Source organism: Dermacentor variabilis, chromosome 2 (genome assembly GCF_050947875.1).
Source record: "Dermacentor variabilis isolate Ectoservices chromosome 2, ASM5094787v1, whole genome shotgun sequence".
Classification (NCBI taxonomy): Eukaryota; Metazoa; Arthropoda; class Arachnida; order Ixodida; family Ixodidae; genus Dermacentor; species Dermacentor variabilis.
In genome coordinates, this window is record NC_134569.1 from 242471688 (window position 1) to 242615866 (window position 144179).

Sequence of the window (144179 nt, forward strand, 5' to 3'; positions counted from 1 at the left end):
GCTTCCACAGGTGGTGTTAGCCGCACTTCTAACTTGTGCCGCGGCTCCAGCTTCCACAGCTGGCGGTAGCCGCACTACTTACCTGTGCGGCAGCTCCTTTCACTGGTGGCGCTAGACTCACTGATAACCTGTGCCACAGCTCCAGCTTTTACTGGTGGTGCTAGCCGCACTGCTAAGCTATGCCGCAGCACCAGCTTCCACTGGTGGCGGTAGTCGCACTGCTAACCTGTGCTGAAGCTCCAGCTTCCACTGGAGGAAGAGCGTACTGCCAAACTGGGGTAAAGCTCCAGCTTCCGCTGGTGGAAGAGCGTACTGCTAACCTGGGCTCCAGCTCCATCTTCCAGTGGTGGTGGTAGCCGCACTGCTAACCTGCTGGAGCTCCAACTTCTACTGGTGGCGGTAGCCGCACTGCTAACCTGTGTGTCTGCTCCAGCTTCCACTGGTGCAAGAGTGTACTGCTAACCTGTGTGTCAGCTCCAGCTTCCACTGGTCGAAGAGTGTACTGCTAACCTGGGCAGCAGCTGAAGCTTCCACTGGTGGTAGAGCGTACTGCTAACCTGTGCTGCAGCTCCGCTTTTCACTGGTATTGGTAGCCGCACTGCTAACCTTTGCTGCAGCTGCACCTTCCATTGGTGGCGGTAGCCACACTGCTAACCTTTGCTGCAGGTCCGCTTTTCACTGGTGGCGGTAGCCGCACTGCTAACCTTTGCTGAAGCTCCAGCTTCCGCTGGTGGAGGTAGCCGCACTGCTAATCTGTGCTGCAGCTCCAGCTTCCACTGGTGGAAGAGCGTACTGCTAACCAGGGCAGCGGCTCCAGCTTTCACTGGTGGTGGTAGTCGCACTGCTAACCTGTGCTGCAGTTTCATCTTTCACTGATGGTGGTAGCAGCATTGCTAACCTGTACTGCAGCTCCAGCTTCCACTGATGGAAGAGCGTGCTGCTAACCTGCGCTCTTCTACCAGCTTGTACTGGTAGAAGAGCGTACTGCCAACTTGTGCTGCAGCTCCAGCTTTCACTGGTGGAAGAGCGTACTGCTAACCTGCGCTCTTCTACCAGCTTCCACCGTTAGAAGAGCGTACTGCCAACTTGTGCTGCAGCTCCAGCTTTCACTGGTGGAAGAGCTTACTGCTAACCTGAGCTGCAGTTCAAGTTTCCACTGGTGGAAGAGCGTACTGCTAACCTGAGCTTCAGCTCTAGCTTCCTCTGGTGGAAGAGCGTACTGCTAACCTGGGCTACAGCTCCAGCTCCCACTGGTGGTGGTAGCCGCACTGCTAACCTGTGATGCAGCTCCAGCTTAAACTGGGGGAAAAGCGTAATGCTAACCTGTGCTGCAGCTCCAGCTTCCACTGGTAGAAAAGCGTACTGCTAACCTGGACAGCGGCTCCAGCTTTCACTGGTGGAAGAGCTTACTGCTAACCTGTGCTGCAGCTCCAGCTTCCACTGGTGGCGGTAGCCACACTACGAACCTTTGCTGCAGTTGCCGCTTCCACTGGTGGCGCTACCACCACCAGTGGAAGAGCGTACAGCAGGCTTGATGTGGCAGCGGCGTCGGAGAGCTGCAGGGCTCACCTGGATGCACAGGCCTGAGCCCTGGCAAGAAGCTGGGAGACTACCTTGCGGACTGGGGTGATGCGGATGAGCTTTGTATCGGGGAGTCACGTCAGCCAGTGGTCTACCCATTGACCTAGGTATGTGACCATCATGCTCTATGGTATCACCAGTTGTAGCTGGGCAGTAGTGCATCGGGCAGCTGCTTTCGCATGAAGCAACAGGACCTCGGTCTTCTTTTCCTAAATGATCAGACCAGTGCTGCTTGAGTAGGCGGCATCGGTGTCGAGCGCTCTTTGGAGGGCCAGGCGTGCCATGTTGAGCGACTGCGATGGATGCACGCACCCACAGGGATAAGTCATCTGAATAATGGGCGACTTGACGTGGAAGTGGGGGTTGGATCGGCAGAGCTACGGGCAGCCGGGACAGGGCCAGGTTGAACAGGAAGGGGCTGATAACAGTCTCCCGCGGCATCCCCCAGCCACTGAACGACGTGAGCTCTTGGATCACTCCACCCGTACCCTGAGAGTGCGGTCATACAGGAACGACATCAGGAAACACCGCAGGTTCCCATTGATGCCGAGGTAGTCTTTACTCGCCGACAACTTTCTGTGGCTATGAAGAGAAAGCTACGGGCGCGTGGCTGCTGCACATGTGTTACCGCGCCGAGTAGTCGGACAGCTTTGACAGTGCTTGCAGTTGCTCGGAACAGATTCTTACTCAACGCAGCTTCCACGTTCGACGGTTTCGCGTTTGCCCTGACAGGGAAGGGCAAAGGCGCAAAATAAGTAAACCTTTGCGCTCATGGGTGTGTTCTGTCCTGTTTAACTGTTCCTAATCAAGTGTTTATGTTTCCTCTTCCCCAGCCTAACCTAACGAGGATTAAAACACTGGACTCTTTTAAGAGGCGCCCTCTCTTGTGCGCGCTTTGCCTCCGTAGCTGCCTTTTCATAGCATGGAAGAAGGAAAGGCATAGGAGGGAACACACGGCAACGCTATTGCAGCCAGTGTAGTAGCGAAAGACGTGGTGAAGACGTCAGGGCGCACGGTAGGATTTAGCACTTCCGGTTGATTCTTTTTCGATACCCATTCAAAACCATTTGAAACTCTTCAAGTAAACCAAACATGACTACCACCATGGCACTTTCGCTTAATGCTGCGCTAAAGTTTTGGATTGCGGCGTCGAATCGCGATGTTGCAGTATGCGTGTCCGTTCGGCGAGCCGCATCAGAGAAGGAACCTTTCGAGCGAGTTGGAAGCCGAGCGCGCAGAGAATAAAAACTACCGGTAACCAAACGCCTCGGCAAATCTCGATTTTGCTCCGCGATCTCGACGCAAGAGGTCACGTGTTGGGCCACCACAGGGGCTTGACGGAGCGTTTGCTTGTCAAGGTTGGCTGCGTGACATAATACTCCCTACTATCTTTTTACTTTTTCCATGCTTCATAGCCACAGGAAGTTGTCCGCGATTATTAGCCCCGAGAACGACCTAGAGGGGCGCTGCGAGCGCCGCTCGCGTGACGTCCGGCACGGACTCGCGCCTGTCGTCTGCTACAGTTCGGGTGGTGTCCAGACACCTTCTGCAATGTTTCCGTTTGCTCGCTCTCGTTCCCAATGCTTGTATACTTATGATGGGCCTCTTAAATTTATATTTTACGATGGATTCCTTCGCGAAAATGTAATCAAGGAGCTTATTTCCTAGACGACAATACATTTCTCGAAGGCAACAATATACGCCTCGTACACCGCCTATAGAGACGCCAATGATAGCCACCTAGCGAGCGCTTCCAACAGTAGGCGCGGGAGCAGTAGCAGACGACAACCCTTTGCAGCATGGATGGCTGAAGTTCGCCGCTGCGATTTCTGCTTTGTTCGGGCACCAGACTGCTTCTTCTGCGGTGACAGCTGTAGGGAAGAAGCTGACCTCTGTGAGAGCGGGTATGAACACGATGTTACCGGTGTTTGGGGCAACATGGGTCCACATACGTTCCAGGTGCGTCGGTGCGACCCACAGACAACCGCCGTGAACCCCATTTACGTGATGTGGAGCTCACGTTAAATAGTCGATAAATTTTGTTGAGCAATGCGATGTCTCGATCGTTCTTTTTAGATTATGCAATTGCCTTAATGCTCCTTCTATACCTCAGTAATAAGCACCCGTCGTTAGTGCAGACTTATATCAAACAAATCCGCACGGTGCGATGCCTGCATATGCCGTTCTGATTTGTGATTTTTCTGCCGATGAATACATGTGACATCGCCGAATAAGTTCAAAGTGGCCTCAAGAAGAGTGACTGCGAATTTATTGATCGAAACACGTACACTATTGAACGAAGTCACCAAACGAACGGGTAAACAATAGCGCGTGCTAGCGCTGTACCGCCGATACAATTCTGCTGCATACGCCGATGAACTGCCGTTCCCGCTGCAGTTTTTGCAATTTTAAATTCCCCAAGGGAGCGGCTTGGAAGCGTACAAAGCTAAAGTTTAACTTTTTAGTACTTCTTTTTTTATAGTTACGAGAGAGAGGTGCCATGTGATATAGTTAAAGGCAGAGGAGCGCCAGCCAAAGTAAATGAGCGCTGGCGGCAAGGCCGGGTTTATTCCTCTGCGGTATAAGCATAAGAAAGAATTCGGTTGAGTACAAAATTCACATGCAAACAGGGACTACAGTGTGAAACAAACAAATCACTCGGTGTGGCAAGTCTGCTGAGACAGCATCGAGGTGTGATGACTTCCCAAACGTGACGCGAACTTTTCAGCGAGAATGGAACAAAAATACCACATGCAGCAACTATCAGCAATTTTCGCCCCCCTGAACTACCTTTCTCCTAGACACATTTCCCAAAAAACCACAATATCTAAGATGCCCTCGGGTGAAAAGAATAAAGCTGTTAAAGAAGCACTTGCTTGGTATCATTCCGATAAGACACAGCGTGAGCCCTTTACAAACGAGGCAGGATGAAATCCTCGCAGCTCAAAAGAATCAACACGAATTGTGCATGAAGCAACTAGTAACAGTTAAACATGTGCGAAGCCACGCATAAAATAGATGTGAAAAATGAAGTGCGCGACAGCTGGTGCGAGGATTTACCGGGCCACATAAAAAGAACTGCATAAGCGGCAAACAGCATTCTGAACTTTAGCGAAATGCCTTTAAACCGCATGCTGCACTGCAGACGAACTTCGTCACTTACGTGTCTAACTATGATCGAGTGGAAAAAAACACCGACGCGACAAAGGAAAGGATGAGAACAAGAAAGTTCCCGCCGAAGCGACGATCCATTGCTACCGTTGCTCCCGCTGATGAGGCTTTGCTGGGGGGGAATGACCAGACCCGTATCACCGGCACGTTTTCGCCGGCATTTGAGCGCCCCACCCGGCAACAATTCTTCTCCGACATTCCTTGAAGCTTTAGCCACCCCACACATGCGAAGGGCGTTGCCCATTTTCCTCTGAAAACGTGAATTAGACAGAGAAGCACTGTCAACGACACAACAAACTACGGCGCGCGGCTGGCTTCTCTCCCGTGTGTTCTACGCAAGGCCGCCACCAGTGGCGCATCCATCGGCGTGCACTACGCGTATAGTGCCACGCGAGGGAGCTCAGACCAGCCCATTACGGTTTTTGAATGCGCGGATGTACACTTTTCAGTGGTAGCTCCCGTGAATAATAAAAGCGTAGATGCAAAAGGACAACACATACGAATCTAGTTTAGATTCCATACCCACCATGGTGCAATATGCGCGTCAGAATTAAACGCTGACCATATATGACTTCTACAACATTTATATTGATTTTAACACGCTAAAACATGTTTGCTGACGATGAATAGTTCACGGTATAATATCGAATTTTTCTTTTTCTTCACAGAAACCCTCGCCAGTAACACGAGGACTTCACTACCACTGCAGTTTAGATTCAGCCAGCACCACTTGCATTTTTAACTGGTTCTCAAGATTACGCCGCTCTTCACCGGTTAAATTTAAGTGGCGGTAACTAGAAGCAAAGCTGATTGAGTTTTACAGCTGTTTGCAGCACACGGAAGGGAATGTACCACTATTTATTCCCTTTCCGTGCTACACGTTCAACTCACTTGAGGAATTTACTGGTGCTTCTTGCTTGAGAAACAGACATGATGAATCTGGAGAACTGACACAGGCTGCTCCGGTCAAATATTGAGTGAAATATGCCTTTTGGACCGGTTCGCTGAAGCCAGCAAGAAGCCGAATGCCCATTCATTAGTAGTGTTGCACACATTGAAGATATCATTGTTCCCCAGTGGATGTCAAGTGTTCATGCGAGACTTGTGGTGTCTTCTTTAAGAGGCGGATACGCGAGGTTTTTTTTTATGCACTGACGAAGCAAACAGTTTTCAGTCTGTGTAATTAAATGACGCAGGATCGAGACAAGTTGAGGCAGAATGTGTTTGGATTTTTCATTTCAACGCAGCCTAAGCTGCACTGTAGTGCCTTGAGTATGCTATAGGCATTGTAATTACAGCTGTAAAGAGCTACTTCATGGTTTCAATTCGAAATTGTAGTGAACTGCTGCGTTTCACGAACAATGCGCGCCTCGCCGTTGGAGGGGTCTGCCATATCGTCGATGAAAGCTACTGAGGGTCACTATGACAGATTTCATCGCTTGCATTTCATTGTTTCTCGATCTTAAACACGCAATGTTATTTCATGTGATTGCTGTTATGGTATTCGTGAAGTATATATATATATATATATATATATATAAGCGACGTTCGTTGTTAGGTGCGGGAGAGGAAAATGATTGCAGAAACGCGCTGTTCAACGCGTCTACGCAAAGACAGCTGGAAACCCGACTACCAGAGTGTGTTAATGCAATCCCATTTCCCCGTTTGCATTTTACTACGTTCCAAAAGCGCTTTGAATTGGTTTTTAGTAATAATGGCAGGGTTTCGCTAAAAAATGTGCGCTTAGAATTTTTAGCAGTAATTGAGTAGTTAGAGGCGGCGTTTTTATATGGAAGCCAATGCGCAGGGTTTTTCGTCCGTTTAGCGCTGCGAAAAAGGCGTCTCTTCCTATTTGAGAGCATATTAAGGAACCTGTTATACCAGGGGGCTTGATTATGAGAATAAACGCGCTGGAGTGGAACATGCTGACGGATTAATTCTAAAATTTTATTCTTGAACAAACACAAATTTTTTTCTACTGATCGTTCAAAAAACTGCGGTAAGAAGTCGTCAAGAAATGAACGTAGGCTTGAGTTTATGGCAGAAAAATTGGCTCTTTTGAAGTTTCTGATTGTCTTTAGTTGTTTTCATTGATACTGCTGGGGGAATGTAAGCGTGAAGTGCAAAATGTCGTGATCACTGAGACCAGGTAAGTGAGTTATCGATGAGGCGTTGTCGGGTGAAGATGTGAGCACAAGATGAAGTAGTGAGGTTGAGTGCCAAGTTATTCGCGTTGGTGAGATGACCATTTGTGAGAAACCGAAGTCAGAACAAAGAGTAATGAACTCATTACATTCAGTAGATGAGGGCTCAGAAAACGGACTGATGTGGGACCATACGATGTGTGGAAAATTAAAGTCGCCCATTAGATATATTGACACTCCATGATAGCGTATTGTTATCTGGTTCAAGTTGTCATACAAGTCACTGCAAAAGGACAAAGGACTTGAGGGTGATCTGTAACAAACCCCTATTAGTAGTTTTTTTTAATTTTATTGTAAGGCCAGCACCAGATGATTTCTAAATCTGAAACAACCGGCACACAAAAGCCCTCGAATCGGTCACTGATTGCAAGAAGCACACCACCGCCTACTTTCCCGGTGCGATCACTCCGAAAAAGCGTATTTATTTCTGCAAAAAGAAAAACAACAACTCAGAGTTGGCCACCCTAGATGACAGCCAGGTTTCAGTTAACGCAATGATGTCAGCGTCACAGTCATCAATAATGGCATACAGTTCGTCCCTCGTTGGCAGAAGACTACGCATGTCAAGAAAAGCACTGAGCAAGAACACAGCTGAGAACCGCCTCCCTATTCGTTCCCCTATATTTATTTTAATGGAAATTCGCGTCCAGAGCGAAGAGTACGAGGACTGAGGTCGTTCTGTGTGCTATCGAAAGCTTCTATTTCAGTTGCAGTATTATGAGCTTCATTGTAAACATACGTTTTTCCACCGATAATCAATTTATTGTAATGCAACTTGAATGACTTTGCTGTGTTTTTTCCAAATTCGATCAACTTTGGGTTTGAGCCTGCTTAAATTTGGGGGTGGGTCAACTTAAAATTTGGCTGTGGGCAAACTTGAGATTTTGGGGTGGCCCAATGACTATATGAACGCTGCTGAGCCTCCTTCGAGTTATGAACACCTCGCGAGCAGGCGAGCGCGTTTTGACGCCTGGCTCGTTTTCATTGGGCCTTACCAAGACGCAGTCAGAACTCAGGCGAGAGCTTGCGCGGGCGAGGAACGCGGGCATAATACAGTCTTGTGAGAGCGAGGGTGAGATGGCATCGCGGCGATGCACTCTCCCCTCACACCTCTGCTATAGAGTTTCTCACTATATTACCTAGAGGGAAATATGGCGCTGCTGCGCTGTGATAAACATGGGAATGCCGGTATATTGTGACTTAGGATTGGCATCATTCCCGGAGAGCCAGGGCGCCTTGAATACTCGCCTGGCAAGCACCGTTCCATCGGTCACAATAATTCATTTACTAAACCAGCACCTAAAAAGCTGTTTTAGCTATATTATTGCATAGTAAACTGGTTTGTTTAATTATGAGAGCTTGTTATTGCATGTACAATTATATTAAAGGTAAAAAGCATCAGCGGGCAGCTAAAGTTGGAGGTCAGACGAAAGATTCGTGCTCGCTTTGGAACAGTTTGTCATCTGTTGTTGCGTTTCCTCGCTTGGTTATGCACTGTAGGTGAATAAATTTCATTTGAAGATGTAATATTGCCACGTAGTAGTGACGGCGTACAAAGCAGAGAAACTGCCAATGACGAAACTGACTTTTTATTAGGCGAACTTATGCCCACAAAAGCAAGTTACACTCTAAGCAACGATCGTCGAAATTTGATCAGCGGGTCAAACGCGTCGGCATTTACACATCAGCCATCGAAGGTTCCAGAGCAATCGCTGGTGCCCGCGTGCCTTCCAGAAAGTTCTACACCATTCGGGTCGCGCATACATACATTCGGATTACACAAGGTTCGGTGACAACAGGCAGCGGATAGACCCATCTATAACATTACAGAAACTTTCGATACATGCAGGCGCGTCCCGCGCAGAGAGATAGCATTTCTTTAGCGTGAAAAGCGCTCGCCCGAAAAAGATAAACAAGTCCACGTGTCACTGCCCCCCTCTAAAAAAAGCATCGTCCCGATGCTACAAACATGACTGGAGCGCGAAACGCAAAATGACACTAATCAAAGCAACGAAGTACAAAGTAACACAGCCCAAAATAAGGAAGTACAAAGGTCAGCTACGCAGTCTCAAAGTTCGTTAGGGTGGTAGAACAGCTTAAGTCGCACCACGTGGACTATTTAAGGTCGTGAGCGGCGCCGCTGTGACAGCGAAATTCCGTTTGGTACGACCTCATAGTTGATTGCGCCAATGCGTCGGATGATCTTGTAGGGTGTGATCTAGCGGCGTAAAAGCTTCTCGATATGTCCTCGTTGGGGTATTGGGATCCAAACTCAAACACAGTCGCCGGGCTGGTACTCGACGTAGCATCGTCGAAGGTTGTAGTGTCGGCTGTCCATCCACTGCTGGTTCTTGATCCGCAGGCGGGCGAGCTGTCGGGTTTCTTTGGCGCACTGGAGATAGGTGGCGACGTCAATATTCTCTTCGTCGTAAACGTGCGGCAGCATCAAGTCGAGAGTCGTCGTTGGGTTCCTGCCGTAAAGTCAGCTTTAACGGCGCCATATGCGTTGTTTCTTGTACCGCCGTGTTGTAAGCGAAGGTTACGTACGCAAGGATGTCAACCCAGGTCTTTTGCTCGACGTCGACGTACATAACTAGCATGCGGGCGAGGGTCTTATTCAGGCGCTCCGTAAGACCATTCATCTGCGGGTCGTAGGCAGTTGTCCTCCTGTGGTTTGTCTGGCTGTATTGCAGAATGGCTTGGGTGAGCTCCGCTGTAAAGGCCGTTCCTCTATCAGTGATGAGGACTTCTGGGGCCCCATGTCGCAGCAGGATGTTCTCGACGAAGAATTTGCTGCCTTTCGGCAGAGCTTTCGTCTCAGCGAAGCGGGTGAGGTAGTCAGTCGCCACGACGATACACTTATTTCCGGATGTTGACATCGGAAAGGGTCCCAGCAAGTCCACCCCGATCTGCTGAAATGGTCGGTAAGGAGGCTCGATCGGCTTTAGTAATCCTGCTGGCCTTGTCGGTGGTGTCGTGCGTCGCTGACAGTCTCGGCATGTATTGACGTAATGGGCGTCGTCGGCAGGCAGGCGCGGCCAGTAATACTTTTCCGGTATCCTCAATAGCGTCCGGGAGGATCCGAGGTGCCCAGCGGTAGGATCGTCATGGAGGGCGTGCCCTTGGAGCAGCGCCGAGCGAACGAGAAGGAGAGAATAACAAGACTGGTGAGAAGTTCTTCTTTACGGGTAGATTGTTGTCAAGGGAGAACGAATACAATCCTCACTTAAATGCCCTAGGGACAACGTCCCTAGGCAATCGGCATCAGAGCCTTTTCGTCCGGACTTGCTTATTACAGTGATGTTATATTCTTGCAGTCTGAGGCTTCATTGCGCCAGCCGTCCTGAAGGGCCCTTTAAGTTAGGTGGCCAACAGAACGCGTGTAGGTCGCTGACAACTTTGAGTGGCCTGCCATATAGGTAAGGGAGGAATTTCGCTTAACACCAAATGATGGTATGACATTCCTTTTCAATCATAAAATAATTGCTTTCCGCTTTTGACAGCGACCGGTTAGCGTAAGCTATCACCCGTTCAAATCCACCTTTCCTCTCTACTAGGACGGCACCAAGACCTAGTCTACTGGCGTCAGTGTGGATTTCGGTATCGGCGTCCTCTTCGAAGTCCGCAAGTACCGGTGGCGACTGCATGCGTCGTTTGAGTTCTTGAAGTGCGCCGGCCTGCGGCATTTCCCACTTGAACTCGACATCACATTTAGTTAGCTGTGTCAGCGGCTCTGCGATGCGTGAAAAGTCCTTGACAAAAGGCCTGTAGTAGGCACACATGCCAAGAAATCTACGCACTGCCTTCTTGTCGATGGGCTGCGGGAACATTGCGATGGCAGCTGTCTTCTGCGGGTCTAGGCATACTCCAGATTTGCTGATGACCTGGCCTAGGAAAAGAAGCTCATCGTAAGCGAAGCGGCACTTTTCCGGCTTTAGAGTGAGCCCTGATGACTTGATGGCCTTTAATACTGTCGCAAGCCGCCTAAGGTGATTGTCCAAATTTCTGGCGAAGACAACGACGTGATCCTAGTAATCAAGATGCGTCTGCCACTTCAATCCTGCTAACACCGTGTGGATCGCGCGCTGAAACGTTGCAAGCGCCGAGTACAGTCCGAATGGCATGATCTTGAACTGATAGAGGCCATCTGGTGTAATGAAGGTGGTCTTTTTGCTATATCTATTGTCAACTTCTATTTGCCAGTAGCCGGACTTGAGGTCCACTGACGAGAAATATTTAACGTTTCAGAGGCGATCCAATGCGTCCTCTATTCGTGGGATGGGGTATACGTTCTTCTTCGTGATCTTGTTCAGTGGGCGGTAATCGAAGCACAAACGTAGGGTTCCGTCCATTTCTTCAACAAGACTGCAGCGGGCTAAGCTGGCGGCGGGCTGCCGGGCGCACGCGGTGACAGCCGAAGGTTAGAGCTTACGAGAGAGGGCAAAGAGAGAGGAGCTGAGAGCAAGGGCGAAAGGGCGCGGCTTCCTGGATCGGCGCGCGCCCGTGCTCGCCGATCTAAGAGGTCATACAAGAGAAGCGGATTTGTTTTTCCGCCCTCCCGATGGATGGTGCCAATTACCTCTGCCACCTGTACAATCTGTAAATCTGTAGAAACAATACAACACCTCATACTAAAATGGGATGGTATCCATCCCTATGTCGATGCGGGCACAGTCACTCTTCCTGTGGCCCTAGGGTTCAGAGATAACAATAGTCATGTAAATAAATATGCGGTGGAAATGAGCAAAAAGCGATTGAAGGATTGGTGGCTCAAAAGCAGTGTGGTGACATAAGGTTAAAAGTGTAGGAAGACGTATTTAAAGAAAATGGCGAATTTTAATAACTTCCAACACAGTTCAACAAAAATAAAAAGCTGAGCATGGTGGCAACTGCAATCACCTCGTTTCAAAGGGGACGCTCCTACTTTCCATCCGTAGAACCATCCATCCAACAGAGCGGCCGAGTTTCCTAGGCCGGGCTACGTCGAGTTCTCGGTTACTGTTAAGATACTGTCAAGTGATCAGCGGACGCTGGGCGGTCTTCAAGCTGCATCGAAAAAAGATTTAACGCGATAGCGCTGAGTGCCCCGCGTCATAGAAAACCTGGCGTCGGTCGTCGCTTCGGCAAAAGGAATTTCGAACCTAATTTCGAACCATGCACACCCAACCACTCTCCTACCACCAAAGTGGCTCAAACTTTGTCTTTCATTGCTTACAATGTTATTCCTCGGAATTTTGAGAACGGCAGCCCACAACAAATGTAATGAAAAAAAAAACGATAGCGCATATATTTCATCTTAGCTGTTCTCAGACTGAAATATCAAAATTGTGAATCAATAAGAGGACATCGACCCACACAACAGGCCGCGTTTCTAACAGATAGCTTGCCTTCGTGAGTAGCGTTCGCCGCCAACGTTTCCCGGTGAACGTTACGGTTAAATAACCAGCAGTTGCCCGGAAGCATGAAAAGCAGTCAGGGGTCTTTGACGGCTATCGCGTTCCACTCTTAAAGGCGAACTTTAAGCGTCCTAGAAATTTTTTGCCCTGCGTCCCTTCTTGCTATATCAACTGTGAGCGAAATAAACATAACATTCCATTTCATTACTCTCTGAACACGCAAATTAGGTCCCATTTCAGTTTCTAACTACCGGACCGTCTTCGGTATACACTTATGTAATTATCCCCATTTTTGTCTTGAATAAAACTGATTCTGATTTTATATGTCAATAATTCGTATGAAAACACACATATACAGTAGACAGGAAAATAGGGAGGGATCAGACTAGTAATACCCAATGGAAGTGGCACAACGCCTGCTTAAATTTAGGGATACAGACAGAGAAGCGTACATTCGTCGATCATCATGCCCATGCATTGAAGTGTGATATGAAGGGTCGTACCACATATTTTAAATAGTTCTGCGGCAAAATACCACAGCGAAGGCAACGCTGAACACTCCCGTACACGCCGCCAGCCATTTCATCTCACATTTGAATCTCATGTAATCATGCGGATGTGAAGTAATGGCACTCGAGCCAATAAATTTGGCGGGAATCTAAATTTAAGAACGTTGGTTATTGGCTTTATCGGGCACTTATCTTTATCGGGCGACCACGTTTCGCAGCCTAACAAATGTTATCGCACAGCGCGGGACGCGCCTGCATGTATCCGAAGTTTCTGGAAAGTTATCGATGCTTCTATCCGCTGTCTGTTGTCGCCGAACCTTATGTTATCTGATTTCATCGCCTGACGCTAATGGTGTAGAACTTTATGGAAGGCACGCGGGTCCCAACGATTAGTCTGGAACATTCGATGACTACTGTATAAAAGCCGATGCGCTTGGCCCGTTGATCAGATTTTCGACGATCACCGACCGTGTTCGCCGCTATCGTTGCGCTATAAGTGTAGCCTGTTTTGTGGGCACAGGTTCGCCTAATAAAAGTTAGTTTTGTGGTTCACAGTATTGCTACTGTGTAATAATTCAGCGTCACCACCACGTCGTTACACGTCGTCACCACGTTACAAGCGTCGCTCGAGAAGAGCGAGCCCAAGCGCTACTAGAGACCATAGCGCAGCTGCCGAATGAGACGATCAGTTCACTGAGGAAATGAGCCGTCTGTTCCGCCACGCCGACCCGGAAATGTCCGAGGAGAAGAAAGTCCGCCTACTGATGCGTGGTGTGAAGGAGGAACTTTTCGCCGGAATGGTAAGAAGCCCACCGAAGACCGTGCACGAGTTTCTTCGTGAGGCGACAACCATCGAGAACATACTGGAATTGCGGAACCGGCAATTCGACAGACGCACCAAGCCAACAAGCTACGCCGGAGTTCAACCAATGGCCACCGACGACCTGCGCGAGACCATCCGGGCAGTCGCACGAGAGGAGCTTCAAACAATCTTCCCTTCATCGCAACCTCAAGTGGCCTCAATCGCCGAAATTGTCAAAGAAGTCCAGCGATCGCTCGGAGTTCCCGAGGTACAACCACAATCATTGCAGCCCCAGCCAGAAGCGATGACCTACGCCGCCGTCGCCCGCCGTGAAGGTCCCCCTCCACGACCGTGCCAGGGCCCTGTAACGCCGCCATTCCGTCGACCACCGCCGCCGCCGCCAGCACGCGCACCCGTCGCCCAGCGCAGCTATCCGAGGAAGACAGACGTTTGGCGCGCTCCTGATCACCGCCCGCTCTGCTACCACTGCGGGGAAGCCGGCCATGTCCATACCGCGACCTGGGATTGTGGAGGGTTCACCGTCAACGCAGCGCACCCTCGGGAAGCTGAACGCCCTCGTGATATCGCCGACTACCTCGCCGCTACTCAGTGAAACCCTCGACGGCTGTCCCGGTCGTCGTCACCAGGCTACTACCTGTCACCGCAGCGCCTTCCATACACTGGCCGAGCACGGGGCCACTCTGCGAGTCCATATCCGGAAAACTAAAAGCAGCAACCGATAGGAGGTGCGGTTGCTGTTCGGCGAACTGACGAAGATCTTCCGCCGCCGACGAAGACGACGAAGAGACCATCTCGACGACATAATAACGACACGCCGCCGTCCCGGCGATGTCAGGAAACCAAGACTACACGGACGAAAGACGACTTGACAACGCGACGTTCCAACTTCAGTTCAACACGACGCAGCCGTGATCCGACGCCAAGACCTAACTGCAACTCCAGACAAAGAACCACCGACCTCGACGTGCTTCTCGACGGCCACGCGGTTACGGCCTTAGTGGACACAGGGGCTGATTACTCCGTAATGACTGGACGCATCGCCGCCCAGTTGAAGAAAGTTAAGACCGCTTGGGAAGGCCCTCAAATTCGGACCGCTGGAGGACACTTCTTCACGCCGACTGGAATCTGCACGGCAAGAATAAGCATTCATGACCGGAATTACCCTGCCACCTTCGTAATCCTCCAACAGTGTTCACGAGCCGTCATTCTCGGTATGGACTTCCTGAACCAACACGGCGCAATCATCGACCTGAAGTCGAAGTCAATAACGCAGTCGGAACATAAAGCGATACCGCGGGATAAAGCGAGCCCTCGTAGTCACCACGCCTTGAGTGTGCTCGAAGATCAAGTAAGCATCCCGCATCGCTCCAGTATTGTTATTTCGGTCGGCACGGAAACACCCGCTGACGTAGAAGGCGTCATCGAAGGCGACCAACGTCTACTGCTAGATCGTGAAATTTGCGTCGGAAGAGGGATCGCTCGACTGCATAGAGGGAAAACTGAAGTGTTGCTGACAAACTTCAGCCAGGAGTTCAAGCACATCAAAAAGGGCAGGAAGATCGCGTTCATCGAGGAAATTCTGGAAACAAGTAATGCGTTTGTCCTCTCGGATTCGGCCGCATCTACCCCGACGACCATGGTTCCCGAACCAAACTACGACATTAATCCAAGTCTCCCCGTGATTAATCCACAGCAGCTCAGAAGTCTGCTCCGACGATACAAAGGCTGCTTTTCGACGTCATCAAGGATTCGACAAACACCAGTCGCCAAGCATCGCATAATCACCGAGAAGTGCGCTCGGCCACTCCGCCAGAGCCCTTACCGACTTTCGCCGCGAGAACGTGAAGCTATAAGAGAACAAGTCGACGAAATGCAGCGCGACGACATCATCCAGCCGTCAAAAAGCTCGTGCGCATCCCCTGTTGTCCTGGTGAAGAAAAAGGACGGAACCCTGCGTTTCTGCGTCGATTACCGTCGTCTGAACAAGATCACGAAGGACGTATACCACCTACCACGGATAGACGACGCATTGGATCGGCTCTGCAACGCTAAATACTTCTCATCGATGGACCTCAAGTCTGGCTATAGGCAAATTGAAGTCGACGAAAGAGACCGCGAAAAGACCGCCTTCATCACCCCAGACGGCCTCTACGAGTTGAAGGCTATGCCATTTGGACTGTGCTCGGCGCCTGCAACATTCCAGCGCGTGATAGACACGGTTTTAGCAGGATTGAACTGGCAGATCTGTCTCGTTTACTTGGATGACGTCATCGTCTTCACCGGAAATTTTGACGATCACCTCAGGCGGCTTGTGACATTACTAGAGGCCATCAAGTCATCAGGGCTTACTCTGAAGCCGGAAAAATGCCGCTTCGCCTACGATGAGCTTCTGTTCCTAGGCCACGTCATCAGCAAGTCTGGAGTCCGCCCCGACCGCAGAAGACAGCTGCCATCGCAAAGTTCCCGCAGCCCACCGACAGGGAGGCAGTGCGTAGATTTCTTGGCATGTGTGCCTACTACAGGCGATTTGTCAAGGACTTTTCACGCATCGCTGAGCCGCTAAGTAAATGTGACGTCGAGTTCAAGTGGGAAACGCCGCAGGCCGACGCATTTCAAGAACTCAAACGAGGTATGCAGTCGCAGCCCGTACTTGCGCATTTCGACGAGCACGCTGATACCGAAATACACACTCACGCCAGTAGCGTAGGCCTCGGTGCCGTCCTAGTCCAGAGAAGATAGACATGAACACGTGATAGCTTACGCTAGCCGGTCATTGTAAAAAGCGGAAGGCAATTATTCTATAACTGAAAAGGAATGCCTCGCCATCGTTTGGGCTACAGCAAAATTTCGCCCTTACCTATATGGCGGGCCATTCAAAGTGGTCAGCGACCATCACGCGTTGTGTTGGCTAGCTAACTTAAAGGATCCTTCGGGATGGCTGGCATGGTGGAGCCTCAGACTACAAGAATACATCACTGTATTATAGAAGTCCGGAAGAAAACACTCAGATGCCGTTTGCCTATCACGCGCCCCCATTGACCAGCCGCCGCAAGATGACGAGGATGATGACGCCTTCTTTGGAATAATAAGCGCGGAAGACTTCGCTGAACAGCAACGAGGAAACCCGGAGCTAAAAGCCCTAGTCGAGTATTTGGAAGGGCACGCCGACGTTGTCCCTAGCGCATTTAAGCATGGATTGTCTTCGTTCACGCTTCAAAACAACCTACTCGTGAAGAACTTCTCACCAGTCCGCGATAACTACCTTCTTGTTGTTCCGTCGGCGCTTGGTTCCAGAAGTACTGCACGCCCTACATGACGATCCGACCGCTGGGCACCTCGGTTTCTCTGGGACGCTATCGAGGATACAAGAAAGGTATTACTGGCCGCACCTAACCGCCGATGTCGCCCGTTACATCGAGACATGCCGAGACTGTCAGCGACGCAAGACACCGCCGACAAGGCCAGCGGGATTACTACAGCCGATCAAGCCTCCTTACCGACCTTTTCAGCAGATCGGGATGGACTTGTTGTGGCCGTTTCCGACATCAACTTCCGGAAATAAGTGGATCGTCGTGGCGACGGACTATCTCACCCGCTTCGCTGAAACTAAAGCTCTACCGAAAGGCAGCGCAGCCGAAGTGGCGAAATTTTTCGTCGACAACATCCTGCTGCGACATAGTGTTCCAGAAGTCCTCATCACCGACAGAGGAACGGCTTTTACAGCTGAGCTCACGCAAGTCATTCTGCAATACAGCCGGACAAGTCATAGGAGGACAACTGCCTACCGTCCGCAGACGAATGGTCTCACGGAGCGCTTGAACAAGTCCTTCGCCGATATGCTAGTAATGTACGTCGACGTCGAGCACAAGACGTGGGATGCAATCCTGCCGTACGTAACATTCGCTTACAACACGGCGGTGTAAGAAACAACACAGATAACTCCATTTAAGCTGCTTTACGGCAGGAACCCGACGACGACCCTCGACGCCATGCTGCCGCACGTCACCGACTAAGAGAATCTTGACGTCGCCACCTATCTCCAGCGCGCCGATGAAGCCCGACAGCTCGCCCGCCTGCGCATCAGGAACCAGCAGAGCACCGACAGCCGACACTACAACCTCCGACGACGCTTCGTCGAGCACCAGCCCGGCGACCGTGTTTAGATATGGACCCCGATACGCCGGCGAGGACTTAGTGAGAAACTACTGCGACGCTAATTCGGACCCTACAAGGTCATCCGACGTATTGGCGCACTGGACTATGAGGTCGTGCCAGGCGGAATTTCCCATTCACAGCGGCGCCGCGCACGATCTGAAGTGGTCCACGTGGTACGCCTTAAACCCTTTTACGGACGCTGACGAAGTTCCTTATCTTGTGTTTTTCTTTGCTACGAGTGCTTTTCTTTATTACTTTTGTTAGTTTGCAGCATCGGTTCGATGTTTTTTAAGAGGTGGTAATGACACGTGTACTTATCTTTATCGGACGACCACGTTTCGCCGCCTAACAAATGTTATCTCACAGCGCGGGACGCGCCTGCATGTATCCGAAGTTTCTGGAAAGTTATCGATGCTTCTATCCACTGTCTGTTGTTGCCGAACCTTATGTTATTTGATTTCATCGCTTGACGTGAATGGTGTAGAACTTTGTGGAAGGCATGCGGGTCCCAACGATTAGTCTGGAACATGCGATGATTGATGTATAAAAGCCAACGCGCTCTACCCGCTGATCAGATTCCCGAAGATCGGCGACCGTGTTCGCCGCTATCGTTGTGCTATAAGCGTAGCCTGCTGTGTGGGCACAGGTTCGCCCAATAAGTTAGTTTTGTCATTCGCAGTATTGCTACTGTGTTCTTCAACGTCGCCACCACGTGAAATTATTTCTTTAAACAAAGGTAGTTGGTCTGCAAGGCGACCGCTCATGTGCAATCATATTTTCACACGGAACATGCCATTTTACAGCGAAGCTTTATATGGCTAGTTTCCAGGTGATCAATGTCCGTAGATCAAAAACCGTGGGCCCATACCGAAGATAGTGCAATACACGGCCGATTCGCGTTGGAGGTGAAGCAGGCTTGAAGCACTTCGCCAACTTGCGTATGTTATATCTTGGTTCCAAATATAACCCGTATCGGATATTAAGCTGGTAAGAACAGATACACTTTGACCCGCGTCTAATACTAGAGTGTATGGAAGTGTATTCATCAATTATTCTTTCTAGGATATTCGAACAATCGTTATACTGCTGATCACTGCCAAGAGACTGGAAGGTGGGGAAGGTGGTTCCTGTTCACAAATCAGGTAACACACATTGTCCCGAAAACTACCGTACCATATCACTAACCAGCATTCCCTGTAAGATTCTGGGGCATATAATATATTCCCACATATTTGATTTTCTTGAGACGAACTCTTCTTTTTTTAACAACAGTCAGCATCACTTTAGGAAATCGTTCTCCTGTGGAACGCAAGTAGCTTGCGTTACTAACGACCTCTTTTTCTAACACCGACTTAGTATTTCAGACCGATTGCATCTTTATCGATTTTGCTAAAGCCTTCGATACCGTATGCCATAACGTACTAATCGATAAACTTAGTCTTGTTAACATTGACCCGCTAGTACTAGACTGGATTAAAAACTTTCTTGCTAATAGAACACAATACGTAATCGCGAACAATTCGTCGTCTGCGCCCCTGGCGGTAACGTCAGGCGTGCCGCAAGGGTGGGTTGTCGGTCCTCTACTTTTTCTAATCTATATTAATTATCTTGCTTCCTGTATGAAATTTCCAACTATTAGGCTTGTTGCTGATGACTGCGTTATATATAATAAAGTTACTGACTTCAGTGATTCTCGTAAACTTCAAGACGACATTATTAACGTTTTGTTATGGCGTAATAAGTAGTCTATGAAGCTTAACTTAAGCAAATGTAAATGCATGCGCGTATCACAGCGTACCAATACTACTAATCTGCATACATATTTCCTCAATAATAGCCCTCTCTCAGTTGTTTCATCGTACAAATACCTTGGACTCAACATCACCAGCAACCTTTCCTGGCTCATGCATGCCGACATTATATGTAGCACTGTCAATTGCATGTAGGGCTGTTTGCGCCGAAACTTCTCATCCGCCCCATCGTCACTGAAACTAACTCTCTACAAAACATTAGTTCGCTCCAAACCAGAATACGCATGCGCCATTTGGAACCCAGCTAACATTACACTCATAAACAGCATAGAAGCCATTCAAAATCGTGCAGCGAGTTTCATCTTATCAAACTACCCCCTATATGCTAGCGTTGCCTCAGTGAAAACAATACTTAATTTGCCAGAACTTTCTTTCCGTCGTAGATGCTTCAGCCTTTCGCTCTTCCATAAAATCTTCCACCACAACCCTTTGTTGAAAGAACAGCTTATCACCCAACCGTCACACATATAATCTCGCTCTGACCACAGTTTCAAGAATGGTGTGCCGTTTTCACGTGCTAAACTTTGTAGCAATGCATTCATCCCTAGCACAAGCAAAGGTTAGAACCACCTTCCCGTCGCCGTTCCAGCTATCCTGGATACGTACACCTTCAATACCAGCATTCATGAAACGCCACGATGAATGTTTTTATATCTTGCACAATTTTTTGTTATGTTCACCCACTCCTTTCTGTAATGCCTTCGGGCCTTGAAAGTATCATAAATAAATAAATAATTAAAATTGGAGGACGCTTAAGCTTCGCCTTCAGTGCAACGCGATAGCGTTATCACACACCGTTCGCACTGCCCACTCATTCGCTCCGCATGCTCTTGACGAGACGAAAGGGACAAGCTGGCCAGTGGCGCGCCACGTGTCCGGGCAGCGCCGTACATTGCGAGGAGGGGGTCTTCTGTGTTTGCCGCAAGATGGCTCTGCGTGTGCGCCAAGGTATTCGGCTTTAACTCAGGAAGAGGACCTTAGTGTTGAAGCAATGAACGACAATCTTGTGGGCATTATTAAGGAGTGTGCAATAGAGGTCGGTGGTAACTCCGTTAGACAGGATACCAGTAAGCTATCGCAGGAGACGAAAGATCTGATCAAGAAACGCCAATGTATGAAAGCCTCTAAACCTACAGCTAGAATAGAACTGGCAGAACTTTCGAAGTTAATCAACAAGCGTAAGACAGCTGACATAAGGAAGTATAATATGGATAGAATTGAACATGCTCTCAGGAACGGAGGACGCCTAAAAGCAGTGAAGAAGAAACTAGGAATTGGCAAGAATCAGATGTATGCGTTAAGAGACAAAGCCGGCAATATCATTACTAATATGGATGAGATAGTTCAAGTGGCTGAGGAGTTCTATAGAGATTTATACATTACCCGTGGCACCCACGACGATAATGGAAGAGAGAATAGTCTAGAAGAATTCGAAATCCCACAGGTAACGCCGGAAGAAGTAAAGAAAGCCTTGGGAGCTATGCAAAGGGGGAAGGCAGCTGGGGAGGATCAGGTAACAGCAGATTTGTTGAAGGATGGTGGGCGGATTGTTCTAGAGAAACTGGCCACCCTGTATACGCAATACCTCATGACTTCGAGCGTACCAGAATCTTGGAAAAACTCTAATATAACCCTCATCCATAAGAAAGGGGACGCCAAAGACTTGAAAAATTATAGACCGATCAGCTTACTGTCCGTTGCCTACAAGGTATTTACTAAGGTAATTGCAAATAGAATCAGGAACACCTTAGACTGTCGTCAACCAAAGGCCCAGGTAGGTAGGTAGGTAAAGGCTACTCATCAATAGACCATAATCACACTATCAATCAGGTGATAGAAAAATGTGCGGAATATAACGAACCTTTATATATAGTTTTCATTGATTACGAGAAAGCGTTTGATTCAGTCGAAACCTCAGCAGTCATGGAAGCATTGCGAAATCAGGGTGTAGACGAGCCGTATGCAAAGATACTGAAAGATATCTATAGCGGCTCCACAGCCCCCGTAGTCCTCCATAAAGAAAGCAACAAAATCCTAATAAAGAAAGGCGTCAGGCAGGGAGATACGATCTCTCCAATGCTTTTCACAGCGTGTTTACAGGAGGTATTCAGAGACCTGGGTTGGGAAGAATTCGGGATAAGAGTTAATGGAGAATACCTTAGTAACTTGTGATTCGCTGATGATATTGCCTTGCTTAGTAACTCAGGGGACCAACTGCAATGCATGCTCACTGACCTGGAGAGGCAAAGTCGAAGGGTGGGTCTAAAAACTAATCTGCAGAAAACTAAAGCATTGTTTAACAGTCTCGGTAGAGAACAACAGTTTACGATAGGTAGCGAGGCACTGGAAGTCGTAAGACGGAATATATCTACTTAGGGCAGGTAGTGACTGCGGATCCGGATCATGAGACTGAAATAACGAGAAGAATAAGAATGGTCTGGGGTGCGTTTGGCAGGCATTCTCAGATCATGAACAGCAGGTTGCCATTATCCCTCAAGAGAAAAGTTTATAACAGCTGTGCCTTACCAGTACTCACGTACGGGGCGGAGATCTGGATGCTTACGAAAAGGGTTCTGCTTAAATTGAGGACGACGCAACGAGCTATGGAAAGAAGAATGATAGGTGTAACGTTAAGGGATAAGAAAAGAGCAGATTGGGTGAGGGAACAAACGCGAGTTGATGATATCTTAGTTGAAATCAAGAAAAAGTAATGGGGGGGCATGGGCCGGACACGTAATGAGGAGGGAAGATAACCGATGGTCATTAAGAGTTACGGAATGGATTCCAAGGGAAGGGGAGCGTAGCAGAGGGCGGCAGAAGGTTAGGTGGGCGGATGAGATTGCAGGGAAGTTTGCAGGGACAACATGGCCACAATTAGTACATGACCGGGGTAGTTGGAAAAGTATGGGAGAGGCCTTTGCCCTGCAGTGGGCGTAACCAGGATGATGATGATGATGATGTGCGCCAAGCGCAGAAGAAATGTAGCGGAAACGTACTTCGCTACTCGTTTAACTGCGACTTCTGTAATATACATGCTCATAATTTTTTTTTATTTAAGAATACTGCAGCCCTCACTTGAGGGCCACAACAGGAGAGGAAAAAATAAAGACAAATTTCAACACCAACATTACAACGTTATACATCATTGTCAAACACAAATTACACGGATGATGAACAAATATACACAGTATACACGAAATAACAGTAAGCAGGATCAATTCCTAATTATCCCGTTGCCTTTAATACAATTCTAATAGAGTATAAAATTCGTTAACATTTTGTGCTGTTGCAGTGGAGTCCGGAAGGCCATTCCATGTATTAATACACGAAGGAAAGAACGAGTATTGAAAATCATCAAGGTGTGTTTTATAAGACTGTACACTAGCACTGTGGTTTAAACGCGCACTGTCTTTTAAAGGGGGGGGGCGAATGTATGTTTTTTTGTTTACATTTATTTCATTTCTGGTTATCTGGAAAAAAAAATTCATTCGTTGTTTTTCTCGTCATGTTTCTGGCAATTCCAAATCGCACCATTTCAACACGTGTGTTACAGAATCTGCTCTCCTATAACGCGAACAAACAAAACGCACCGCGGTTCTCTTGAATTTTTTCGAGTTTGTCTCGCAAGTACAGTTGGTGAGGGCTCCAAACTGGGGAGGTGTACTTCAAAACCGGGCGAACAAATGTTTCGTGCGCAATGAGCTTCAAATGTGTTGGTGTATGCTGGAAGTTTTTTCTCAAGAAGAACAGTTTTCTGTAAGCCCTAGGGCTGGCTTCCTCCACTAGGAGACACCAGCACAAGTCATGATTAATGATCACCCCTAAGAACCTAAAGCTACGTACATAGAACAAAGAGTTGTCACCAATTTTATAGTCAAAGGAAGGCGCAGTTTTCCTCCTTGTTATATGAGCAAACGTCGATTTAGAATAATTTATTTCCATTCCTCGTTTTATGGACCAGTCATGTAAACCTTGGAGGCACCGATTAATTTTCCTTTGGTCGGTTTTATCTGCCACTGTCCTATAGAGCAAAGAATTACCGATATACACCACAGTATAACTTTCTAGGGCACGTTTCTAAGGCAATACCGCATTCACTAGAGGCGCTTTTGTCGCTATTTGAACCGTCGAACTCATGGCTGAGTGGTGCGGTCTCCGTCTCACACTCCGGAGATCCTGGTTTGATTCCCACCCAGTCCATCTTGCAAGTTGTTTTTATTTATGAATTGCCTTCCGGGATTTCTTGCTCACGGCCAACACCGCCGACACCGGCTATTATGCGACACGAGCTCCTTAAGGCTGTCGCGTTAATAAATACCGCACACGTGATGCTGTCGCGGTCGTTCTAACAGCGTCATCCAACTCTCGTCTTGCCAAGTTGTGAAACAGTTGTAGTCATAACGTCGCCGTCACGCTCTCGTTTTACTACCACTGTCGTCACTTCAGTAACATAATCGCATTGCCGTCTTGCTGTCGCCGTTCCATCGACATCAATCCGTCTTCGTGATTCTATCGTAATTATGCTGTCGTCATTCCTATGCCGCCGCCGTGATGCCATCCTTGTCATGGCGTCGTCTTCAGACAGTCGCTATCATGCATCCGTTGTGGTATCGTCGTCGCCAGACTATCCTTGTCATGCCATCGTTGCCATTCCAGCTTCGTCATCCGGTTGTCGTCATGTCGTCGTTACGTCATCTTCGTAATGCACTAATCATCATCCAATTGTACTCGTGTTGGAGTCATCCCGCTGTCGTCGTTATACCACCGTCATCATCTAAGAATGGTCATATGATTGCAATCATCCCGTTGTCGTCATACCGCCTTTGTCATTCCCTCGACGTCATCCCTTCTGTGATTCCATAGTCATTAGGGTGTCGGTGTCATACAGTCATCGTAACGCCGCTATGTCCAACCGTTACTATGGCAACGTGCGGGTATACCGGAGTAGGCCACATATAACCAAACCGACCGAAGTAACAAGGAAATTGATCCACTGTTCAGTTTTAGAAATAAACCACTGCGCAAGGTTTGACCACTGTTACTACTTCAGTGCTCTCTCTGTGTTATAGTCTGCCCTTGACTACGGAAGCTGCTTAGAATGTTTACACATTTGAGGCTTTTATGCTTACAATGGTAAAATCTCCATTTGAGCCGGTTTATTTCATGCCACAAGACCCGGAAAGAAGAAAAACGCTTGAGAATGCTGTGCGGTTGTCGACTCAAGACAGCCAGTCAAATACAAATGAAGTGTCCCTTTGCTTCAAGGCAGCAAAGTCAGCCTTTAGTGCAATGGCTTGTTTATGCGGAAAACAGACTGTCGAAAAGTCAGCCCGACCAACTTTGGGTAGCACTATTGCATATCATGTTGCAGGATCCTTACAGCTACACCTCACACGACAGATGTTCTGGCATGTGGAACTTTATAGAAGGCACCTAAGAGGAAGCTTTAGCTCGGGCCGAACTCCGACACGGCCTACACAAATACACGTAAAAAGCAAAAACGTTTTTCTGAGATAACTTCTGAATCGATATTAATGAAATTTGTTGCACTTGAGAGAGAAAGTTAAATCTAGCGACAGTTGTAAACGGAATTTTGATTTAGGGCCCGCATTTTGTTAAAAAGATGTTCAAAAATTGGTACATTTGAATAAAGTAGAATCACGAAGTTTACAAATTAATAGCTCTGCATCAAGAACCGATATCGTGGTTCTGTAAACGGCATACATTAGATCATTAAAAGCAGGCAAATTCTATATGTCATATCATATATTATGCCAATGTGTTACGTTGTTTACAAAGGTTCTGCAAAAGCTGTATTTCCATATTACTAAATGCTTTGAGAGTCATGTGTAACTTATTAATTTTGTCCGCTTTAGATGTACTATTAGATGCAACTCCCAGAATTAAGTTATTATTTTTCATTGCTGAGTTACGGAGTTGTAAACATGATAGTTTCGTTTACCTGAATATTTTAGATTTTTGACAATTTTTAATAAAACACTGAGAATATAAATCGAAAATTTGAAACCAACAGTCACTAGACTAAGTTTTCCTTTTAAATACAACAAACTTCGTCAAATTTGATGCAGTGGTTGCCGTGACAAACGTATTCTCCTTTTACATGTATTCAGGTAGGAGCACCAGAGCTAAAGCTTCCTTTTAAGAGGCAGCGGAAGCTTTAGCTCGGGCCCAGCTCTGACGCGGCCTTTTCAAATACAGGTAAAACGCAAAAACCTTTTACTGAAATAACCCCTGGATCGATTTTAATGAAATTTGTCGCATTTGAGAAAGTTAAGTTCTAGTGACTGTTGGAAGCAGAATTTAGACTCAGGGCTTGAATTTTGTTAGAAGAATTACAAAAATTTGAAAGTTCGAAAAAATAGAAGCACGATGCTTACAAATTAATAGCTCTGCATCAAGAAAGGCATTGCGCTTCCGTAAGCGGCATCCATTAGATCATTTAAAACAGACAAATTCGATATGTCAATTTATATCTTATATGAATTGGTTACGCTGTTTATAAGGGTTGGGCAAAAGCTGTATTTGCATATCATTGAATTTTTCAGATTAACGTATAAGATATCAGTTTTGTACGCTTCCGATGCACTATCAGATGCCATTCACAGGATTGTGATATCGTTTTTTCTTCCCGAGTTAGATAGTTCTAAACTTGATAGTTTCGTTTTCTGAAAATTTTTTGATTTTTGCCAATTTTTATGAAGAATGACGATCTAAATAAAAAATAAAAACAAACATTCACTAGATCTTAAGTTTTTCTTTTAAATATAACAAACCTCATCCAATTTGGTGCAATGGTTGCCGAGAAAAACGAATTCTCCTTTTACGTGTATTTAGATATGAGCACCCGAGCTAAAGCTTCATCTTAAGCAGATAAACAAAAAAAAAACGAAATAAAAAACAAACGAAGAAATGATTGAAGTAATTACTTATTATTATTTGCTCAGTGTTCAATAAAATTTATTTGCACAGCAGAGATGAAAAAACTGTGAAACTTTTGGCGAAAGAAGCCAACCGAAAACTTCCGCCTGAACGAAGTTTGACAGGGCCACCAGTCAAACCGATGGGGAGTCCTAGAGCTCACGGTATGTTTCTGGGGCTAAAATGATGTTCTGACGTCTTCAACCGTTTTCAAAACACCCGAAAAAAATAAATATCTGGCTACTGCAAAGTTACATTTCAATTCAGCATCCCAAAATTGAAGAAACAGTGCTCTTGAACAGGACCACAACAGACGTTACGCAGCGCTCGTGTGTGTCGTCTCCTGTTTTGTTGTCCTTTTAAGCAGCGCCGCTGTTTATTCGCCCTAGTGCGTGCCAACCGGTCCTGTTAAGCACTCTGTTGATGACAAAGTAGTGTGGTGTGAATGCTTCTTGCGCAATTATTGTGGAGTCGTTGGCGACAGACGAAACATAGCGTGATTCAGCACCACCTTCAAGGAAGAGGCACGGTGCATAAATAGGCCCAAGCGACATATGCCAGTCTTTTATTGATTCTCGCTGTCGCAGTTGTGTTCCTGGCAGTGTATCTGGTCATGCTGTGCATCGTGGCGGTGCCCATGCTCTACTTGGAGATCTTCCTGGGGCAGTTCTGCGGATGGTCTGTGCCCAGGGCCTTCGGCGGATTCCCCATGGCGAAAGGTTTGCTTTTTCTTGGCTGCCAAACCATATCGGTAGAGAGCGGACACTCCCGTGGGGCCCTGCGGCCGAGCTACTGCAGAGCCGCCAGCGCCCCGCGCGGCTGGTGAGACCGCTAATTTTGCCTGCCGAGATTTTATACGCGTGGCTTAGCTATGTTTTGCTTTTGGTTTCGATAACAATGTTTTCGATTCTGGTGTACCTTTGGCTGCAGAAACGTTCAATGCGCCATTTCTACTGGAGCGCAAGAGCTTTAATATTTCATCTTTAAGCATACCGTGCAAATTGACGTAATGAACTCGCGGATCGCAAACATTTTACTGGAAAAGCCGCCAAGGTTCTCGAAGTACCAGCAACGCTGGATCAGCTCATGCAGGTTGGAAACATAATGCGGTCAGGGCTCTGTTTATCGCGATTCTTTTACCGTTTCTGAGCCGATTTCCTCAGCTGCACACATTAGGGGCTCTTTGAGGGGCTATTTTAGGGTTTCTTTGCATACAATAGGGGCTCTTACAGTAGTGGTTCCATACAAGAAAGTTGATTTTTACCTTTTTACATTGAGAAATGGACAGAAAAATACTTGATCACACACCTGATAAACACACAAACTACAAGAAGAATGTTTTAGCAATGACAAGCAAGGCGTAAAGTAAAAGTGGCACTTGCCAACCGGGCTAGGCGCATGCAGCTTGCAGTGAGGTAAACATCCTACACAAAACGATCACAAATGCGCATTACACTGCTCAAGCCACGACAAATGAAACGTTCGTGTGATGGTACGGGTGAGGCACATATAACAAGTTCTGTGCTTCAAAGGGAATGTCTTGCGAGTGACTTTCGGAAAATTAGGCGTTGGAAGTAATGCAAATGCTCTTCCGGAAAAGATAGGTGCAAAAACGAACGGGTGGCTGCGTGGTAAATGGTTTCTACGGCTCAAATTATATGCTACACGTCCAAAATGGGCTCACTCAGCATAACAAACGTCTTGCAAACACTGTTCTTAACACAAGAAACAGCAAAATTATCTCTCCAGGGAAAAGGAAACACCGCACGAGCGAGGCGGCGCGTGGAAAAGCGCGGTGAGGTGGGCGTGACCAGCGGCACATCACCAGTCCAGCATCGACGTCTCTATGGAAACGGGATGCGTGGACGTAACCCCGTAGACGTATGATAACCCGTCAACCTTTGAGGTGAATTGGAAGCGCAAATCGCTACGCCGCTTGGCGGGTGGTCAGACTCTTACTTGCTCGGCCGCGAAACGGCTCGAGTGTCTGCTCTTGACGTGGATATGTTTCTCTATGGCCAACCCACCCACGGAACTGACGAATTTAGCATAGCCGACCGAACTTCCGAAAGAGCACGGGGATTCACATGAGCAAAATAATAATGGTACGTTTAAACAAAACACAGCGCTAACGCAAGAAGCGAATAGAGAAATCGTCCACACGAGTGCTGTACCTCGTGTTAATTAGCGCTGTGTTTCGTTTACAACCGTGAACCCCATCTGACTAAACCAATTTGCAGTCCTAAATTAATAATAGCTCGTACTTGGTCTGCGGAAGAACCGACATTTCGTCAAGTTGGTACTGGCTGAACACCTTGAATGGGTAGCGCAAGGCGACAAAAAGAGAAAGCAGGAAAGACACGGGTCAGCATTGATTACTCGGTATTCCAAGGTGGCGGGCAGCGGACCGCTGCTGCAAGTTTGCTCATGCTTGGATGAGCAGTGAGGTAAAACCGGCAGGAAGAACTGCTCATTTGCCAGAATCGGAGTAGATGAACGAGGGACAATAATCACAGAATCCCAGCGGCTCGATCTCTAGCAACAGCCGTATGAAACAACTGAGCAAGGACAGTAGAAAGAAAATCAACAGTGCTTTTTTGATTATGCCTAAAATTAAATATAGACGAGGGTTCATTGCCGTAACCTTTATATCCGCAATAAATTAAAAAGGCAATGAAGATGGTAGAAGCGACAACTCGATCCCGGTGGGAGCCGAACCGACAGCATTGAACCATATCGCGGCGGCTGTTCCTTCGTACACATTCTTCAGTACTTCCGTGCACGGAACATATTGTGGCGAAATTAAGTACATGCACACATTAAGGGTACCGGTCCAGGCAGCAGGGATGCCTCAATATTGAATAAAAGGGTTTATTTGCGAGTTCCCTACTTTTAAGTTCACGCATTGCGTGAAACCTGTGGATGAGTGGATGTACATCTGCTGCTATAGTCGTGAGTGGCGCTGATTATTGACAGTACCTTGGCTAGGCTTAGCACCGATACGCAACCATAGCAAAGTGGGCGGAAAATCACCAGCCGCTGCCGTAGAGGCTGTGCTCCGGCTGATATCGGAGGCGAGTCTTTTCGACTTCCATGTCTTGTTTCCTCTTTATGGATATGAAGCTGATCGCTGATTTCACCTGCATAAGACTTAGTCAACGGTAAATGACGATCATCATCATCATCATCATCATCATCATCATCATCATCATCATCATCATCAGAGGCTACGCCCGCTGCAGAGAAGAGGCCTCTTCCATAATTATCTGATCATCGTCATCAGCCTGGTTACGCCCACTGCAGGGCAAAGGCCTCTCCCATACTTCTCTAACTACCATGGTCATGTACTAATTGTGGCCATGTTGTCCCTGCAAACTTCTTAATCTCATCTGCCCACCTAACTTTCTACCGCCCCCTGCTACGCTTCCCTTCCCTTGGAATCTAGTCCGTAACCCTTAATGACTATCGGTTATCTTCCCTCCGCATTACATGTCCTGCCCATGGCCCCATTTCTTTTTCTTGATTTCAACTAAGATGTCATTAACTCACGTTTGTTCCCTCACCCAATCCGCTCTTTTCTTGTCCCTTAACGTTACACCTACCATTCTTCATTCCATAGCTCGTTGCGTCATCCTCAATTTAAGTAGAACCCTTTTCGTAAGCCTCCAGGTTTCCGCCCCGTACGTGAGCACTGGTAAGACACAGCTGTTATATACTTTTCTCTTGAGGGATAATGGCAACCTGCTGTTCATGATCTGAGAATGCCTGCCAAACGCACCCCAGCCCTTTCTTATTCTTCTGATTATGTCAGTCTCATGATCTGGATCCGCGGTCACTACCTGTCCAAAGTAGATGTATTCTCTTACCACTTTCAGTGCCTCGCTGCCTATTGTAAATTGCTGTTCTCTTCCGAGACTGTTAAGCATTACTTTAGTTTTCTGCAAAGTAATTTTTAGACCCACTCTTCTGCTTTGCCTCTCCAGGTCAGTGAGCATGCATTGCAATTGGTCCCCTGAGTTACTAAGCAAGGCAATATCATCAGCGAATCGCAAGTTACTAAGGTATTCTCCAATAACTTTTATCCCCAATTCTTCCAAATCCAGGTCTCTGAATACCTCCTGTAAACACGCTGTGAATAGCATTGGAGATATCGTATCTCCCTGCCTGACGCCTTTCTTTATTGGGATTTGGTTGCTTGCTTTATGGAGGACTACGGTGGCTGTGGAGCCGCTATAGATATCTTTCAGTATTTTTACATACGGCTCGTCTACACCCTGATTCCGTAATGCCTCTATGACTGCTGAGGTTTCGACAGAATCAAACGCTTTCTCGTAATCAATGAAAGCTATATATAAGGGTTGGTTATATTCCGCACATTTCTCTATCACCTGATTGATAGTGTGAATATGATCTATTGTTGAGTAGCTTTTACGGAATCCTGCCTGGTCGTTTGCTTGACATATATCTAAGGTGTTCCTGATTCTATTTGCGATTGCCTTAGTAAATGGTTTGTAGGCAACGGACAGTAAGCTGATCGGTCTATAATTTTTCAAGTCTTTGGCGCCCCCTTTCTTAAGGATTAGGATTATGTTAGCGTTCTTCCAAGAATCCGGTACGCTCGAGGTCATAAGGCATTGCGTATACAGGGTGGCCAGTTTCTCTAGAACAATCTGTCCACCATCCTTCAACAAATCTGATGTTGCCTGATCCTCCCCAGCTGCCTTCCCCCTTTGCATAGCTCCCAAGGCTTTCTTTAGTTCTTCCGGCGTTATCTGTGCGATTTCGAATTCCTCTAGACTATTCTCTTTTCCATTATAGTCGTGTGTGCCACTGGTACTGTATAAATCTCTATAGAACTCCTTAGCCACTTGAACTATGTCATTCATATTAGTAATGATATTACCAGCTTTGTCTCTTAACGCAGTCTTATTCTTGCCTATTCCTAGTTTCTTCTTCACCGCTTTTAGGCTTCCTCCATTCCTGAGAGCATGTTCAATTCCGTCCATATTATACTTCTTTATGTCAGCTGTCTTACGCTTGTTGATTAACTTCGAAAGTTCTGCCAGTTGTATTCTTGCTGTAGGGTTAGAGGCTTTCATACATTGGCGTTCCTTGATCAGATCTTTCGTCTGCTCCCAAAGCTTACTGGCATTCTGTCTAACGGTGTTACCACCGACATCTATTGCACACTCCTTTAAGATTGTCCTTCATATCTTCAACACTAAGGTCCTCTTCCTGAGTTAAGGCCGAATACCTGTTCTGTAGCTTGATCTGGAATTCCTCTATTTTTTCTCTTACCGCTAACTTAGTGATCGGCTTCTTAAGTACCAGTTTCTTCCGTTCCCTACTCAAGTCTAGGCTAATTCGAGTTCTTACCATCCTATAGTCACTGCAGGGCAGCTTGCCGAGCACGTCCACATCTTGTATGATGCCAGGGTCAGCGCAGAGTATAAAGTCTATTTCGTTTCTAGTCTCACCGTTCGGGCTCCGCCACGTCCAATTTCGGCTATCCCGCTCGCGGAAGAATGTATTCATTATCCGCATATTTTTCTGTTCCGCAAACTCTACTAATAACTCTCCCCTGCTATTGCTAGTGCCTACGCCATATTCCTGCACTGCCTTATCTCCAGCCTGCTTCATGCCTTCCTTGGCATTGAAGTCGCCCATTAGTATAGTGTATTTCGTTTTCTCTTTACCGATCGCCGATTCCACGTCTTCATAGATGCTCTCGACTTCCAGGTGATCATGACTGGATGTAGGGGCGTTGACCAGTGCGACCTTCAATTTGTACCTGTTATTAAGTTTCACAAAAAGACCTGCCACCCTCTCGGTAATGCTATAGAATTCCTGTATGTTACCAGCTATATCCTTATTAGGAATCCGACACCTAGTTCTCGTCTTTCCGATAAGCCCCGGTACCACAAGACGTGCCCGCTTTTTAGCACTGTATATGCTTGTTTAGTCCTCCTAACTTCACTGAGCCCTATTATATTGACACGTGTACTTGTTTGTGTTTATGGGGCGACACGTTTCACCGCCTAAAAATGCTATTGCACAGCGCGGGACGCGCCTGCATGTATCCGAAGTTTCTGGAAAGTTATCGATACTTCTATCTGCTGTCTGTTGTCGCCGAACCTTATGTTATCTGATTTCATCGCCTGACGCGAATGGTGTAGAACTTTGTGGAAGGCACGCGGGTCCCAACGATTAGTTTGGAACATTCGACGACTGCTGTATAAATGCCGACGCACTTGACCCGCTGATCAGATTTTCGACGATCGCCGACTGTGTTCGCCGCTATCGTTGTGCTTTAAGTGTAGCCTGTCTTTGTGGGCACAGGTTCGCGCAATAAAAGCTAGTTTTGTCTTTCACAGTATTGCTACTGTGTTCTCTAACGTCACTGCCACGTGACATATGGTGGAATTGCTTTTCGTCCATGTACCGGACGCCCCCGACAAGCCGTGATCCAAGCCCGGACCGCGAAGAGAGCACTAACGTAGTCTCGGACCATCGACCAAGCCGCCGTCTACAACAGCTGCCCCCGGAGCACGGACTTCTACCTGAGAAGACCAAGAAGACTGTGGCCACGACAACCACAATGGCGTCCCCAGTGTCACCCATCGTACTTCAACAACAAAGAGAGCCCCCTACCTTCCGTGGAGCTACGTCGGAGGATCCGGAAACCTGGCTCGAAACCTTCGAAAGGATCTCGACTTTCAAGAACTAGACTTCTGAGGATCAGCTACGACATGTGTGTTTCTCCTTGGAAGATGCCGCGAGGACTTGGTTCGAGAAACAGGAGTCCACCCTTGCAACATGGGACTTGTTCCGCAGCAACATCCGCAGGACGTTCACAAGCGTTGTCCGAAAAGAAAGGGCCGAAGTTCTGCTGGATACCCGAGGCCAACTTAACTCGTGCACAGACTACAGAAACGAACAGTATCTTTTTCGCACCAACTGACGATCAAGAAATAGTGTTAACGTTCTCTACACTAAAGAACACCAGCGCACGTGACATAGACGGTTTTCAGATATCTCCGATCAAGCATGTAATCCATATTATAGCTCCTGTGCTCACTCACATTTATAACCTGTCTTTATCGACAGGCTGTTTTCCAAAACAAATGCAAACGTCTGTTGTCACTGTGCTACATAAAAAAGGAGACAAAAATGACCTTGGGAACTACCGACCCATCTCCATATTACCGATATTTTCAAAAGGCTTTGAAAAAATTATTTTTAAAGGAGTTATAAACTTTTGCACCAAATTTCACATAATAACAAAATCGCAATACGGTTTCATGAAGGGCAGTTCGACTGAGACTGCTTTACTAGCCCAAAAAGAAATAATTCTAAAATCTTTTGAAGATAGGCAACTCTGCATTGGAATCTTTATAGATTTTTCCAAGGCCTTTGATCGTCTCTGTCACTACACTTTAATTGAAAAACTAGAAATGTATGGTATTCGTGGCATCCCACTTTCACTCTTGAAATCATATCTTAAGTGCCGATCGCAATGTGTAAAAATTAACAATTACTGCTCTTCTCTTCAACCGATAATCACTGGGGTACCACAAGGTAGTATTTTAGGGCCGCTGCTTTTTAACCTATACATCAACGACATTGTAAAAATTAATGACAAACCTAAATATATAATCTATGCCGATGACACTAGCATTTTCTTCACCGGTAATGATGTGAGTGCATTGACTTCACTTATCAACACTACATTAGAGAACCTGTATGCATGGAGTGAGCAAAATTCATTAGTCATTAACGCATCAAAAACAAAAGCAGTTATTTTTCACTCGCGGATGCAGCTTACTTCTCCACGCGATGCCTTACGCTTAGGTAGCGCGACGATTGAAATTGTAGAGACGGTTAAAACTTTAGGAGTGTTTTTTAATTGTATAATGTCATGGGAACCACAAATTAATAAACTAATAACTAATATTTCCAAATGTGTAGGTATACTTGCACGACTGCGTTCCTTGCTTCCAGTTTCCGTTAAGATAACACTTTATAACAGCTTGTTTTTATCGCATGTCAGTTATTGTTTTTTGGTATGGGGAAGTACAACAGCAACGAACATTAATAGACTATACAAACTACAGAAAAAAGCGATTAGGCACATTGCTAATGTTGACTACTATGCACATACGGGTGAATTATTTAAGCGGTTTAACATTATCCCAATTCATCAGCTTTACGAGTATTACCTAGCAATAAGATATAAAAAATCCGTGCTCAATAGCAATCGAGCTTTTTTGGATATTTTTCAACTTGAACCGTACACTATCCCATACCCTACTCGTTACCAACAACACTGGATTATTCCATTGTGCAGAACACACTTTGGCCGACAAATGCTCCGCTTCACTGTTCCTGTTTTATTAAACAAATTAATTAAAAAAAGATAATAATTGAAGAATGTGGCATACGTGTTATTAGGGAAGCCCTTTTATCATGAAATCAATGCAATATTGTTTATCACTAACTAAACTTTCAGTGTATATTGGAATTTGTCTTCATGTATTATACTGTATAATTTAACCGTAAAGGAATCTGTATATCTATATTTTCAATTCATGACGAATCTATGTGTATTACGAGTTGTAAATATTAACTCCTTCTTGCTATGAACGAGTTTTGTTCGTCTGTCCTCAATGCATTCCATGTATCAGGGAGGCTCGGGTTCCCCTCAAGTGACTGATGTCACTTTTCTCCCGAGCCTGCCCTCATCCTTGAGATGAAAAATAAACTGATTTGATTTGATTTGAACTACCCCATGAGACCATCGCCGTCTTCACAGAAGAGATGACCCCTCTTTTCTGGCACACCGACCCGGAAATGTCCGAAGAGAAAATAAGTGCGTTTCTCGATGCGAGGCGTAGAGCAAGTACTTTTCGCCGGACTAATCCGAAACCCACCGAAGACCGTAGCTGAGTTCCTGACAGAGGCTACGACGATTAAGAAAACTTTAGAAATGTGCACTAGGCAATATAGCCGCCAAGTGCTCACGCCTCAGTGCGCCATACAAGCACTGGGCTCCGGTGATCTCCAAGAGACCATCAGGGCCATTGTGCGCGAAGAACTGCGCAAGGTCTTGCCTTCATCGCAGCCTCAAGTGGCTTCCATTGCCGACGCCGTACGTGAGGAGCTCCAACAACTCAGAGGAACCCCTGAATCGCCACAGCCTCAGGCGCAAGCGATGACATACGCCGCTGTAGCCCGCCGTCACGTTCCCCCTACGCGCCCACGGCAGGGCCCAGTGACGACACAGTTCCGTCGTCCGCCAGCACCCCCACCGCCAGCACGCCAACCCGTCACCCCACGCAGCATTCCAAGGAAGACTGATGTTTGGCGCGCCGCCGACCATCGTCCGCTTTGCTATCACTGCGGGGAAGCCGGGCACATCTACCGTCGATGCCCAAACCGGGAGATGAGACTCCGAGGTTTCGCCGTTAACGCACCGAGACCACAGCTTGGCGAACGACCTGGCGATATCGCCGACTACCTCGCCGCCACTCAGTGGAGCCCTCGACGACCGTCCCGTTCACCATCACCAGGCCGCTACCTGTCGCCACAGCGCCGACCATACACTGGCCCAGCCCGGGGACGCTCTGCGAGCCCATATCCGGAAAACTGAAAGCAGCAACCGATGGAGGTGCGGTTGCTGTTCGTCGAAGCCACCTCGACGACATAACGACACGCCGCCGTCCCGACGAAGTCTGGAAGCAAATGCGCCGACGAAAGGCAACCTGACGACGCCACGTACCCGTCACAGGTCAACGCCACGCAGCCGTCATCCGACGCCAAGACCTGACTGTAACGCAAGACAAAGAACCACCGACCTCGACGTGCTTCTCGACGGCCATGCTGTCACCGCCTTAGTAGACACAGGAGCCGATTACTCCTTCATGAGTGAACCCATCGCCGCCCAGTTGAAGAAAGTAAAGACTGTATGGGAAGGCCCTCAAATTCGGACCTCTGGAGGGACCTCATAACGCCGACTGGAATGTGCACGGCAAGAATTACCATTCACAACCGCACTTACCCTGCCACCTTCGTTATCCTGCAACAGTGTTTACGAGACGTCATTCTCGGCGTGGACTTCCTGAACCTACACGGCGCAATCATCGACCTGTCAATAACGCTGACGGAAGATCAAGCGATACCACCGGAGAGCCATCGTTGTCACCACGCCTTGAGTGTGCTCGAAGATCAAGTGAGCATCCCGCCTCGCTCCAGCATTGTTATTTCGGTCGGCACCGAAACGGCCGCTTACGTAGAAGGCGTCATCGAAGGTGACCAACGTCTAATGCTCGACCGTGAAATTTGCGTTGCAAGAGGGATCGCTCGACTGCACGGAGGAAACACGAAAGTGTTGCTGACGAACTTCAGCCAGGAGTTCAAGCACATCAACAAGTGCACGACGATAACATACATCGAGGAAATTATGGAAACCAGCAATGCGTTTGTCCTGTCGGATTCTGTCGCATCTACCTCGACGACCGCAATCCCCGAGCCAGACTTCGACATAAATCCAAGTCTCCCCGTGATTAAGAGCAAAAGCTCAGAAGTCTGCTTCGACGATGCAAAGACTGCTTTTGGACGTCATCGAGGATTCAACAAACACCAGTCGCAAAGCATCGCATAATCACCGAAGAGCGCGCTCGACCACTCCGCCAGAGCCCTTAGCGAGTTTCGACGCGAGAACGCGAAGCTATAAGACAAAAAGTCGACGAAATGCTGCGCGACGACATCACCCAGCCGTCGAAAAGTACGTGGGCATCTCCTGTAGACCTGGTGAAGAAAAAGGACGGAACCCTACGTTTCTGCGTCGATTATCGTCGACAGAAGAAGATCACGAAGAAGGACGTATACCCCCTTCCACGGATAGACGACGCATTGGATCAGCTCTGCAACGTTAAATACTTCTCGTCGATGGACCTCAAGTCTGGCTACTGGCAAATAGAAGTCGACGAGAGAGAAAGCGAAAACACCGCCTTCATCACGCCAGACGGCCTCTACGAGTTCATGGTCATGCCATTTGGACTATGCTCGGTGCCTGCAAAGTTTCAGCGCGTCATGGACACGGTGTTAGCAGGATTGAAGTGGCAGACGTGTCTCGTTTACTTGGATGACATCATCGTCTTCACCGGAAATTTCGACGATCACCTTAGGCGGCTTGCAACAGTACTAGAGGCCATCAAGACATCAGGGCTTACTCTAAAGCCGGAAAAGTGCCGCTTCGCCTACGATGAGCTTTTGTTTCTAGGCCACGTCATCATCAAATCTGGAGTACGACCCGGCCCGCAGAAGGCAGCTGCCACCGCAATGTTCCCGCAGGCCACTGACAAGAAGGCACTGCGTAGATTCCTTGGCATGTGTGCCTACTACAGGAGCTTTGTCAAGGACTTTTCCCGCATCGCTGAGCCGCTAACACGGCTAACCAAATGTGACGTCGAGTTCAAGTAAGATACGCCACAGGCCGACGCATTTCAAGAACTCAAACGACGCATGCAGTCGCCGCCTGTACTTGCACACTTCGACGAAGGCGCCGATACCGAAATCCACACTGACGCCAGCAGCGTAGGCCTCGGTGCCGTCCTAGTCCAGAGGAAAGATGGACTTGAATGCGTCGTATCTTATGCTAGCTGTCGCTGTCAAAAGCGGAAGGCGATTATTCTACGACTGAAAAGAAATGCCTCGCTATCATTTGGGCTACAGCAAAATTCCGCCCTTACCTATATGGCAGGCCATTCAAAGTCGTCAGCGACCATCACGCGTTGTGTTGGCTAGCTAACTTAAAGGACCCTTCAGGACGCCTGGCGCGGTGGAGCCTCAGGCTGCAAGAATATGACGTCACGGTAATCTACAAGTCCGGGCGAAAACACTCTGACGCCGAGTGCCTATCATGCGCCGCCATCGATCCCCCGCCGCAAGACGACGAGGACAACGACGCCTTCCTCGGAATAATAAGCGCGGAAGACTTCACTAAACAGCAACGAGCAGACCCGGTGCTAAAAAGCCTCGTCGAGTATTTGGAAGGGAACACCGACGTTGTCCCTAGGGCATTTAAGCGCGGATTGTCTTCGTTCACGCTACAAAACAACCTACGCGTGAAAAAGAACTCGCCAGTGCGCGCCAGCTACGTTGTTGTTGTTCCGTCAGCGCTGCGTCCAGAAGCACTCCACGCCCTACATGATGATCCAACTGCTGGGCACCTCGGATTCTCACGGACGCTGTCGAGGATACAGGAAAGGTATTACTGGCCGCGTCTGACCGCCGACGTCGCCCGTTACGTCAAGACATGCCGAGAGTGTCAGCGACGCAAGACACCACCGATAAGGCCAGCAGGATTACTACAGCCGATCGAACCCCCTTACCGACCATTTCAAGAGATCGGGATGGATTTGCTGGGACCGTTTCCGACGTCAACAACTAAAGCTCTACCGAAGGGCAGCTCAGCTGAAGAGGCGAAATTTTTCGTCGAGAACATCCTGCTGCGACATGGTGCCCCAGAAGTCCTCATCACCGACAGAGGAACGGCTTTTACCGCAGAGCTCACCCAAACCATTCTGCAATACAGCAAGACAAGCCACTGGAGGACAACTGCTTACCACCCGCAGACGAATGGTCTCACGGAGTGCCTGAACAATACCCTCGCCGACATGCTAGCTATGTACACCGTCCTCGAGAACAAGACGTGGGACGCGGTCCTGCCCTACGTAACCTTTGCTTACAACACGGCGGTGCAGGAAATAACAGTGGTCACGCCGTTCAAGCTGGTTTACGGTAGGAATCCGACGACTACTCGCGACGCCATGCTGCCGCACGTCTGCGACGAAGAGAATCTTGACGTGGCCACCTTTCTCCAGCGCGCCGAAGAAGCTCGACAGCTCGCCCACCTGCGGTTCAAGAATCAACAGAGGACCGACGGGCGACACTACAACCTACGACGACGCTCCGTTGAATACCAGCCCGGCGACCGTGTTTGGGTTTGGATCCCGATACGCCGATGCGGACTGAGTGAGAAACTACTGGGACGCTATTTCGGACCCTACAAGGTCATTCGACGTATTGGCGCACTTGACTTGACTATGAGGTCGTGCCAGACGGCATTTCGCATTCTCAGCGGCGTTGAGCGCGATCTGAAGTCGTCCACGTGGTGCGTCTTAAACCCTTTTACGGGCGCTGACGAACTTCCTTATTTTGTTGTTCTCTTTGCTACGGGTTTTTATTACCTTCGTTTGCAGCATCGTGTCGATGCTTTTTAAGAGGGGGGTATTGACACGGTGTACTTGTTTTTATCGGGCGACACGTTTCACCGCCTAAAAATGTTAACGCACAGCGCGGGACGCGCCTGCGTGTATCCGAAGTTTCTGGAAAGTTATCGATGTTTCTATACGCTGTCTCTTGTTGCCGAACCTTGTGTTATCTGATTTCATCGCCTGACGCGAATGGTGTAGAGCTTTGTGGAAGGCACGCGGGTCTGAAAGATTAGTCTGGAACATTCGAAGACTGCTGTATCAATGCGGACGCGCTTGACCCGCTGATCAGATTTTCGACGATCGCCGACTGCGTTCGCCGCTATCGTTGTGCTTTAAGCGTAGCCTGTCTTTGTGGGCACAGGTTCGCCCAATAAAAGCTAGTTTTGTCTTTCACAGTATTGCTACTGTGTTCTGTAACGTCACTACCACGTGAGAATATCCCATTTACTGCCCTATAGTTCCTCCAATAGCACTGCTAGACTCGCCTCAGTGTTGCCGAACAGGACAATGTCATCTGCGAAGCGAAGGTTGTTCCGATATTCGTCGTTTATTCTCACTACTAAACCTTCCCAGTTTAATAGCTTTCTGAACATGCAGTGAATATCATTGGAGAGATGGCGTCTGTGAGCCATTTATTCATTGGTATGTTTCCACTTTTCTTGTGGCAGAATAGGGCGATGATCGATGCACAATAGGGCGACAGACATGTTAGGCCTTGGAAAACCCGCTTGATATCACGGTGCGGTGTTTCGAGCCGCATAATAATACCAGTGAGCGCATCTCAGTCCTGTGTAATCAATCAGTAAGTCTGGACGTATCACCTGTATATCAATAGTCGCGTCGTCGATGTCCTTTAAGCACACATATTTCCTAATAGGAGAACGCTTGATATTAAATGGTTTCATTATTTCAACGCGTTAGGTGCCACATGCGAAGGTTGGCACAACGCTCAATGGGGGTTCAAAAAAGCGCTGGCGTTAAAAATTCCAAGGTGTCCTTAGCTATCGCCTAAGACGCCTCAGAGACGCGAAGGCGAAATCCCGGTAAAGTCTACTGTAAATAACCTTAACCCACCCTAATCTCCCTTAATCCTCCTTCATCCACCATAACGCACCTAAATCCTCCTTAATTCACCGTAATCCACCGTAGCCCTCTTTAATCCACCTCAATCGACCTTAATCCACCCGAATCCACGTTAATTCACCCTAATTCACCTCAATCCTCCTTCATCATCATCATCATCATCAGCCTAGTTACGCCCACTGCAGGGCAAAGGCCTCTCCCATACTTCTCCAACTACCCCGGTCATGTACTAAGTGTGGCCATGTTATCCCTGCAAACGTCTTAATGTTATCCGCCCACCTAACTTTCTGCCGCCCCCTGCTACGCTCCCCTTCCCTTGGAATCCAGTCCGTAAGCCTTAATGACCATCGGTTGTCTTCCCTCCTCATTACATGTCCGGCCCACGCCCATTTATTTTTCTTGATTTCAACTAAGATGTAATTTACCCGCGTTCGTTCCCTCACCCAATCTGCTCTTTTCTTATTCCTTAACGTTACACCCATCATTCTTCTTTCCATAGCTCGTTGCGTCGTCCTCAGTTTCAGCAGAACCCTTTTCGTAAGCCTCCAGGTTTCTGCGCCATATGTGAGTACTGGTAACACACAGCTGTTATACACTTTCCTTTTGAGGGATAGTGGCAACCTGCTGTTCATGATTTGAGAATGCCTGCCAAACGCACCCCAGCCCATTTTAATTCTTCTGGTTATTTCAGTCTCATGATCCGGATCCGTGGTCACTACCTGCCCTAAGTAGATGTATTCCCTTACCACTTCCAGTGCCTCGCTACCTATCGTAAACTGCTGTTCTCTTCCGAGACTGTTAAACATTACTTTAGTTTTCTGCAGATTAATTTTCAGACCCACCCTTCTGCTTTGCCTCTCAGGGTCAGTGAGCATGCATTGCAATTGGTCTCCTGAGTTACTAAGCAAGGCAATATCATCAGCCAATCGCAAGTTGCTAAGGTATTCTCCTTCAACTTTTATTCCCAATTGTTCCCACTCCAGGTCTCTGAATACCTCCTGTAAACATGCTGTGAATGGCATTGGAGAGATCGTATCTCCTGGCCTGACGCCTTTCTTTATTGGGATATTCTTGCTTTCTATCTGGAGGACTACGGTGGCTGTGGAGCAGCTAGAGATATCTTTCACTATTTTTACACAGGGCTCGTCTACACCCTGATTCCGTAGTACCTCCATGACTGCTGAGGTTTCGACAGAATCAAACGCTTTCTCGTAATGAATGAAAGCTATATATAAGGGTTGGTTATATTCCGCACATTTCTCTATCACTTGATTGATAGTGTGAATACGGTCTATTGTTGAGTAGCCTTTACGGAAACCTGCCTGGTCATTTGGTTGACAGAAGTCTAAGGTGTTCCTGATTCTATTTGCGATTACCTTAGTAAATACTTTGTAGGCAACGGACAGTAAGCTGATCGGTCTCTAATTTTTCAAGTCTTTGGCGTCCCCTTTCTTATGGATTAGGATTATGTTAGCGTTCCTCCAAAATTCCGGTACGTTTGAGGTCATGAGGCACTGTGTATATAGGGCGGCCAATCTTTCTAGGACAGTGTTCCCACCATCCTTCAACAAATCTGCTGTTACCTGATCCTGCCCAGCTGCCTTCCCCCTTTGCATAGGTCCTAAGGCTTTCTTTACTTCTTCTGGCGCTACCTGTGGGATTTCGAATTCCTTTTGGTTATTCCCTCTACCACTATCGTCGTGGGTGCCACTGGTGCTGTATAAATCTCTATAGAACTCCTCAGCCACTTGAACTATCTCATCGACATTAGTAACGATATTGCTGGCTTTGTCTCTTAGCGCACACATCTGATTCTTGCCTATTCCTAGTTTCTTCTTCACTGCTTTTAGGCTTCCTGCGTTCCTGAGAACCTGTTCAATTCTATCTATATTATAGTTCCTTATGTCAGCTGTCTTACCCTTGTTGATTAACTTAGAAAGTTCTGCCACTTATATTCTAGCTGTAGGGTTAGAGGCTTTCATACATTGGCGTTTCTTGAACAGATCTTTCGTCTCCTGCTATAGATTACTGGTTTCCTGTCTAACGGCGTCACCACCGACTTCTATTGCGCACTCCTTAATGATGCCCATAAGATTGTCCTTCATTGCTTCAACACTAAGGTGCTCTTCCTGAATTAAAGCCGAATACCTGTTCTGTTGCTTGATCCGGAATTCCTCTAGTTTCCCCTTTACCGCTAACTCAGTGATCGGCTTCTTATGTACCAGTTTCTTCCGTTCCCTCCTCAAGTATAGGATAATTCGAGTTCTTACCACCCTATGGTCACTGTAGCGCACCTTGCCGAGTACGTGCACATCTTGTATGATGCCAGGGTTCGCGCAGAGTATGAAGTCTATTTCATTTCTAGTCTCGGCATTTGGGTTCCTCCACGTCCACTTTCGGCTAATGCGCTTGCGGAAGAAGGTATTCATTATCTGCATATTATTTTGTTCTGCAAACTCTACTAATAACTCTCCCCTGCTATTCCTAGAGCCTATGCACTGACTTGTCTGCAGCCTGCTTCTTGCCTACCCTGGCATTGAGGTCGCCCAGCAGTATAGTGTATTTTGTTTTGACTTTACCCATCGCCGATTCCACATCTTCATAGAAGCTTTCGACTTCCTGGTCATTATGACTGTATGTAGGGGCGTAGACCTGTACGAACTTCAATTTGTACCTCTTATTGAGTTCCACAACAAGACCTGCCACCCTCTCGTTAATGCTTATGAATTCCTGTATGTTACGAGTTATATTCTTATTAATCAGGAATCCGACTCCTAGTTCTCGTCTCTCCGCTAAGCCCCGGTATCACTGGACGTGCCCGGTTTTTAGCACTGTATATGCTTCTTTCGTCCTCCTAACCTCACTGAGCGCTATTATATTCAATGTACTACCCTCTAATTCCTCCAATAACACTGCTAGGCTCGCCTCACTAAATAACGTTCTAACGCTAAACGTTGCCAGGTTCAGATTCCAATGGCGGCCTGTCCGCAGCCACGGATTCTTAGTACCCTCTGCTGCGTCACAGGTCTGACCGCCGCCGTGGTCAGTTGCTTCGCGGCTGCTTGGGACTGAGGTGCTGGGTTTTGATTGTTGTATTCATATTGGAGGTTGTGGCCAAGTACTGCACCAGGCCGGCCAATCCTGCTCTGGTGAGAGAATGCGTTGCTGGTTCTGGTTACCGGGATCAGGGCGCACTCGAGGCCTGTTTATGCAATTTTATCAACGCGCGTTTTTTTTTCGGGGGACAATTGCGCGGCACCGGGATTCAAACCACGGTCCTCTTTGCACGCGAGGCCGATACTCTACCTCTTCGCCACCGCAGGATTTCTATGCTTCATTTAACCTACAGTGGTGCCTTCTGCGATCAGTCAAGGTCGAACAATCTGAGCTCGGTTAAACTGCACAGATGGCACTCAACTGAAGAAACATGGTAATATATGACCTGCACATGAGTGGCCATAAATAATAAAGGAGAAGAAGATTTACAAGTGTTTCAAGAATAATTTTAGGAGGGTCCCCGTGTGGACAGTCGTGGCGAAGATATGCAATTGTCTGATATAGTGATAAATAGAAGAAAAGATATTTAAAAAAGAAAAAATAAGAAAAACAATAAAAGGGAAGAAAGCAGGAGATTTGGATTTGTCACCCTTGGATGTTGCCCGGAGAGATAGCTCAATGGGTTGGTTCGTTAGGCCATAGGTTACATTGAAGCGCCGTAGCTTCTGTCCAGAGCCTCGTACTTGCGTGGAAAGAAACTGATGTCCGCGATGGTCGATTTTTGCGGTTGGAAGGCATACTTTTTGGAAGAAAAGGCCGCCCGTCGATGAGAGGAAACTCGATTGGCTCTAATGACTAGGAAAAGCTTGAGCAGGTGCGAGGCGAGCGCGGCACGCTTTGCGTGGGGAGCTAGCCCGAGTAACTATCGCAAGGACTGCCGCTCACGAGAGGGAAATACCTTTGTGTAATTATAATAACCCTTATAAGACTACTTTCGAAAAGGGAACGGCCCAGAGGGCTGTACTACGAGTGCTATGACTGATAATTTTATCTCTCTCTCTCCCTCTCTGTCTCTGTCTCTCTCTCTCTCTCTCTCTCTCTCTCTCTCTATATATATATATATATATATATATATATATATATATATATTTCCATCTCATCTATGGGATTGAATACGAGCGCTGTTGCTTTGTTTCTGCGTGTAGTAGTTAAGAGAACGAGTTTCATCATCATCATCATCAGCCTGGTTACGCCCACTGCAGGGCAAAGGCCTCTCCCAAACTTCTCCAACAACCCTGGTCGTGTACTAATTGTCGCCATGCCGTGCCTGCAAACTTCTTAATCTCATCCGCCCACCTAACTTTCTGCCGCCCGCTGCTACGCTTCCCTTCCCTTGGGATTCAGTCCGTAAGCCTTAATGACCATCGGTTATCTTCCCTCCTCATTACATGTCCTGCCCATGCCCATTTCTTTTTCTTGATTTCAACTAAGCTGTCATTAACTCGCGTTTGTTCCCTCACCCAACCTGCTCTTTTCTTATCCCTTAACGTTACACCTATCATTCTTCTTTCCATAGCTCGTTGCGTCGTCCTCAATTTGAGCAGAACCCTTTTCGTAAGCCTCCAGGTTTCTGCCCCGTGGGTGAGTACTGGTAAGACACAGCTGTTATACACTTTTCTCTTGAGGGAATATGGCAACCTGCTGGTCATGATCTGAGAATGCCTGCCAAACGCACCCCAGCCCATTCTTATTCTTCTGATTATTTCCGTCTCATGATCAGGATCCGCCGTCACTACCTGCCCTAAGTAGATGTATTCTCTTACGAGTTCCAGTGCCTCGCTGCCTATTGTAAATTGCTGTTCTCTTCCGAGACTGTTAAGCATTACTTTAGTTTAGTGCATATTAATTTTTAGACCTGCTCTTCTGCTTTGCCTCTCCAGGTCAGTGAGCATGTATTGCAATTGGTACCCTGAGTTACTAAGCAAGGCAATATCATCAGCGAATCGCAAGTTACTAAGGTATTCTCCATTAACATTTATCCCCAATTCTTCCCAATCCAGGTCTCTGAATACCTCCTGTAAACACGCTGTGAATAGCATCGGAGATATTGTATCTCCCTGCCTGACGCCTTTCTTTATTGGGATTTTGTTGCTTGCTTTATGAAGGACTACGGTGGCTGCGGAGCCGCTATATATATATCCCAGTGTTTTTACATACGCCTCGTCTACACCCTGATTCCGGAATGCCTCCATGACGGCTGAGGTTTCGACAGAATCAAACGCTTTCTCGTAATCAATGAAAGCTATATATAAGGGTTGGTTATATTCCGCACATTTCTCTATCACCTGATTGATAGTGTGAATATGATCTATTGTTGAGTAGCCTTTACGGAATCCTGCCTGGTCCTTTGCTTGACAGAAGTCTAGGGTGTTCCTGATTCTATTTGCGATTATACCTTAGTAAATAGTTTGTAGGCAACGGACAGTAAGCTGATCGGTCTATAATTTTTCAAGTCTTTGGCGTCCCCTTTCTTATGGATTAGGATTATGTTAGCGTTCTTCCAAGAATCCGGTACGCTCGAGGTCATGAGGCATTGCGTATACAGGGTGGCCAGTTTCTCTAGAACAATCTGCCCACCATCCTTCAACAAATATGCTGTTGCCTGATCCTCCCCAGCTGCCTTCCCCCTTTGCATATCTCCCAAGGCTTTCTTTACTCCTTCCGGCGTTACCTTTGGGATTTCGAATTCCTCTAGACTATTTTCTCTTCCATTGTCGTCGTGGGTGCCACTGCTACTGTATAAATCTCTATAGAACTCCTCAGCCACTTGCGAACTATCTCATCCATATTAGGACAGGCCGCCATGGGAATATGAACCTGGCAATATTTAACGCTAGAACGTTATCTAGTGAGGCGAGTCTAGCAGTGCTATTGGAGGAATTAGAGGGCAGTAAATGGGATATAATAGGGCTCAGTGAAGTTAGGAGGCCGAAAGAAGCCTATACAGTGCTAAAAAGCGGGCACGTCCTGTGCTACCGGGGCTTAGCGGAGAGAAGAGAAGTAGGAGTCGGATTCCTGATTAATAAGAATACAGCTGGTAACATACAGGAATACTAATAGCATTAACGAGAGGGTGGCAGGTCTTGTTGTGAAACTTAATAAGAAGTACAAAATGAAGATTCTACAGGTCTACGCCCCTACATCCAGTCATGATGACCAGGAAGTCGAAAGCTTCTATGAAGACGTGGAATCGGCGATGGGTAGAGTGAAAACTAAATACGCTATACTAATGGGCGACTTTAATACCAAGGTAGGCATGAAGCAGGCTGGAGACGAGGCAGTGGGGGAATATGGCATAGGCACTAGGAATAGCAGGGGAGAGTTATTAGTAGAGTTTGCGGAACAGAATAATATGAGGATAATGAATTCCTTCTTCCGCAAACGGGACAGCCGGAAGTGGACGTGGAGGAGCCCGAACGACCAGACTAGAAATAAAATAGACCTCATACTCTGCGCTAACCCTGGCATCATACAAGATGTGGACGTGCTCGGCAAGGTGCGCTGCAGTGACCACAGGATGGTAAGAACTCGAATTAGCCTAGAGCTGAGGAGGGAACGGAAGAAACTGGTACAGAAGAAGCCGATTAATGAGTTAGCGGTGAGAGGGAAAATAGAGGAATTCCAGATCAAGCTACAGAACAGCTATTCGGCTTTAACTCCGGAAGAGGACCTTAGTGTTGAAGCAATGAACGACAATATTGTGGGCATCATTAAGGAGTGTGCAATGGAAGTCGGTGGTAACTCCGTTAGGCAGCATACCAGCAAACTATCGCAGGAGACGAAAGATCTGATCAAGAAACGCCAATATAGGAAAGCATCCAACCCTACAGCTAGACGAGAACTGGCAGAACTTTCGAAGTTAATCAACAAGCGTAAGACAGCTGACATAAGGAAGTATAATATGGATAGAATTGAACATGCTCTCAGGAACGGAGGAAGCCTAAAAACAGTGAAGAAGAAACTAGGAATTGGCAAGAATCAGATGTATGCGTTAAGAGACAAAGCCGGCAATATCATTACTAATATGGATGAGATAGTTCAAGTGGCTGAGGATTTCTATAGAGATTTATACAGTACGAGTGGCACCCTCGACGATAACGGAAGAGAAATTAGCCCAGAGGAATTCGAAATCCCAAAGGTAACGCCGGAAGAAGTAAAGAAAGCCTTGGGAGATATGCAAAGGGGGAAGGCAGCTGGGGAGGATCAGGTAACAGCAGATTTGTTGAAGGATGGTGGGCAGATTGTTCTAGAGAAATTGGCCACCCTGTATACGCAATGCCTCATGATCTGGAGCGTACCGGAATCTTGGAAGAACGCTAACATAATCCTAATCCATAAGAAAGGGGACGCCAAAGACTTGAAAAATTATAGACCGATCAGCTTACTGTCCGTTGCCTACAAACTATTTACTAAGGTAATCGCAAATAGAATCAGCAACACCTTAGACTTCTGTCAGGAAATGGACCAGGCAGGATTCCGTAAAGTCTCCTCAACAATAGATCATATTCACACTATCAATGAGGTGATAGAGGAATGTGCGGAATATAACCAACCCTTATATATAGCTTTCATTGTTTACGAGAAAGCGTTTGATTCTGTCGAAACCTCAGCAGTCATGGAGGCATTACGGAATCAAGGTGTAGACGAGCCGTATGTAAAAATACTGAAAGATATCTATAGCGGCTCCACAGCCACCGTAGTCCTCCATAAAGAAAGCAACAAAATCCCAATAAAGAAAGGCGTCAGGCAGGGAGATACGATCTCCCCAATGCTATTCACAGCGTGTTTACTGGAGGTATTCAGAGACCTGGATTGGGAAGAATTGGGGATAAAAGTTAATGGAGAATACCTTAGTAACTTGCGATTCGCTGATGATATTGCCTTGCTTAGTAACTCAGTGGACCAGTTGCAATGCATGCTCACTGACCTGGAGAGGCAAAGCAGAAGAGTGGGTCTAAAAATTAATCTGCAGAAAACTAAAGTAATGCTTAACAGTCTCGGAAGAGAACAGCAACTTACAATAGGCAGCGAGGCACTGGAAGTCGTAAGGGAATACATCTACTTAGGGCAGGTAGTGACGGCGGATCCGGATCATGAGACGGAAATAATCAGAAGAATAAGAATGGGCTGGGGTGCGCTTGGCAGGCATTCTGAGATCATGAACAGCAGGTTGCCATTATCCCTCAAGAGAAAAGTATATAATCGCTGTGTCTTACCAGTATTCACCTACGGGGCAGAAACCTGGAGGCTTACGAAAAGGGTTCTACTCAAATTGAGGACGACGCAACGAACTATGGAAAGAAGAATGATAGGTGTAACGTTAAGGGATAAGAAAAGAGCAGATTGGGTGAGGGAACAAACGCGAGTTAATGACATCTTAGTTGAAATCAAGAAAAAGAAATGGGCATGGGCAGGACACGCAATGAGGAGGGAAGATAACCCATGGTCATTAAGGGTTACGGACTGGATCTCAAGGGTAGGGAAGCGTAGCAGGGGGCTGCAGAAAGTTAGGTGGGCGGATGAGAATAAGAAGTTTGCAGGCATGGCATGGCCACAATTAGTACATGAGCGGGGTTGTTGGAGAAGTATGGGAGAGGCCTTTGCCCTGCAGTGGGCGTAACCAGGCTGATGATGATGATGATCCATATTAGTAATGATATTGCCGGCTTTGTCTCTTAACGCATACATTCGATTCTTGCCAATTCCTAGTTTCTTCTTCACTGTTTTTAGGCTTCCTCCGTTCCTGAGAGCATGTTCAGTTCTATCCATATTATACTTCCTTATGTCAGCTGTCTTATGCTTGTTGATTAACTTCGAAAGTTCTGCCGGTCTATTCTAGCTGCAGGGTTAGATGCTTTCATACATTGTCGTTTCTTGATCAGATCTTTAGTCTCCTGCGATAGTTTGCTGGTATCCTGCCTAACGGAGTTACCACCGACTTCCATTGCACACTCCTTAATGATGCCCACAAGATTGACGTGCATTGCTTCAACACTAAGGTCCTCCTTATGAGTTAAAGCGGAATACCTGTTCTGTAGCTTGATCTGGAATTCCTCTATTTTCCCTCTTACCGCTAACTCATTAATCGGCTTCTTATGTACCGGTTTCTTCCGTTTCAGCTTGTAGGGCTTGAATATGCCTGTAAGCGCTAGCTGGGTAGACTGAACAAGCGTCAAGTCGGGCTGAATCAGCCCGACTGCATGGGGTAGGGTGACCCAGTCCAACCGTTTGCAGCATGCATGTAAGTGCGCGACAGACGCGGACAAAAGAAAGAGAAAGAGAAGGAGTTTAAGGGAGGAGAAAAAAAAGGAAAGAAAAATTTCTGAAGCATAACTGCAGCACCTTTCTCCCGGCTTGCCTGCCATCCAGAGTGTTTATAAATGTTTCGCACCCAGCATGCAAGTGCGATCTACCCTGCGACGTTCAGCTGGTGTGGCAGGTCGTGTAGTTTGACAAATTTCAGTTTCAGCGACATCAACCACGTAGTCAAACCTTTGTCGGCCGAGCCCGTGCACTCGCCTGAGCTCTCTCTAGACGTCAGTGACTTTTCCGAAAGGCGCCAACGCCAGCCACACACATCTTCATCAGGCATGTTAGGAAGGAGCCAGTGAAGCTTTATCCCGATGTCTTGTACTCCAGAGTCAATGACTCGACAGTGGTGGTCCTTTACTTTCAGTTCATCCAGGCAGACGATTTTCTTCACTGCTGTGGCGTTTCGGAATGTTAGTGCTCGTACGTGGCTCATGCAATACGTCCCTATGGAGCGGTGACCTCTGGGAGCAGCGAAACTTAAGCCATTGCATCACCAATGCCTTCTACACGGTAGGGATGCGCTTTGAAACCCATGTGCGAGAACACTGTATTAGCAACAAATGGTTCTGTGGGCAAAGTTGGAAAGATCAGCCGATGCTGTTCATATCCGGCGAAAATCCCGTTTTCTCGGCTGGGCTAGCCGTTGTCACCGCTCCGAAGGAGTTCTGCGTGTGGCGTCCGGACGTTCCGCACGCATGCTTTTTTTCTTTTCATTGCTTTCTGAAACACTCGGCACGTGTGCCACGTGGCACTTCCCGGTATTCCTGCGATAGCTCGCGCGTTCAGGCGCCGTGTTAAACTGCACCACATCCGGGGCCGGCGCAATTTATCCAGTACTTTCCTCGTAGCTGTGTACGTTACGTAGAAACTATGCGATTTTGTACGAAGTTCCTAAGCACGAGGTTGCGGGATCAAATCCCGGCCGCGGCGTCCGCATTTCGTCGGGGGCGAAATGCAAAAACGCTCGTGCGCTCAAATTTAAGTACGTGTTAAAGAATCCCAAGGGCTCAAAATGAATTCGTACTCTCCCACTACGGTGTGTCTCATAATCAGGCCAGTGCTTTGGTACATAAAACCACAGAATTCAATGAATTTAAATTTAAGTTCTCGCCCAGTTTCCATGTGTGCATGCTCGCAGGCCTCGGCTGGACGATGCTGTACAGCGACATGCTGCTGGCGCTTTCCTACATTCCGCCAGCAGCCTACTGCATCGTCTACATAGCAGCCCTGTTCGAAGCTGAGCTCCCTTGGAGTACCTGCGGAGGAGGAGAGCACGGCGCCGAAGAGCGTGGCTGCTACCACGTCAAGCCCGGCACGGTCAGCCAGCGCACGTCTTACGCTTATGCAGCGAATGATCGTCAAGCATAACTTTGTACATGTAACTTTCACGCCTTGTGTTTATTCCGAAATGGGAATCGTAAAAATACATGCTAAACGCTTTCGGGGAACTCAAGGAAGTACTTAGAAAAGAATTCACTGTTGGATGGCTTGGTTAAGCATTGCCAGCGAAAAGTTAATTCTCAGTGTAAAACTCTAGAAGCACACAATGAGAAGAATGGAAACAGAGGGGCTTGATTTTTGCTAATCACGAACCTATTGCATGTTGGCTTTGTATGGTCGTCGGAAATACACAAGGACGACGAACGCGAACGTGCAGTGGCAGCTGCTTGCTTAACATAACGAAAAAAAAGTATGGCCTTTACAGCTTTTGCGCAGAAACCGCATTATGATGAAGCGACAACGTATGTCAACAAATTATTACGGAAGAACGCTTCTATTTAGCATCAAGCATAGGTATTTTCAGTCTTTGTTGCGTTTTTATGTTACCCTTTTTCTTATATTACGAAGCGCACTTTTACTATTCTCCTAATACGCCTACCGTGAACTGCTGTCCTGAAATCGTGGCTAGCTTTCATAGGCAGCAATAGAAGCCACTAAGTTAACACGCTTATCGCTTTTATTTACATTTATAGGGTGCTTCCTGAGTCGGCAGTTTACACATCGGACAGCCTGGTCAATCGACATCTTGCCGCAGGTCAAACGAATGAACTATAGGCTTCTGGTGTGCTTTGATGCTTCACTTGGCAGCGTTACCCGCTATCACAACGTACAGAGAATGACACCGGCTTAGAACATGCTTTATGTTTTGGACTGCACGCGGGAAATGTAGCAGAACACCTGGTTCGAGAAATATGGGGTAGGCACTGATAAATTCCGCTGTTGTGCAATTGTATGTCTCACGACACCGGTTCAGCTGAGACTCTTCAGAGAAAGTTGGAATTGTGCTTCCTGTAGCAATGTGCTTCATTACCGTATTTTTTCTTTCCCACCCTGTAACAGCCCGCAAAGGGCTTACAGTATTGTAAATAAAAAAAAGTACTCCCTGTTGAGGTCTTTGAGCCAATCACAGACGCCTTAGGAGCCTTGTGGCCCAGTGAGGGCTGACAACATAGTGAATTTGAAAGCAAGGCAGAATTTTGCACCGTCCAGAAAACCATCCGTCATATGAAATGCATGGCTTCATTTGCGGGATGCATTCTTAACTCTTGCCCTGTTGTTTGCTGCATGGTTTTACAATCGCGTTTGCTACCAGGAGCGCGGCCTGCCTTGCCGCGCCTTAAAGCAGAAATGGAAATTGCCACGATCTGGCACCAACTGTAAGGGCTTTTACATGAACCCGACAGAAGGGGGTCGAATCAGCTTGTAGGGCTTGAATATGCCTGTAAGCGCTAGCTGGGTAGACTGAACAAGCGTCAAGTCGGGCTGAATTAGCCCGACTGCATGGGGTAGGGTGACCCAGTCCAACCGTTTGCAGCATGCATGTAAGTGCGCGACAGACGCGGACAAAAGAAAGAGAAAGCCCTATTGTGTCCACTCCTTCTATTCCTTTTGTTGGCGCCTCTCACTCTGTAGCTACCATGAAGCTTCACCAACTCGCCCAATATTCCATCCTATTGACTGTAAACGCGGAAAGGTCGGGCCCGCCAGTGCTGAGACCTGCGCGGGTCTACTCTGACATCGCGATTTCTGCCCTGGTAGCAGGAATACCACCAGAACAATGCAAAGACAAGGTACTGTGCAGTGCAACCTCATTGTAGCGATAAGACCCATGGAATAGAGCCCTTGCAGACGGCTGCGGGAACCGGAAGCCCACTTCAAACACGCTGATCTCTCGTCTCGACGCTGTGCGCCATCGTTGTCCAGACTCGTCAGCAGTGAGTTCATATAAACGCGGCCACGTCAGGGTAGGTCAGCCCGATTTCTAACTCGAGCAGCTCACGTCGGGTTCGTATAAATGTAACCTATGAACCTATGAACGTTGTCTCGTGTGCGTAAGTTTCTTAACTCAGCTTGCGTGAACGTTTTGGCAACCGAACTTAGCAACTGCCGAGGCCCGCACAGGAATTCGGGGCGCGGTGCACACGATACAGTTGGCAGACCGAACACGACGACGGCAGGTTCTGAATCTCCGAATCGTGCAACCTTCGCTACGGTTTTGCGGCGCGGCACAGCAGACAGCTCTTCCTATGTGTCGACAGCAGCTGTTGAAGCCTGCATTGAAGGGCAGGGCGAGAAACCATAATGCATCCCGTAAATGAAGCCACGCATGATTGCATCTGGCTGATCTCGAGCCATGTGGTATGACTAAATGATGCTCGCACAGTACTCAGCGCGTGGGTCGAGTTTTCGATAGAGTTGTTTTGCAGTTTTGTGAGCCTTTGTAGGTTCAAAATAAAGGTGGCGCACCATGCCTGCTGACTGCACTCTTCACGTTATCCGAGAATAATGATGGTGATTTATTGGCATCCCCTTTGAAACGGCACAGTGAGAAATAGTCCCTTAGCCTGCTTGAGTTAATGAGAGATGCAATGCATTATTTTCATTCTTTATAATTTATGTACGGTAGGCGCACCCTAGCGACCTCATATCCAATAATTTTTTCTCAAGCTTCTCGAAACGTGTCATACGTTTAAACTTCTGCAACAGCGTTTGAACATCACGACTAAGGACCGAAAAACGGAGTCCCACTGCTCATAATTGGCTTGCCTATAATCCTCAAAGCTTCACAACCTTTAATGCTTAAGACATTGTTTGGGATATTATCGGCTTTAGTGAGATCGGAAGAACTAGTGAGGCTTACACATTGCCATATAACGGCCATGTCCTCTGCTATAGAGGTCTCCCTGATAAGAAGCGATACGGGGTAGGATTTTTAATTCATAAGGACATAGCGGGCAACATTGACGGATTCTACAGCATTAACGAGAGGGTAGCAGTAGTCGTAATCAAACTTAATGAGATGTAAAGATTAAAGGTAGTACAAACCTACGCTCCAACATCCAATCACGACGATGAGGTAGATCAGTTTTATGGAGATGTTGGATTAGCGATGAGAAAAGTGCAAACTCGGTGTACAGTGCTAATGCGTGACTTAAATGCAAAAGTGGGGAAAAAGCAGGCGGGTGAACAGGCAGTTGGCAACTACGGCGTCGATACTAGGAACGCTAGAGGAGAGATGCTCGTAGAATTCGCAGAAAGCAGTAAGCTGACAATAATTAACACCTTTTTCAGGAGACGTAGCAGCAGAAAGTGTAACTGGAAAAGCCCTAATGGTGAAACAAGAAATGAAATTGATTTCATACTTTCTGCCGATCCCAGCATAATGCAGGATGTAGAAGTGATAGGTAGGGTTAAATGCAGTGATCATAGGTTAGTGAGGGCTAGGATTCACCTCAATTTGAACAGAGCATGAGTAAAATTGGTCCAGAAAGAACAGGTCAAATTAGAGGCAGTAAGGGTAAAAGCAGACAACTTTAGGCTGGTACTGGCAAACAAATATGGAGCCTTAGAACAGAGAGATGATGATAATGACAGAGGTAATGAGTGAAACCGTAATGAGGCTGGGCTTCAGAGGCAGCAGTTGAAGTGGGGGGCAAGGCACCAAGGCAGCCAGTAGGCAAACTCGCCCAAATAACAAAGGACCTAATAGATAAACAACAAAGAATGAAAGTATTCAACTCAAGAGATCAGATAGAATTCGCGGAACTGTCAAAATTGATAAACAAAGCGAAAATAAGGGATATTCGAAATTATAACGTGAGAAAGACTTAAGAAGTCGTAAAAAATGGACACAGCCTGAAATCAGTGAGAAGGAAACTTGGCATAGGACAAACCAATATGTATGCACTGAAATAGAAGCAGGGTAATATCATCAGCAATCTCGAAGGTACAAGAAAAGCAGCAGAAGAATTCCATACTGACTTGTACAGTACCCGAAGGACTCAGGAGTACTCTATTCGAAACAATTTTGAACAGTCTACAGAAACTCCTCCCATAATTAGCAATGAGGTCAGAAGGGCCTTGCAAGGCATGAAATGGGGAAAAGCGGCAGGATAGGATGGAATAACAGTCAATGTAATCAAAGATGGAGAAGACATAATACTAGGAGAACTGGTGGCTCTCTATGCGAAGTATGTATCGAGTGCGAGGGTCCCAGAAAACTGGAAGAATGCAAACATTATACTAACCCAAAAAAGGGAGACGTTAAAGAACTGAAAAATTATAGGCCCATTAGCTTACTCCCAGTATTATATAAAATATTTACCAAAATATTCTTTAATAGAATAAGGGCAACACTGGGCTTTTGTCAACCAAGGGCACAGGCTGGCTTCAGGAAGGGATACTCTACTATGGATCACATCCATGTCATTAATCAGGTTATCGAGAAATCCGCAGAGTACAATAAGCCTCTCTTTATGGCTTTCATAGATTATTAAAAACATGTGATTCAGTAGAGATACCAGCAATCATAGAGGCATTGTGTAATCAAGGAGTACAGACTGCTTACTTGAATACCCTGGAAAGTATCTACAGAGATTACACAGCCACCTTAATTATACACAAGAAAAGTAGGAAAATACATAAAGAAAGGGATCAGACAAGGAAACACAATCTCCACAATTCTATTCACTGCGTGCTTGGAAGAAGTATTGAAGCTATTAAACTGGGAAGGTTTAGGAGTAAGGATCGACGGCGAATATTTCAGCAACCTTCGGTTTCCCGGTGACATTGTTCTATTCAGCAACACTGCGGACGAGTTACTACAAATGATTGAGGACCTTAACAGGGAGCGTGTAAGAGTGGGCTTGAAGATTAATATGCAGAAGACAAAGATAATGATGAACAACCGGGCGAGGGAACAAGAGTTCATAATCGCAAGTCAGCCTCTAGAGTCTGCGAAGGAGTACGTTTATCTAGGTCAGTTAATCACATGGAACCCTGACCAGGAGAAGGAAATTCACAGAATAAAAATGGGTTGGATCGCATACGGCAGGCATCGTGAGATCCTGACTGGGAGCTTACCGCTATTGTTGAAAAGGAATGTATACAATCAGTGCATTTTACCGGTGCTGACATATGGGGCAGAGACTTGGAGGCTGACAAAGAAGCTTGAGAACAAGTTAAGAACCGCGCAAAGAGCGATGGAACGAATAATGCTAGGCATAACTTTAGAAGACAGACAGACAGCGTTGTGGATCAGAGAGCAAACGGGTATAGACAATATTTTAATAGACAGTAAGAGGAAAAAAGTGGCGCTGGGCAGGTCATGTAAGGCGCAAATTAGATAACCGTTGGATTATTAGGGTGACAGAATGGGTACCAAGAGAAGGGAAGCGCAGTAGAAGTCGGTAGGAGACTAGGTGGTGCCACGAAATAAGGAAATTTATGGGTGCTAGTTGGAATCAGTTGGCGGAGGACAGGGGTAATTGGAGATCGCAGGTAGAGGCCTTCCTCCTGCTGTGGACATAAAAGAGGCTACTGCTGCTACTGATGCTGCTGCTGATGATGAATGTGGCAAAAGCCAATGCGCTGTTCCTCAAACGCTGAATCACCCGCGATAACAATTTCCGTAATGGAAATAACACAGAAATATGCCCCAATTATCAATTGAGCATACAGCTCCATTACCTGCAGACACATCAAACGTAACAATCTGCCATTACAGATACCAACAAAAACCAAATGAACATGCATGCATATTCACTTCTACGTGTACGCATCTAATGGTTTCGAACCGTTAAGGATTGAGGAGAAATAGAAGAGCGGACTTGGCTCTTCAGCACAGATATCTAACCAGGGACCTTTATTTATCTTATTTATTTACATATACCGCTGTCTTTGTGCAAGATAGAGCAGGCATTTACACAGATAGTGAATACTATATTGCACGGTACAACAAAGTGGATATACAGAGGTTCAACTTGTAACACGTTTAGGTAAAATGTCAACAAACCATCATCATAAGGTAGGTTAGGCATATAAGCATCTAATTCATTCCATAATTGAACGGTTAAAGGAAAATAAAGTTTGTAACAGTCCAGGTAGGTTCTGAAAGGTGCGATATTTATTGGGTGTGTGCGCCTAGTTGGCCGGCAGGAAGACTGCAAAACTTGACGGGTGCCGAAATGAGCGACTTGAGTCGGTCATTTCGGCACCCGTCAGGACAGTAGGCTTGTGTAGCAAGGAAATGCGTTCACAAGTCCGTCGGTACTTCAACGCAGAAAGTGATTAGCGAATCGCTTGCACTGTCGATGAAAAGTCGCGATCGTACCCCTGGGAAATCAATCTAATCGCCTTCTTTTGCACTTCAATTTTGTCAATGTCCCGTGAAAAATGCAGTGACCACATAACACAGGCACATTCAAGAACCGGGTGGACCAGTGTGCCAGCAGCTTTCACTCGATAGTGGAATTTTTTACTGTGTGCTTTAGGCTGCCAAGTTTCCCTCGTGCACGCGTACGTATTCGCTCTACGCGGTCATGACAATTCAGGTTAGTTGTGAAATTTGTTCCGGATTAGTTGGAGCTCGTTCACGTGAAGTGATTTTTTGTCGTTGGGTTCCGTACTCGATGTGCAAATGTCGTTTTCTGTTTGTGAACGTCATGACTACGGTATTCTTGGAATGAATTTTTATGTGTCATTGGCCATTCTACTGGCAGAAAAGAGAAGACATATTTTTCAGCATTGTCCTCACAATTAGTGCTGGCAATGTTAGTGTATAAAACACAATCATTTGCATGCAAATGAGTTTTAGCCTGCGTGTTAGCAGCAATATCAGCTACAGCAACAAAATAAATCTCAAAGTTCTAAGAACTGAGCCCCGTAGCTCAATTTATGTCATCAGAGCGAGGTTGTCCTTTAATAGCTGTGACGAAGGCTGAGAATGAATGCCCAAACAATCATAATTGCAGTACAATAGCTTTGTATCTTCTAGAATTGTGCTCAATTTTCAGAGAAGTTTGTTTTGACGCGCAAAGTCAGAAGCTCTACTATAATCTATGAAAATGGCATCAAGCTGCTCGCGTAGGCCAAGTGCTGATGCAAAGTTATGCGCGAATTCTATGAGCCAAAGAACTATTGAGAGACTAGGTTGACAGCCGAGTTGATGTGAGAGAACCGCATTGTTGTTTAGTTATATTCTACAATATGTTGTGAATTATGTGTTCAAGAAGCTTCCACGATGACGAGATCAGATATATTGGCCTATAGTTGGTGAATACTTTTCTACAATCAGGCCTAAACACAGGAATAACGTAGCATTTCTTTCAGTATAAGAGTAACAGAACACGTGTCTAGTGACCTAGTAAGCGTAAATGCTCTGTAGCGGGCATTCCATTCGGAGTGTCTCTTTAGGAATTTGTTTTGTGGTAGCGGATGCTGCACAGTGAAGTGCTGGCGGACCAACTCAGGGCTGTCCAGAGGGCCCGTGTGACGGCAGAGGGGCTCGGCCTCTCTGTCCCGACGTGGGAGCGGCCCGCATTAGTCCCAGACTGATCCCTCAGGACCTAAATAAAGTTCTTCATACCATATCGACTGGTCTGGAGCACTTACATGCGTCAATTTTTAACAAAGGATTGTTAACAAAGATGTTAACAAAGGATGTTTAACAAAGATTGCAGCGGTGGCGTAGAGGTAGAACACCCGCCTCGCGTACAAGAGGTCCGTGGTTCGAATCCCGGTGCCGGCAATTTTCCACCGGATTAAAAAAAAAAATCCGCGTGTTGCTAAAATTGCACAAACAGGCCTGGAGTGTGGCCTGATCCCGGTGACCAGAACCGGTAACGCACTCCCTCACCAGAGCAGGATTGGCCACCCTGGTGCAGTACTTGGCCACAACCTCCTATGAACACAAAAGTTCAATTGCTGAGGAGTTCTTTAGAGATTTATACAGTACCAGTGGCACCCACGACGATAATGGAAGAGAAAATAGTCTAGAGGAATTCGAAATCCCGAAGGTAACACCGGAAGAAGTAAAGAAAGCCTTAGGAGATATGCAAAGGGGGGAAGGCAGCTGGGGAGGATCAGGTAACAGCAGATTTGTTGAAGGATGGTGGACAGATTGTTCTAGAGAAACTGGCCACCCTGTATACGCAATGCCTCATGACCTAGAGCGTACCGGAATCTTGGAAGAACGCTAACATAATCCTAATGCATAAGAAAGGGGACGCCAAAGACTTGAAAAATTATAGACCGATCAGCTTACTGTCCGTTGCCTACAAAGTATTTACTAAGGTAATTGCAAATAGAATCAGGAACACCTTAGACTTCTGTCAACCAAAGGACCAGGCAGGATTCCGTAAAGGCTACTCAACAATAGACCATATTCACACTATCAATCAAGTGATAGAGAAATGTGCAGAATATCATCATCATCAGCCTAGTTACGCCCACTGCAGGGCAAAGGCCTCTCCCATACTTCTCCAACTACCCCGGTCATGTACTAATTGTGGCCATGTTGTCCCTGCAAACATCTTAATTTCATCCGCCCACCTAACTTTCTGCCGCCCCCTGCTACGCTTCCCTTCCCTTGGAATCCAGTCCGTAACCCTTAATGACCATCGGTTATCTTCCCTCCTCATTACATGTCCTGCCCATGCCCATTTCTTTTTCTTGATTTCAACTAAGATGTCGTTTACCCGCGTTTGTTGCCTCACCCAATCTGCTCTTTTCTTATCCCTTAACGTTACACCCATCATTCTTCTTTCCATAGCTCGTTGCGTCGTCCTCAATTTCAGCAGAACCCTTTTCGTAAGCCTCCAGGTTTCTGCCCCATATGTGAGTACTGGTAACACACAGCTGTTATACACTTTCCTTTTGAGGGATAGTGGCAACCTGCTGTTCATGATTTGAGAATGCCTGCCAAACGCACCCCAGCCCATTCTTATTCTTCTGGTTATTTCAGTCTCATGATCCGGATCCGTGGTCACTACCTGCCCTAAGTAGATGTATTCCCTTACCACTTCCAGTGCTTCGCTACCTATCGTAAACTGCTGTTCTCTTCCGAGACTGTTAAACAATACTTTAGTTTTCTGCAAATTAATTTTCAGACCCACCCTTCTGCTTTGCCTCTCCAGGTCAGTCAGCATGCATTGCAATTGGTCTCCTGAGTTACTAAGCAAGGCAATATCATCAGCGAATCGCAAGTTGCTAAGGTATTCTCCATCAACTTTTATCCCCAATTCTTCCCACTCCAGGCCTCTGAATACCTCCTGTAAACATGCTGTGAATAGCATTGGAGATATCGTATCTCCCTGTCTGACGCCTTTCTTTATAGGGATTTTGTTACTTTCTTTGTGGAGGACTACGGTGGCTGTGGAGCCGCTATAGATATTTTCCAGTATTTTTACATATGGCTCATCTACACCCTGATTCCGTAATGCCTCCATGACTGCTGACTGCTGCTGCTGAGAATATAACCAACCCTTATATATAGCTTTCATTGATTACGAGAAAGCGTTTGATTCAGTCGAAACCTCAGCAGTCATGGAGGCATTACGGAATCAGGGTGTAGATGAGCCATATGTAAAAATACTGGAAGATATCTATAGCGGCTCCACAGCCACCGTAGTCCTCCATAAAGCAAGCAACAAAAACTCAATAAAGAAAGGCGTCAGGCAGGGACATACGATATCTCCAATGCTATTCACAGCGTGTTTACAGGAGGTATTCAGAGACCTGGATTGGGAAGAATTGGGGATAAAAGTTAATGGAGAATACCTTAGTAACTTGCGATTCGCTGACGATATTGCCTTGCTTAGTAACTCAGGGGACCAATTGCAATGCATGCTCACTGACCTGGAGAGGCAAAGCAGAAGAGTGGGTCTAAAAATTAATATGCAGAAAACTAAAGTAATGCTTAACAGTCTCGGGAGAGAACAGCAATTTACAATAGGCAGCGAGGCACTGGAAGTCGTAAGGGAATATATCTACTTAGGGCAGGTAGTGACGGCGGATCCGGATCATGAGACGGAAATAATCAGAAGAATAAGAATGGGCTGGAGTGCGTTTGGCAGGCATTCCCAAATCATGAACAGCAGGTTGCCGTTATCCCTCAAGAGAAAAGTATATCATAGCTGTGTCTTACCAGTACTCACCTACGGGGCAGAAACCTGGAGGCTTACGAAAAGGGTTCTACTCAAATTGAGGACGACACAACGAGCTATGGAAAGAAGAATGATAGGTGTAACGTTAAGGGATAAGAAAAGAGCAGATTGGGTGAGGGAACAAACGCGAGTTAATGACATCTTAGTTGAAATCAAGAAAAAGAAATGGGCATGGGCAGGACATGTAATGAGGAGGGAAGATAACCGATGGTCATTAAGGGTTACGGACTGGATCCCAAGGGAAGGGAAGCGTAGCAGGGGGCGGCAGAAAGTTAGGTGGGCGGATGAGATTAAGAAGTTTGCAGGGACGGCATGGCCACAATTAGTACATGACCGGGGTTGTTGGAGAAGTATGGGAGAGGCCTTTGCCCTGCAGTGGGCGTAACCAGGCTGATGATGATGATGACGATGATGATGTGCACGCCACCACAATTTACTACAATATCCGTGGATGGCGGGAGCTCACAAGGAACACTAAGGATGAGCGCTATTGCCACTACTCTGCCCAAGGACGGACTTACTCACTAAAGCCATCGGCGATGACTAGAGGGGCAGAGCACGCTTGATAGCTAATAACAAGTGAAGAGGAGGATGGACGGGAGCAGGGGTTGCTTGAGTTCCAAAATTCAGACCAATTTTCCTTAGTAAATCTGCTATAGGGTTTGGTTATAGTAAAATTCCTTGGCCCCTTGCATCTTTCGCTGTATAGAGTGAGTTTAGCCGAGCATAGCAAGTCGCTGGAATTGTATGTCTCGTTGCGCCGTTGGAGGCATTGTGGATGTGCTTCTATACAGACAAATACAAATGCGCTTTACAGACATCAGGCCTTCGCAAACTCCAGCTTTGGTATTCTCGCCCAGTACCCATGCTCGAAGGTGAACGAGACCTTGGCTCGGCGATACTGGGCGCGCAACTACAGCGGGGAGGCCGCCATCGTCGTGAATGGCAGCGGAGGCCAGGAGCCGGTGTCCGTGCCCTTCCGCGAATACGAAGCCCTGCGAAGCAGCTGCGTCAACGGCACAGTGTCGGCGGCCAGAGCCTTCTTCGAGTGAGATGACAACAGTCCTGTTACGAATCCCTTGCGCCTCGTATTTAGCTGCATGTAATGTAAGGCTACTACTACTCGCAAAGAAAGTGCACCTCCAGACGACGTGTTTGCGGCTGGATCAGTCTTTCGTTTTCACTTTGCGTTCTACGACACCTGGATCATTGATTGCGTGAGGCCCTCGGCGCATGCGTCGCAGAACCATGGTAGACATGCTGAAATACGAACAGTTTATAGCGTATACCGTCATCGCTTACAGTACTGCAGTGTAGAGCTTAGACGAAACTATTTATTCCTGAACCACCACTCGGGCTTGGTGAACAAACATAGTCCGCGGATAGGATAGGCTGCTGTGAATATCTCAGCCCGATTTTGCAGTCGTGCGCGGCGCGTGGAGCTCGTAATCGGAGCGCCAAGTCACCTTTTTCTCAAACGCTCTCTTTTCAACAGAAGCCTGTTCTTCAATCTGTTCTGGACGTTTTATTTCATAACATATTACCTTCCCATACGCGGCTGCTATTGACCAATAGCTGACGTCATTCAAGAAGAGTTTGCATCAGTGAGCTCCTTTCTACTGTTACTGAGTGTATTCCTTGATGCAGTTTAATAAACCGGCCGAAGTAAGCGCTTTCGAATTTTGATAATTACGTACTTCAGGAAGAAGCTTGGCCGCAGCTTGGCCCGCTTGCCCGCAGCGGCCCCAATAGGAATTAATCTTTGGCCACCCTGTTTATCGGTGTCGTAGCCGTAGGGTCTCGCTAATTTCTACTAGGTTTTGAACGGTAAACTAGCCTCGAACCACGCGAAACTTAAGCGGAAGCTTTAGCTCGAGCATAACTCCGACGCACATTATTCAAATGCATATAAAACGCAGAAACGCTTTTCTCAGATAACCCCCTATCGATTTTAATGAAATTTGTTGCATTTCAGAGAGAATTCTAGTGAATATTGGAATCCCAATTTCCATTTAGGGCCCGAATTTTGTTACAGGAATTTTCAGAACTGCGGAAGTTCGAGAAAAATAGAATCACGAAATTTACTATTTAATAGCTCTGCATCAAAATCAGATATCTCTGTTCTGTAAACCACATCCATTAGATCATTCAACGCGGACAAATTCGATACGTCAATATATATCTTACGTGAATTTGTTACGTTGTGTACAAGGGTTCTGCAAAAGCTGTATTTCCATATTATTAAATTTCTTCAGTTCATGTGCAACAAACAGATTTTGTCTGTTTTAGATGTACTATTAGATGCGATTGGCAGAATTGTGATATCATTTTACATTGCTAAATTACAGTTTTGAGCTTGATAGTTTCGTTTTCTAAAATGTGCGAATGTTACTAGTTTCTAATAAAAAATTGACGACGTAAAACAAAAATTCGAAACGAATAGTTACTAGATTTTAAGTTTTTCTTTTAAATGTAACACACCTCGTCGAATTTGGTTCAGTGATTGCCGACAAAAATGAATTCTCCTTTTACATCTGTTTATATAGGAGCACCGGAGCTAAAGCTTCCCATACGCGGCTGCTATTGACCAATAGCTGACGTCAATCAAGAAGAGTTTGCATCAGTGAGCTCCTTCCTACTGTTACAGAGTGTATTCCTTGATGCAGTTTAATAAACCGGTCGAAGTAAGCGCTTTAGCATTTTGATAATTACGTACTTCAGGAGCTCCTTCCTACTGTTACTGAGTGTATTGCTTGATGCAGTTTAATAAACCGGTCGAAGTAAGCGCTTTCGAATTTGGATAATTACGTACTTCAGGAGCTCCTTCCTACTGTTACTGAGTGTATTCCTTGATGCAGTTTAATAAAGCGGTCGAAGTAAGCGCTCTCGAATTTTGATAATTACGCGAAATACGCATGCTTGGCCGACATCGCTTCGTATTGAACTATTGATAGCGCTTCAAAATCCGCCATTTGGATGTGCCTACAATCCGTCGGTCAAGCTGATGCAGGACAAAGCCGGTCCACACCGGCTGGCACGGCCAGATATAAGTGTATGAGTGCGAGCATGCACTGAAGCCCTAGGCTTTTGTGCAAAAAGTAAAAGTTGCACATATGCACTACAGTTTCGCTGCGGTGTGCTACGTATTGTACACTCTTAAAAAAGTTTGCATCCTTCGGGGCTTATCCGCCAGGCTACAAGAAGCATCACGTAGCACGGACCTGGCGGAGCAGCTCTGGGCCGTCCGGCGAGCCCACGATGCGGCCAGGGAGTTACAACTCCCGGTCCCAACGTGGGAGTAGCCCGCTCTATGGGACCTTGCGTCCCGTAGCTCGCAGGACCTTTCATTAAGGTTATCCAATCCAAACAAAAAATCTTGGCCAGCAACAATAACTGTCACTATCTTGCCCACGTTTCCTTTCTTTAACGCTGCATTAACGGTATTTCCAGGTCACAAACACCATGCGCGTTGTCAGCGTGACATATCATGGTCGACAGGAAAGTAGCCAGCGCAGTTTTTCAGAAATAAAACGCGACCAAGGCAGATGACCCTTATAGTTGTGGGGCGAGATAAGCCCCACAGGGTGTAAGCTTTTTTGAGCGGAGCTCTTAGGGGCCAGATCTGTGATGGTCGGCGGCGTTGTCCTAAGGCATAACCTAACGAAAGATTAGAGCGATTTCATCGCCCGCTGGGCGATGAAAAAATCGGCGAGAGTGAAGAGGCGCGAGGAGGAAAGCGGAGAAGACGGTGCAGCAGAACCGAGGCAGAAATATATAGGGTTTTACGTGCCAGAACTACTTTCTGATTATGAGGCACGCCGTAGTGGAAGACTCTGGAAAATTTTTACCACCTGGGGTTCTTTAACGTGCACCCAAACCCAAGTACACGGGTGTTTTCGCGTTTCGCCCCCATTGAAATGGGGCCGCCGTGGCCGGGATTCGATCCCGCGACTTCGTGCTCAGCAGCTCAACACCACAGCCACTAGCAACCACGGCGTGTGCATGAGGCGGAAAGCGGAGAAAGGTATCGCGAAAGCGTGAAGAGAAAACCGTAGTGCCGCGCAAGACTTGCGACGACCGGTCCGAGATGGCGCCAGAGGACCGCGCCTTCTAGCGCCTTCTCTTTAGCGCCGTCGTCTGTTCACCGATGGCATGCAACGAGCGCGTCGCACGATACCATATATGGAAACAACATACTGCATGACCGTCTGCGGCGGCTGCTGCGAATCAGGCCCACGCGTCACTCACGTGCTGCCTGTTGTGATCACTCGATCAATGAGGCAGTCGCGTCACACTTTCGCGCCGTTTGCATCGCGCCACAAGAACGGCACCGCGAGCGGCGCTGCTGCGCCGGCGTTAAGAGCGCTACATGCGGGGCAAAATTTGACTAGCTGATGGTACGCCTCTCCCATCTCTCGTTCGCACCGCCTTGATTGCCTCTTGCACAGCGCGTGTTTTGCCTGCGTTTTGCCTGCGCTACAACAATCTACAAGATGGCCTATCGACAAGTTCATATAGCTATCCACAGCGCATATGCAGTATTCGGAATTCGGCTGCCACGTAGTCGTCGTGTCAGCCCAACAAGATCCCCGTGCTCGGCGTCACCTTCTGGAGAAATGATGCGTGTATATTGCCTGTCATTGCGCATATGTGGTGCCTGCTCCTAGCCACATTCTTACGCCAAACGCAACAAGAAGCACCAACCCGAAAGCCCGCGTATGCCCTTGAACGGAGCCTCAAAGGATGTGTGTGATTACGATGTGGAATGAAAATTGTGCTGTGAAATTCAACCTTAGCGTTAGCCTGGTTCGTGCATCGCCGTGCTTGCGCTGCGAATATATATATATGAGCCCTCTCTAAATATTATTAAAGGCGCAAAAGCCGCCGCATCAAATGTTTCGAGCAGTTACCGGCACTTTTCTAGAAACCTGTACGTTGTAACCTAGCATTCTAAAAGACACGCTTCTCGTGCACTTTTTGTCCTGTGTCTCGTGCTGGTAGTATACTGGGAACTTCTAAGAAGAAGACCATATCAATACGCGCTATTCATAATGCAGGATCCTAGGCCCACGGCAGGCGCACTTGCCGTAGAATTTTTCAGCTTGCTGCTCAGCCTCGCACGCCGCTCATGGTTAGCCTGTTTTGTGGAAATAAATATTATTATTATATTATTAATGTTAATAAATATTATAATTTCTTCACTCTAACCTATAGCAATCCAGATTTCTTAAGCTATTCATGCATTTAACCTGTATTAGATAAACATTGTTACGACATGCTTATGGGAGTCATTTCAAACTAGATTGCTCAGCCACAGAAAGTACAAATGCAAGTCTCAATGTTTATTCCAATTTAGTATTCCTAAACAGATTATATTGGCAGAATTTTATGCCTGCTTGCATTTTCTGCAATGCAATGTTCAGAGCTGGAAAAACTAATTCCTTTTCTTGCTGTCGAAAGGCAGCTTCAATGTCGTAGCAAGCTATAATTATACATTTCGAAAGTGTTAAGCAATGACTATATCTCTAAGCTTATCAATGCGTTTTTGTTCCACGAACACAATTAAGTTTTCTTTCTCCCTCTCATTGACAGCCATGGAATGAAACTGTTCACTTCCAGAAGTATCGGAATGCAAACATTCTAGAGCTTGTACTGAGCATTTTTCTGCATTCTAGTTTGCATGTTTGTATCAAGTTCTGGTGTTGCAATCGCAGTGATCTAAGCATATTTTTATATTGCTACAAACCAATTTATTGAACTTTTTTTTGCAAATCCACAATGTGGCCATGTAGTAACGACCACATTAATAAGCAAATAAAAAACTGCAGACTCAGTGTGCGTCTTGAAAGTGGTCAGGTAAATGCTGTTAAGGTAACTGCTATACATACAATTTGTCTTATTTTCAACAATCCAGCATGTAACCTTTTGCAAGGTTTGCTTATGCACCGCATAGGTCACAACCTCAATGCCATGTAATCTTTATGTACTACACTGTTCACAAACTATACCGAAATGCAAATGGCAGTTAATGTAGATGCACACTGCGAGACATCAACACAGCGACGTTTGTTGATCAAGGAGTGGTGCGAGGTGTATGCAGATGAATGAATGACATGTGCTTATGTACTTATTTACTTATATACCTCGCAGGCTGCAAGGTTGGAGTATTATGCGAGGGGGAATAAAAAAGTTGTTACGAAAAGAAGAAGGGCACAACATTAAGAAAAAACCAGCAAAAAAGCAGCACCAATACAATGCATCGACTAGCCAAATGTGTTTTACTGGCATGACATGATAGAATACTTAACAAACAATAACAGAAAAAATTTACTGCCCTTGCACCCTGTACAGACGGTAAACCTGCGAAGCTGAAATGTGCGGCCCCGGTGTTTATCAGTGAGTTATTTCCGACGGTTTATTCAAGTCTTTCTATATTATTGGTTATGTCTGTGTTTCTTAATGAGGTTGCGCACACGTTTGGCTTGGGATTATCACATTGTTTGTTTGGAAGGTCACACGTCGCGCTTCGCAAAATCAGTATCACGGAAAGGGCAATGAGTGGTTCCTTGTGTTAATCCAGCGGGTCCGTCAAAGTCTTTCTGAATTATGTTACGCATTTGTGTTTTGTAATGCGTTAATCATAGTATTTGTGACTCGGTTGTGCACTCCAGTTACCTGGTGACACGCCAGGGCTGCACATTTCATTTATTTAAATACAGGGACACATTTTTGAACCTATTGGGAAGTCGGAGAGAGACTCCTGCACGCGCACTCTGCTGCTAGAGACAAATGACGTCACTATCGGTCTAGCCAATGGCCCACCACACCTTTGCTGCGAGATAATAATGACATCATGATCTTGTCTTAACCCCGTCCCCCTCTGTGTGCCTTCCCTGCAATAACACGTAGATAAATGTATGTTTAAAATGCATAAGCATTTCTATGTCTACCCAACAAGAAATTTCTCCGTCCATCATGCAAGAGGAATGCAATGGCTCACACCCCCCTAAACAATGGCTCATACCCCTACACTAGGATTTTTCGGATCGGACCATGAGTGTTTTGCCTAGGCATATACAGCTTCACTGTAAAAAGTATGAACACCTTTCTGCTAGAGATCATGGCGTACTAACAAATGAAAGTTTATTGAACAGCCGAGTAAATGCTGGTTGACAAGCAATAAATCGAAGTTACACAAAAAGCAGAAGCAAAAACTGATGTGTGTTCATACAGATCCCAACAGAAAACACATCCATCTCTGAAAGTGTAACCAAGGCCATGCTGACAAGATTCTGCCAGTGTATTTGCATCTACAGCATCCATAATTTCTCTAGGCAGCCGATCCCCACAGAATGCTTGCTTCTTTTTCTACAATGCACTCACCACATCTGAGCGCGCATTGTAGAGGAAGAAGCTAGCATTCTGTGCAGCTCGGCTGCCTAGAGAAATTACGGGAGCTGTAGATCTAAAAATGCTGGGAGAATCTTGTCGGCACGGCCTCCGTTAGAAATGGATGCATTTCCTGTCAGGAAATGCACATAAATTTTCGCTTCTCCTTTTTGTGTATGTTTGATCTATTGCTTGTCAGCAAGAATTTACTCGGTGTGTACATTAAACGTTTGGCTGTTAGATCATCTCGGTTTTCTAGTTCGTCCTATGTTTTCTCTGGTGCCATTTGCAGCCAGGCTATTCATTATTTTTTTTAGACTGCAACAAGTCACTTTAATGGCCCTTATGATGCTTCTGTGTACCTTATAAATTCTTTTATTTGGCCAATGTAGCAAGAATGTATAGTGTGAAGCAGTAAGAACAGGGTACGCTAACTTCTAATTGAAAGGTTTATTGTGAAAATGGAGCGATCTAGAAAGGTCACCAGAAAGTAGTACAGCAATAAAACCTGATCAAGACTAGTGCTTGATGAAACCAAACATAAAAGCGGGAAAGGGAGAAAATACACACACACACACACACACACACACACATACACACACACACACACATATATATATATATATATATATATATATATATATATATATATATATATATATTACAAGTCCAAGGAAAAAAACATTGTTATCACCAATTGTGCATGTGGCTATCTTCCAAGAAACTCATTTTTTTTTCCAATGGCATGGAACTGGAATAATGTGCTGGCATGCAAGATTGGCAATTGTACTGATTTTTTTCCTGCGCTTAGAATTTTTCTGTATTTTTTTTCTGTAGCATTTTTATTTATGTTTGGCTGCATGAAGTACCAATTTTTGTCTATCCTTCAAAGATGTCTTTCTTTTTCTGGGGAAAACACGGGGAAGGCGGGAGATGGAAATTCAAGACGATGAGCAACACGAGAACAAGGTGAAAGTAGGAACCAACGTTTCCACAAGTGGACCTTGAAGAAGACAAGTCCCTCCTGTCGAAACATTGGCTTCTGCTTTCACCCAGTTCTCGTTTTGCTCATCGTCTTTTTTTCTGGTAATTTGTATAACTCGCCACATTTTTACAAATGAACCTCAGGTGAAAGTTAGTCCTCATCCATCTCTAGTGTCATCCTGTTGATACTGCTTCAGGCTATGCACTCTTGCAAAATTTGTGTGCCTGTGTGTGTGCGTGTGCATGCTTGGATTTGGATGTGAAATCGGGTCCTTGAGCAGAGGTATCATTCTTTTCCTGTGGAGACTTATCAATTCATTAACTATAGTGCAACAGAAATACGATGAACAAGAACGAAGTGAACACACAGAGCGCTTCGTTCTTGTCTGTTGTCTATCTGTTGCACTTTAGTTAATAATGAATACACACAAACTCATCTAGTTTTCAGTTGTTATGTCAGGCTTATAAGCCCTCTTGTGTCCTGGATTATCTGCATGGCTATGTAGCCTGTAATTTAATTTCTGGTCATGTGCTTACAAGTCGCGTGTCAATCTCCTGATTTTCCTGACACCCTTGTGCGATGTGCAGGCCCAGAAAGTTTCTGGTGAATCCATGCAGGGTGTTGTGCAGGGTGTAATCTGCACCACAAGTGCTGCTGTGATTGCTTTCAGTTCATATTTTCTAGGTGTAGGACGACCTGGAATGGTACTCACTTATATGGGGTTTAGTTTTATGTAGTGTCATATTACTGTTACACTGCTATTGCCACATCAGTGTACTATGTGTGCCTGATGTTTGCTTGCATATTCATGATCAGCAACCTCCTCTGTGTGTTTGGCAGTAGCATAGTCTCCTGGCCTAATTGTTTGCCCCCATATTTCACGATATGGGCCTGTTGTGTTTCAAGTTCAGGTGCTCCCGAGGTTGTTTCTGAAGGGAGGGGTAGTCGTCCTTGCATCTCGTATGCTAGCTGGCATAGTATCTTGGGACTAGGTTCTGAGCTGTTGAGGCAAAGAATTTGTGCTGCAGGCTGCATCTCTACTCTGTCTAGGTTCCTGTTCGTTTGTTCTTTCTCATGGAGGCCTTCAAGCATGGTAAAATCGGAAATACCTGTTATTAGCCGACGCCTGTATTCGATGAGTTGTCTTTTTTGTGTGCTGCTGGTAATTCATACCGTACCATACCTTGGACACAAGCACGGCATCTGCGATTTTCTATAGTATCCACTCGTCCGCCCCTATTTGAATCGCACCGCTGGTACGAGTTGTTTGAATCCCACCGATGGCAACGGTTGTTGTGGTCGCACCGCTGGTGCGATCGGTTGGGAACTCGGCGCTGACGCCCGTGGTTGTACCTGGGTCGCAAGCCCCAAGGGTAGCGTTGGCCTGGCGGCCTGGGGTACAACTGGAAGCATCCGAAGGTCCCGGCAAAGCATGAGTCGACTGGTAACAACAAAACAACTTGTTTATTTTAACATCGCAAAGAGTTGGCGGTCAGGTTGACCGAAGTAGAGAGACGGGAGAGCACTTTACTCAACAGAAGAAATCGGAGCCCTCCTTTTGGCGTCCGGGGGCAGCTGTTTTTATACTCTCGCAGTTGAGGGCAAGAAGGAACCCCTCAATAGACGAGCACGTGATTGTACAATGGGTTAAGGTGACGCATACTGTCGTAGCGCCGCTGGTCGGGCACAAAGACTGGGAGGAGAAGGTAACTTCTGCTCTCGTAGCGCCTCTGGTCGGGCACAATGACTGGAAGGAGAAGGTGACTTCTGCTCTCGTAGCGCCTCTGGTCGGGCACAATGACTGGGAGGAGAAGGTAACTTCTGCTCTCGTAGCGCCTCTGGTCGGGCACAATGACTGGAAGGAGAAGGTGACTTCTGCTCTCGTAGCGCCTCTGGTCGGGCACAATGGCACATACACTCACACACGCACATGAAGACACGTGGCATCGGAACATGCCTGGACGCGCTTGGCGGGGAGCGTAGCGGCGACGCCGAACGGGCCAAAATGTCTGCCGCTTTGTTGCAGTCGCGCCGGCTAAACCGCGCGTCGTAGGCGAAACGTAACACCCCCCATTATTTCAAGATAATTCTTGTCACCAGGTTTAGAGTTTGCGTCGAGGCAAGGCATAATTGTTTCACCCACGTGCTGGCTTTGCCGTCACGGTCTTACACAAGCTGAGGATTTGTGGATGTTGACTTGCAGGTATGTTTCACCAGCTATTAGGAGCACAATATGCAATCTGGAGTAGTTCTAGATTCTAGTCTTTTTTCCGACGTCGATGTAAGCTGACTTATAAAAAAAGCGAGAGGCCAGACGGGCCAAGAAAGTCTGCAGTGTTGTCGAGGGCTTGTTGCATCATTCTTGATTTCTGTATAATATAGCTTTCCCATAGACTGTAATACACCATAGGCTGTAGTGTTTCTTGTAGTATGCCTGTGTTGTTGGTGTGGGTGGGCCAAATGTACCTCCAACTTTCACCTGGAATTTTCTGTCTTTCAGAAAGTTACTGTTTAAGTGCTCTACCAGAAATGTTTTTGCTCATAGTTCCTCTTATTATAGTAGCATGAGCTACTGCAGTTAAAAGCCTCTTCACTCTGTTCATTCTTTCATAACGGGTATTACAAAGTGTCCTGCAATAAAGTTTATGCTGCCTATGGCCACTCATATCTGCCAGAAGGGACAACTCTTGAAAAAGGTTTTCTTTGTGCTGTGTGTGTTACATAGTATGAGCATTCATGTCTTGACATTTATACATCTGTAGAACCAGCTTTCTGACAGAGTACTTGCTATACCTGGTTATGCTTATTTGTGCAGCGCTGTTGAACAGTACATATTGATGCAATGAATGTTTACACACTCGAATTATCACGAAAGATGGTTGTATTGCAATTCTGCCCTTTGGTTTCTATTGGTGTTAGATTTCGCATAAGCATGCCGCCCTATGCAATTGTATTTTGAAGATTAGGGGTTGAATAAAAGGTGATGAATTAAATATAAGTGCAAGAGCTTTTTTTTACCTATGACTCCCATCGAATTACGACTTCCATGGCTGGCAAATCAACCCCTCGCCTTGTGTTAGCAGCAGAATGCTATAGCCATAGTGGCAGGTGAATAAACTGAAGAACAATATTTATGTCTATAGATTTTTTTCTTGTCTGTATGTAAGTGAAATTTGGAATACGTTTGTCATTTCAACAAAGCCCAGTTTGTGGTCCTTTATTGAATAAACCACATATTGTGTATAGTTGAAATGCAGAAATTTGTTCTAAAATCCAAGCGCAACTAGAATGGTATTTCATTACTTATAAACAGTAATAACAGCAGATATAGTTATATGGATTTACACACTAATGTATATGATCACGAACTTATTAGAAACATGTAAAGCATGAATGTTTCTGCACACTTGATCAGCTGTGAACGTGCAAGAACTGTTTGTACGGGCTGACTTCACTGCACAGTTTTGATTTACTTTTCTTCAGCGTGTCATTTTCTACTGTTTTATCCCCACAAGAACAGGCCGTTTGCCTTCTTTTCGCGTTGTTGCACTTCCTCCTCCTTAAGAGGAAGCTTTAGCTCGGGTGCTCCTATTTAAATACACGTGGAAGGAGAATTCGTTTTTCTCGGCAACCACTGGTCAAACTGTGACGAGGTTTGTTTTATTTAACAGAAAAACTTAAATTATACTGACTTCTGGTTTCGAATTTTTCATTTAGGTTCTCAATTTTTTATTAAAGATTGGCAAAAATGGCAAATTTTCAGAAAACGAAACTATCACGTTTGAAGCTCTGTAACTTAACAATGAAAAATAATATCACAATTCTGTGAATCGCGTCGAATAGTACACCTACAGTGGCGAAATTGATATGTTACACATGAATCTCAAACAATTTAGTATTATCGAAATGTGGTTTTCGCAGAACTCTTGTGCACTACGTAACCAATTCACGTAAGATACAAATTGACATACCAATATTTCCGCTTCGACTCTTATAATAGGTGCCGTTTGAAGAACCGCGATATCTGTTTTTGATGAAGGGCTATTAGTTTGTAAACGTCGTGATTCTATTTTTTTTCGCAACTTCAAAGTTTTCAAGATATTTTGAACAAAATTCAAGCCCTAAATCAAACTTCTGCTTCCAACAGATACTAGAAGTTAACTTTCTCAAGTTCAACAAATTCCATTAAAGGTGATCCAGAGGTTATCTCAGAAAAGCGTTTCTGTGTTTTACATTTATTTGAATAGGCCGCGTCGGAAGTTGGGCCCAAGTTAAAGCTTCCTCTTAAACAATTTGTCGAGAGATCAAATACATGAATAATAATTGCATTGCCATTGCTAAAGATGCTGCAAATGAATTCTTGAACGCTACGCACTGCCAAACAAGTAATAGATGTATTTTTTCATAAGAAGATATACTCGTATATGACAGAAATTGTGCTCAACGTTACTGATATCAATGCTTCCATGTTTTTGTCTGTTTAATAAGTAAAGAAAATATTACACGATCGTTAGCACTATATCAGTTCGAAACCAGCAAAGCAGTGCATGGCACTGATATGAAAAATGAATAGGCCATGAAATGAACAAGTTGAGGACAAATATGTAAGTTAAACTTTGTCATTCAAGAACCTTGTTTACATTTTTTGTACATAAGCAACGGCAAGTGAAAAATCTCAATGACGCTGTTATTTATTCCAATGTATTACGCAGGAGCAGCTGTCCCCGGTCATGTATCGTGAGTAATTGCAGCGAAATTATTGTCCCAACAGAGAGCACCTATATAAAGCCGTCTTGCAAAATATTCGAGGGCGAGTCAAATAAAAGTGAGCCAATGCAAATATATGACAAACGGTGTACTTTATCTAAATGGAGTCTCCATGAGCATTTAGGCATTTGTCTCATTGACTAACGAGTCGGGTGATTCCCGTCTCATAAAACTCCTTAGGTTGCTGCTTCAAGAAATCTGCAACGGGCTCTTTCACGTCATCGTCTGACACGAATCTTTTTCCCTTGAGCTGTTTGTTCATTTATTCCAAAATGTGGAAGTCGCAAGGCGACAGATGTCAGCTGTATGGCGGATGTTGCAGCGTTTCCCAATTGAAGTTTGCCAGTTTTTTCTTGACCACATCAGCGACGTGGGGACGGGCATTCTCGTGGAACAATTAAAAATTAAATTACGGGGCTTTACGTGCTAAAACCACTTTCTGATTATGAGGCACGCCGTAGTTGAGGACTCCGGAAATTTCGACCACCTGGTGTTCTTTAACGTGCACCTCAATCTAAGCACACAGGTGTTTTCGCATTTCGCTTCCATCGAAACGCGACCACCGTAGCCGGGATTCGATTCCGGGGCCTCGTTCTCAGCAGCCCATCACCATAGCCAGGTCGTGGAACAAGGTCACCCCCTTCGTCAATTTTCCGTGTCGTTTGTTTTTGATTGCAACACGCAGCCGCTCGGGCTTTAGAAAATTCTATCAGCAATGGCCCCTGACAATCGCAAAAAAATAGTAAACAACACGTTTCCGCCGAAATGACGGCCCTTGCTTTCTTTGGGGCTGGTGAATTAGAATGTTTCCACTGTAAGCTTGGCCGTCGTGTTTCAGGCTCATAGTAGCGACGCCATGGTTCATCCCCGATCACAATTGCAGACAAGATGTCGTCACCCTCATTGTGATACCGGATCGGATGAGTCAAGGCAGTGCAGAACCTCCTTCTGACGGTGGTTCAAAATCTTGGGCATCCATTGCGCACATAAGGACCCATGACCGAGACGTTCATGAATTATGGTGTGAACCGAACCGCGACTGTTGTTCACACGCTCTGCCAGTTCATCGATGCTTATCCTCCGTTCTTGTCTCAACAGCTCATCAACTTTTGCACTTGTGTTGAGGGTGACTGCACGATGGCTATGGCCCAGTCTTGGATGCTCTTTGCAACTTTCACGTCCTTTTTCAACCGTTTGCTCCAACGCTTCACAGTGGCCAAGGAAATGCAATGTTCAACGTACACGGCAGCCATACAGCGAATAATTTCCTTTTGGGAAACACCTTCAGCTGTCAAAGCATTCACGGCACCCCGCTGCTCAACTTCTGAAGTGTCCTTTACGTCACGCAACCATGTTCAATCCAGTTTATGGGAGCATTAAAAAACATTTACCCTCACATCTGCGTGTCACTCTTGTAAATGAAAGATTCGGAGATGAAAGCCTCGCAGATGATGAACCGAACCATTATTGCGCGGGGTGGGTAGGCTCACTTTCATTTAACTCGCCCTCGTTCATTAGAAATGCGAAGGTACAATGGAATATACAAATGCTTGATAAAGGGCAAAACACTGTCACTGGAAAGAAAGTTTACTGCACGCATACACAAAACCTTGCAACAAGATATTTAAATATGCGTATATATCTCCAATAAATCTACGTATCTAAGAAAAAGTCACTGTATATAATGCGTCAAACAAGGCAAATAAACATGTCACGCAATCACAGATTCACAGAATCCTAGATCCCGGTCCCATTCCATCCACTCCCCTCGATGTATCGCGCGCGACGGAAGGCAGCGCGCTTGCTCCCCGCTTTTCTCCTTTGCGCACACAAGACTGAGCTACCATCGTTGGCTCACCCATTCCACCTCCCCTGCTCTTTCACTCGCACATACAGCATGCACGCGCGGTCACGACGTTATTGCCCTTAGACTTCATACGAAACATGAGGGAGACGGTGACAGGAGGAATGCGCCCGGAGTGTCCATATAATTGCTATCACAATAATATCGTAATAGTATCCGGCAACCGGAGCGTGCCGTGGCCGATTACTTTCCGCAAAAGAAGTAACAAACTGTCACCATGCGACAATTCGCTGCGCCGCAACATGTATCTTTATTTTTTCCTTTTGTGGGGCGGGGGCACCGAAATGAAAAAAGAAAAACCGTAAAGGAGAGTATGTTGGCCACAATCCAATGCCTATTTTGGGCACCTAATGTGGCTACCGAATGAATATCGAAGTAAACGTGAGACGCTTGGTCCACCGAGAACCATACGCATAGTGCTCGGTATTTTACACCGGCGAGACAAGACTTTCCCGAGAGGTTGCGCTCAAGTGAACACAGTGTAATCCGTCGAGTCTTCACAGTGATGGCGGTGAGCAACCATTGTTTCTTTTTCTCGTCTGCTAGTCAGAAGGCGTGCAAAACTCTGCCAGGCGAAAATTCACTCGGCCAGAGAAAACCACACGCGCACCGAAGTACGCCGCGCGGTGGTCAGGGTAACCAAAGAAAAACGCATGCGCTCTGGCTGGCTCTGGCAGCCCGCGGGTAGGGTAGCGAGAATAAAAAAAATATGAGGCTCGATGTGTCATCACAAATAAAAGTCAAAGTAGAAAAAATAAATAAGAGCGTAGTTACCCTGGCTGGCTTTAGTGTCTTGACATGGATGCTTTGGCGGAGGCGAAAAAATATTTTGATATTTTTTTTTATGCGACATGACGGCACAAATGAACCACCGCAACACTTCGTCTCATCGGACCTCGCTGCGTGTTTTGTCAACTTGTCTGATAGTGTGTTGATTTGGCTTGTCTCTTTGTATGTTCCGATCCAAGACTAGAAAAGTCAATGCACCTTTGGCGTCAAATGTTTATAACTACATTAAACCCACAAAGTTGCGGAATTGAAAATCTAAAGCACGACTTTGGAAATGTCAATGCACCGTTCGCATCGAAAGTTAGAACTTTATACCCATAAAGTGTCAGAATTCAAATCCAAGCGCTCCCTGGATTCCGCGGCCTCAGCGAGATGCCGCTACGAGCCCGCCCGCCACGCCTTTGGAACTTTGTGCTCGGATGGAGCTCCTTGCGTTACGATATGTGACCCCCGGTGCATGGGCATTGCCGCGAAATCCAGCCAGATTTCGCAATGTTCGCGATAAAATGTTTTTTCGAGCGTGAAAAGGACATTTTAGATAAAATCGAGCATGATTTCCGGCGCCGGGGGTTGTTTTGGCCGGCGGCGCATGGACAGCACGAAAAAATTTCGGAGGGGGGGAGCGGGCTGAAGCCCCATAAGCCCCCCCCCCCCCCCCCCCCTGGCTACGCCACTGCATACAACAGAAGTGGTTTCCATTCTTGGGCAGCGCACAGACAAACGAAAGACGAGAAAGAAGACAAGGCAAGCGCTGGTCGAACAACTGAAAGTTTTTATGTGAATAAAGGGATTATATACCGAGTAATCATGAAATTCATGTGGGGGACATATAAAAACCGTAATGCACCCAGGAGTGATCAGTGAACGAGCTCGCTTAGTTTGCCAGTTGTTTAGTTCGTTCGGCGCACCGCAGTAATCTATGTCTGTCGTCTGCTTTTTTCGGGCCATTTTCTTGTGAATCGAAAGAATTTCACTGGTGGCATCAACCCCTTCTTGTTTACATTGCTGTCGTAAGAGTTAACAACACAATAATAATTTCCGCTCATCCAAAGAGGCGCCGTCGCCAACAAGAGACGTTTCGCACGCAGCGCGAACTGAACGCGGGCGCGACCGTCAAGGGAAGCGGCGGCGGAAACCTACACCCGTTGGAGGGGAAACCAGTCCGCCAGGGGAGAAACGAGCGCCAAACCGCTGGTGTTAGCGAGCGCGGCCGCAGCGACAAGCAAAGTGAACTTCGTGCGGTCTATCGCTTCAACGCAAGAGCGGCGAGAACAGAGCGCGCACAAAAGGTACGAGCCGTGTACACACCCCGCGCAAAATACGCCGCCCCCGGACGCGCGCTGACGTGCAAAGTACGCACTTGCTGGTGGAGTCGAAGCCGCACCCTCCATCCCGCGCAGCGTCCCCGCTTTGCTCCATATATGGATCGAGAGATTGAGCCGAGATCGTCACTTCCCGTGGAGGAAAGTAACAAAATAGGAGAGGCCCTGACGTCACGTTTTGGAAGCCTAACCACCATATTGAGAAATGCATCTTACCTGGCAGCCCACTCTTGACTTCATTTAAAGGACGCCTGTAGTGAACGCACCACAGCAAACACAATGGGCGTATTGGGCGCGTTCACATCAGGCGTCATTTATATGACGCCTGACGTTAAGATGCATTTCTGAATACGGGGTTAAAAGTGAAGCCATGTTGGTATGCCATCTCTGTTTGCGCCTCGAATCAGCTCGCCGGAGAAGATGACGCAAGCAGCTTTGAAATTGCATTGCTACCAGCCGCCGGAAGTGTCCCGCGTCAGAGCAAGGCCTACGGAACTTCTGTGTAACATTTTTAGTGAAGCAGCCGCGCTCCTGTGTTTTTCCGTGGCACGTTGAAGACAACGACGAAGACCCACGCCGTGATTGAGTGTCTGTGTTGGAGGTTGACACACACACACACAGACCTGAAACACAACTGTCAAGCTTACACAATACGCTCAGCTTGAGTCACCTTGACTCGCGAAAATAATGTCCTGGAAAAAAACACGGGTCAAGAAATCTTATCTCGCTTTTCAGAGGCCTAGAGCAGCAACAAGAGCTTCAAGAGCGCGGTTGCTATGGCAACGATGACGTTTGGGGTACTAATCCCAGTGCTCCTTTGCAAAAAAAAAAAAGAAACAGCACGTGACTTCCGCCACACTTTCTCGGCACCTCCGTGCTGACCGAGGCCTCTCCTACGCTTTCCTTCCTCCATGTCAGTTCCCCTTGCGCCCGGTCGCGATATGCGCAGTTGCTGCCGGAGCAGAACGCCGCCGCCCCTTTCCTCCCCCTGCCCCCACACGGCCTTTCGCGTGTCGGAAGACGGCGCGTTTACACTCCGCTTTCTTCCTTCGCGATCGCCAGATTTAGCCACGATTGGGCTGTTTCACATCGAGTGTGAGGTGTTGACGTTTGCGTCTGCGCGCTAACACAACGCTTGTTAATGAAGTTAGTAAGCGAATGTTTGTAAGTTTAAGCGGCCGATGAAACTGCTATCCTTACTTCGCATAGCTGCGTACTACTTTGCTGTCGCAATCGATGCTTCGCCATTCGGGCGAAACAGCGACTTTTTTTTTTATGCTTCAGCTTGACGTCAACATTGCGCCGCACTTGGACACGCACTTTTCGCGCGCTATACGGATATGTGTATTAGAGAGCCTGTAACTTTCCGTGACAAACTGAAAAGGAGTCTCAACCATGGCGTTATTGCGTTTAAGGCAGAGGCCACGCAAAAAGCGAAAGCACGTCCACTTCAAATAATCGACGGAGTAATTACCGGAGCGGCGGCCAATCGAAGCGACGACCGGAGGCTTGCGAGGTCATGCACATCGTTCATGCTCAATGTGCGATCTAACAGCATTGCGCAAGTCTCTACGTATTGGTCGTATTGCGGTAGCCTTAATCCGGAGGACTTGGCGCATTTTTATAAGTAAATGACGCTTGTGATGAGCGTTGGACCAATAACGGTGGTTTATGATGTTCCAACAGAAAAGTACAAGTTCGAATCCACACACGGAAGTTTCGCATGCTATAATTTCAGGTTGCGAGACATCTGTCTGAGAATTTCGCGAGTTCCGCGAACTTGCTTTCATCTCTTAAAGATGAAAGCAAGTTGAGCATTTCATTAGTAAATTACCTTTCTACAATATTGAAATGGTCTCTCTTGCTGTGAGAGGAGCTCGCTGTGACGTCATTTATTTGAATAGCGCCTGCTCGGGCACAGTTTTTTTTGTCGTGAACTACGTCGTAGCCTCAAGGAGCTTCAGACTGAACCTCGGAAACTTTTACGGTGCCACAATGGCTCGAATACGAGAAGATACTTTGAAAATACGCGAAATAGCACTGACGTCCTGTAACCCATGTTTCGGCGTGAAATTAAAAAAAGAGTGATAGAACAAAAGTGCGGTCTAAATTAAATTTTAATCAAAGAACATCTCACCCCGTGAAATTAACGTAAACTGCTTTCTGAAATAATAGCTAATCTGAGTAAACTGATTAGGCGCGTCTCTTTAATGTCCCCGTAACTAGATACCTCGTGAAATCACTCCCACTTTTAAAATTCAATTTTCAACTGAGCAAAGCCTATCTGTGATTACTTCATGGTTTCTGGGAAAGCTATAAGCTCACCAGATGGACAGTGCTCGGCTATATTATTTTTCGTTCTGTCCCGATTTTTTGTTTATTTGCCTCCCTCCCTCCTCGTCCCAGCTGATCCTTGACTTTGAACTTTCCTTACCGGGACTCTACCCTTCTTGAAAAATTTTAATAAGCTGTGGGGTTGTACGTCCCAAAACTACGACATTATTATGAGGCATGCCGTATTCGGGGGATCCGAGTTTATATTTACTATCTGGGGTTCATTAACGAGCCCGCAATGCACGGGTCTTTTTGCATTTCGCCCCTGTCGCAATACGGCCGTGACCAGATCTCGTGTATAGCAGCTCAATGCCATAGCCGAAGTCACCACGACGGCTCTTCGTACCCGACAAAGGCAAGTCCCCTTGTCAAAACGTCGGCTCCAGGCTCAGCCTTACCTTGTTCGCTCATTGTCATTCAGTGATTGGTAAGTCATTAATTTTACTTTGCAGGGCAATGCCCGTCGCCCCGAGCTTAGCTCGGCATCGACGACATTTGAGTGAATGTCTCGAGGCCCAACTCGACCCCGACCAGACGGCCAAATGGCCTGACTTGCATTTTTTCCGCCAATTTAACATTAAATAAAGCAGATTTTCTTTTTATGATGCCTCAGAACTTGCTTTCAGGCTCTACTCTTTTGATTTCTGTTGCATTATCATAAACAAAGTCTCTCTTGTTTTCATCGCGGTTTCACTTCTGCTGTAGACCCTAACCGTTCCCATTATCTCTACTGGTAGCCCTGTTAACCAGGCCACCACTGCACCTTGCTTATTATAAACTGTGACATAGCAGAACTTAAGGAATTATGAGGAAGTTGTACTTGCAGACCGACGGCTACTGGCTGTGACCGGGTCACCAGTCGCCCCTTCCTTCGCCCCTCCCCCAAGTTTCTGAGGTTGAGTCCGGCCCCTTGAGATTACGACGTAGTTCACGATAAAAAATTAACTGGGCCTGAGCGCACAGTCTTGAAATCAGTGACGTCACAGCGAGTTCTCACGCAGAAAGAGAGGCCATTTCGATATTGCAGAACGGTAGTTTACTAATACAAAACTTAATTTCTTCAACTGAAAAGTTGGCAACCCTGCTGCAAGGTGAAATGGTGCTAACTACGTATACCACCGCATGGCCGTGCAGGCGTCACGTGGCAAACTTGGATTCGTCCAGCGAGAGCATCAGCGATTCCAGTGTAGGCTTGCTGCTGGCCATGATCATCGGCTGGATTTTGGTGCTTATCTCCATCAGCATGGGACTTCGCTCGATGAAGAAGGTACGCGGCTGCACCGCTTGTTGTCCAATTAAATGGGGCTTCAGAATGTACGTGGGGAGCAAATTGGGAAAGAACTTCCGTCATATGAGCGCCACTGATCAGTGCTGGTAATATGCCGAGAAATTCACTAAATTTAGGGAGCTTTTAGTCGCCTCGATACCAGATGTGCTTTTTCTCAAACTTAGCGACATTTTTTTAATTACGTCGATAGCCAGAAACTACCGAAGAGCTCATTAGTGACTCAGCCGGATGCACCAAAGGTGTTTTTCAGGGCAAATCACAATCTTGAGATCTGACACCGTGTTACAAAAGAGGGTGCTGTTTTAACTCTACAGGCTCGCCACCGCAGATGCTAATCTAAAGCTACGGAACACAAAGGAAGACATCTGAAAAGAAATGAAACGCAAGAAAGACAAAATTCCGAGTGTCATTATTATCATCCCTAAGTGGACTTTTGCAAAATATTTTCGCGATACGATATTGCGTCATTGCAAAAAAAAAAAAGGGGAGGGGGATTACCTACACTGCCACCGATTTATGCAATCCGCGAAGCTAACGACTGTACTGAGTAGAGTTTTCTCACCGTGGCGTTCGTTACTCTGGCTCATTGGCCCAGAATACCTCACCCAATCAGCACTTTAGGGACACTTTTGCCGTATCTTCTTAAGAGTCGGCTCGCCACAGACCGATTCTTGAGCGTTTTGGAATTTTAGAGCGAAGCTCGTGATTTCCACACCATTTCAGAATCGCTATAACAAACGCGCACAAAAAAAAAAAAAGAAACGCGAAGCCTTTCGTTGATAGCCGGCTGCCGATCAACTTTTTGGGTCTCGCAAGGTATTACCAGGTGGACCAATGTGCCTGTATAAGACGAACACCTATGTGTATGACTCAAGCATCTGTGTGACGACAGCAGCAAGACGACGATGACGACGGAAGTGTGGCGCTGACGACATGGTTTCTACTCCGGCCGTTCGACGCGAGCTTACAACATGCCAATTTTCGGCTTCTACATAGACAGTGGTGAGCGAGAGAAACATAGATTGTGGTGTCATCAGTTATCGCTACTTTTCGCTACTTCCACCAATATTCTACCCGCCTCTTACTAATGCCTACTGCGGACATGTTTACTTTTCCCCTGCTCTCTGATCAAAAGAGCTTCAAGGAGGCCAGTGGCGCATAAATAGACCACTGGGTAGACGTCATCGCATTCTAATAAAACGTGCTCCATCATTTCCCCAGCTTTATCGCTGCAAGCACATGCTTGTTCTTGCTCCTTATATCTCGCTTTATAAGTGCTTAGTCTAAGGCCTTCTGATCTCGCTTCGAAAAGTGATGCGCTTTCCTTTGACTTATTATAAATTGTTTCTTTCCTGATTTCGTTTTTTCCTCTTAAGTATTTACTAATGGCCGGTTTCTTTTCTATTGCCGCCACCCATGAGATTATTTCAGCCCCTCTGACTTTCCTCTTGACGTTCTTTGTTGCTGTGTTGCCCACCCTACAGGCCGCATACTTGCTGGATGAATGGATGTTATGAGCGTCCCCTTTTGAACGGCGCTGTGGTTTGCACCACCAAGCTCTTGGTATTATGTTCCTAATGTCATACCTATGTAACAAACGAAAAAAGAAAAAGAAACACCAAGAACTCTCATAACCAAATTTTCAGACTCTCTATTGCTATAGGCGCCTACTTGGGCATTCTAGGGGCGATGGCTCACACTACTTCGACCCCAGCCATGGAAGGTAGAGAGGCGAAACCGGCCTGCGCATGTGGGTTGTTGACCACTGGTAAAGAGGGTGAGGGGGCCACGACGCGGAGACCTGGAGAGCCGGGATGAGACGGGAGAAAGGGCATCAGAGATGGCCTTATGTTGCGTGTGCGTTGCGCCGCCTGGAAATCGCGTGGACGGTCGCATCTGCGCCTTCAAGGGGAGTTGGGGTACTACAACCAAATTGCGCAGAAGGCGAGCTTGCTTCTTTTAACCCTTATAGCGCTCATTGCGCTTGCATTGCATTCATCACCAATATGAAGAAAATATTCGGTATCAATTTGCACTCACATTGAATAAACACAAACACGTCTTTGAGCGCTGCATGTGCATATACGGAAAGTTTCGGTGTGTATGGATTCCAACACTTGGATTGTTCGATCGACTGCACATATATTTTTTTTTATGGAACCGTAACGTCTGCACACAAAAACTTCAACGGCAAATGCACGTTTAGTATGATGAATGCCGACACTACTTCACGCAAATAACGTATGCAAGTACGCCTGACGCAACCCGATGATACAACAAATTGGTGTAGGTAACAGCATAGGCGGACTTGTAACGAAGTATGCGAGAACGGATGAGCCTGATCTCGCAAAAACATAAACATTGAAAGAGTCTGTCTTAGAAACAAGTGGGCTGAGCCCGCCGGCATTCAGTGGGCACTAAAGGCCAAAACAATTTTCTTTAAGCTACACACCATTGCACTCCCTCTGAAACCATGGCTTCAGGAAAAGGGCCTATTCGTTCAGTGGTCTCTTGCGCAGCAAACTGAAAGTGTTTCCATGTTTTTTTGGGGTTTTTACGATATCATACTTCATTGGGACATCCTACAGCATGCCATAAAGAAACAGCTCCCTATAAAACCCTACGTAACTCGTTTTTGGCCTGTTTACAGTGAATGTAACATCGCATATGATATGTCTGTCCTGTTAAATATGCATGCCATTCGGAAAACCCACATGGCTGTGTGGCACGCAGACTCTAACGCACGCCCAGCCCGATATTACTTTATCGAAAGTGTAGCGGATACATCAGGGATGTATACAAAACAGGAGAAGATCAGCCCGAATGACTACCTGTTCTGGATGATCTTCTTCTACTGAAGCGTTTTCAATCATCCCATGCAAAGTAGAAAACGCTCACCATGTGTAAACATTGGTTAGTATCATTTTCTCTGTAAGGTGTATGCTTTGTTTTGTGTACGGCATGCACCTGGCAAGTGAGAATTAAAAAGAAAGTGATCGTGGTCTAGTTGTCAGAGCATCGGGTTGCTGCGCTCGAAGGCCAAAGTTTGACTCCACTGTCGGCCATGCATTTCCTGTTTGCTACGGAATTCCGAAGTGAGGCGAGGCAGTAAATACCTACGGCAAAGAGCCTGAAATTCGGCAATGAATGCTTAGCATAAAATAAGAATGCGCACAAACCAACTATGACGATTGTCAATGTTAAGCGAATAGCCGAGCGTTTTTAAAAATCTATTCGCTGCAACAAAGCAATGATGCGCATCGTTTCAATGCCCTAGAACGGAACCGCTAAACAGTATATGTGTAGCGTGGCCGGAGCCCTCTGCTGTAGCCCCCACAACGTCTAAAGCTCCAGAGGCCTCAACACTCTTCAGTTTTGGGGCATTTAACGTGCAGGCAGCCGGGCTATTCACTTACACGCACACGCGCACACGCACACACACAAAATGTTGCCATGCATACTCTGAAAGGAGCCAAGTTGTACCTTCTCATTGTTGCCCATTTCTTTTGTTGACAACCGCAGAAATGGCGTTGGTTTCTAATAATATTTAACGAAGTATTTATTTTGCTTTGTAGATGCCATATCTAGAACTCATACGTTTGGGAGAACTGCGTTCACACCGAAGGCTATATATATATATATATATATATATATATATATATATATATATAGAGAGAGAGAGAGAGAGAGAGAGAGAGAAAGGGGAACGAGAGTGCGCGCGCGTTATCTCGGGGTACTGTGCGCCGGCTGGCCCGGGCCTTGCCTCCTGGGCCTCATTTCACCTTGTCAATATACATCTTTCGTAACATCTTTGGTGGACGTGCGGGGCAAATCCTGGACGATCCTGGTCGACCAAGCCCTACCAACTGTCCGACAGAGTAGACGCTTGATCGGTTTACGACCACAACCAGCGGACATGGTCGATTTCGGAGGAGCCAATGACTACCCCATCTGCGGCGAACCAGACAGCAATCACGCAAGGCAGGCTGGCTACTGGACACCGCTGCGAGAGCCACCTACCTTTTCAGGGAAGGCGACCGAAGACGTCGACGACTGGCTGAAGAACTACAAAATAGTGAGTCGCCACAACCACTGGAGCACTACGAAGCGGCTCGAAAACGTGGTTTTTCCTCGCTAGAACCGCGCTCCTCTGGTTTGAAAACCACGGGAACGTTCTGAGAAGCTGGGATAATTTTGTAGAAGGATTCAACAAGTGCTTCATGGACCCGATCTCTAACAAAAAGAAGGCTGAGTAGACGCTTTCCCGACGAGCTCAGTTATTTGGCGAAACTTGACCAACTTACATAGGGGCTGTTTTGAAATTATGCAGAATCGTCAGCGCCACCATGCCAGACGAAGACATCTGCTCAAGGAAATCGCTGAAGATGTTTATAATTTTCTTATGACGAAGGAAGATCTTAGTACTGCTTCTGATTTGAAGAAACATTGCCGGGCGTTTGAAGCGCTGGAAATGAAAAGGATTGGCCCAAAGTTCGGACGCTTGGACAATGTCACCACTATTGGAAGTGTGCCGTCCCATCCCATTGCGACATCTCCTCCGTGATTCGGCAAAAGTGGTTAAAGAAGAGCTTGAAAACCTTGAAGTTGTTAACGATGCTCATGTGTGCCATCAGTGTGCATTTGACGATCGCTCTCTAGTGTCACCGGCCACGTGGGCACGTCAGAGTTACCGAGAGCCTCGCAGGACCTATTTTGATCGTCCAGAGAGCAGCGACTTGCCACCGCAATGGACAAGTCTGGGGCGCCGGCAAGATGCACGACAACCATTTGTTCCGTGGCCTCCTCCCTCCTGCAACTTGCCTAAGAGTTTGTTTCTATCCTTGACGCCCATGTCATCGGTGTCATCCGTGACAAGCCGCGGCTCCCACATTTGTTACAGCTCATTTCAAAGCGCAAAGAATGCGAAGATGACATTCGATTCTTTGATAACCTGACGGTTCCTAGCAGGAATTTACTGTGGCTCGCTAAAATGAAGGCTAAGGAAATGAAGTACGCTTTCGTCTGGTCAAAGGAAGGAAAGATCTACGCTCGAAAGCAACCTGGTGCACGAGCCATCAGGATCGCTTGTGAGGAGGACATTGATAAGATGGTTTAATCACTGTTGCTGCGAGACTGCGCAGTACACCTGCTCAACAATGGCTTATTTTACTGCCGAGTCATTCACCGACTTTCTAAAGGATGGTGCTTACAATCCTCGCAACACACTATCTCTTTACCACTTGAACTGTCAAAGCCTAAAAAATAAATCAGAAGAAGTAGAAGCTGAATTAACTAAACTGAACTTTAATTTTGAACTTATTGCCTTCACTGAAACTTGGTTTACCTCAAATGCAGATGTCAGCGAGTTTCCTGGTTACAAACCCATTTCAGTATTTCGAGATGGAAAGCGTGGTGGTGGTGTATCTTTATATGTGCAAAATTATTTGTGCTTTGAGGTCTAGTCGGATTATACTATTGTTTGTACTGATTTTGAAACTGTCTGCATTGCTTTTCATAGAGTTGCTCTTATGGTTGTGTATCGCCCCCCTCAAGGAAATTCTGACAATTTTTTTCGCTTCATTGATTGTTTTCTGCAGTTTGCTAACCAAAACAACTGGCGTATCATTGTGCTAGGTGACTTCAATATTAACTTTTTGGAGGATAACGCTCTGAAGATTAACTTAAATGAAATAATGCTGTCTAATGGTTGTGACAATACTATCAAATTGCCTACTCGCATATCCTTGCACTCTGAAACATTAATTGATTTGTGCTTCACTAATTCACCCACCTTCACCCACCTCAGAGTTGCATATCCGGTGTTTTTTCTTCTGGAATTAGTGATCACTTGCCTTTCTTTTCACTTTTTCCTGATACGACCAAATTGAATAAACGCGTTCACGCTCGTAGAGTTAATGATGAAAAGAGCATCTCCAGATTTTGTCACCTGTTGTCTACAATTAATTGGGTAGATGTATATGGTGAAAATGACTCGTCCCGTGCTTATGATATATTTATTCAGAAGCTGCTTGAATGCTATTACGCTGCGTTCCCAACTCAAACTATAAAAAAACATAGAAAGGCTAGAAAAGAATGGATGACAGGAGCACTTTTGAAACAAATTAAAGAAAAGAACAAAATGTTCTCTCGTTTTTTGGAAACGCGATGCCCGGATGATTTAGTTAAGTTTAAGAAGTTTCGAAATAAATTAAACTCAGATCTAAAGAAAGCTAAATCTTTTTTCTATATTAATAAGTTTTCGTCAATCTTACACAATCCTAAATTACTTTGGCAAGGTATTAACATTATTATAGGGAACAGGAAGAACTGTCTTCCCTCTGAGCTGAAAGTCAATGGGGTGAATTATGCTGGAATTTCACTTGCCAATATGCTGAATGAACACTTTTTAGTTGCCGGAGCATACCGACCCTCTGCTCGCTGTCATTCAACTCGGTCTGTTGACTCATACTTACCCTCTTGCAGTACTGAATCTATATTTTTGTCCCCTACTTCAGTGGATGAAGTTATTTCTATCATTAATTCATTCAGGAACACCTGCTCACCTGGAGATGACGAAGTTGCTGCTTTTCCTATCAAATGTGCTGTAAATATTATTGCTGGCCCTCTTACGCATATTTGTAACAGAATGCTTCTTTCTGGTGTATTCCCTAGCAAATTAAAAATCGCGCGCGTTACCGTTTTATTCAAAGGAGGCAACAAAAATGACCCAAATAATTACCGTCCTATTTCGGTATTGCCTCTGTTTTCGAAGTTAGCTGAGCGTATACTCTATAGGCGACTAAACAATTTCTTACAAGCTAAACATCTTATCTGCCCCCCACAGTATGGCTTTCAGGCCGGTAAATCAACAGAATCTGCTCTGTTAGATATTAAAAACTCTATAATTAAAAATTTTGAAACTAAGCTTTTTTCTGTTGGAATTTTTCTCGACCTGCGCAAAGCTTTCGATTCTGTGCAACATACAATACTGCTCCACAAATTAAAGACTTACGGGATCCGTGGAGTGGCAAATTCACTTTTGGAAAGTTATCTAACTGCACGGATACAGTACACTCAGATTCATGTTGTAAAATCCAGTTTTGGTATGATAAAATTCGGTGTCCCTCAGGGTTCAATTCTGGGACCACTTTTATTTATTCTCTATATTAATGACATTGTAAACATTCCATTAACTCCTAACATCATGATGTATGCTGACGATACTGTCTTTTTTTCCGGCTCCAGTCTCCAAGTAATTGAACACCAATGTAATACCTGGCTTGAGGAGTTAGCGGTTTGGCTCTATGTAAATCAACTTCAATTAAACGTAAAAAAAACAAAGTTTATGCACTTCCATCCAAAAAACAAACCATTAGATCATCACATCAAACTATTTTTTAAAGACTTTAACATCGAGCAAGTTCATAGTTGCCGGTTCCTTGGTGTGTTTTTTCGTAGCGATTTGGGTTGGAGTGATCATACAACCTACATTAGACTAAAAATGGCCAGATCTATTTATGTTATTTATCGTGTTAGACATCTCCTCCCACTACAAGTTAAAAAACAGTTATATTTTGCCCTTGTTCAGTCTCACCTGGTGTATTGCAACCTAGTGGGGGGTACATGCAACAAAACTGATTCACACAAATTGCTTTCTCTCCAGAAAAGAGCTCTACGTTTATTAAGTTCAAGTTCATCTGTTGAAGCAAATCTTTTCGAAACATTTCATGTTCGCAATTTATTTCATTTATACAATTTTAGTTTGGCCCTTCACATTTTTTTATAAAATCAAGCATGACTTTAACTCTTTTTCTAATACTTATAATTCAAGAAACGTTGCGTATGGTCTACGTTCCGTTGCCCTATCTACTGCAAGACCCAGAACAAATTATGGTAAACAAACAACCGATTATCAAATTATAACATTGTGTAATGCCTACCAGTCTCTTACTCAGATTGCTTTAGAAAGTTATAGTGTGTCTGTATTTAAGAAAAAACTGACGATTCTTTTCCCCCCCGGTTAAATTTCAGCTAATTCTGTATACTTGTTTTGTTCTGTATAATTCTGTATAATGTTTTGTTTATTGTTAATTGATATTTATTATTGTCTATCATTAACTATTTTTCTATTGTGATCATGTTTGGTCATTGTTTTTTTCTTTTTTTTTCTTTTGTCCATTCGGCCCCCGTTTCCATGATGTGTGATCGGGGTGTAGGCCTTGTCAGGAGGTATGCTTGGTCTACCTCCTTTAGCCTCACCTCGAGGGCATATTGTATATAATATGGCCAAATAAACATACTACATCATCATCATCATCACCAGCCTGGTTACGCCCACTGCAGGGCAAAGGCCTCTCCCATACTTCTCCAACAACCCCTGTCATGTACTAATTGTGGCCATGCCGTCCCTGCAAACTTCTTAATCTCATCCGTCCACCTAACTTTCTGCCGCCCCCTGCTACGCTTCCCTTCCCTTGGGATCCAGTCCGTAACCCTTAATGACCATCGGTTATCTTCCCTCCTCAATACATGTCCTGCCCATGCCCATTTCTTTTCCTTGATTTCACCTAAGATGTTATTAACTCGCGTTTGTTCCCTCACCCAATCTGCTCTTTTCTTATCCCTTAACGTTACACCAATCATTCTTCTTTCCATAGCTCGTTGCGTCGTCCTCAATTTCAGTAGAACCCTTTTCGTAAGCCTCCAGGTTTCTGCCCTGTAGGTGAGTACTGGTAAGACACAGCTATTATACACTTTTCTCTTGAAGGATAGTGGCAACCTGCTGTTCATGATCTGAGAATGCCTGCCAAACGCACCCCGGCCCATTGTTATTCTTCTGATTATTTCCGTCTCATGATCCGGATCCACCGTCACTACCTGCCCTAAGTAGATGTATTCTCTTACGACTTCCAGTGCCTCGTTGCCTAATGTAAATTGCTGTTCTCTTCCGAGACTGTTAAACATTACTTTAGTTTTCCGCAGATTAATTCTTAGACCCACTCTTCTGCTTCGCCTCTCCAGATCAGTGAGCATGCATTGCAATTGGTCCCCTGAGTTACTAAGCAAGGAAATATCATCAGCGAATCGCAAGTTACTAAGGTATTCTCCATTTACTTTTATCCCCAATTCTTCCCAATCCAGGTCTCTGAATACCTCCTGTAAACAAGCTGTGAATAGCATTGGGGAGATCGTATCTCCCTGCCTGACGCCTTTCTTTATTCGGATTTTGTTGCATTCTTTATGGAGGACTACGGTGGCTGTGGAGCCGCTATAGATATCTTTCAGTATTTTTACATACGGCTCGTCTACACCTTAATTCCGTAATGCCTCCATGACTGCTGAGGTTTCGACAGAATCAAACGCTTTCTCGTAATGAATGAAAGCTATATATAAGGGTTGGTCACATTTCTCTATCACCTGATTGACAGTCTGAATATGATCTATTGTTGAGTAGACTTTACGGAATCCTGCCTGGTCCTTTGCTTGACAGAAGTCTAAGGTGTTCCTGATTCTATTTGCGATTACCTCAGTAAATAGTTTGTAGGCAACGGACAGTAAGCTGATCGGTCTATAATTTTTCAAGTGTTTGGCGTTCCCTTTCTTATGGATTAGGATTATGTTAGCGTTCTTCCAAGATTCCGGTACGCTCGAGGTCATGAGGCATTGCGTATACAGGGTGGCCAGTTTCTCTAGAACAATCTGCCCACCATCCTTCAACAAATCTGCTGTTACCTGATCCTCCCCAGCTGCCTTCCCCCTTTGCATATATCCCAAGGCTTTCTTTACTTCTTCCGGCGTTACCTGTGGGATGGCGAATTCCTCTAGACTATTTTCTCTTCCATTATCGTCATGGGTGCCACTAGGACTGTATAAATCTCTATAGAACTCCTCAGCCACTTGAACTATCCCATTCATATTAGTAATGATATTGCCAGCCTTGTCTCTTAACGCATACATCTGGTTCTTGCCAATTCCTAGTTTCTTCTTTACTGATTTTAGGCTTCCTCCGTTCCCGAGAGCATGTTCAATTCTATCCATATTATACTTCCTTATGTCAGCTGTCTTACGCTTGTTGATTAACTTCGAAAGTTCTGCCAGTTCTATACTAGCTGTAGGATTGGAGGCTTTCATACATTGGCTTTTGTTGATGAGATCTTTCGTCTCCTGCGATAGTTTACTGGTATCCTGCCTAACGGAGTTACCACCGACTTCCATTGCACACTCCTTAATGATGCCCACAAGATTGTCGTTCATTGCTTCAACACTAAGGTCCTCTTCCTGAGTTAAAGCCAAATACCTGTTCTATAGCTTGATCTGGAATTCCTCTATTTTCCCTCTTACCGCTAACTCATTGATCGGCTTCTTATGTACCAGTTTCTTCCGTTCCCTCCTCAGGTCTAGGATAATTCGAGTTCTTACCATTCTATGGTCACTGCAGCGCACCTTGGTGAGCAAGTCCCCGTCTTGTATGATGCCAGGGTTAGCGCAGAGTATGAAGTCTATTTCATTTCTAATCTCGCCGTTCGGGCTCCTCCACGTCCACTTTCGGCTATCCCGCTTGCGGAAGAAGGTATTCATTATGCTCAAATTATTCTGTTCCGCAAACTCTACTAATAACTCTCCCCAGCTATTCGGAGTGCCTATGCCATATTCCCCCACTGCCTTGTCTCCAGCCTGCTTCGTGCCTACCTTGGAATTAAAGTCACCCATTAGTATATTGTATTTAGTTTTCACTCTACCCAGCGCCGATTCCACGCCTTCATAGAAGCTTTCGAATTCCGGGTCATCATGACTGGATGTAGGGGCGTAGACCTGTAGAATCTTCATTTTGTACTTCTTATTAAGTTTCACAACAAGACCTGCCACCCTCTCGTTAATGCTATTAGTATTCCTGTATGTTACCAGCTGTATTCTTATTAATCAGGAATCCGACTCCTACTTCTCTTCTCTCCGCTAAGCCCCGGTAGCACAGGACGTGCCCGCTTTTTAGCACTGTATATGCTTCTTTTGGCCTCCTAACTTCACTGAGCCCTATTATATCCGATTTACTGCCCTCTAATTCCTCCAATAGCACTGCTAGACTCCCCTCACTAGATAACGTTCTAGCGTTTAACGTTGCCAGGTTCAGATTCCAATGGCGGCCTGTCCGGAGCCAGTGATTCTTAGCACCCTCTGCTGCGTCGCAGGTCTGACCGCCGCCGTGGTCAGTTGCTTTGCAGCTGCTGGGGACTGAGGGCCGGGGTTTGATTGTTGTGTTCATATAGGAGGTTGTGGCCAAGTACTGCACCAGGGTGGCCAATCCTGCTCTGGTGAGGGAGTGCGTTACCGGTTCTGGTCACCGGGATCAGGCCACACTCCAGGCCTCTTTATGCAATTTTAGCAACACGCGGATTTTTTTTAATCCGGTGGAAAATTGCCGGCACCGGGATTCGAACCACGGACCTCTTGCACGCGAGGCGGGTGTTCTACCTCTACGCCACCGCTGCTTCTCAGACAAAGCTATTTCGCTCTCGTGAGGAGCACTCCTTGGGTTAGTTACTCGGACGAGCTTCCCACGCTAAGCGTGCCGCGCTCGCCTCGCACCTGCTCAAGCTTTTCCTAGTCATTAGAGCCGCTCGAGCTTCCTCTCATCGACGTGCTGCCATTTTTTCCAAAAAAGTATGCCTTCCAACCGCAAAAATCGACCATCGCGGACAACGTCAGTCTCTTTCCACGTAAGTACGAGGCTCTGGACAGGAGTTACGCCGCTTCAATGTAACCTATGGCCTGACGGACCAACAGACTGCGATATCTCTCCGGGCCACATCCAAGGGACACGAGTTTAAATCCCCTGTTTTCTTCCCTTCTTTGTTCTCCTTTTTTGCTTTTTTATCTCTTTTCTTCTAGTTTATCACCATATCAGGGAATTGCGTATTTTCGCCACGACTGCCCGCACGGGGACCCTCCTAAAAAATTATTCTTGAAACACTTGAAAAATTTTTTTTCCTTTATTATTTATGGCCACTGATGTGCAGGTCATAAACTACCAGGTTTCTCCAGTTGAGTGCCATCTGTGCGGTTTAACCGAGCTCAGATTGGTCGACCTTGACTGATCGACGAAGGCATCAGTACTGGTCGAACATCTTGAAGGGGCAGCGCAATATGACGAATACAGAAGGCATGGAACACACGGGACAGCGCTGATCTCACAACTAACTTTATTCGAAGGCATACACAAACTTATGTTCACAACACATAGCCAAGCGCTCTCCCATCGATGGTGTCATTATCAGTGCGCAGGCAAAAACAAAAAAAAAACAAAAACACAAAACCCTGTAATCTAATGCTACACTATGAGGCGGCATAAAAATTCAAATTCACTGCCACGCAAATATAACAATGGCATGCTTATACAACGCGACCCTTTTTTCCTGGTATAGCAGGCCTCAATAATCTCCCTCCTGGTCTGATTTATATGCGCGGATGTTAAATGAGGCGTACAACCTCTGCGGTGGCGAAGAGGTAGAGTAGCCGCCTCGCGTGCAAGAGGGCCATTGTTCGAATCCCGGTGCCGTGCAATTTTCCACCGAAAAAAAGAAGCGCGTGTTGTTAAAACTGCATAAACAGGCCTGGAGTGCAGCCTCATCCCGGTGACCAGAACCGGTAACGCACTCTCTCACCAGAGAAGGATTGGCTGCCCTGGTGCAGTACTTGGCTACAACCTCCTATATGAATACAACAATCAAAACCCGGCCCCTCAGTCCCCAGCAGCCGCGAAGCAACTGACCACGGCGGCGGTCAGATCTGTGACGCTGCAGAGGGTGCTAAGAATCCCTGGCTCCGGACAGGCCGCCATTGGAATCTGAACCTGGCAACGTTATCTAGTGAGGCGAGTGTAGCAGCGTTATTGGAGAAATTAGAGGGTAGTGGATGGAATATAATAGGGCTCAGTGAGGTTTGCAGGAAAAAGGAAGCATATTGACATGTGTACTTATATTTATCGGGCGACCACGCTTCGCCGCCTAACAAATGTAATCGCACAGCGCGGGACGCGCCTGGATGCGTGCGAAGTTTCTGGAAAGTTATCGATGCTTCTACCCGGCTGTCTGTTGTCGCCGAACCTTGTGTAATCTGATTTCATCGCGTGACGCGAATGGTGTAGAACTTTGTGGAATGCACGCGGGTCCCAACGATTAGTCTACAACATTCGATGACTACTGTATGCAAGCCGACGCGCTGGACCCGCTGATCAGATTTACGACGACCGCCGACCGTGTTCGCCGCTATCGTTGTGATATAAGTGTAGCCTGTTTTTGTGGGCACAGGTTCGCCCAATAAAAGTTAGTTTTGTATTTCACCGTGTTGCTGCTTTCTTCACCGTCACTACCACGTGACATCTGGTGGAGGCGCTTTACGTTGATGTACCGGACGTCCCCGACAAGCCGTAATTTAAGCCCGGACCGCAAAGAGAACACGAACGTAGTCCCGGATTATCGAGCAAGCCGCCGTCTTCAACGGCTGCCCCCGGAGCACGGACTTCTACCTGAGAAGACCAAGAAGATTGTGGCGAAGGCAACCCCAATGGCAGCCCCAGCGTCCCCCACCGTGCTTCGGCAGCCCAGGAAACCACCGACGTTCCGCGGTTCCACAATTCATCATCGTCATCATCATCATCAGCCTGGTTACGCCCACTGCAGGGCAAAGGCCTCTCCCATGCTTCTCCAACAACCCCGGTCATGTACTAATTGTGGCCATGCCGTCCCTGCAAACTTCTTAATCTCATCCGCCCACCTAACTTTCTGCCGCCCCCTGCTACGCTTCCCTTCCCTTGGGATCCAGTCCGTAACCCTTAATGACCGTCGGTTATCTTCCCTCCTCATTACATGTCCTGCCCATGCCCATTTCTTTTTCTTGATTTCAACTTAGATGTCATTAACTCGCGTTTGTTCCCTCACCCAATCTGCTCTTTTCTTATCCCTTAACGTTACACCTATCATTCTTCTTTCCATAGCTCGTTGTGTCGTCCTCAATTTGAGTAGAACCCTTTTCGTAAGCATCCAGGTTTCTGCCCCGTAGGTGAGTACTGGTAAGACACAGCTATTATATACTTTTCTCTTGAGGGATAACGGCAACCTGCTGTTCATGATTTGGGAATGCCTGCCAAACGCACTCCAGCCCATTCTTATTCTTCTGATTATTTCCGTCTCATGATCCGGATCCGCCGTCACTACCTGCCCTAAGTAGATGTATTCCCTTACGACTTCCAGTGCCTCGCTGCCTATTGTAAATTGCTGTTCTCTCCCGAGACTGTTAAGCATTACTTAGTTTTCTGCATATTAATTTTTAGACCCACTCTTCTGCTTTGCCTCTCCAGGTCAGCGAGCATGCATTGCAATTGGTCCCCTGAGTTACTAAGCAAGGCAATATCATCAGCGAATCGCAAGTCACTAAGGTATTCTCCATTAACTTTTATCCCCAATTCTTCCCAATCTAGGTCTCTGAATACCTCCTGTAAACACGCTGTGAATAGCATTGGAGATATTGTATCTCCCTGCCTGACGCCTTTCTTTATTTGGATTTTGTTGCTTGCTTTATGGAGGACTACGGTGGCTGTGGAGCCGCTATAAATATCTTCCAGTATCTTTACATATGGCTCATCTACACCCTGATTCCGTAATGCCTCCATGACTGCTGAGGTTTCGACTGAATCAAACGCTTTCTCGTAATCAATGAAAGCTATATATAAGGGTTGGTTATATTCTGCACATTTCTCTATCACTTGATTGATAGTGTGAATATGGTCTATTGTTGAGTAGCCTTTACGGAATCCTGCCTGGTCCTTTGGTTGACAGAAGTCTAAGGTGTTCCTGATTCTACTTGCAATTACCTTAGTAAATACGTTGTAGGCAACGGACAGTAAGCTGATCGGTCTATGATTTTTCAAGTCTTTGGCGTCCCCTTTCTTATGGATTAGGATTATGTTAGCGTTCTTCCAAGATTCCGGTACGCTCGAGGTCATGAGGCATTGCGTATACAGGGTGGCCAGTTTCTCTAGAACAATCTGTCCACCATCCTTCAACAAATCTGCTGTTACCTGATCCTCCCCAGCTGCCTTCCCCCTATGCATATCTCCTAAGGCTTTCTTTACTTCTTCCGGCGTTACCTTCGGGATTTCGAATTCCTCTAGACTATTTTCTCTTCCATTATCGTCGTGGGTGCCACTGGTACTGTATAAATCTCTATAGAACTCCTCAGCCACTTGAACTATCTCATCCATATTAGTAATGATATTACCGGCTTTGTCTCTTAACGCATACATCTGATTCTTGCCAATTCCTAGTTTCTTCTTCACTGTTTTTAGGCTTCCTCCGCTCCTGAAAGCATGTTCAATTCTATCCATATTATACTTCCTTATGTCAGCTGGTTCCACAATTGAGGACCCGGAAAGCTGGCTGGAAACGTATGAGAGGGTCGCTACGTTTAACAACTGGGCGAGCGACGACAAGCTGCGACGTGTCTATTTCGCATAGGAGGACGCCACCAGGACGTGGTTCGAGAATCGAGAAGCCACCTTGACGACGTGGGACCTGTTCCGAAGCGGCTTCCAGCAAACATTTACAAGCGTCGTGCGAAAAGAGTGAGCCCAAGCTCTACTGGAAACCAGAGCGCAGCTGCCGAATGAGACGATCGCCATCTTCAATGAGGACATGAACGGTCTGTTCCGCCACGCCGACCCGCAGATGTCAGAGAAGAAAGTCCGCCTACTGATGCGTGTTGTAAAGGAGGAACTTTTCGCCGGAATGGTAAGACGCCCACCGAACACCGTCGACGAGTTTCTTCGTGAGGCGACGAACATCGAGATGACACGGGAATTGCGGAACCGGCAATTCGACCGACGCACCACGCCAACAAGCTGCGCCGACGTTCAATCAGTGGCCACCGACGACCTGCGCGAGACCATCCGGGCAGTCTTACGAGAGGAGCTTCAGAAGATCTTCCCTTCATCGCAATCTCAAGTGGCCTCAATCGCCGAAGTTGTCAAAGAAGAAGTCCAGCGATCGCTCGGAGTTCCCGAGGTACAACCACAATCATCGCAGCCCCAGCCAGAAGCGATGACCTACGCCGCCGTCGCCCGCCGTCCAGGTCCCCCTCCACGACCGCGCCAGGGCCCTGTAACAACGCAATTGCGTCGACCACCACCGCCGCCGCCGCCAGCACGCCAACCCGTCGCCCAGCGCAGCTACCCGAGGAAGACAGACGTTAGGCGCGCTCCTGACCACCGCCCGCTCTGCTACCACTTCGGGGAAGCCAGCTATGTGTACCGCCGATGCCCATATCGCGACCTGGGATTGCGAGGGTTCCCGCGCCCTCGGGTAGGTGAACGCCCTCGTGACGTCGCTGACTACCTCGTCGCTACTCAGTGGAGCCCTCGACGGCCGTACCGGTCGCCGTCACCAGGCCGCTACCTGTCGCCGCAGCGTCGTGCATACACTGGCCCAGCACGGGGCCGCTCTGCGAGCCCATATCCGGAAAACTAAAATCAGCAACCGATGGAGGTGCGGTTGCTGTTCGTCGAACTGACGAAGACCCTCCGCCGCCGACGAAGACGACGAAGAGACCATCTCGACGACATAATAACGACACGCCGCCGTCCCGACGAAGTCAGGAAGCCAAGACTACACCGACGAAAGACAACTGGACGACCCGACGTTCCAACTTCAGTTCAACACAACGCAGCCGTGATCCGACGCCAAGACGTAACTGCAACGCCAGACAAAGAACCACCGACCTCGACGTGCTTCTCGACAGCCACGCAGTTACCGCCTTAGTGGACACAGGGGCTGATTACTCCGTAATGAGTGGACACATCGCCGCCCAGTTGAAGAAAGTTAAGACCACATGGGAAGGCCCTCAAATTCGGACCGCTGGAGGACACCTCATCGCGCGGATGGGAATTTGCACGGCAAGAATAACCATTCTTGAGCGGACTTACCCTGCCACCTTCGTTATTCTCCAACAGTGTTCACGAGACGTCAGTCTCGGTGTAGACTTCCTGAACCAATACGGCGCAATGATCGACCTGAAGTCGAAGTCAATAACGCTGTCGGAAGATAAAGCGATACCGCCGGAGAGCCCTCGTAGTCACTACCCCTTGGGTGTGCTCGAAGATCAAATGAGCATCCCGCCTCGCTCCAGCATTGTTATTTCGGTCGGCACCAAAACACCCGCTGATGTAGAGGGCGTCATCGAAGGCGACCAGTCTCTACTGCTAGACCGTGAAATTTGCGTCGCAAGAGGGATCGCTCGACTGCATGGAGGGAAAACTGAAGTGCTGCTGACAAACTTCAGCCAGGAGTTCAAGCACGTCAACAAGGGCACGACGTTCGCGTACATCGAGGAAATTCTGGAAACCAGTAATGCGTTTGTCCTCTCGGATTCCACCGCATCTACAGCGACGATCATGGTTCCCGAACCAGACTACGACATTAATCCAAGTCTCCCCGTGATTAAGCAACAGCAGCTCAGAAGTCTGCTCCGACGATACAAAGGCTGTTTTTCGACGTCATCGAGAATTCGACATACACCAGTCGCCAAGCATCGCAATATCGCCGAGGAGTGCGCTCGACCACTCCGCCAGAGCCCTTACTGAGTTTCCCCGCGAGAACGTGAAGCTATGAGAGAACAAGTCGACGAAATGCTGCGCGACGACATCATCCAGCCGTCGAAAAGCCCGTGGGCATCCCTGTTGTCCTCGTAAAGAAAAAGGATGAAACCCTACGTTTCTGCGTCGATTATCGTCGACTGAACAAGATCACGAAGAAGGACGGATACCCTCTCCCACGGATAGACGACGCATTGCATCTACTCTGCAACGGTAAATACTTCTCGTCGATGGACCTCAAGTCTGGCTATTGGCAAATAGAAGACGACGAAAGAGATCGCGAGAAGACCGCCTTCATCACCCCATACTGCCTCTACGAGTTCAAGGTTATGCCATTTGGACTGTGCTCGGCGCCTGCAATGTTCCAGCGCGTGATGGACATGGTTTTAGCAGGATTGAAGTGGCAGACCTGTCTCGTTTACTTGGATGACGTTGCTATCTTCGCCAGAAATTTCGACAATCACCTTAGGCGGCTTGCAACAGTACTCGAGACCATCGAATCATCAGGGCTCACTCTGAAGCCAGAAAAGTGCCGCTTCACTTACGATGAGCTTCTGTTCCTAGGCCACATCATAAGCTAGTCTGGAGTCCGCCCCGATCCGCAGAAGACAGCTGCCATCGCAAAGTTCCCGCAGCCTATCGACAAGAAGGCAGTGCGTAGATTTCTTGGCACGTGTGCCTACTACAGGCGATTTGTCAAGGACTTTTCACGCATCGCTGCGCCGCTGACACAGCTAACAAAATGTGACGTCGAGTTCAAGTGGGAAACGCCGCAGGCCGACGTATTTCAAGAACTCAAACGACGCATACAGTCGCCGCCCGTACTTGCGCACTTCAACGAGCACGCCGATACCGAATACACACTGACGCCAGCAGCCTAGGCGTCGGTGCCGTTCTAGTCTAGAGAAAAGATGGGCATGAACACGTGATATCTTACGCTGGCCGGTCGTTTTCAAATGCGGAAGGCAATTATTCAACAACGTAAAAGGAATGCCTCGCCATCGTTTGGGCTACAGCGAAATTTCGCCCTTATCTATATGGCAGGCCATTCAAAGTGGTCTGCGACCATCACGCGTTGTGTTGGCTAGCCAGCTTAAAGGACCCTTCAGGACGGCTGGCACGGTGGAGCCTCAGACTACAAGAATACGAAAGCACTGTGACATACAAGTGCGGACGAAAACACTCAGATGCCGATTGCCCATCACGCGCCCCAATTGACCCACCGCCGCAAGATGACTAGGATGACGACGCCTTCCTTGGAATAATAAGCGCAGAAGACTTCGCCGAACAACAACGAGGGGACCCGGAGCTAAAAGTCCTAGCCGAGTATCTGGAAGGGCACACCGACGTTGTCCCTGGGGCATTTAAGCGTGGATTGTCTTCGTTTACGCTTCAAAACAACCTACTCGTAAAGAAGAACTTCTCACCAGTCCGCGCCAACTACCTTCTTGTTGTTCCGTCGGCGCTGCGTTGAGAAGTACTGCACGCCCTACATGGCTATCCGACCGCTGGGCACCTCGGTTTCTCCCGACGCTATCGAGGGTACAAGAAAGGTATTACTGGCCGCACCTAACCGCCGATGTCGCCCGTTACGTCAAGACATGCCGAGACTGTCAGCGATGCAAGACAGCACCGACAAGGCCTGCGAGATTACTACAGCCAATCAATCCTCCTTACCGACCTTTTCAGCAGATCGGGATGGATTTGTTGGGGCCATTTCCGACGTCAACATCCGGGAATAAGTGGATCGTCGTGGCGACGGATTACGTCACCCGCTTCGCTGAAACTTAAGCTCTACCAAAAGGCAGCGCAGCCGAAGTGGCGAAATTTTTCGTCGAAAACATCCTGCTGGACATGGTGCTCCAGAAGTCCTCATCACGGACAGAGGAACGGCTTTTACAGCAGAGCTTACGCAAGCCATTCTGCAATACAGCCAGACAAGTCACAGGAGGACAACTGCCTATCATCCGTAGACGAATGGTCTCACGGAGCGCCTGAACAAGACCCTCGCCGACATGCTAGCAATGTACGTCGACGTCGAGCACAGGATGTGGGATGCGTTCCTGCTGTACGTAACATTGGCTTACAACACGGCGGTGCAAGAAACAACACAGATCACGCCATTTAAGCTGGTCTACGGCAGGAACCTGACGACGACGTTCGACGCCATGCTGGCGCACGTCACTGACGATGACAATCTTGACGTCGCTATCTATCTCCAGCGCGCCGAAGAAGCTCGCCAGCTCGCCCGCCTGCGGATCAAGAACCGGCAGAAGACCGACAACCTCCGACGACGCTTCGTCGAGTACCAGCCCGGCGACCGTGTTTGGGTATGGACCCCCATACGCCGACGAGGACTCAGTGAGAAACTACCCCGACGCTATTTCGGACCTTACAAGGTCATCCGACGTATTGGCGCACTGGACTATGAGGTCGTGCCAGACGGCATTTCGCTGTCACAGCGGCGTCGCGCACGACCTGAAATCGTCCACGTTGTGCGACTCAAGCCGTACTACCAGCGTTGATGAACTTTGGGACTTCGCGTCACTGACCTTTGGACTTTGTTTCTTTTCGTTAATTTGTTAGTTATGTTTAATAAGTGTCCTTTTGTGTTTCGCTCTCCTATATTTGCAGCATCGGGACGATGCTTTTTAAGTGGGGGGTATTGACACGTGTACTTATATTTGTCGGGCCACAACGCTTCGCCGCCTAACAAATGTAATCGCACAGCGCGGGACGCGCCTGCATGTATCCGAAGTTTCCGGAAAGCTATCGATGCTTCTATTCGCTGTCTGTTGTCGCCGAACCTAGTGTTACCTGATTTCACGGCGTGACGCGAATGGTGTAGAACTTTGTGGAAGGCACGCGGGTCCCAACGATTAGTCTGGAACATTCGATGACTACTGTATAAAAGCCGACGCGCTGGACCCGCTGATCAAATTTCCGACGACCGCCGACCGTGTTCGCCGCTATCGTGCTATAAGTGTAGCCTGTTTTTGTGGCCACAGCTTCGCCCAATGAAAGTTAGTTTTGTATTTAACCATATTGCTGCTTTCTTCACCGTCACTACCACGTGACAATATGCAGTGCTAAAAAGCGGGCACGTCCTGTGCTACCAGGGTGGCCAGGTCCTGTGCTACCAGGGTGGCAGGTTTTTTGAAACTCACTAAAAGGTACAAATTGAAGGTCGTAAAAGTCTACGCCCCTACATCCAGTCATGATGACCAAGAAGTCGAAAGCTTCCATGAAGACGTGGAAATCGGCGATGGGTACAGTCAAAACCAAATACATTATACTGATGGGCGACTTCAATGCCAGGGTAGGCAAGAAGCAGGCTGGAGACAAGTCAATGGGGGAATGTGGCATAGGCTCTAGGAATAGCAGGGGAGAGTTATTAGTAGAGTTTGCAGAACAGAATAATATTCCGATAATGAATACCTTCTTCCCCAAGCGGTATAGCCGAAAGTGGACGTGGAGGAGCCCGAATGGCGAGACTAGAAATGAAATAGACCTCATACTCTGCGCTAACCCTGGCGTGCTACATGACGTGGACGTGCTCGGCAAGGTCCGCTTCAGTGACCATAGGATGGTAAGAACTCGCATTATCCTATACTTGAGGAGGGAACGGAAGAAACTGGTACATAAGAAGCCAATCAATGAGTTAGCGGTAAGAGGGAAACTAGAGGAATTCCGGATGAAGCTACAGAACAGGTATTCGGTTTTAACTCAGGAAGAGGACCTTAGTGTTGAAGCAATGAAAGACAATCTTATTGGCATCATTAAGGAGCGCGCAATAGAAGTCGGTGCTAACTCCGTTAGACAGGATACCAGTAAGCTATCGAAGGAGACGAAAGTTGTGATCAAGAAACGCCAATGTATGAAAGCCTCAAACCCTACAGCTAGAATAGAACTGGCAGAACTTTCTAAGTTAATCAACAAGCGTAAGACAGCTGACGTAAGGAAATAAAATATGGATAGAATTGAACATGCTCTCTGGAACGGAGGAAGCCTAAAAGCAGTGAAGAAGAAACTAGGAATAGGCAAGAATCACATGTGTTCGTTAAGACACAAAGCCGGCAATATCATTACTAATATGGATAAGATAGTTCAAGTGGCTGAGGAGGTCTATAGAGATTTATACAGTAACAGTGGTACCCACGAAGATACTGTGAGAGAGAATAGTCTAGAGGAATTTGAAATCCAACAAGTAACGCCGGAAGAAGTAAAGAACGCCTTGGGAGCTATGCAAGGGGGGAGGGTAGCTGGGGAGGATCAGGTAACAGCAGATTTGTTGAAGGATGGTGGGCACATTGTTCTAGAAAAACTGGCCACCATGTATACACATTGCCTATTGATCTCGAGCGTACTAGAATCCTGGAAGAACGCTAAAATAATCTTAATCCATAAGAAAGGGGACGCCAAAGATACGAAAAATTATAGACCGATCAGCCTACCGTCCGCTGCCTACAAAGTATTTACTAAGGTAATCGCAAATAGAATCAGGAACACCTTAGACTTCTGTCAACCAAAGGACCAGGGAGGATCCCGTAAAGGCTACTCAACAATAGACCATATTCACACTATCAATCAGGTGATAGAGAAATGTGCGGAATATAACCAACCGTTATATATAGCTTTCATTGATTACGAAAAAGCGTTTGATTCAGTCGAAACCTCAGCAGTCACGGAGGCATTACGGTAACAGGGTTTAGACGAGCCATATGTAAATATACTGAATGATATCTATAGCGGTTCCACAGGCACCGCAGTCCTCCATAAAGAAAGCAACAAAATCGCAATAAAGAAAGGCGTTAGGCAGGGAGATACGATCTCTCCAATCCTATTCACAGCGTGTTTACAGGAGGTATTCAGAGACCAGGAATGGGAAGAATTGGGGATAAGAGTTAATGGAGAATACCTTAGTAACTTGCGATTCGCTGATGATATTGCCTTGCTTAGTAACTCAGGGGTCCAATTGCAATGCATGCTCACTGACCTGGAGAAGCAAAGCAGAAGGGTGGGTCTAAAAATTAATCTGCAGAAAACTAAAGTAATGTTTAACAGTTTCGGAAGAGAACAACAGTTCACGTTAGGTAGCGAGGCACTGGAAGTGGTAAGGGAACACGTCTGCTTAGGGCAGGTAGTGACGGCGGATCCGGATCATGAGATTGAAATAATCAAAAGAATAAGAACGGGCTGGGGTGCGTTTGACAGGCATTCTCAAATCATGAAGAGGAGGTAACCACTATCCCTCAAGAGAAAAGTAAATCACAGCTGTGTATTACCATACTCACGTATGGGGTAGAAACCTGGAGGCTTACGAAAAGGGTTTTGCTTAAATTGAGGACGACGCAACGAGCTATGGAAAGAAGAATGATGGGTGTAACGTTAAGGGATAAGGAAGGAGCAGAGTGGGTGAGGGAACAAACGCGAGTTAATGACATCTTAGGTGAAATCAAGGAAAAGAAATGGGCATGGGCAGGACATGTAATGAGGAGGGAAGATAACCGATGGTCATTAAGGGTTACGGAGTGGATTTCAATGGAAGGGAAGCGTAGCAGTTGGCGGCAGGAAGTTAAGGTGGGCGCATCAGATTAAGAAGTTTGCAGGGATATAATGGCCACAATTAGTACATGACCGGGGTAGTTGGAGAAGTATGGGAGAGGCCTTTGCCCTGCAGTAGGCGTAACTAGGCTGATGATGATGATGATGTACGGAAAAAAAGGGTCGCGTTGTGTAAGCATGCCATCGTTGAATTTGCATGACAGTGAGTTTGAATTTTTAAGCCGCCTCAGAGTGTAGCGTTATCTCACAGGGTTTTGTGTTTTTTGCCTGCGCACTGATAATGACCCCATCGATGGGAGAGCACGTGGTTACGGGTTGTGTACATAAGTTTGTGTATGCCTTCGAATGAATTTGTGAGATCAGCGCTGTCCACTGTGTTCCTGCCTTCTGTCGTCGTCATGTTGCGCTGCCCCTTCAAGATGTTTAGCTTTTGTAGATGTCAAGGGTCGACCGTCACGGCATCATGGACATTTTCTTACGACGGGTTGCTCAAAAAGGGATTACCGTAGTGGAATGTGAAAATGCATGCACAGATAAAACTGAAAATAACAATGGCTATATTTGGCTACAAATTTGTTTTGCTTTTTTTGTGTTTGGCTACATTTGGGCTACAGTTTCTCTAGCTTTGGGCTACGCCGCGTTGTCCGTCCCGGCAACACTGCTTTCGTGCTGCCCACGAGAGAACTTCGCGTTGTGCTTGGTTGGGAGATAAACGCCAGCGGGTTCGGGCGGCAGTTGAAATACAGCTCGGCTCACGTTTATGCGGCAACAACTGCACTGTCACGCTAGCGGAATGCGTGCGGAGGTAAAATGACAAGCTCATTAGTTGGAATTTGGGAGTCTTGGTCCAAGTTAGCCCCTGTTTGCGCCTCCCGCAACTCGGTCACGCGAGAGCACGCGCCCTCTGGTGGTGCAAGTGCGACCGCCAAACACCTACCGCGGTTCGCCTTTGAAGGACACGCTGGTAAGGCAGCGAATGGAAGTCGCAGGTGCTCGCCACTTCCACGTCGCTTCGCGAGTCGGCTCTTGCGCGTGTGTGACGAGAGAATAATTTTTTAAAGTAACAGATCACCTATAAGATTACTTTGTTAGAAAATAATGCACCGTCTAGGAAAGAAGCCTTCTACGGCAACTACTGCAATGAAGAAATTTCTTATATAGCATAAATTCTGCTAACATCAAGTCAATTGTATGCCACCGCAACTATAGCTTTAGTACGTCTGTGGGCCTTTCTTACCGATGCGTTGTGTGCGCAGGCTTCGGCGTTGTTGCTGGGCTTGCGCCTGGCGCTGCTTACGCTGCTGTGCGTGGCCTCCTGTACGCTGAGCGGCGCCGGCGATGGTCTGCGAGAGCTCCTACGGCCACAGCTGTCCAAGCTCTACTCCGACAAGGTGCGGCACAACTGCGGGGGCAGTTTTCAAAGGCATTCGCTTCAGCGTCGAATTAGTTGCTGTGTATGGTGAAGGTGTAAGACTGACTAATAGAATTACCATGTTTTCAAGGCTCATCTGTAACCCTGGCGTCGTGGCGTACAATAGCCTCTTTCTTGCACGGTTTGCTCATTAGTGCCTCCCGTGTTTCCTTTCCATTTCTGATCTCCATTTCGAGTAGCTCTGTAACCATACGAATGGCAGGTTTATTAGTTATTTATTTTTATTGAGATATACTGCCAACATCAAATGACATCAAAGCAGGAAGATGGTTACACCACGTGCATCTAAATAATAAATCGCGAGGCTACATTGATAACGTTGCACAGAATACTGTTCTGAACAATGATATGCGGATCATAGAAATGACAGCAGAAACCGCAGTTTATGCACTGATACATTAATACCCGTATGTGAACAACCGTAAATAGGACAGTCGCGGTATGTGTAAAAATATGACCAGTAGGCTTAGGTAAGTACAGTACAGAGTATAAAATATAGGACATGCAATACAACGTACTGCCAAGTGTAGCACCACCTGATAACAAATTGTGTTGTGGCGAGAGAGCACTTTTTATTACGAAGTATTACTTGACGCTTACTGGATACTTTTACGGTAGATATGTAGGCCGTAGGTATGTAGCCAGTGATAGGGTAGATGCCACCGGCCGCTAGATACTCGGTAAGACATTCCGCTAAATTTAGCCGTTTTTGAACTCACAATGATGGTCCGCCAAGAGGCCACGCACACAGTGAACCAGGCACGCCGCGGTACTCGCGATCGCTGGACCCGTGAAAGGAACCACATTTCTTGAATAAGCTCTGCGCGCAGCCACAAAAAATATAGCATATGCAAGCTCTGCACACGACATGTTTATCGTATAGTTAAACAAACTATTAGGAGATTTCTTTATGCCGAACATTTCGATCGATGCATTGATTTTATGTGCAAGTGCGAGAGCAAAACAGGGCTTAATCACTTCACCTTCTTTACGTAAGATGATCACTAAGCACGTGCTGCCAAGGTGCAGGATTTGCTGCTATCAGTGTGTCTGCGTGCGTGCTCATGTGCGTGCTTGTGGGCGCGTGTGTCTGTCGCCACACGCACAGTTGCTCGACCTAAGCCCTGTCCACGTGGTGCGACTTTACAATCGATGCTACGATTTCCGCATTTGCGAGCACCTAGCGGAGGACTGAATTATTCTTGGCGTCAGTCTGCTTCGGTAAAAACGAAGTAAAGCAACTTAAAAACTGTTTTCGTCAAGGTTCTTTGTATTTGAGTGCGTTACTTTATCGAAACAAAAATTAAGTAGGAAGGCCGTAGTGACGTTTTTATGATCCACGTTGTGATTGGTTGCCCGTTCTTGCCGCATGTGTGCTTTCGCAGAGAAGTTCAGCGCTCCAAACGTCGAAATATCGCACGCACGAAGGGTCCGACGGCCCTATTGCCGCAACTTGGAATTCGCAAGTGCGAAAACGCAGTCAAATTCGTACCATGTGAAACGGGCTAATACTCAAATTCAAAGGAAAGCTGTCTCAGAAACATATATACTCTATCGAGGACATAACTCTATAGTTCGCTCGATAATTTCCGCGATCGAATTTCTGTAACTAATTGGAACGCCGTGTTCGAATCCCACAAAGCAAATGAGGCGCATAATATATTCACTGACATTTTCGAACGCATTTACCAAGGTTGTTGTAGATTTAAAAGTTCGACAATATAAAAAAAATACGAAAACCTTGGATTAGCGCCGCTTGCTACGATCCGTAGGAAGACGCCTATGTATGCGCAATTCCTCAAACATAGAAAGCGAGAAGATTTTGCTAACTTTAAGAAATCTAGAAACATTGTGACACGTTTTCTTTGAAATGCGAAACAGGCTTATTTGAACAATTTACATTCATGGTTAAATTGCGCTCAGTTTTACACAGACGATATTAAGGAAAAACAGGACGTTGACGGACGTACATCCGTCCACGTCCTGTTCTTCCTTAATATCGTCTGTGTAAAACTGAGCGCAATATAACCATGAACGTTTACCAACTAGCCCCCTTCATTGCTTTACTAAATTGAACAATTTACTTGACAGTGCAGACACAAAACGCCCCGACGAGCTATGGCGGGCTCTAAATATTATCATGAACCGCAATAAATCGAGAATTGATGATATTCAAATTATACAAAACAGCGAAATTCTCGAAGGCCAGCAACTCGCAGATGCACTGAACTCCTATTTTGTTAACTTGGTAAAAAGCAGTCATGATGAACGTGTTAGGACATGCTTGACTAATCTTAACGAACACAGTGCATTTTTTTCCCTATATCTGAGAACGAAATACGCCTGGACTTTGCAGCATTACGCAATAGAAACGCAAGATATATTGATGGTTTTCTTACTACAGCGATTGAGTTTGACTTAGACTGCATTTTGCCTGTACTTAATCATAAATATAACTTATTCTTGTCATCGAGTGAATTTCCGGACAGTATGAAGCGTGCTAAAGGGATCATCATTTATAAATCAGGCGACAAAAACAAATTTTCCAACTATCGCCCCGTATCTATGCTCCCCGTTCCCTCGAAGCCGCTGGAGACGATAGCATTGCTCAGGCTAGACTCATTCGGTAATAAGTATTCATTAATATCACCCGTACAGTTTGGATTCCGAAAGAGCATGCCGACCGACTTAGCCCATGGACACAGAAGGAAGTGATTCTTAAATCATTTATGGGTAAGAAGTTACTAATGGGCATTTTCATCTATTTTAGAAAAGCGTTCGACAGCTTAAATCACCAAACGTTAATAACAAAATTAGAATATTATGGTTTCCGTGGCACTGCGTTGGAATTTTTAAAATCCTGCCTAGCTAACAGAAAATAGTGTGTCGCTATAAAGGGCAGTTTTCCCCCTTTTGTGGATTTGAATGGCAGCGTTCCGCAGGGAAGTATATTGGAACCGCAGGTTTTCAACTTGTATATTAATGATATATTGAATATAACTAGCCAATCACAACTTATTGTTTATGTGGATGACACGAGCGCTTTTGTACAATCTGAGAATCCCACTGAACTTTCCCTCCTTGCTAACACGACACTCGAAAAATAATATAAATGGAACAGTAAAAATGCCCTGCAGTTAAACAGCGCGAAAACCAAAGCTTTCCTATTTACACCATATAATAAAAAATAATTATTTACAACTTTAACACTCATATTGGCAATAATGCCATTGAAGTAGTTTCTGAAGCAAAAACACTAGGTGTAACATTTAATCAGCACTTATCATGGAATCCGCACGTGCAGCATGTATTAAGCCATCTTGCCAAAGTATCAGGAGTACTCTTGAGGCTCTGCTACATTTTGCCACCGAAGTTGAAACTCTTGAGCTATAACGCGCTGTTTCATGCTCAGCTAAATTACTGCGGACTGGTATGGGGCACAACTTCAAAAGAAAATGTAAATAAGATTTTTTCTATCCAAAAGAAAGCCCTCCGTCATATAGCGAATCTACCTATTGACAGTCCATTACAAGATACCTGTTACGGATAAAACATAATACGGTTTCCAAAATTATATGCTTTCAACCTGATAATGAGGTACAAACGTAGCTTAAACAGCAATAACGATGCATTTTGTCCCTATGCAAATTGCAATCCCCCCCGCGTGACAGGGGATATGCATTTAGGAAGGAAGAAGCACGGTACGTGCCATTCTGCACAATCCGTCATCGTCTCGACAGCCTCGAAATTCACCTTCCAAGATTAATAAATGAATTCATGCAAAACGAAATTAACCCATGAACAAAGGCTAATACTAAAGTTCATTTTTTCAACCAGCTTTTTGGGATTGAATAACAATATCAATCATCATCTTCGTTAAAGCCAGATATGTGAAACACTTCGTTTCTCTACACAGTGCAGTAGTTGCGTTTCGTCTTTTGTCTTAATTTTCTTTAATCCGGCCTATCTAGCGAATATGTTTATTATCACTCTTATCTTTTAGATCACAAATTGTACTGTCAGGCGAGTGTTTGTTTGTTGTATTTGTAATAGACATGTGTGAAACACTGTCGCCCTCCTGTGTGAAAATAACATCTGCGGCGTATTGTTTACACTTTAATTAAGAAATTGATGTAGAACTGTTGCAAAAACTACCCTTTAAAGGCGGTGGGGACTCAGTCCAGCTTGCCTGAGAGCAGCTTTTTGTCTCCACTCCCTGCAATTTGACCTGTGTGAAAATGAAAAATAAACGGTTGATTGATTGACATTGTAACACCTCATAAAACTTTTGCGCAATTCCAAACCAGGCCAGGTAGCTATCACCAACATGCTTCGCATAACCTTGATTGCTACGGCCCGTAGAATTTACATAATTTATATTACCTTCGTAGTCTGTTTGCAGCTATAGACTATAGTGCAGTTTCACAGACCTCGGGCACGTTTTATGCTTGAATTAGGAACCACTTCTATTTAATTCATATGTACCTTCAGTGCTCTACGGCATTGCATAGGGGAGCAAGCACGAGCAAAAAACAACAAAGCAAGAAACAAAAAGAAAACAAAGTCATATACACAGTTGCATGTAAATGGACAGGCATAAAAAGTCCTACAAAAATAATCGAGCAGAGGGACAGAAGTAGTAAAATATCAAACAAGAACTAAAGCTTTGAAAAGGCGGCAACGCTAAAAAGAAAGACACGGACGGAGACAGGAGGACAGGGACGAGCGCTAACTTCCAACAACATGATTGTGAATGGTTCACGAAAATATACGTGCTGTGCGAGCCAGGGGTTATCATCTGCGCATGCGCAAGTGTGACAGCTCTTTGTCAGCAAGGGTGATGGAAGCCTTGCCGATACATCCCTCCTCAAGTCTAGACATCCGTTCAGATTCAGCGATTTCCCGTGCACAGGTCGTGAGGAAAACTGAAAAGGGCCATGTCTGCCGTGTCAGCCACGGGTCGCAGTTTGATCCCTGCGCGTGCGCTCTCGATTCCCTTTCTCCTCCGCCTATGTTCATGTCGGTCGGACACTGTATTAACCTCCGTTTAAAGGGACATGTTAAGAATAGGTCATCTAACGAGTATTCGCACGCAGCAAAACATTGCAGGGATTGCGAAAAAGAGAAAAAGGTGTGCCTTCCGCATTTAGAAAAAAAAAAAGCTAAAATGTTATACCGCCATAGGGACCGTCGTACACGGGAGCTTTTCGAGGCGTACGTTACAAAGAAGAAAACACGTGCGTGTGTTAGCGATCCTTCCGTTCTACTTGCCGATTGTGAGTTGCAATTTCTGCACGCAAGATTGTGACGGCAGCACTTTTGGATGGCCTAGGGACATGACGAAGCCTTGTACATATGCCATCTTTCACCCAATCAAATTGAGTTGCGAGTCCGCCCGCGTCCTGTCCGCTTCTACTTTTTGTTGTCCGTGTGATTAGACCGCAGTAACCCTCGTATTACAATATGAACTTCTAACAACTAGCCAAACTTGCGGCTCTATACTGAACTGTGATATGATTACATGCTGATAATGAAGCCGAAAGCGTGAAAGCTTCGGATTCGGTTAAAAATTTTGGGACAAGGACATTCATGGGCTCAAGCGAACTTCAGATAGTATGCGTTTGTATTAGTGATGTGCTACAGTAATGAGGGAATCGTTCGTCAGATTCACATTTTGTGTACTTGCTCTCATGAATGACAGGTGCAACGCAGGGACAAAAACACGACGAAAGAGTGTTATTTAACTAATGAAATATTTTACATAACTACGTGTGTAATCTTACGCTGAATATGAGTAGTTTAAGCATCAGTGGCAAAAGAACAAGTAAACGATTGCATGAATTAAAAACACATATGTGCGGCTGACTCTTTGCCAGTCTGCACATGGCGATTACAAGAGTGCTTTATTTTTAACACATATCCTCGCGACTCCCGGTTTAGTTTAAAGCTTCAGCGCACGCAAAGGGAAATATGACTGCCTATTTCGCATCGAAAAATTGTTCTTTCTGCTTTCCCCGATTGGCTGCTACCAGACTTGGATCTCGGCGTCTCAGCACATGTTCTACAGTGTCGGCATTTCCGTGGGCACGGTCACCTTCCTTGCGAGCCACAACGAGTTTGACTGGCCCATCCTTAGGTGAGCTAATGATGTGCTGGAGTTTGCATAGAAACACGAGTGACGGGTTTTTCAAACGTTTGTGCCGGCTATTGTGCTAAGAAGAGCCGCGCAGTTCACAGGCGTCTCATACACGCGCTAAAGACAGATCATGCGCAATTTGCGCGTACTGAACCAGAGCGAGTGGCAAAAGTAAAGTCCAGGTGACTAATTTACTACCCGGTGCACCGCTGCGCATGTCGGCTGGTGGCGTTACCCCCACGACGTTACGACACTTTGCAATGACAGAAGCTTTATGAGCCCACTGGTCTCGATACCTACGCAGGACACGCATTCGGTGAAGGGTTTACTCGCACCCACATTTGGTGCAATGGCTGGCGGCTTGCTTCTTGTTTTCGAATCAATGTCCCTGCTCTACTCTCGCAGACTGGCGATTACCAGTCTGGTCCGATGCAGGAGCCACCGCAGGATATGGTAGCCTCATAAACAACGACGGCTTGGCAGGCGACAGAGTGCCAGGCACGTCCTTTGCTCTGGACGGCACACATTGGGCGAAACTGCGGTTCACTCGCCTGCGAAGGTATCCACCCGTTTTGGCGACAGCGAAAGTCACCAGGAAGTCTAGTCGCCAGCTTTCTTCACTCTCCGAAAGGCTGCGTACGCAGGGCCAACCAGAACCTTCGTTCTGGGCACTTCCACTGCACAGCTTCTTTGCCCACGCGAATCTGAGGCCACATCGATTCTAATGAGCCACGCAGAAAGAAAGCAGTGGTGACGTCTGTCGTTGTGCGACGTGCTGCGAATATCGCTTGATTTTAGGAGGACAGCAAGCAATGAGAGCACTCCATAAGGAAGCGGGTATGAGATTCGAACGACTCACGGTGAAATAACGATGACCGTACTCGAAACGCAAAGCGTTGGTCCGAGCTAGTGGGGTAGGGAATAAAGTGCAGCATAAGGTAAAAAAAAATACTTTTCCGATAAGCATAAACTTTGTTGGTGCCAGATAACACAGTAGTCGCATTACAGCAGCCGACAATTATTTAGCGTTATTATTTTATTGCCCTGTGTCGTTGGCTTGTGCAATGTCGTGCCTTCGCTACCGCCAGGTTTGGCCACAGTACCGAACGAATGATAAATGAAAGTATCTGCGGTATACTGCCGTACAGAACCTGACAGAAACCAAGTTTAAGGTCTAGTAAATTTTGATAGCTTCATGAGGTGTACCAAGCAAATAGAATGAGAAAGTCGCCTGCATTGAGGCGTCTCAAGTCTCCCCACCGGTTTTCGTGTATAAAGTTTAGTTGACGCGTCCTAATAAAAAGGTTCAGTTAGTGTTGGAGCGAAAAAATGAGCAATGAACATGCCGTCTCTATACATAAACAATATTACAGCTGACGACAAATAAAGAACAAGAGCTCTTATATCTGGGTACATAAGTATGGCGGCCTTTTGGAAGGAGACCGCAGCCGTAATTCTCGATTATATTATGAACCACACCAACGATGGCGGCTTGGGGCAGACAGGCAGGATGCTTTGGTTTACTGTGAAATTTCTTATCAGGCGTAAGGGTGTTTCCTGAATCATTGATAAAAGACAAGCAAAGATCTCACGATTCTTCGTCAAAAACTAGTATGTTACTTCTGATGAATGTGAGTGATTATCATTTGAAACGGAGCGATTGCATGTGCCACCTTGCTCCATGCAACCGTTACTTACCCCGACAACCTCTGGGCAGTGTTATTGCCGTCTCACGCTTTGGTTACGATATACGTACTCTGCAGGGATTGCCGGTAAGTTCGTCATACGGCTACTTAAGTGCTTAATAAAATATTTTTGCTTTTACAAAACAATTTGCAAGGCATCCATATACTTGCTGATGAATTTAAGTGTACACAAGGAGAAAGTTTCATCTTGAAATTTTTATTTATCTGCTTTTAAAGATAAGTGTTTCAACTCATTTAATCTCTCCGTTGGTGCTCTCAGCGCCCGTTGCAATAGTTAAGCAGTTTTTATAGATGTCATAATATACACATATTCTTAAAAATTTCCGCTTAGACAATATGCAGTGCACCACGCCGTACTGGAGAGTTTCATTTTTATTTATTTCCTAAAGTTTGAGAAGTTATACACGGCTGCATTGTTCTATCTTTTACATGTTCGTTACAGTTCGCTCTACGTATGGTGCGAATTTGACATTTTCTCTCTCCTTTAGTTAGATCACACCAATGCAGCTTCTATGCAGTAGGATTTTCAAAGTAACGCTCTATACTTTCTCGAAAGCTTCATTGAAATCCGTCTTACGAAGTGTCACGGTGGTAGCTGTTTGCGTTCTGCGAATCTGCAGTTTCTTCTAACTGTCACAATAATAACAGATCGCCAAATGTACTTTGCCGATAGCGTGCAATGTCCTCGACAATCCTGCAACGCTTTGTTCCCGGTTGCGAGCACTTTCATGCACGCGCTTACTCCGCAAGCGAGAAATTCTTCGAGTGCACATAGAAGCCTCGCTGTAGAACAATCCCAGAAACCGATACGCTTCGTACGGGCTGCAGACAAAGGTCGCCGAACCGTTCCTCGACCTCCTAAGTGACTTTCGAGCGGGCAACATGTCTTGCTCAATAAGCGGACAGCGCGAGGGTGGCCATGACCTTCTGCGCGCGCAGTCTTTTACAAATAGCGCACGAAGCGGCCGCATGTATTGGTGTAAGATAGATTTTTTAAGCACTTTTCAGGATGTGCGCCACTTTTCCCTAGCTCTGCGAAAAAGCAGACTCCTAGCACTTTCTTTTCCATTGCCGGCGTTGCTGATCTTCTAACTCATTCAATGCGATAGAATTACTTTTCGATTCCCCATCAACTTTCGTGACTCTGATCAGCCATATAACTCGAAATATTTACAAACGTAAACTATGAAACATAACAAGACAAATACTTGGGTTCAAACAGAACTTGTGATGCGGGCACTTTGCTGCAGCACTATAACCACACTGCTCTGTCCGCAGAACATGTGTGGTAACTTTGCTCTGCTAGCGCACAGAATAGTTTCAACCGGTTACATTAAAGCCAGTCCGCCTCTGTGATGGTCCGATATCCTGCATTGGCTCCTATTCTGGCCAAATTGGCACGATTTACCCTTCAGCCGGAGAGAGGCAGAAATTTCTTTATTGTTTATGTGAAATCTGAGTGTAGGCCGTTTATTCACCACAAGCGTATATCGTGCGTAGTTATCGAAACCGGTCCCTGTGAAGATCGAGCCCTTCGCCATCCATGCTAAGTGCCGTTATGTGCCAGAAAGCCGTTACAGTTATGCTCTCACTAGCACTGAGATTCAGTGTATTCATCGTTGAATGTAAGGACGCGTCCTTTCGGTTTCTATAGATTTCTTTTTAACATGTGTTCTACCATTTATTGCCGGTTCTGTGTTGCGTTGTCCTTGAATTATCTTGGTATTCTATATACCGGGCGTCTCAATAAATTGTTAACGGAATTTTTATAGATCACCCGTGACATGTAGCACATTTATACATATTGAGGTAGATTACTCTCAGAGGCAGACGTTTTTTGTACAAGAAATGAAAGCGATTATTCGTATAATTTTAATAATTACTTTTAAACTAAATATATTTGGAGTTTACGGATTGTAGCCCGTTACCTTTCAAGTCATTTCCACATTGAACGAATTGAACATCAGTTTTCAGATCATCATCATCAGCAAAGTCAGCATGTCCACTGCAGGACGAAGACTTCACCGTGCGATCTCCGATTACCCCTGTCCTGCGCCAACCGATTCCAACTAGCGTCTGCGAATGTTTTCATTTCATCACCCTAGCTAGTCTTCTGCCGTCCTCTACTGCGCTTCCCTTCTCTTGGTATTCACTCTGTCACTCAATGGTCCAACGGTTATCTAATCTGCGCATTGCATGACCTGCCCAGCGCCATTTTTTCGCTTAATGTCTATTAGAGTATCGTCTATGCCCGTTTGCTTTTTGATCCAAACCGCTCTCTTTCCGTCTCTTAAAATTATCTCTAGCATTCTTCGTTCCATCGCGCTTTACGCGGTCCTTAAGATGTTCTCCAGCTTTTTTGCCAGTCTCCGTCTCTGCCCCATATGTCAGCACCGGTAAAATGCACTGATTGTATACCTTCCTTTTCAATGATAACGGTAAGCCCCCGGTCAGGAGCTCGCGATGTCTGCCGTATGCGATCCAACCCATTTTTATTCTCTGAATTTCCTACTCATGGTCAGGGTTCCCTGTGATTAGTTTATTAAGGTAAACGTACTCCTTCACAGACTCTAGAGGCTGGCTTACGATCTTGAACTATTGTTCTCTTGCCCAGTTATTTATCATTATCTTTGTTATTCTGCATATTAATCTTCAACCCCACTCTTACACTCTCCCTGTTAAGGTCCTGAATCATTTGTTGTAACTCGTCGGCAGTGTTCCTGAATAGAACAATTTCATCGGCAAACCGAACGTCACTAAGGTATCCGCCGTCGATCCTTACTCCTAAACCTTCGCAGTTTAATAGCTTCAATACTTCTTCCAAGCACGCAGTGAATAGCATTGGAGAGATTGTGTCTCCTTGTCTGATCCCTTTCTTTATATGTATATTCCTACTTTTCTTGTGTGGAATTAAGGCGGCTGTGGAATCTTTGTAGATATTTTCCAGGGTATTTACGTAAGCGGTCTGTACTCCTTGATTACGCAATGCCTCTACGACTGCTGGTATCTCTACCGAATCAAATGCTTTTTCGTAATCTATGAAAGCCATATAGAGAGGCTTATTGTACTCTGGATTTCTCAATAACCTGATTAATGACATGCATGCCATTAATCCCAAATTAATATGCGTTGCCAAATTTGGCAACGAAATGCCTTGCGGTTCGAGTAACTTTTGAGTTTCAGTGCATAAAAATGTTTTGTTAAAAAAGCTCAACAACACTTCATTTTATGGCAATTTTGATGGCGCTGTTTCAAGTGGATGTGCCTCAAGAAATCACTGACTTCGTGTATTGAGATATGTGCGCTTAGTAATAAATTGAAAAGTTAATTAGTGATATCTTATTAATTGGATAATTAAGCGCGTTGATTTCTAGTGTAAGAAATGTATATCCCTTCGAGTATTCTAGCTCGGTAAGCGGATTTGTGCTAAGTGCCAGAGCGGATATAAAAAAATTGTTAATGTTTACCTATGTAAATTACGAGAGACCCTGATCATAAGGAAATTTACACAAGAATAAAAATGGGTTGGAGCGCATTCAGCAGACATTGTCAGATTCTGACTGGAAGGTTGCCATAATCATTGAAAAGAAGGCTGTACAATCAATGCATTCAACGGGTGCCATCATATGGAAAGTGACAAAGAACCTCGAAAACAAGTTAAGTACCACGCAATCAGCGAGGGAACGAAGAATGTTAGGCATAACGTTAAGAGACAGAAAGGGAGCGGTCTGGATCAGAGAGCAAACAGGGATAGCCGATATTGTAGTTGACATTAGGAGAAAGCGATGGAGCTGGGCAGGTCATGTAATGCGTAGGTTAGATAACCGGTGAACCATTAGGGTTACAGAATTGGTGCCAAAGAAAGCGCAGTCGGGGACGGCAGAATACTAGGTGGGGCGATGAAGTTAAGAAATTTGCAGGCGCTAGTTGGAATCGGTTGGCGGAGGACAGGGGTAATTGGAGATCGCAGGGACAGGCCTTGGGCCTGCAGTGGATATAAAATAGGTTGATGATGAATGTGAAAATAAAACACGTGGTATATTGCTACCGCGTAACACTTTGTAGTGATGGCTCTATTCTGTCAACTTTCTTATGTCCCGATTTTAGATTTTTTTTTTTACGTGAAAGCATGACATGGGACCACCCGGGATCGTGGTTATTGCATCATGTATGTTTTGTTTCGCGTGGCGCTTTTCATTGTTTTTCACACACTACATTTTTCTGCTAGATGACTGAATGCGTTGAGTATCTTACTGGAATTTCCAAAGGGAATTCTGGCGCTGCCATTATTCATTTATCGTGTAAATGATCGCTACCACTGTATTTGTCTCATATACTGGCTTGTGACTTCAGGCGGTTTGCTTGGCCTTAGTTACTTCGCTGTATTGGCGTTCTTACCTAAATTTCCAATCAATCCTACCTTGCAAAACACAGAAGACAGGAGTCGTCTACGTGGATGTATAATCATAGCGATTGGTTGCATGTATAGTGCAATACTTTACTTAAGATATTCTGCAATGTCTCAAAGCCTTTTGAAGTCACAAGGAAGAAGTTTAGGCAGATCCATGTACTAAACATTGTTTCGATGCTGGTATAAGCAGCCATGCTTGCAGTTACCGTTGCTGCCAGCGTCAGCGCTCTTTCTAGTAATTTTGTACAAAGCTCTATGACTGAAGGATCGCTTTGACGGTGTCCGTGACATGAAAACGGGACGCATTCCTATCTAACTAACGTTTTTTAAATCTTGCCCAAAGTTGCATATTATGCTAAGAAACTGTCATCTTGCTTTCTCGACTCCCATGCCCCGCCCCCTGTCCCTGTGGCGCAGCACTGCCTGGAAGGTCGCCATGGCTGACTTCTTGTTCGGTCTGTTCACAAGCTGCGTTGCGTTCGGCATCTACGGGCACCTGGCCAACACTTTCGCTGTGGAAGTCATCGACATCGCCACAGGGGGTGACTCGATTCAAATTTAATATAAGCACACCCAGCGCCCCATAGGGGGCACCGCGGCTCACTGCTTCGACAGCCTGAAATCTTTCCTGACGTGTGCCGAAAGCAAACTGGCCTTTTTAACCTTTCGTCCCGATACTAATGAGGGCGCGGCTGTCGGTAATTGTCATCATCATCAGTCGATCGTACCAGCCGCGGTGCTTCAACGGCTGTGGCTTTCTGCTGCTAACCATCAGGCCGCGGGTCCTACTCGCGCCCACGAAATTGAACTGCGCTTGCGTACAGACCACTGGGTGGGACTAAAGGAATCTCATTTGCTCAAAATTATTGCGGAGATAATATCTACGGCGTCCCTCATGCGCTATAAACCGGGTAACGTTTATTATAAGTGCGTATTTTCACAATTTTGAATGCATTAAGCATAGGGTATATCTTTAAAGAATGTGCCCTTTATTACAAGTATAACTTTACCTGAGATAAAATTCTTAGAAATCTTCAAGCAACATTTCAGTTCTTGCAATGTTACTTTTAGTATGCGTAGTCACGAGGCCTGTAAATTAAACGTAACAAAATAATGTTGAGCGTAACCCCTACACATTCACTGGCTCACTAGGTTTGCTTACATAATTCGAGCGGTTGAGTATTCTTAATGTATTCATTAGCCATTATCCATAGGCTCACGAGTTGAATGGAGTACTCAAAAAAGATGACCTGCAATAGACTGAGCTTGAACATTATAGCATGCCGCAGTGGTTGATACTTTGTAAATGACCGATACAATAATCAATGACTTCAACAAGAACTTGGGGCCCGACGCAGCCCGAATTTGGTGCTATGACATAATCTTGTGGTCTAATGTCATAAGCTTTCGCTGGCTTGGATTCTGAAATTTGTATGCTGAATTAGATACATAGAATGTTCAATTATTTATTAAAATTTGTATACAGTGGTATGCACCAATACGTAATAAATGAAAAACTAAACTCAGTTCAAGAAACAAATTCAAACGTAACAAAAATAAAATACGTTCAGTTAAAGAATAGCTTCTTCGCTATTCGCAAGTTAGCAAAAGTCCGTAGATGTTTACTCAGTGAAGTACAGTTAACGCTGCACAGACTTTAATATTGCATTCACTTCAGTGAACACGCGGTGTAGTTGCAAAATCTACTGCACCCGGAATGAAACATAACATTTAATTACAAATACTTCAAGATTGATTTACTCAAGCACAAATGGTACACTGTTTATGTAAGAGTGAATCTCCTGCTAAAGATATTACAATAAAAGGTGAGCATAATAGGTAAAACATGGTATTAATTGAGCCTTAGGACAATTCGAAACAACGTGTGTTCATTGTAGGGAATAAATAACTCTTCGCAGATTTTTTTTCGAATCAACTGAAGGTGCAGAATATGCGCAACATTTGTGCAACTACATATGAAGCATACTTTCGATGATAACATTTTCACCGTACCGATTTCCAACCTCAATAATGCTTATATTTTCATGTATGCACTTTGGTTGTAAAAGCAGAAGGCTCATGATGAGCATGACACATTTTGGATTTCAGGAGTGCGTTTCTCTGAGTTTTACCCACTATAGGCCATCACAAACTAGCCCAACTATCCACAATGGGTGGTCATTAGTTGTGCTTGAAAAAACTCAATTCATACCACCTACCAATTTTGGTTACTTACAATGGTATTATTATTCCTTAGAATCTGCGATTACTGTTCACCAGCACAAAGAAATATTTATTCGAAATACAGGTATTGAAGCATTCACTACAATGAAAGAACTGAATATTATCCACAATTTTTCATCAAAAGCACATTATCCTGCCAGAAACTCCTTTAAGATCAGATACAGGATCTCGGTTTGACAACTACAAAATTATGCTCAATACAGTATTATTTAGACTATGCTTGAGACCCAGAATATTTGTTAGCACATATAGTTGTTTTATTATTACGCAGTTTAAAAGGACCTTAAGAAAAGTATTTCTATTGCATTCTACTTCATAAAAAAACATATTTACACCTGGTAGAGTTCTTAGTGGGCATACTTTCCTGATGGAACAGAAAATATTTCGGCCAAACAGTGCTCTTTCATTACTCAGAGGTTAAACTATCACGATTCACAAATGCACGCTACACCGCGAGTTTCAGTTTTTTACATCAGTACAACTAATACTTGTAAGCGCAATTCCAAGACGGAACAGAAGGCAGTGATACGATCTCGACCAGGTGAGGTTGGTCTTCACCGCAAGAATCAGGAAACGACGAAGAAGCCGGTCATCGTAATGATGAAAAAAAAACGTAGAAAAGATTGTATTCACTTCATTGGTACATGGTTGTGACTCTCATCCGAGTCTCGAGCGGTTTTGATTAACACGGTGGCCAGGACGGCCTTAAATAACACCTTGTGGTCCTGTGCGTCTTCGATGTCTTTTTGGGGGTCCTGTGGAAGTATTATTGCTTTTGTCAGGTTCTGTCGTCGACGACCTCCTGCCCTTTGGTTTGTCCACTTTTCGCCCACTCCTTTGTGTCAACTCGGGGAATAAAAGGGGTGGTGCCGTTTCGGAGAAGAGGGCAATTATATCGACATGGGGACGCCCGCTTGAACGCTTCTCACACTTTACAGGTGACCGGCTTACAGTAAGAGGTTTTTCTGGGATGCGGCAAATCATCTTGTACGCCTGAATGACTCGCACTTGACAGGTCGATCATAACAGACCATCTGCCGCCATAGGAGGTCTCGAAGAGGTTGCAGTATCCAAGCACCTCGAGGGAGACTGGTAGACCTGGTGTCCCTGCTTCGTTTCGCCGATTGTTCCAAGTCTTGCCAAGTGACACCTTCTGGAAATAATAAACCAGGCCAAGCCCAAGGCACAAGAAACAGAGAGCACCTAACTAACTACTAGAACTGCCAAGTTCAGATGTTCCTCACATAAAACCCTATGAGAATCGTAGCTGGAGCCCTCGTCCGAGATTTCTGAAAGCTAACAACGGAGAAAACCAGACCTCAATGCGTATTTCAACCAGCCTAATACTTGAAGTTCTTGTGTTTTCTTTTTCCGAGAAAACCATGGTTGTCAAGAAGCAATAATGGCGTTAATTATAAATTTAAGAGACAAACAAAACGCCTTCGAAGTGAAGGACGAAAAGGGGCCCTTTACCACATTGTGCTTCACACAGGGAAGCCATTGCTACACGATTGTGGTATATGTTTGTTTGAACGAGGCGCGTGGGCGCCATCACTCCAGAAAAGAGGAGGAAGAACGAACTGGGCTCGTGCCGTGAATCTAACCGGTCTGCGCTGCAACCGTTGTTGTAAATATAACCTGTAAATAGTTGCTCGTTTTACTGAGTCTTCCTTCGCGTAACATTGTGGTGGAGGTGGAACGTTCCCCGTCTTCACTACGGAGCTCCGAAGCGGCCGCACCGTCGTCTTCTCAGCCATGGCTTCCGATGGACCCACCCCGTCGCAACCTACACCTGCCGCGCCATCCACAACGTACGTTACGATTTCCAGTCTCCGTGATCCTGGGACATTCTCCGCCCAAAATGGCGTTGACGTCGACGACTGGCTCAGCTTGTATGAGCTAGTGAGCAAAAGCCACCACTGGGACCCTACCATCATGCTTGCCAATGTTATCTTTTATCTGGACGGGACACCGCATGTCTAGTTTCACACCCATGAGGTCGAGCTCTCCAGCTGGGACATATTGAAAGGGAGGCTTCGCGACCTGTTCGGCAACACGTCAAATCGCTAACAGGCTGCGCGAAAAGAGCTTGCCACCCGTGTACAGTCGTCGACCGAATCGTATGTCTTCTACATACAGGAAATGCTCGCATTTTGCCGGAAAGTCGACGAGCGCATGACCGAGGTTGACAAGGTCGGACATATCCTAAAAGGCATCGCGGACGACGCCTTCAATCTGCTCGTCTATAACGAGATCTGTACCGTCGACGCCATCGTCAAAGAATGCCGCCGCTTCGAGGTAGCCAAAAGCCGCCGCGTCGTGCCACAGTTTTCCCGGCTCCCAAACACCCCTGCCACGTCCTCTTGCTCCACTCTTACCACCACACGACCATTTCAACAGAACGTCACACGGATCGTTCGCCGTGAGATTGAAGCGGCGCGTCCAGCCCCCTTTCATCCACAACCCCTTGACGGTACCTTTGACGAAGCGGCCCCCACTATTTCCGTTATTCAAGCAGTTGTGCGGCTAGAAATTGCAAACCTTGGCATCCCTACCACCTTCTCTGTCTCCCGACCTGATTAGGCACCCATTTCCATGTCCACAACATGTAATGACCAGTATTTCGCTCACAGACCACGCAAGCCTGCTGAATGGCGAACCCTAGACGACAAACCATTCTGCTTCCGCTGCGACCGCGTTGGTCATGTAGCCCGCCACTGCCGCATTACCTGGATGCTGCCGTACTAGAGCTCATTTCCTGCTCCTCGCCTATACGCCGACGCTTGCAGTTATTCACCTCGCCGTCTGTACCCTACTTCTGACGCCCCTGACAGCCGCTCCTCCGTGCGATAGCCATCGCCTCAGCGCCGTCGCTCCCCGTAACCCCAACCTCGCCGCTTTTCCTCGCCTAACCGACGGACGGAAAACTAAGCCATGCCGCTCTTGGAGGTAGTGCTGCACTCACGTTCGTCCTGTCCAAATCCTCCAGTGACGCTCCTCACCAACACGAACCTAATTGAAGTAGGCGTCGATGGCGTTCCATTGACGGAATAAGTTGATACCGGAGCCCAAGTGTCCATAATGAGCGCTAACCTATGTCGTCGCCTCAAAAAAGTTCTTACGACTGCCATCACTCGAGCCGTACGCGTCGCCAATGGTGCCACTGTTGCCGTCAGAGGTATGTGCACTGCTCGCATAGGAATTGATGGCCGCCAAGTTCCAGTCATGTTCACCATGTTGACCAGTTGCCCTCATGACCTAATCTTCGGGCTAGGCTTTCTGACGACGCATTCTGCCCTCATCGACTGTTCCACCGGTACGCTGTGCCTCAAGCTTCCTCTTCTTTCAGACGCTCGCCCCAAACAATCGAACACCCTATGCACTACAGCGTTTGTTTGCTTACCTCCAAAAGCCCCAACCTTCGTCGAAGTGGCCTCAACGGCAACCGTGCCTGATGGCGACTATGTCGTCGCACCTATTCGTGATGTCCTCCTGGAGCGCGACATCTCTGTGCCACGCTCCGTCGTAACCCTTGCCGCTAGTCGGATGTGTCTCCTCGCTATAAATTTTGGCTTGACGAAGCAAGTGATACCTGAAGGCATAGTGGTGGCCACGCTAGCGTCAGTCACAGACAACCACGTCACTGCTTTTGCAGCCAACGAGTCTCCAGATCCTCCTGATTACCCACAGGATGCCTTGAACCGCGACGGCCCATTACGTCCCATGATCGCTGCGGACCTCGTAGCTGACCAAGCAGCCGCCCCATATCGCATTTTGCTTTCCTACCGCGACATCTCTGACACTTCCAATCGACCACTTTGTCAGACGTCCCTTCTTAAGCAACGGATCAACACTGGTGATGTTGTTCCCATTCGCCGCCGACCGTATCGCGTGTCCACGGCAGAGCGGCAAGTTATCCAGCAGGAAGTAAACGAGATGCTCGCCAGAGGCATTGTTGAGCCCTCGTTGAGTCCTTGGACGTCGCCGGTCGTGCTCGTTAAAAAGAAAGATGGCACGTGGCGTTTCTGCGTAGATTACCGCCACCTAAACCGAACCACTAAAAAGGACGTTTACCCTTTACCACGAATCGACGACGCTCTTGATTGTTTTCACGGTGCCAAATACTTTTCGTCCATCGACCTTCGATCTGATCATTGGCAGATTTCCGTCGATGAGCAAGACCAAGAAAAGACCGCTTTCGTCACTCCAGATGATTTCTACCAATTCAAGGTTATGCCGTTCTGTTTATGCAATGCTCCCGCTACGTTCGAACGGATGATGGACTCTCTGCTTCAAGGTTTCAAACGGTCAACTTGCCTTTGTTACCACGATGACGTCCTTGTGTTTTCTCCTACATTTGAGAGGAACCTTGGGGGCGTCGCGGCTATCCTTGACGTCTCCCGCAAGGCTGGCCTTCAATTAAACTCAACGAAGTGCCACTTCGGGCGCCGACAGATTACAGTGCTAGGCCATCTCGTCGATGCTTCTGGAGTACAATCCGACCCGGAAAAGTTTCGAGCAGTAACGGCTTTTCCTGTACCTGAGTCTGTCAAAGACGTCCGGAGTTTTGTGGGGCTCTGTTCTTATTTCCGACGGTTCGTGAAAGATTTTGCAGCAATCACCCGACCACTCACTCAACTTCTGAAGAAAGACGTGCCTTTTACGTGGGGTTCCCCTCAGGCTGCCGCATTTTCACGCTTTATCACGATTCTCACCAATCTACCGGTCTTGGCCCACTTTGATCCGTCCGCACCTACAGAAGTCCGAACAGTGGCACGGCCGCTCCATGAAAACACACAGGTGCGGCCTGCCACGTCGCGCCGCCGTCTATGGGTGAGAGCGTGGAGGCGGAGTTTACAGTTGTCGCCGCGTTTTGTGAGGAGGGCGCTAGTAGTTAGGGAGAGCTAAAACCCCTCAATAATTCCAAAGTACAGAAAGGCTTTGATTCAGCCGACGACGCCAGCGATAGGTTGATCGGTGACATGTGACCATGCTCCGCCCCTTTGCAGCCATGAAAGTTCCTGCGTGCCGGGCGAAGGGCGCGCGTTTCGCCTGTTGTGCTAAGCGCATTGCGGCGATAATTTCGTTCCGGGAGGGCCGAATTGCCCTGTTGCTTTGCGGTTGGATGCCGAAACTGGACGAACGATGGCAAGAAGTTATTTTGCAGACCCGCCGTGGTTGCTCAGTGGCTATGGTGTTGGGCTGCTGAGCACGAGGTCGCGGGATCGAATCCCGGCCACGGCGGCCGCATTTCGATGGGGGCGAAATGCGAAAACACCCATGTGCTTAGATTTAGGTGCACGTTAAAGAACCCCAGGTGGTCAAAATTTCCGGAGTCCTCCACTACGGCGTGCCTCATAATCAGAAAGTGGTTTTGGCACGTAAAACCCCAAATATAATTATTAAGTTGCATCCCGCGCGGCAACCAGAACCTAACCAGAAAAGTATGCTTGCACAGTATTGGACGGAAGAACTTTGAACTGCTGGTAACTGCATGGTCATGCGACGCAAGAAACACAGAACGATACAAAGGTGCGATAGAAAGTATACACGTGCATGCGTCGAGCTGTGATAGTATTTCACTCGCGCGCATGAATGTTGATGGCCGAAGTTTGTGCATATTATTTATTTTAGTTCGTTATGGAGCCCGCTGAATAGCTCAGTATGACCTAGGATGCAAAGACCGAAATGCCTTGTTGCTGTGCGGGTGAGTGCCGAGATCAGACGGAGGAAGGCAAGAAGTTATTTTGCAATCCGCGCGGCAAACAAAACCTAACCAGAAGATAAATGTGGTCGTATAGAATCGGACGGAAAGGCAGAACCGTCTGTAACTGGACGACTATGCAAGGAAAGTAACGTAAAGCGATACGAAGGTGTGAGAGAAAGTGAACACGTGTGTGTGCGGAGCTGCGATAGTATTTCTCTCACGCGCATGAATGTTGACGGCCGAAGTTTGTGGAGATTATTGATTTTAGTGGATTATGAGCCGGTCGACTTAGCAAGTGCAGTATGACCTAGCATGCAAATAAATAGTGGGGCAGAAGCGCATTAACTCGTTGACAAATATCCGCATTGCGTTACGTACGATAAAAAATTAATTTCAGCAGTGAATTCTACTTTCACACTTATCCTGTGTTTGCGCGCGTTGTTAACTGCGCTTTACAATATGTCCAAAAAGTCATTTCCAACTCTGCATATCCTAATCGTTTTTTGTGCATTGCATATGTGAATAAATATATTCCTAAGTGCCTGCATTACTCTGCTTTTAAAAACAAATACTGCATAGCCACTGCTACTGGCCATCAAATAATAAAGTGTAATAGTATAATGCAATTTATCAACGTACATTACACACAGCTGCGAGCTCGTTCCTTCCAAGTTTCCCTTACACTCGAAGAAGTTTCAGTAATCGGCTATGCCATGTTACTGATGAGAAACACACAACTGCAAATTAGCAAATGAAAAACGCCAGAAGCGATACACGGATCGCCAGCAAAACACAGTGAAGTAATAGCTAGGCCAATCCGCGTGTGTTTCGTATCAGGATGACCTAATTGTTACGGGGCTTCAGCGGTGCACGGAGGCGAAAAGGCATAAACACAACAATGCGCGTCATGATTCAAGTTTACGTGGCGACGTCGCACGGATCACGAGAACAGTCAACCGCTTTCACACACGCGCACACACTATCCTCGATGTTGGTGTGCCGCGACATTAGATCGCGCTGGCAGCCCGAACACGATCGAGGAGACTCGCTGACATGATCCATACCACCGCTTTAGAATGTCACGACAGTTGCACTGGCTCGTAGCACTGAACCACAAAACAAAACAGTCGTCGTGTAATCGCTACACGACAAACACACTGCTGCGTTTGGAGGCGATCCCACCGCTCGCAACCAGTTTGTTGCGTACTCCAGGGTAGCGTACCGTACTGCTGCCGAGAAGTAGCGGCGCCTGCTTATCGAAGCTCGACCGACATTACTTATTGGGTAGCGTGGCGTTGTCGGCGGGCTGCAGGCATCCGGTAGATCATGGCGACCGAGCAAGGGCGAGACGATTTGCTAGTGCGAAACTTGCACTGTTTATTCAAAGATAGTTGAAAGAAAATAAGAAGAGCATGAAGTCTGAAGTATGAAGTATATCATAAGTACATTTCGGAGCCCCTTAAATAGGCTCTCTACAAGTGTGGGCGGGATCTTGCTTCCGTCGATGACACGTGACAGGCACAAAGAGAGGGCCCCTCCTCCTGCATTACCGAGCACGGGTAGGAGAAGTCGATCCTGTTTTCGACGAATCCGGGGAGAAGGTCGGGTGAATGACCTCTTCGTCGCCGAGGGGCCGACCAAGTAGAGGTAAGGGGGATGACGTATCGCCCGTGGTGTCCGACCAAGTAGAGGGCAGGGGGATGACGTATCGCCCTTGGCGTCCGACCAGGTAGAAGGTAGGTGGATGACGTATCGTCCTTGGCGTCCGGCCATACCTAACAGCATCTCCGGCGGGGGAGGAAGATCCCGACTTGTAGGGGCCAGCAGCCGCTGTACGAGGGATCGGCGTTTCGGTATCAGGATTCCCCGTAGAGGTCACGAACCCTTCGTTCGTAGCAGGTAGATTCCGGGGAGTGGTCATCCGTCCTCGTGGCGCTCTTGTGACTTTCCTCCTTGGTCCGGTCCGGTGAAATTGGTCTTTGCAAGCCGGTCTCACAACTTTTCGTCTCCTGCGTGGGCAAGCAATCACCCAAGAACAGTGCCGGACCCACAACCACAAAGCAGCGAGCAGAAGGCCACACTCCCCCAAGACACACCTGGCTTTTTTAAAAAAAGAAAACCCGCTACACCTTTCCCATTTCCTACGCGCGTGCTCCCCCCCTCAACACTAAAACCAGCCATTTCTTGAAAGCGTTAGGACGCGGTTATTAAAATCAGCTAACAATCGGCTTCACTTCGGAAAAAACATATGAATGCACGAAAAAAAAATGCCACGGAAACCCGGATGAGCATGGGGCATGGGATGAGCAAGCCCTCAGCCTAAAGAATCCGCGCCGCCCTTACCATGTGAATTCGCGGCGCGTATGAGCTATGACGTACAAAGGCTGACGGAGATCACTGCTCTGGAGGTCCGAAAGTGTATTACAAGCTACAGTGCCGCCAACGTGCGTGCTTGCCAATCTAAGCGCGCGCAAAGCCTCAGAGGTGGGCGCTGGTGCTATTGTGTTTCTCGTGTCTCAACGCCGACAGAAATACCGCGGCCGATCATCGAGTCGGGACTGTGCGTACACAAGAAAATAAAATGAGTTTTTAGCATTCGTGCGCGAAGCGGGAGCGCGATAACAATGCTTGACTCAATCTCAAACAAGACCACTGTGGCCTTCAGTAATTTTTTCAGGTTAATGACTTATCACGAATAACACTTCATCGTGCGTTGGTTCGTCCGTTCACTAAGTGATGTACTTGTCGCGAACCGAGTTGCACTGAGGTGCATGCATTCAGGACGGTTGCACTCCCTTCGAAGTAACATTTGCGAGACATGACTTTATTAGTGAAGTCATGATCTTGCAAAGAATTCCCCCGCCATGACGCGGCCGAAATTGCGGCAAGCGAAATGATGTTTTATCCATAGGCTAAAATGATATGAAACGGCATTCGAGTTGCAAGTTAACAGTTTATTTTCACATAGATGCATTACAGATTTGCCTTTGCAGTCACAAGTCCATGTGCACCATTTATTGTCTCATTACGTAAATAAACGCACCAGCCTAAGAGTCCTACAGCAAGCGCGTCTCAATTAGGCATAATGACTGTAGAAACTAATAGTGGCATAGACGAGCAAGCGAACGACTATATAAACGCGCGAACTAAACGAGCGAGCAAACGACTAAACGAGCGTGCGAACGAACGAGCTAACGACTAAGCACGAACGACGACTAAACCAGCCAGGGAACGGGCGGGCGACCGCACGTTTTCTTTGCGAGTGCTCCACCGCCGCTTCTTAAGCTTCGCACACTTTAAAGCTCACGCGAATTAGCACATACGTCTCAATTACCTATGATGCGGTCCCTCGACGACGAACGCACCGCGTAAAGCCTGTTTCACATGATGCGATTTTCGTAGCACCGGAAGTGCGATTTCCGTCGTTTGCGATGAAAATCGCAGTCGCAGTGCCGACCCCCCGATTTTCGGCTGCGACCAACCGGTTGGTCGCACAGTCGCACCGTCGCACCGATCGCTGCGATTTTCCGTCGAAATTGCGCGGTGAGCTGTCAACGGAGCTATTCCGCCGGTTTGTTTTGGAAAATGGCGTCTCGCGCGACAAGTGCAATACGCGGAGACGTGGATCGTCGAATTCGGTACGTACGCGAAGGGAGAATAAAAAACTTGTACCGCAGATTGCATTCTCCGATTTCTATGCGTTTGTTGACACGCTACACAGCAAATGAAGTGCATTTTCACGTTTGCTTCGTACGCCTTTGCGAGTTGTCAGTGCTAGGAGGCGTTCGATCCCCAGCAGACGACGAGGTCGTCACAATTTTCTTTTGTTGAGTAGCATGCAAAAATCGCGCTTACGGAGCAGCTTGAATTATTTCAACCTCGGCAAAGGCAAATGACAAGACAGCAAAGTACCCGAAGTTTCAACGTCGCGCTGAACGCGGTACCGTTCAGTTGCATTTTCTTGACGGTTTTCAAGCGTGAATTTCCCGATGCATCTTGAAAGCTTATCTTACCTCGTATTAAATTTGACAGAGCAAAAGTGTCGGCTATCGTAATGAATTTGCTACGATAGCGTTAAATCCGTGGCTTGAATAAAATATTACATGCACGTTAAGTTGCACCTCTTCTCTGGAGAATTTTTTTTCTTGCACAGAAACCAATAAACATTGACTATGTTGCGGACTTTGTATCCTTACTGCATTTGTATTAACACTTGCTTTGAAAGGTAATTAACTATAGAGCTAGTAGATTAAGTAAAGAGGCACAGTGACAACGTACCCTCCTGCACAATCATGTAGAACTCGTGCAACAATGCGAAAAGCAGGCAAACGGCCTGTTCTTGTGGGGATAAAGCAGTATAAAACGACACGCTGAAGAAAAGTAAATCAAAACTGTGCAGTGAAGTCAGCCAGTACAAGCAGTTCTTGCACGTTCACAGCTGATCAAGTGTGCAGAAACATTCATGCCTTACATGTTTCTAGTAAGTTTCTAATAAGTTTGTGATCACATATATTAGTGTGTAAACCCTTACAACGATATCCGCTGCGATTACTATCTTTATAAGTAATGAAATACCATGCTACTTGCAAGAACATATCACCCGAGGATTTTAGAACAAATTTCTGCATTTCAACTATACACAATATGTGGTTTATTCAATAAAGGACCACAAACTGGGCTTTTTTTTGCAATGACAAACTTATTCCAAACTTTACTTACATACAGGCAAGAAAAAAAATTATAGACAGAAATATTGTTCAATTTGTTCACCTGCCACTGTGGCTATAGCATTCTGCTGCTAACACAAGGCGAGGGATTGATTTGCCAGCCATGGAAGTCGCATTTCGATGGGAGTCATAGGTAAAAAAAAAAGCTCTTGCACTTAGATTTAGTTCATCACCTTTTATTGAACCCTTAAACTTCAAAATACTATTGCATAGGGGGGCATACTTATGCAAAATCTAACACCAATAGAAAGCAAAGGGCAGAATTGTCAAACAACCATCTTTCGTGATAATTCGAGTGTGTAAATATTCATTGCATCAATATGTATTGTTCAACAGCTCTGCACAAGTAAGCATGATCAGCTATAGCAAGCACTCTGTCAGGAAGCTGGTTCTACAGATGTATAAATGTCAAGGCATGAATGCTCATACTACGCCGCACACATAGCACAAAGAAAACCTTTTTCAAGAGTTGTTCCTTCTGGCAGATATGAGTGGGCCATAAGCAGCACAAACTTTATTGCAGGGCATTGTGTAATACCGCTTATGAAAGAATGAAGAGAGTGAAGAGGCTTTTAACAGCAGTACTGCCTCATGCTACTCTAATAAGAGGTAGGATGAGCAAAATAATTTCTGGTAGAGCACTTAAACAGTAACTTTCTGAAATAAAGAAAATTCCAGGTGAGAGTTGGAGGTACATTTGGCCCACACACACCAACAACACGGGCATACTACAAGAAACACTACAGCCTATGGTGTATTACAGTCTATGGGAAAGCTATCTTCTATAGAAATCAAGAATGATGCAACAAGCCCTCGACAAAACTGCAGACTTTCTTGGCCTGTCTGGCCTCTCGCTTTCTGGTAAGTCAGCTCATATTGACGTGGAAAAAGAAAGAAAGACTAGAATCAAGAACTACCCCAGATTGCACATTGTGATCCACATAGCTGAACAAGTATGCCCCCAAGTCAACCTCCACAAATCCTCAGCTAGTGTAAGCCCATGACAGCACGTGGGTGAAACAATTATGCAATGCCTGGACACAACTTCCACGCCTGGTGAAAAGAATAATCTCGAAATCATGGGAGTGGACGAGTGGATACTATGGAAAATCGCAGATGCTGTGCTTGTGTCCAAGGTATGGTACAGTATGAATTACCAGCAGCACACAAAAAAGACAACTCATTAAATACAGGCATGGGGTAGTAATAACAGGTCTTTCCAACTTTACCATGCTTAAAGACCTCTATGAGAAAGAGCTAACGAATAATCACCTAGACAGAGTACAGTTGCAGCCTGCAGCACAAATTCTTTGTCTCAACAACTCAGAACCTCGTCCCAAGATACTATGCCAGCTAGCATGTGAGATGCAAAGACGACTACCACTCCCTTCAGAAATACAACCTCGAGAGTACCCGAACTTGAAACACAACAGGCCCATACCGTGAAATATGGGGGCAAACAATTAGGCCAGGAGACTATATGCAACTGCCAAACACACAGAGGAGGTTGCTAATCATGAAGATGCAAGCAAACATAAGGCACATATAATATGTACACTGACCTGGCAATAGCAGTGTAACAGTAGTATGACACTACATAAAACTAAACCCCATATAAGTGAGTACCATTCGAGGTCATCCTACACCTAGAAAAGCTGAACTGAAAGCAATCAAAGCAGCACTTGTAGTGCAGAGTACACCCTGCACAACAGCCTGCATGGATTCACCAGAAACTGTCTGGGTCTGCACATCACAAAAGATTGTCAGGAAAATCAGGAGATTGACATGCGACTTGTAAGCACATGGCCAGAAATTAAATTACAGGCTACATAGCCATGCAGATATTCCAGGACACAAGAGGGCTTATAAGCCTGACATAATAACTGAAAACTAGATGAGTTTGTGTGTATTCATTATTAACTAAAGTGCAACAGATAGACAACAGACAAGAACGAAGCGCTCTGTGTGTTCACTTCGTTCTTGTCCATCGTATTTCTGTTGCAATATAGTTAATGAATTCACGAGTAGCAGCAGCAGCTCTAGCAGCAGAGCGCGCGTGCAGCAGTCTCTCTCCGACTTCCCATTAGGTTCAAAAATGTGTCCCTGTATTTAATTAAATGAAATGTGCAGCCCCGTTGTGTCACTTGGTAACTACAGTGCATAACTGAGTCATAAACATTATGATAAACGCATTACAAAACACAAGTGCGTAACATAATTCAGAAAGACTTTAATGGACTCGCTGGATTAACACAATCAACCACTCATTGCACTTTCCATGATGGTGATCTTGCAAAGTGCAATGCGTGGCATTCCAAATAAACAATGTGATCAACCCAAGCCAAACATGTGCATAACGTCATTAAAAAACACAGACATAACCACTAATATAGAAAGACTTGAATAAACCAATGGAATTAACCCAGTGATAAACACTGGGGCTGCACATTTCAGCTTCGCTGGTTTACCGTCTGTACAGGGTGCATGGGCAGTAACTTTTTCTGTTATTGTTTGTTAAGTATTGTATAATGTTGTGCCAGTAAAATACGTTGGGCTAGTTGGTGCAATGTACTGGTACTGCTTCTTTTGCTGGTTTTTTTTCTTAATGTTGTGCCCTTCTTCCTTTTGTAACAACTTTTTTATTCCCCCTCGCATAATACTCCAACCTTGCAGCCTGCGAGGTATATAAATAAATAAGTACATAAGCACTTCATTCATTCATCTGCATACACCTCGCACCATTCCTTGCTCAACAAACGTCACTGTGTTGATGTCTCGCAGTGCGCATCTACATTAACTGCCATTTGCATTTCGGTATGGTCTGTGAACAGTGTAATGCATAAAAACTTCACTTCGCATAGATTCCAATATGTACACTGAATCTGCAGTTTTTTTTTGCTTATTAATGTAGTCATTACTGCACGGCCACATTGTAGATTTGAAAACACAGTTAAATAAATTTGTTTGTTGCAATATAACAATATGTGTAGATCACTGCGATTGTAACCCCAGAACTTGATACAAACATGCACACTATAGGATGCAGACAAATGCTCAGGACAAATTTCAGAATGTTTGCATCCTGATACTTATGAAAGTGAATGGTTTCATTCCATGGCTGTCAATGAGAGGGAGAGAGAAAACTTAATTGTGTTCGTGGAACAAAAACACATTGATAAGCTTAGACATATAGTCATTGCTTAACATTTTCGAAATGAATAATTATAGCTTGCTATCGACATTGAAGCAGCCTTTCGACAGCAAGAAAAGGAATCGGTTTTTCCAGCTCTGAACATTGAATTGCAGGAAATGCAAGCACACACAAAATTCTGCCAAAATAATCTGTTTAGGAATACCAAATTGGAATAAACATTGAGACTTGCACTTGTACTTTCTCTGGCGGAGCAATCTAGTTTGAAATGACTCCCATAAGCATGTCATAACAATGTTGATCTAATACAGGTTCAATGCCTGACTAGCTTAAGAAATCTGGATGATTGCTATAAATTACAGTCAAGAAACTATAATATCTAATAACATTAATAATATAATAATAATATTTATTTCCACAAAACAGGCTAACCGTGAGAGGCGTGCGAGGCTGAGCAGAAAGCTGAAAAATTCTACGGCAAGTGCACCTGCCGTGGGCCTATGATCCTGCATTGTGAATAGCGCGTATTGATATGGTCTTCTTGTTAGAAGTTCCGAGTATACTACCAGCGCGAGACACGGGACAACAAAGTGGACGAGAAGCGTGTCTTTTAGAATGCTATGTTACAACGAACAGGTTTCTACAAAAGTGACGGTAACTGCTCGAAACATTTGATGCGTCGGCTTTTGCGCCTTTAGAAATATTTAGAGAGGGCTCCCATCTATATATTCGCAGCGCAAGCACGGCGATGGACGAACCAGGCTAGCGCTAAGGTTGAGTTTCACAACACAATTTTCATTCCACGTTGTAATCAAACAGATCATTTGAGGCCTCGTTCAGGGGCACACGCGGGCGTTCGGGTTGGTGCTTGTTGCGTTTGGCGTAAGAATATGGCTAGGAGCAGGCACCACATATGCGCAATGACGGGCAATATACACGCATCATTTCTCCAGAAGCTGACGCCGAGCACGGGTAGCGCGAGGATCTTGTTGGGCTGACACGACAACTTCGTGGCAGCCGAATTCCGAATACTGCATATACGGTGAGGGCAGCTATAGGAACTTGTCGATAGGCCATCTTGTAGATTGTTGTAGCGCAGGCAAAACGAAACGGTCATAGAAGGTAGATAAGACAACACACAGCGCTGAACCATAGAATGAAGATTCGCCGAACCACCTGCGAACAGCTGTTTACGTGCGCGATGTCGCACTAAACTACAGAAACCGCCGTCGCGCACTCCAAGACAAATCTTAACTAACGGTTTTAAATTAGTAAACGTACATATTATTTGCTTCTAATCAAGATAAGTCAATAATATTATAGTGTAAACGTTTTATTCACTACAATAAAGTAATTATGCAGCGTGTGCCACGAAACCTGGCAGTAAGCAACCCTGGGCGTCGCACCAGTCGCATTGTTGAAATCGCAATCTTGTGAAATAAGCCCTCTAAAAAATCGCATTGCGACACGTGCGACAGCACCGATTTTCGTCGTTGCAGTCGCAGCATGTGAAACAGCCTTAACACGACCACGTAGTGCGCATATAAGCAAAGCAGACGTTGCGTAAAAATCATGTTAGAGCTTGCGTACAAATGACAACATGCACAGTGAACTGTGCAATATCTACTACGCTATTGCCTGCAGCACAATACGCAAGCCTGGCACATACAATACTCTGAGAGAGCCACAACTTACATCACATAGTCGCGCGGAGGAAGTTGGTCGGAAGTTCTCCTTCCCGTTTCGGTGAAGCCATGTCTTTCTTAACGCGTTGCGCTTACCGGAAGGTATCGCGAACATATTCTTGCCTTTGCTAAAGCTATATTGGCATCCAAATGCGCAGCAGGTCATGGTAACAGAAAATGACGCGAAGCGACGTCACACTTGCCACAAAACATCCTTCGAGGCGTTCACAAGATCAAAACAACACAGAATAGGAACGGAAGGAATGCCGCCAACAAGCACCGCTTCTCGAGCAAAGATGGAACTGAAGCGCGACTGTAAACAAACGAAGCCGGCGCAAGGGGCCACGTGATGCTGTTAGGCCAATAGCGACGCGTGCGTCTATTTGTCGTACAAAAAATTACCGACGATTACGTTACTTCCTAATGCGAAATTTGAGCGCAGCAAATAAGCTGTTTCACCTTTTCGATAGATTGAGGCAAAGAAATCGAGCAACACATGTATGCGCTATCACAGAATTTTTTTTTATTTTTCACACGTATTCCTTTAACAAAGACTCCACTAGGTAAGCTTCTGCTTCGGCGGCACGCACCTCTGGATTCTGACGGCGACGGCGCTGGGCCTCTGCTCTGGCAGCTCGTTTAGCAGCAGCAGCAGCAGCAGCAGACGGAGGACTTCCATCGGTCGTCTCGCTCATGGCTCAGAAAGAACTGGCAGATAATTTCGCAGTGGCGAACGGCAGCGGCAATTTCGGCTCGGGCGGTGCACATATACAGATCCGCCGCCACCGATCTGGCTCTCTGATTGCCACCGCACAGGGCGAACGGCAGCGGCAATTTCGGCTCGGGCGGTGCACATATACAGATCCGCCGCCACCGATCTGGCTCTCTGATTGCCACCGCACAGGGGTTGCATTGGAGGAGGAGCGAAGAAAGGAATTAAGTTCGAGCCGGCGCTTTGACAACCGGAGACTCGCAGGAAGAGGGGGGCGGCGTGTACACCCAGCGGCAAACGATGGGGGCAGAAGCGCGCGCAGCAAGCGGACAACACGATAAAGGGAGGAGGGAAGAGATAGCAGCGACTGACTGATGCCGCTGACGCCGATAGTGAGTCAACCCCAGATGCGGAGTTGGTTTCAGGGACAACGCCGCCGATGCCGACACAAACAATATGATACCCTCGCTTCCGCAGCGCTAAGAACCAGGTCTAGCCGTGGGAAGGTGGTCACGTATTCGTCGACGTGCCGGGGCCTACGTGAAATAACCGGCGCGTCGGCAACTGAAGAGCACCCTATCCGCCACACAAGAACAGGGGGGGGGGGACCCTTTCCTCCTCTTTCTGCATGGCGGCGACGGTGTTCTATGCAGTCACGTTATCTTGACTCTCTAGCGGCGTCAGCGGCATCCAGCGGTATCAGTCGGTCGCTGCTAGCGCTGGGGGGATGAAAGGGGGGCGGAGCTGGTTACGAGGCCGACGACAACGCCGACGACGACGCGAAACCCAGGAACGGACGCCAAAGAGCTGCGCTCTAAAATCTCTCACGTGACCTGATCCTAGGTGCCTAGGGACAGCATCGTTTAGGGATTTTTGAGAAAGCGCGATGCTGGCGCCGAGCGACGCCCTGGCATGTTCGTCCTCGGTGTGATCGTTCTCTGGACCGCGCGTTGTTCAACATTGCTCATGTGAATATGCTTGCGTTGCTTGTGTCTTGGTTGTAGGTTCTGTGTTACTTGGCGGAAAGCCGTGAGTAGTGGCGGTGCGACAGTGCGGCTTTGGCCTCGGTGAGCCCTGGCAGTACAAAATCTGCGTTGTGTTACCCGTGCTTTCTTGAGAACCCGGCGGTGGTGACAATTGAAATATCGAACTGGCCTAGCGCCTCGGCAGCGAAGTTCTGCGAACCGCGATGTGGCGTCGCCGTGTCCGACTTTGCTTAACCGGACATCGAGGGATGTGCTGCTCGCTGCAAGTCATGTAGATGCAACTGCGTCGACCGCCCACTGTTCAGCGGCGAATGTGTGTTTGGTGTGCTGTGCTTGAAACGAGTAGTGCAGCCGTGCAGCGGGGGCTTAGGGGCTGCTCCGTTTGCGCGTTCACAGACATGTGCTCCCGTCTTGGTCTCATTAGCGGCTGTCGCGGGATTGTGGTGTGCTAGCTCCTTGCCTAGTATGCAGTTTACGACGCTAACACAGCATGTTCACGTTTTCCCGCGCTATATGTCATTTGCATGACGGCCGAGTTGAAAACGAGACACATGCCTGTGTTTTTTGCGTTTGTGTGTTGTAAATTACTTTCTATTGTGGAAGTTCTGGGAGTCTTACTACGCAAGGAGTGCGAACAAAAACATAAACACATGAGTGTCTGAAATTTTGAATTACCCATAATACCCTTTACGACTGATAAGTGGGCTACACGGCCTGTGTGAATCAGCTACCGTATGTTGCGATGCTCTTCCGTGCGGTAGACGGATGCATGGTGCGCGTTTATTTCTGTACTGTTGTAAAAACCATTTGTTTATTCACTCAATACAAATGTGCGACTTCTTCGCCGCAGTACATTTTAGTTACGCGGTGAAGCATACTAAAAGTGGGAGGGGGCCGCTATTAGCCAGCATAGTATGTCCACTTAGGCGGCCTGAAAGGCGGCGGGTGCGCGAGTGTATAATTCAAGAACTCTTATTATGTCCAGTGACAGTGGCCACTTTTCACTTTTAGTATGCTTCGCCGCAGTACATTGCTTAGGCTTCACCGCGAAATATTAGTGTATTGCGAGAAAGATAATTGTAAAAAGCCTAATTATGCAATGTTTCTTTTGTAGCTTGCTACACCACAATACAGGGGTGTAAATAGGCATCGTGCAGTAAAGCATACTGAGAGTGGAAAGGGCACATAGGTTTACACTGTGCTCATTATTTTCAATTGTGACATAATTTGCAAATGTAGCTGTACTCGTGGTAAGCTTCATTGACAATTCTTCGTACATTACAAATTCATATTGCAGGGAAGCTTACTAAAGCACATTTGCCATTATGGTACATGTTATTCACCTTCAATGCAGGAGCACAATGCGGATTCTTTCCCCTGCTTTTGGCTGGACTGCAGATGCTCTTTGATAATTGATTCATTGTTCATATGTGCACTGGTACTTTACTCTAAACTGGAGGGCTCAAGTTGATATGAAAGCACAATTTTTATTAAGGGGACAAGATGTTGCCGTGATGGTTGCAGCACAGATTTTTTTTGTTCCAGGCACCTTTTCTACTTGAAGCTTCCACTGCAGTGTTTCGAGCTTCTTTGAACCAGCACATAGTGTATATAAAAATTGGACACGGATTGGGAACACAACCTAAGTTCATGCCTATATATAGTAAAAAGATGCACGACCAGACAAAATAAAAGAAGGGGGTGGGCTGCAGCAATACTAAGTGTTAAATGGTGCTTTATCCTTTCCCTTGAGTTTTCTGTTTTTGTGCTTCTCATGGATCCTCCGCAGTAACCACGCGAGTGCCAAACTTGAGCTTGTTGGTTTCAAGTCTCATGGTTGTTACTAACAGAACAGTGTGATAAACGAACAAGGGCTTGGAGGCATCCATTCACCTTGCTTGCCTCATGGTGCTGCTTCATAAGCACCGTGAGCATCCAGGCCAACTAGGAGGGGAGGTTTGTTGCAATCGTTTCTGAACTGTATTGCCGCCAAACCAACAGTGCTCTCAATGACAGCTTTTGGACAGTAGAATGCTTGCACCCAACAAAGTCCTTAGAAGGAAGCATTCAGGATGTGCAAAGTGAGCTTTTGAAGCTGGCAGCATTACTGAAGGGGCTTTGCCCATCTGCCCGCTTTATAGATGCACAAAGATGATTTCCTCTTTAAGGGGGATTGTTTCAGAGGTCGTTACATGGCAACAGTGTTTGGTGCTTAGTAGCTTGTCTTTGCCCACTGTTATTAATCTGTTCCTTCTCCAGCGCCCCTGAGGAAGTGCCTACTTTTTGGACACAATGTGCTCTCCATGCATGCATTCATTTTTAGCTTGTAAAGACGTCTATTACCCCTTGCCTCAAGCTGGTCCTTGCTGATGTCACCCAAGAAGGCATTGGGGAGTATGGCAATGTACACTTACAAAACACTGATGATACCAGTGAAACCAAATTAATGGAGCTGCTGTTCTTTTTTTGTCCACCCCATCCTTGTTAGTTACAATGAGCAATATCCGAACAGAAGGCATATGTAGTTGGTCGTGCATAGCCTGCACGCAAAGACTTGTTGGCATGTTATGACCTTAGCACAGTGTTTATATGTAAAAACCTTCTGATGTGTTGATGACTTCCTTCTCTTTATCATACTTTGCCTGATGGAGCCAGCAAGTGGGTCAACCAGATGTTCAACAGGCTTCCCACTAGTTTTCCCACAGTCTCCTTTACCAGGGTACTGCTCATTCTTGACCTTGCACTGCACTTCAACCATGGCCACACCTGCTAAACCTATAGCATGCGATCAAAAAAGTGCTATACATCACGTTGCTCAAAACTAATGACATCTGGTACAAGGCCCTCATTTATTTGGAACACCCTCATTTGGAACACCCTCATGGAACACCCTCAGGGTGTTCCATGGAAATGGAACACACTCATTTATTTACGCCATCATCATACTGTACGAAGCTTCGCATGATAAGTGCGACAATTAACATCTGCTGGTTTTTCAGTGTTATTCCTGTCCAGCTTGCTGAAAGCTATCCTGACTTTTTCAAAAGCAAATGACTGCTGCTGGACTAGAAGTGCTTAAAACAAGGGTCGCTATAACCACATATGTCACACGAAATGAATTGAAGAAATAAAACGAAGGACACCGAGCAACAGAAGTGCTAGCACTTCTGTTGGTTCTGTTTTTTAGCACTTCTGTTGGTCGGTGTCCTTCGTTTTATTTCTTCAATGCTTCATCCCGACCAGACGGGCTTCCGTCGAACCCTCGATTTCACACGAAATGAAGAACGCCAATGAGTATACAGGCAGTTTACTTCATATCCAACAAGCTTGGTTCTCCCTTTGCTGGTGAGTAAACTCAACTTGCCCTGAATACATGGCCAGTGACAAACTATGTGCCAGATGCTGTGTCCCCTGCAAAGCTGAAGATGTGTACGAGATCCTGACACCCTGCCGCGGCTTCTACACTGGGCAAATGGGCTACTATAAAAATGACTGCCTTTACTAATATGCAAATAACATGAAAACGGGCAGAAATTTGGCTATTCATTGGACCCAACTGCAGGTGCAAGCCACTCTTCCACCAGATGTGTGTTGTTCACAGAAACTGGAGCTATACAAATGCAGATAAAAACGATGATGTTTGAAAGTAGTAGAGTGGAACTATATTCTGCACAAGCAGCGCTACCTGCAGTGCTGGTACCTTATAGCCACAATTCATGGCTGCACTATTCTTGAATTATTAACTTCTATTATATTTATGGTGGCCATATATTGCGAATACGTATCATTCACATTGTGTGCAGTATGGTTAAATGTCATTTATGATAGCCCATTCCTAATCTCAAATGCAACAAAAGAGCAAATATAGGCAACAAATTGCAATTCAAAGAGACAAAAGACAACCAGTGCACAGGTTAAGTGACAGACTTCCTTTTATTGAAAAGAAATGTCACATGTGTCATGCCACCAGCAGTGGGTAGCAATCTTTCAAGCTTGGGTGCCACGCTGTAAAACGGCCTTGGACACAAAAAACCGACATCATATTGTACAGAATGAAAGGGCAAGACCATCTTAGAACAGTCTATGGCACCACATACTTGTCATGGTGTAAAAAATGTTGACATGCCCTACCCATAAAGAAAAAGCAACAAACGCAGAAAACACGCCTTAAAATGCAATGCGCAGAGCCTGAAACCAAGAAAAAACAACACGAAAAAGGTTTCGCTAAGTCTTTCAACGATTAAAATTGTCAAACTGTCTCATCACTTCTTAATGAACCTGCACAACTGAAAAGGAAGGAAAGCCCAATAGCAGGGCTGCAGAAAATGTCACCGAATAAATATACTTTGCTTACCAACGATACCTGTGGTTCAGTTGTGGTCTGTGTATAAACTAATTGTGTATAAACTTTTCTTGTTTAGAATGGTTTAGCAGATCGGAAAAAAATGACCATAAGAGCACCAGGTGTATGCATAGTCTACGCACGAAAAGCCACTGCTTTCTTATATTTTTTCTCTACTACTATTCATGAGTATTTAAGCGCCTTAATAGCATTGCTAACATCCTGCTGCAAAACACAAAATTGGGCAAGTTGTGGCATAAAGAAAATTGCAGCTTCATAATGTGAAACAATGATGCAGTAGCTGGTGAAATATGCACAAGAAGCTTACTTCATGCAGTGTTTCTTGAAGTGGACCCTTGCCAATGCAAGTCGGTAATCTCCTTAACAAAGTCAAATAAGTACGAGTCGTATTTATTCGTAGGAGTTGTTCCTCCCAGTGTTGAAGTGGAAAGACTCGGCTTTTCTTCCTCCTCTTTTATATCCGGACTTGGCCACTGGTCTACACCAAAACCCTCTAGCTTCTTACAGCTGAATTCGTTTTGGTTTTCTCAAATCTATATTTGGGCTACCCATTGCTAGGTCTCATGCTTAATCAAAGAATGAATCAATGAAATGAATCGGTTCTCAAAGAGCATGTGCAGTCCAGCCAAAAGCAGGGGCAAGAATCCGCATTGTGCTCCTGCATTGAAGGTGATTAACACGTACCATAATGGCGAATGTGCTTTAGTAAGCTTCCCTGCAATATGAATTTGTAATGAACAAAGAATTGTCAATGAAGCTTACCGCGACCATAGATGCACTTGCAAATTATGTCACAATTGAAAATAATGAGCACAGTGCAAACCTATGTGCCCTTTCCACTCTTAGTATGTTTTACTGCACGATGCTTATTTACCCCCTGTATTGCGTTGTAGCAAGCTACGAAAGAAACTTTGCATAGTTAGGTTTTTACGATTATCTTTCTCGCAATACACCAATATTTCGGGGTGAAGCATACTAAAAGTGAAAAGGGGCCACAATCACTACACAATAAGAGTTCTTTAATTATACACTCGCGCACCCGCCGCCTCTCAGGTCCCCTAAATGGACATACTATGCTGGCCGATAGCGGCCCCCTCCCACTTTTAGTATGCTTCACCGCGTAACGAAAATGTAATGAGGCAAAGAAGCCGTACATTTGTATTGAGTGAATAAACAAATGGTTTTCACAACGGTACAGAAATAAACGCGCACC

General features: G+C 46.3%; 1 protein-coding gene across 1 annotated transcript; it reads left to right on the plus strand.

The window, feature by feature from the left end:
- The first annotated feature begins 1917 nt into the window (after positions 1-1917).
- On the plus strand, positions 1918-119953 carry LOC142570737 (sodium-dependent nutrient amino acid transporter 1-like). Its single transcript, XM_075679081.1, has 8 exons — positions 1918-2041; positions 27177-27308; positions 51457-51635; positions 62623-62810; positions 82347-82479; positions 106963-107097; positions 113171-113274; positions 119809-119953. Exons 1-8 carry the CDS (start codon positions 1918-1920, stop codon positions 119951-119953), a joined length of 1140 nt encoding a protein of 379 aa, XP_075535196.1.
- The last annotated feature ends 24226 nt before the right edge of the window (positions 119954-144179 follow it).

What these genes read in the sequence shown, in the direction of transcription:
- LOC142570737 (XM_075679081.1), top strand. Translation starts at nt 1,918, where the DNA reads ATGGGCGACTTGACGTGGAAGTGGGGGTTGGATCGGCAGAGCTACGGG. An exon ending in CGGATTCCCCATGGCGAAAG is followed by an intron (nt 27,309 to 51,456) that starts GTTTGCTTTTTC and finishes GCATGCTCGCAG; the next exon opens with GCCTCGGCTGGACGATGCTG. An exon ending in ACCACGTCAAGCCCGGCACG is followed by an intron (nt 51,636 to 62,622) that starts GTCAGCCAGCGC and finishes ATTCTCGCCCAG; the next exon opens with TACCCATGCTCGAAGGTGAA.